The sequence below is a fragment of the Ailuropoda melanoleuca genome, chromosome X (assembly GCF_002007445.2).
Source record: "Ailuropoda melanoleuca isolate Jingjing chromosome X, ASM200744v2, whole genome shotgun sequence".
Classification (NCBI taxonomy): domain Eukaryota; kingdom Metazoa; phylum Chordata; class Mammalia; order Carnivora; family Ursidae; genus Ailuropoda; species Ailuropoda melanoleuca.
The window spans coordinates 54,094,172-54,228,160 of NC_048238.1; the positions used below are offsets into that span (position 1 = coordinate 54,094,172).

At 37.9% G+C, this 133,989-nt stretch overlaps 1 protein-coding gene and 1 long non-coding RNA gene across 2 annotated transcripts; both read left to right on the forward strand.

Moving 5' to 3' along the window:
* Window positions 1-32,089: 32,089 nt before the first annotated feature.
* Window positions 32,090-102,144, forward strand: CHIC1 (cysteine rich hydrophobic domain 1). Its single transcript, XM_002930483.4, has 6 exons — window positions 32,090-32,536; window positions 49,700-49,754; window positions 63,523-63,678; window positions 94,226-94,282; window positions 94,542-94,601; window positions 95,937-102,144. Exons 1-6 carry the CDS (start codon window positions 32,256-32,258, stop codon window positions 95,985-95,987), a joined length of 660 nt encoding a protein of 219 aa, XP_002930529.1. The 5' UTR covers window positions 32,090-32,255; the 3' UTR covers window positions 95,988-102,144.
* On the forward strand, window positions 84,540-91,261 carry LOC117797410. The gene is made up of 3 exons (XR_004622346.1): window positions 84,540-84,866; window positions 85,100-85,194; window positions 90,388-91,261. It is a non-coding gene; the product is annotated as an uncharacterized LOC117797410 (long non-coding RNA).
* Window positions 102,145-133,989: the final 31,845 nt, after the last annotated feature.

A 133,989-nucleotide genomic window follows, 5' to 3' on the forward strand; every position in this document is an offset into this window, starting at 1 on the left:
GTGTCTGTTAGCCATTTGTATGTCATCATTGGAAAAGTGTCTGTTCATATCTTCTGCCCATTTTACGATTTCTTTATTTGTTTCCCGCGTATTGAGTTTGAGAGGTTCTTTGTAGATCTTGGATACCAGGCTTTTATCTGTAGCATCATTTGCAAATATATTCTCCCACTCCATGGGCTGCCTCTTAGTTTTTTTTGACTGTTTCCTTGGCTGTGCAGAAGCTTTTTGTCTTGATGAAGTCCCACAAGTTCATTTTATCTTTTGTTTCTCTTGCCTTTGGAGATGTGTCATGAAAAACGATGCTTTGGTCGATGTCATAGAGGGTGCTGCCTATGTTCTCCTCTAGGATTTTGATGGATTCCTGTCTCACATCGAGGTCTTTCATCCATTTGGAGTTTATCTTTGTGTATGGTGTGAGAGAGTGGTCAAGTTTCATTCTTTTGCATGTACCTGTCCAATTTTCCCAGCACCATTTATTGAAGAGACTGTCTTTTTTTCCACTGGATGTTTTTTCCTGCTTTATCAAAGATTAGTCACCCAAAGAGCTGAGGGTCCATTTCTGGGTTCTCTATTCTGTTCCATTGGTCTATGTGTCTGTTTTTGTGCCAGTACCATGCTGTCTTGGTGATTACAGCTTTGTAGTACAGCTCGAAATCCAGCATTGTGATGACCCCAGCTTTGCTTTTCCCTTTTCAACAATTCCTTGGCGGTTCGGGGCCTTTTCAGGTTCCATACAAATTTAAGGACTATTTGCTCCAGTTCTTTGAAAAATGTCCTCGGTATTTTGATTGGGATAGCATTGAAAGTGTAGATTGCTCTGGGTAGCGTGGACATTTTAACTATGTTAATTCATCCAATCCATGAGCATGGAATATTTTTCAATCTTTTTGTGTCTTCCTCAATGTCTTTCAAGAGTGATTTATAGTTTCTGGAATATAGATCCTTTACGTCTCTGGTTAAGTTAATTCCAAGGTAACGTATGGTTTTTGGTGCTATTGTAAATGGAATGGATTCCCTAATTTCTCTTTCTTCAGTCTCATTATTCGTGTATAGAAATGCAACTGATTTCTGGGCATTGATTTTGTATCCAGCCACATTACTGAATTGCTCTATAACTTCTAATAGTTTGGGAGTGGATTCTTTGGGTTTTCCATATATAGTATCATGTCATCCGCAAAGAGAGACATTTTGACTTCTTCTTTGCCGATTTGGATAACTTTTATCCCTTTTGTTGTCTGGTTGCTGTTGCAAGGACTTCTAGTCCTATGTTGAATAATAGTGGCGAGAGTGGGCATCCTTGTCGTGTTCCTGATCTTAAGGGAAAGGCTTCCAGCTTTTCCCCATTGAGAATGATATTTGCTTTAGGCTTTTCATAGATGGTTTTTATGAGATTGAGGAATGTACCCTCTATCCCTACACTCTGAAGGGTTTTAGTCAGGAAAAGATGCTGTAGTTTGTCAAAGGCTTTTTCTGCATCAATTGAGAGAATCATATGATTTCTGAATTTTTCTTTCTGGATAAAATCTAAGACAGTGATAGATTTGCAAATGTTGAACCACCCTTGCATCCCAGGGATGAATCCCACTTGGTCATGATGGATAATCCTTTTAATGTACTGTTGGATTCCATTAGCCAGGATCTTGTTGAGGATTTTGGCATCCATATTCATTAGGGAAATCGGTCTGTAATTCTCTTTTTTGATGGGGTCTTTGCCTGGTTTGGGGATCAAGGTAATATTGGACTCATAGAATGAGTTTGGTAGCTTTCCTTCTGTTTCTATTTTTTGAAATAGCTTTAGGAGAATAGGTATTATTTCTTCTTTGAATGTTTCGTAGAATTCCCCAGGAAAACCATCCGGGCCTGGAGTTTTGTTATTTGGAAGGTTGTTTATCACTGACGCAATCTCTTCATAATTAATTGGCCCGTTTAAAAAATCAATTTCTTCCTGTTTGAGTCTTGGTAGTTTATAGGTTTCCAGGAAGGTCTCCATCTCTTCCAGATTGCTTAATTTAGTGGCAAAAATCTGTTGATAAAAGTTTCTAATAATCCTTCCAATTTCATTGGTGTTGGTTGTGACCTCTCCTTTTTCATTCATAATTTTATTAATTTGTGTCCTTTCGCTATTCTTTTGGATAAGCCTTGCCAGTGATCTGTCAATTTTATTGATTCTCTCAAAAAACCAGCTTCTAGTTCTGTTGATCTGCTCTACTATATTCCTGGTTTCTAATTCATTGATTTCTGCTCTAATCTTGGTCAACTGCTTCCTCGTGAGTGAATTAGGTCTGTCCCTCTGTTGCCGTTCCAGCTTCTTGAGGTGAGAATATCAAAACTGCATTTTAGATTTTTCTCTTCTTTTGAGTGAGACTTGGATGGCTATGTATTTCCCTCTTAGGACTGCCTTTGCAGTACCCCATAGGTTTTAGACCATTGCGTTTTCATTCTGGTTGGTCTCCATAAACTGTTTAAATTGATTTTTGATTCCCTGGTTTATCAAATCATTCCTGAGCAGGAAGGCTTTTAGTCTCCAAGTGTTTGAGTTTCTTCCAAATTTTTCCTTGTGGTTAAGTTCCAATTTCAAAGCGTTGTGGTCTGAGAATATGCAGGGAATAATTTCAGTCTTTTGGTATCGGTTGACACCTGTTTTGTGTCCCAGAACATGGTCTAGTCTTGAGAATGTTCCATGGGCATTAGAATAGAATGTGTATTGTTTTGTTCTGGGGTGTAGTATACTATATATATCTATGAGGTCTAACTCTTCGAGTATGGCATTCAAAGCCCTTGTTTCTTTGTCGATTTTTTGCATGGGTTTTCTGTTTATTTCTGATAGTGGAGGGTTGCGGTCCCCTACTATTAACGTATTTTTATCTGTATGTCTCTTTATTCTGGTTAAGAGTTGGCTTGAGTATCTTGCTGCTCCCTTGTTGGGGGCATATATATTTATAATTGTCATATCCACTTGTTGGAGACATCCTTTAAAAATAATACAGTGCCCTTCTGCGTCTCTAACTATAGTCTTCAGTTTAAAATCCAATCTGTCTGGTATGAGAATTGCTACCCCAGCTTTATTTTGAGGTCCATTGGCATGAAAGATGGTATTCCATCCCCTTACTTTCAGTCTGAATGTATCTTTAGGTTCAAAAGGAGTCCCCTGTAGACAGCAAATGGATGGGTCATGTCTTTTTATCCAATCTACAACCCTGTGTCATTTTATGGGAGCATTTAGGCCATTTACATTGAGACTAATTATTGAGAGATATGATTTTAATGATGCCATGTTGCCAGTAAAGTCTTTGTTTCTATCGATTGTGACTTTCTGTTCTGTATCACTCTTGGGGCCTTTTTACTTTTAAAGAACCCCCCCTTAGTATCTCCTGAAGGGCTGGTTTCGTGGTTATGAAATTGTTCAATGACTGGAGATTCTGGAACATCTTTATTTCTCCATCAATTCTGAATGACAGCCTTGTTGGATAAAGGATCCTTGGCTGCATGTTTTTCTCTGAAAGAGCTTTACAAACCCCCCCCCCAACCCTTTCTCTCATTCCAGGTCTGTGTAGACAGGTCTGACGTAATTCTGATACCTTTGCCTTGGTACGTGAGAAATTTCTTTGCCCTGGCCGCTTTCAAGACTGTATCCTTGGATCTAATATTTGCGAATTGCACTATTACGTGACGTGGCGTAGGTTTGTCATGGTTGAGCTTGGGAGGGGTCCTCTCTGCCTCTTGGACACAAATGGTTGTTTCCCTTGCTAGATTAGGGAAGTTTTCAGCTACAATTTATTTAAATATCTCTTCTAGACCTCTGTTTTTCTCCACCCCCTTGGGGATGCCTATTATTCTGACATTGGAATGTTTCATTGAGTCAGTAATCTCCCGTAACCTACATTCTTTTTTTTTAATTAATTTTATTTTATTATATTATGTTAATCACCATACAGTACATCCCCTGATTCTGATGTAAAGTTTGATGCTTCATTAGTTGCGTATAACACCCAGTGCACCATGCAATACGTGCCCTCCTTACTACCCATCACCAGTCTATCCCATTCCCCCACCCCCTCCCCTCTGAAGTCTTCAGTTTGTTTCTCATAGTCCATAGTCTCTCATGTTTCATTCCCCCTCCTGATTACCCCCCTTTTCTTTATCCCTTTCTTCCCCTACCGATCCTCCTAGTTCTTATGTTCCATAGATGAGAGAAATCATATGATAATTGCGTAACCTACATTCTTGAGCATGGATTTTTTTAAGTTCAGATTCTATTTTAGCTTTGTCTTCTACTAACTCATCCTCCAATTCGCTGATATGTTCTTCTGCCTCATTCACCATGGCCGTCAGAGCATCTAGTTTTGACTGCATTTGGCTCATAGAATTTTTAATTTCTGCCAGATTCGCTCTCATTTCTACCTTTAGAGATTCTATATTCTCATTAACATTTTCGTTAATACTTTTTTCAAGTCTACACATCATCTTGACTATTGTTACTCTGAATTCCATTTCTGATAATTTGGTTATATCCATATCCATTAGTTCTGTGGCAGAGGCCACAGACTCATTGTTTTTTCTTTGCTGGGGGAGGATTTCTCCTTCTCGTCATTCCGATGAGGAGAGGTTGCGGGGTTGTCCTTAGCCCAAATTATTGACTGGGACCCAGGCCGTGCACCCTTGTTTTATAGGGACCTTAGGGATGTGGCCTTCATGTTTTTTCAGCCTGCCTTCTGGGGGAGGGGCCTGCCACGCTGATACTCAGGCAACCCTGTTTGGGTAGAGTCTCTGTGTTCCCTGTGAGGGGGTTTGGGGGTGGGCACACTGTGAGCCGGTATTTCCAGGCTTTTGTTCTCTGGTGGCTTTTCCCTGGCGGTTTGCTGTGCCTCTTCTGAGAGTCAGAGCAGCAGTGGCCAAATCTCAGCCTCTGTCTCAGAACAGAGGGATCGCAGACTGTTCTCCACTGATGTCCTGGCCACTTTAAGTCTGTTTCTGTTAGTGCTGCTCAACCCTGCAGCATCCCGGGATGTGCGCCCTACTCCCGGTGTCCCAGCCCTCGCTTCCAGGGCCGGCGCGTCTCTGTCCTTTGTGTTTCTAACACAGCTAGCTGCCAGCCGCCCCCGCGTGCTCCGGAGCTCCCGGTCTCAGTCTGGTTCCAGTGAGCACACCGGAGCTCCGTTTCATTCTGGTGAAGCGCGTTCCCCGGCTCACGGCCTCAGTCTGCTCTCTCGTGGGTGCCGGTTCCTGTGTCCACCTGCTCCCCCGTGCAGGTGGCTACCGCTTCCCAGGCATTTTTCAGGGGAGTTAAGATGGTGGAGGAGTAGGGGACCCCTTTTTCAGCCGGTCCCGAGTCGAGTTGGATAGGTACCAGACCAGTCTGAACACCCATGGAATCAGCCTGAGACACAGGAAGATACATCTGGATCTCTACAAATGAACATCTCCAGTGCTGAGTATTGAGGTTTGAAGCAGGGAGCCGTGAATCCGTGCACAGACATCAGAAGATAAATGGAAGGGGGAAGGAACTGCTGGGCTCGGGCGCTGGGAAGGAGTAGCCACCTGAACTGGGGAGTGGGCCAGACTCGAGGACCGGCACTCGCAGGAAAACAGACTGAGACTGAGACCCTGGGAATGCACGCCTGACCAGAATGAAAACCAAAGCTCTGGAGCGCACACTCAAACTACACTGAAACCAGGAGCTCGGGAGAGCACATGCACAGCCAGACTGAAAACCAGAGCTCTAGAGCCTGCCCTCGGACTAGACTGAAACTGGGTGCTCAGGAGCGTGTGCGCGACCAGACTGAAGACCGGAGCTCCAGAGTGATCCTGAACCACACTGAAACAGGGATCTCGGGAGCGCACGCGGAAACCAGGGCAGCTGGAGGTGTTGGAAGCACAAAGGACAGAGACGTGCCAGCCCTGAGCAAGGTCTAGGAGAGTGGCTGTGGGGCACACATCCTGGGATGCTATGGGGTTTTTAGCAGCACCAATGGAAACAGACTTAAGGTGGTCAGGAGAGCTCAGTAGAGAGCAGACTGCGACCTCTCTGTTCTGAGACAGAGGCTTGGATATGGCCACTGCTGCTCTGACTCTCAGAAGAGTCACAGAAAACCACCAAGGAAATCCGCCAGAGAACAAAAGCCTGGAAATACCCATTCGCATTGTGCCTATCCCCACCCCCTCTCACAAGATATAGGGAAACTACCCAAACAGGGGTGCCTGAGTATCAGCGCGGCAGGGCCCCCTCCCCTCCCGAGAAGGCAGGATGAAAAATCAAGAAGCCCACATCCCTAAGGTCCCTATAAAACAAGTGCACATTGCCTGGGTCGTAGTCAATAATTTGGACTTTGTACATCCCCGCAACCATTTCTCATCAGAATGACAAGGGGGAGGAACCCCCAACATAGGAAAGAAACAGAGACTGTGGCCTCTGCCACAGAATTGATGGATATGGATATAACCAAATGGTCAGAAATGGAATTCAGAGTAATAATGGTCAAGATGATGTGAAGGCTTGAAAAAAATATTAACAAAAATATTAACGAGAATATAGAATCTCTAAGGGTGGAAACGAGAGCGAATCTGACAGAACTTAAAAGTACTATGAATCAAATGCAGTCCAAACTGGATGCTCTCATGGCCAGGGTAAATGAGGCAGAAGAACGAATTAGTGAGCTGGAAGATGGGATGATAGAAAAGAAGGAAAAAATGGAAACTTGGCTCAAAAAAATCCAATCTCAAGAATGTAGATTACAGGAGATTACTGACTCAGTGAAACATTCCAATATCAGAATCACTGGCATCCCCAAGGGGATGGAGAAAGAAAGAGGTCTAGAAGAGATATTTGAACAAATTGTAGCTGAGAACCTCCCTAATCTGGCAAAGGAAAAAAGCATTCATGTCCAAGAGGCAGAGAGGACCCCTCCCAAGACCAATGAGAACAAACCAACACCACGTCACATAATAGTACAATTTGCAAATATTAGATGCAAGGATACGCTCTTGAAAAAGGCCGGGGGAAGAGAAGCCTCACCTACAGAAGGAGGAACATCAGAATAATGCCAGACCTGTCTAAAGAGACATGGCAAGCCAGAAAAAGCTGGCAAGACATTCAGAGCACTAAGTGAGAAGAACATGCAGCCATGGATCCATTACCCAGCAAGGCTGTCATTCAGAATTGATGGAGAAACAAGGACCTTCAAAGACCAACAGAAACTGAAAGAATATGTGACCACCAAGGCAGCCCTACAAGAAATATTAAGGGCGGGGTCCTATAAAAGTAAAAAGACCTCAAAAGTGACACAGAACAGAAATTTACAATTGAAATAAACAAAGACTTCACAGGCAACATGACATCATTAAAATCATATCTCTTAATGTGAATAGCCTAAATGCTCCCATAAAATGTCACAGGGTTGCAGATTGGATAAAAAGACATGACCCATCCATTTGCTGTCTACATGAGGCTCATTTTGAACCTAAAGATACATCCAGACTGAAAGCAAAGGGATGGAGAACCATTTTTCATGCCAATGGACCTCAAAAGAGCTGGTGTAGCAATTCTCAGATCAGACAGATTAGATTTTAAACGAAAGACTGTAGTTAGAGATAGAGAAGGACACTATATTATTCTTAACAGATGTATCCAACAAGTAGATATGACAATTATAAATATCTATGCCCCCAACAGGGGAGCAGCTAGATACACAAGCCAACTCTTAACCAGAATAAAGAGATATATAGAAAATAATATGTTAATAGTAGGGGACCTCAACACTCTGCTCTCAGCAATAGACAGAACACCTAAGCAGAAAATAAAGAAACAAGAGCTTTGAATGTAATACTGGACCAGAGGGACCTCATATATATATATAGAACACTACACCCCAGAACAACAGAATACTCATTCTTTTCGAATGCACATGGAACTTTCTCCAGAATAGACGATGTACTGGGACACAAAACAGGTCTCAACTGATATCAAAAGACAGATTACACCCTGCACATTCTCAGACCACAATGCTTTGAAACTGGAACTCAATCACAAGGAAAAATTTGGAAGAAACTCAAACACTTGGAAACTAATATCCATCCCGCTTAAGAATGATTGGGTAAACCAGGGAATTAAAGGAAAACTTAAGCAATTTATGGAAACTAATGAAAATGAAAACACATCAGTCCAAAACCTATGGGACACTGCAAAGGCAGTCCTAAGCATAGTCATCCAAGCCTCACTCAAAAGAATAGAAAAATCTAAAAGGCACTTTTTTATATTCTCACCTTAAGAAGCTGGAGCTGGAACAGAAGAACAGGTCCAACCCACACACAAGAATGCAGTTGATCAAGATTAGAGCAGAGATCAATGAATTAAAAACTACGAACACCGTCGAGCAGATGAACAAAACTAGAAGCTGGTTCTTTGAAAGAATAAATAAGATCAATAAGCCCCTGGCCAGACTTATTCAAAAGAATAGAGAAAGGACCCAAATTAATAAAATTGTGAATGAAAGGGGAGAGATCACAACCAACACCAAAAAAAAAAGAAAGAATCATTAGAAACTATTATCAACAACTATATGCCAATAAATTAAACAGACTGCAAGAAATGGATGCAATAAACTACCAAGTCTGAAACAGGAAGAAATTGATTATTTTAACAGATGATTAATTATGAAGAGATTGAAGCAGTGATCAAAAACCTCCCCAAAAACAAGAGTCCAGGGTCTGAAAGATTCCCTGGGGACTTCTACCACACATTCAAGGAAGAAATAATACCTATTCTGAAGCTGTTTCAAAAAATAGAAACAGAAGGTATACTACCAAACACATTCTATGAGGCCAGTATTACCTTGATCCTCAAACCAGGCAAAGATCCCATCAAAAAGGAGAATTACAGACCAATATCCCTGATGAATATAGATGCCAAAATTCTCGAGAAGATCCTACCTAATAGGATCCAATAGTACATTAAAAGGATTATCCATCAAGACCAAGTGGGATCCATCCCTGGGATGCAAGGGTGGTTCAACATTCACAAATGGATCAGTGGAATAGATCACATCAACAAGAAAAGAGTCAAGAACCATATGATCCTCTCTCAACTGATGCAGAAAAAGAATTTGACAAAATACAGCATCCTTTCCTGATTAAAAAACTTCAGAGTGTAAGGATAGAGGGTACATTCCTCAATTTCATAAAAACCACCTATGAAAGGCCTACAGTGAATATCATTCTCAATGGGGAAAAGCTGAAAGCCTTTCCCTTAAGGTCAGGAACATGACAGGGATGCACACTCTCACCATTATTATTCAACATAGTACTAGAAGTCCTTGCAACAGCAATCAGACAACAAAAATGGATAAAAGGTATCCAAATTGGCAAAGAAGAAGTCAAACTGTCTCTCTTTTCAGATGATATGATACTCTATATGGAAAACCCAAAAGACTCCACCCCCAAATTACTAGAACTCATAGAACAATTCAGTAATGTGGCAGGTTACAAAATCAATGCTCAGAAATCAGTTGCATTTCTATACACGAACAATGAGACTGAAGAAAGAGAAATTAGGGAATCCATTCCATTTACAACAGCACCCAAAATCATACGTTATCTCAGAATTAAGTTAACCAGAGAGGTAAAGGTAATATTCTAGAAACTACAGATCACTGATGAAAGACATTGAATAAGACACAAAAAGATGGAAAAACATTCCATGCTCATGGATCAGAAGAATAAGCATAGTTAAAATGTCTATGCTACCCAGAGCAATCTACACTCTTCATGCCATCCTGATCAAAATACCAATGACATTTTTCAAAGAGCTGGAACAAACAGCCCTTAAATTTGTGTGGAACCAGAAAAGATTCTGAATCGCCAGGGAAATGTTGAAAAGGAAAAACAAAGCTGGGGGCATCACGTTGCCGGACTTAAAGCTATACTACAAAGCTGTGATCACCAAGACACCATGGTACTGGCACAAAAACAGGTACATAGATCAATGAAACAGAATGGAGACTCCAGAAATGGACCCTCGGCTCTATGGGCAACTAATCTTTAACAAAGCAGGAAGAAAACATCCAGTGGAAAAAAGACAGTCTCTTCAATAAATGGTGCTGGGAATACTGGACAGCTATATGCAAAAGAATGAAATTTGACCACTCTCTCACACCACACACAAAGATAAACTCCAAATGGATGAAAGACCTGATGTGAGACAGGAATCCATCAGAATCATAGAGAAGAACATAGGCTGTACCCTCTTTTACATCAGCCACAGAAACTTCTTTCATGGCAAGGGAAACAAAAGAAAAAATGAACTTTTGGGACTTCATCAAGATAAAAAGTTTCTGCACAGCAAAGGAAACGTCATCAAAACAAAGAGGAAACCCACGGAATGGGAGAAGATTTTTGCAAATGATAGTACAGATAAAAGGCTGGTATCCAAGATCTATAAAAAACTTCTCAAACTCAATAAATGAGAAACAAATAATCAAATCAAAAAATGGGCAGAAGATGTGAACAGACACTTTTCCAATGAAGACATAAAAATGGCTAAGAGACACATGAAAAAATGTTCAAAATCATTAGCCATCAGGGAAATTTAAATCAAAACTACCTTGAGATACCACCTTACACCAGTCAGAATGGCAAAAATTGACAAGGGAAGAAACAACAAATGTTGGAGAGCATGTGGAGAAAGGGGAACACTTTTACACTGTTGGTGGGAATGCAAGTTGGTACAGCCACTTTGGAAAACAGTGTGGAGGTCCCTTAAAAAGTTAAAAAATGAGCTACCCTATGATCCAGTAATTGCACTACTGGATATTTACCCCAAAGATACAGACGTACTGAAGAGAAGGGCCATATGCACTCCAATGTTCATAGCAGCATTGCCCACAATAACTAAATCATGGAAGGAACCGAGATGCCCTTCAACAGATTACTGGATTAAGAAGATGTGGCCCATATATACAATGGAATATTACTCAGCCATCAGAAAGAACGATTACCCAACCTTTGCAGCTACATGGATGGGACTGGAGGAGATTATGCTAAGTGAAATAAGTCAAGCAGTGAATGACAGTTATCATGTCATTTCACTCATTTATGGAACATAAGAAATAGCAGGGAGATCAGTTGGAGAAGGAAGGGAAGAATGAAGGGGGGTAAAGAGAAGGCAGAATGAACCATGAGAGACTATGGACTCTGGGAAACAATCTGATGGCTTCAGAGGGGAGAGGGGTGGGGGATTGGGATAGGCCAGTGATGGGTATTAAGGAGGGCATGTATTGCATGGAGCACTGGGTGTTATACGCAAACATTGAATCAGGGAACACTACATCAAAAACTAATGATGTACTGTTGGTGACTAACATAGCATAATAAAAAATTTTAAAAAAGAAAGAAAAGAAAATATTCCATATTAAAATTCATGACACAAAGTTAAAGCAGTGGTGGGGGGAATCCAATAGACTAAAAATATACATTATATGAGAAAAATAAGCAACCAATAATCTAAGCTTCTAGCTCAAGAAACAAGAAAAAGAAGAGCAAAATAAACCCAAAGCATATAGAAAAATGAAATAATAATAAAAACATAAATCAATGAAACTGAAACCACAAAACAAAGGGTTCACTCTGAAAAATGTCAATAAAATTGAAAAACCTCTGAAAACTGACAAAGAAAAAAGAGAACACAGAATTTACCAATATTAGAATGAAACAAGGGACTATCATTACAGGCTCTGCAGATATCAAACTAATAAAAATATAATACAAACAACACTGAACATAAGAATCTAAAAACTTAGATGAAATAGATCAATTCCTTAAAAAATACAAACCACAATTCACCCCAAATAAAACATTATTTGAATAGCTCTATAGTTTTTAACATAATTGAATTCACACTTTGAAATGCCCTTCAAAAGTCTCAAAGCACAGATAGTTTCACTGGAGAATACTAGCAAAGGTTCAAAAAAATCAAAACTAATTCTGCGTAATACCTTCCAGAAAACAGAAGAGGAGATAACACTTCTTAATTCATTTTACAAAGCTAGAATGCTGATACTAAGACCAAACAGATGACAGAAAAAGAAAACTATAAAACGATATCCCTATAAATATAAATGTAAAAAAATCCTTAGCAAAATATTAACAAATAGAATTCAGTAATATATAAAAAGGAATCACTCACCATGACCAAGTTGGGTTAATTCCAAGGATGCAGGGTTGGTTTAATATTTAAAAATCAATCAGGATATCACCAAGATGACTCAGCTTCCATTCTTCCAACAAAGATCAACAATTAGGTAGCTATCCACAAACAAAAATAACTCTGAAATAGCTCAAGAGTCCACTTAAGAAGCTTCAGCAACCCGGTGGGACAAAAACCTGAAAATAACCACAAAAAAAAATGTGGAACAAGACCTTCGCATTGCCTGCATTATCTCTTCCACCATGCCAACAGTGCTCAGCCCCAAGAGGGAATGCTCCCATTTGAAAGAGTACTCTCAGTGGGAAAGGGAGAGTGGAGTGAGCAGCCAGCTTCCCCAGCCTTTCAGAGCACTGCACAAAGAATCCATTTCATTTTCACCCTTCCCAGAGACTGGCAAAGCTGAGATGTATGGAGATGACCAGGAACAAAGAAGGACTACCAATATCAGTCACACAGCAGGAGTGACTGGTTACCAATGACTTACTCAGCAGACAACCACAACAGTTTTTGCCACTAAAGAAAGCAACAACCAGCACAGCCAACGTGACCCCCCTGTAGATTTCACTAGTTTTTGCCCCACTCATATTCAAGTTGACAGCTTTTTCTGGGACTGAATTTGGTCCTATATACTGTCACTGGCCTGCGCCACTGGGCTGACCCAAAACCTGCACGCCCTTTGTTCAACCCCCATCACTGGCCTCCACTGCCAATAGCCATTCACATACCTATGGAGAGACATTTTAGCCAAAGTACTGCATGCCAATAGTAGAACTTACATGCCCAGTTTGGGGCCCACATCCAGCCCTGTCTTCTGTCACTGGCTTGCACCAATGGGCTCACCTAAAGCTAGCCCTTTCAGCTGTGTACCTGCATGCCACCAGCCTGATCCTCATCACCAGCATCCACTGCCATGTGCAAGCCTGCAGAATGACCATGCATCCACAGGAGTGCATGTTGATGGCCAGGGCCCAGGTAGCTGATTTGGACCTATCTCCCGTCACTGGCTAGCACTATTGTGCTCACTTGCAACTAAGCCCTCCAGCTGTGCACCTGCATGCCCATGACCTGAATCCCAACACATGCCTCCATTGTCATTGTCAAAAATGTAGACCCCAATGGCCTGAACTAATGAGTTACACCCAGACCTGGAGCTGCAACACTCCCCTGCACTTGGTACTCTACATCACTGTACCCAGGGCCACAGCACACACCAGCATGCCATCACCCACAGGTGAAAGTCTTTTCTTACTGAAATCAGTCCATAAAAGTTGGAAGAAGTGACTGCTTCTTCAAATTTTCAGAAACTATACAAGACGACAGGGATCAAGAAAAATCACAGAAATATGACAACACCAAAGGGACACAGTAAGCTTTCAGTAACTAACCCCAAAAGAGTAGAGATATATGAAGTGCCAGACAGATAATTCAAAACAATTGTTCTAAAGATTTGCAGAGTTACAAGAGAACACAGATAAAAGTTTTTAATGAAATCAGGAAAACAACACAAGAACAAAATGAGAACTTCAACAAGGACATAGAAAACATTTAAAAAACAAAAATTTTATAGCTGAATAATATAATGACTAAAGAATTCAATAGAGAGCTTTAACTTCAGACTAGACCAAGCAGAAGAAAGAATCAATGAGCTCAAAGACAGATAATTTGAAACTACTTAGTCAGAGGAGCAAAAAGAAAAAGGAATAAAAAAATGAATGGAAGGAGAGGAAGATAGCAATGGAATGGGAGGACCCTAGGTTCATCTCCTCCCATGAACACAACTAGATAACTAACAAATCATCCTAAATACCCCTGAAATCAGCCTGAAGACTAACAGAACAAACTCCACAACAAAAGGCAGAGAAAAGGCCATGTCAAAGAAGGTAAGAAGTGCAGACACGTGGTTTAGGGGAGAAATGAATCACAGGTGTGGTGGAGGGGAAGGAACCGTGGTTGGTGAGAGGAGTGAGGGAGAGAGGAGCACACAGGGGAATGAACAAAGAGAATGCTTCCCTAAGCCCACTGGCTTGGAAAATGACAGGGGAAACATTAGTTTGTACAACCAGTGAGACTTAAAGCCAAATCAACAGGCTTGGCAGGGGTAGAACTAGGAGGGCACTGCACTGCTCCTGGAAAGAAGGCAGGCAAAGAACCCAGGGGCAGATAGCATGGAAAAAGTGATCTGAAGAACACCTGGGAACACAGCAAGGAGATTATTTCCTGCTCTTGGACTGTATCCCTGAGAGGCAGCATTCATGGAGCTGCATCTTCAGGAACAAAGGAGATGGCTGGCACCATTTCCTTCCCCCACCACTCAATATAAACACAGGGCCACCTGTGGGAAGCAGCACAGTACTCACACTGACTGCCTAACTTGCTCACACCAAGCCACACCCCTCTCCATGCTTTCCTGGGACTCCCCGTTTCAGTCAAACTTGCCTCAGTTCCAGTGCAGTTGGCCCCTCCCCTAGAATACCAAGACAACCCCCTACTCAAATCACATCTCCCAATCAGAGAGTTCTACAGGGTCTCAGTTCTGGTGGAAGTAGTATCAGGCCTCACTTAACAAGCAGACCAGAGCACACCTAGTTAAAACTAGCCACATTCAGGACAGGGACCAAATATTACCCACAGCAAACAAGGAGAGTCTCCGCAGACCTGAAGGAGAGAGAAGCAAAAACACAACAGCACAACACTAGAGACAATTGCTGAAGTGCCAAGCTGTGGACATTTCCTGATCTCTTCCTTATAAGGCCATTACTTTCAGGATCAGGAGACATAACTCACTTTCCTAACACACAGAAGAAGGCAGAGACTTCGACAAAATGCCAAGATGGACAAATTTCCCCCAAATAAAACAAGATAAGACCACATATAGAGATCTAAGCAAAACAGATATAAGTAACATGCCTAATGGAGAAATTAAAGCAAAATCATAAGGATAGTCCCTGGGCTTGAGAAAAGAATAGAAGACATGAGTGAGACAGTTACCAGAGAGATGAAAGAGTTAAAAAAGAATTAATCAGAGAAGAAGAATGCAATAAACAAGATTGGAAAAGGCTTGGTGTAATGCACAGCACACTGGAATAAGCAGAAGAATAAATTAGTGATGTAGAAGACAAAATAATGGAATATAATGAAGCTCAACAAAAAAGAGAAAGAATTATGCAATACAAGAATAGACATAGGGAACTCAGTGACTCAATCAAATGTAATAACATTCATATTATAGGAGTCACAGAAGAAAAAGAGAAAAGGAGTCAGAAAATTTATTTGAAGAAATAATAGCTGAAAACTTCCCTAATCTAGGGAGAGAAAAAGACATCCAGATCCATGAGGCACAGATAATGCCCATTCAAATGAACAAAATCAGGCTAACACCAAGACATATTGTAATTAAATCTGCAAAATACAACGATAAAGAAAAAATTGTACAAGCAAGAAGACAAAAGAATTCTTTAACATACAAGGGAAGACCCATAAAGCCAACTGGGATTTCTCAACAGAAACTTGGCAAGCCAGAAGTAAGTGAGATGATATATTCAAAATCCTGAATGGGAAGAATCAGCAGCCAAGAATATTCTCTCCAGCAAGGTTATCATTCAGAACAGAAGGAGATAAAAAGTTTCCCAGACAAACAAAAATTAAAGGGGTTAGTGGTCACTAAACCGACCCTGCAAGAAATGTTAAAAGTGACTCTGAGTATAAAGGAGAAACCAAAAATGACAAAGATAAGAAAGGATCAGAGAAATCTCCAGAAACAATGATAAGACAAGTAATAAAATGGCACTACATACATATCTATCAATAATTACACTGAATGTAAATGGACTAAATGCTCAAATCAAAAGACATAGGGTGCCAGAATGGATTTAAAAAAAAAAACCCACACACATCTATACGCAGCCTACAAGAGAATCATTTTAGACTTAAAGACACCTACAGGTTGGAAATGAGGGGATAGAGAAACATTTATCATGCAAATGAATATCAAAAGAAAGCCAGAGTAGCAATACTTACATTGGACAAGCTAGACTTTAAAACAAAGACTGTAATAAGAGACAAAGAAGGGCACTACACCATAATAAAGGGGACAATCAAAAGAGAAGACCTAACAATTGTAAACACTTATACATCCAACCTGGACAACCAAACATATAAAAAAATAACAAACATGAAGGAACTCATTGATAATAACACAATAATAGAAGGGGCTTTAAACATCCACTTACATCAATGAAAAGATCATCTAAGCAGAAAATCAACCAGGAAACCCTGCCTTTGAATGACACACTGGAACAGATGGTTTTAACAGATATATTCAGATCATTCTATCCTAAAATAGCAGAATACACATTTTTTTCACATGCACATGGGACATTCTAGTGGTTCTAAGAGGGAAGTACATAGCAATAAAGGCCTAACTCAAGAGCAAGAAAAATCTCAAATCAACAACCTAACCTTACACCTAAAGGGGCTAAACACAGAAGAACAAACAATACACAAAATCAGTAGAAGGAAGGACACAATAAAGGTTAGAGCAGAAATAAATGATCCAGAAACTAAAAAAACCAATACTTTGGATCAATGAAACCAAGAGCTGGTTCTTTGAAAATATCAACAAAATTGATAAACCCCTAGATAATTTGTTGTAAAAAAAAATGAGAAAGGACACAAATAAACAATATCACAAGTGAAAGGCAAGAAATAACAACTAATACCATGTAAATACAAATAATTTTAAGAGGATATTATGAAAAGTTGTATGCCAACAAATTAGACAACCTAGAATAAATGGATAAATTCCTAGAAACATATAACCTACGAAAGCTGTAGTGGGAATATATAGAAAATACGAGCAGACCATTTACCAGCAGTGAAATTAAATCAGTAATCAAAAATCTCCCCTCTGAAGCCCTCAGTTTGTTTCCCAGAGTCCATAGTCTGTCATGGTTCATTCTCCCTTCTGTTTACCCCCCCCTTCTTCTTGCCTTTCTTCTCCTACCAATCTTCCTACTTCTTATGTTCCATAAATGAGGCTGGTGATGGGTATTAAGGACGGCACATATTGCATGGTGCACTGGGTGTTATACACAAGTAATGAATCATGGAACTTTACATCAAAAACTAGGGATGTACTGTATGGTGACTAACATAATATAATAAAAAAATATTATTAAAAAAAATCTCCCAACAAGCAAAAGTCCAGGACCAGATGGCTTCACAGGCAAATACTACCAAACATTTAAAGAAGAGTTAATAGCTATTCTTCCCAAACTACTCCAAAAAATTAAAGAGGAATGAAAACTTCCAAATTAATTCTATGAGGTCAGTATCACCCTGGTACTAAAACCAAATAAAGACACCACAAAAGGGAGGGAGGGAGGCAGAGAGAGAGAGAGAGAACTACAGTCTAGTATCTCTGAAGAACATAGATGCAAAAATCCTCAAAAAATTACTAGCAAACTGAATCCAAAAATACATTCAAAAAAATACACCATGATCAAATGGACTTTCTTCCAGAGATGCAAAAGTGGTTCAATATTTGCAAAACAATCAACATGATACAGCACTTTAATAATGAAAAATAAAAACCATATGATCCTTTCAGTGGCTGCAGAAAAACATTTGACAAAGTACAACAGCCATTCACAATAAAATCCCTCAACAAAGAGGGTCTAGAGGGAACATACCTCAACATAATAAGGACCTTATATGGAAAACCCACAGCCAACATCATACTCAATGGGGAAAAACTAAGAGCTTTCCCCCAAGGTCAGGAACCAGAAAAGGATGTCCACTCTCACCACTGTTATTCAACATAGTACTGGAAGTCCTCAACACAGTTATTAGACAACAAAAAGAAATAAAAGGTGTCCAAATTGGTAAGGAAGAAGTAAAACTCTCACTACTTGCAGATGATATGAGATTCTATATAGAAAACTCTAAAGACTCTACCAAAAAACTACTAAAACTGATAAGTGAATTAAGCAAAGTTGTAGCATACAAAATCAATGTACAGAAATCTGTTGCATTCCTATACAATATTAATGAAGGAGCAGAAAGTGAAATTAATAAAACAATCCCATTTACAATTGCACAAAAAAAATAAAATATCTGGGAATAAACTTAACCAAAGAGGAGAAAGACCTGTTTTCTGAAAATCATACAACATTGATGAAAGAAATTCAAGATGATGTAGAGAAATAGAAAGATATTCCATGCTCATAGATTGGAAGAACAAATATTGTTAAGATGTCTACACTCCCCAAAGCAATCTACAGATTTACTTTAATTCCTATCAAAATACCACCAGCATTTTTCACAGAGCTAGAACAATCCTAGGATATGTATGGAGCCGCAAAAGACCCTGAAGACCCAAAACAATCTTGAAAAAGAAAACAAAAACTGGAGGTATCACAATTTCAGGCTTCAGGTTATATTACAAAGTTATAGTGATCAAGAGAGTATGGTACTGGCATAAAAATAGACACAGAGATCAACAGAACAGAATAGAAAGCCCAGAAATGAACCTACAACTCTATGGTCAACTAATCTTCAACAAAGCAGGAAAGAATATCCAATGGGAAAAAGACATTCTCTCCAACAAATGGTGTTGGGAAAACTGGACAGCAGCATGCAAAAGAATGAAACTGGAACACTTTCTTTCACCATACACAAAAATAAACTCAAAATAGATTAAAGACCTGAATGTGAGGCCTCAAACCATAAAAATCCTAGAATAGAGCACAGGCAGTAATTTCTCAGATATTGGTCATAGCAACACCTTTCTAGATATGTCTAACCAATAAATGGTTAGTATCCAAAATACATAAAGAACTTATATAATTAAACACCCAAAAAACAAATAATCCAACTAATAAATGGGCAGAAAACATGAACAGACATTTCTCCAAAGAAGATACACAGATGGCCAATAGACACATGAAAAGATGCTCAATATCACTCATTATCAGGGAAACACAAATCAAAACTACAATGAGATATGTACCTCACATCTGTCAGAATGGCAAAAATCAAAAACACAAGAAACAACAAGTGTTGGCAAGGATATGGAAAAAATGGAACCCTCTTGCCCTGGGGATGGGAATGCAAATTGGTTCAGCCACTCTGGAAAACAGTACAGAGCTTTCACAAAAAGTTAAAAACAGAATTACTCTAGCATCCAGTAATCACACTAATAGGTATTTACACAAAAAAATACAAAAGCTAACTCAAAGGGATACATGCACCCCTATGTGTATAGCAGCATTATTTACAATAGTCAAATTATGGAAGCAGCCCAAATGGCCATCGATTGATGAATGGATAAAGAAGATGTGGTATATGTATACAATGGAATATTAATCAGCCATAAAAATGACTGAAATCTTGCCATTTGCAATAACATGTATGGAGCTAGAGAGCATAATGCCAAGCAAAATAAGTCAGTCAGAGAAAGACAAATACCATATGACCTCACTAATATGTGGAATTTAAAAAACAAAACAAATGAGCAAAAGAGAAAGAGAAAACAAACCAAGAAACAGACTTTTAACTATAGAGAACAAACTGATGGTTACCAGAGGAAAGATGTGTGGGTGGATGGGTTAAATAGGTGATGGGGATTAAGGACTACAGTTGTTGTGATGAGCACACAGTAATGTATGGAACTGTTGAATCACTACATTATACATCTGAAAATAATATAACACTGTATGTTAACTATACTAGATTAAAATTAAAAATAAAAAATGGAGAAAAAACAATTTAATAATAAATAATTTCAGTAATGTTGCAGGATACAAAATCAATGTACAAAAATCAACTATTTTTCTATATACACTGAGAGCAAACTATCTGAAAAAGAAGTGAAGGAAATAATCACACTTACTATAGCATCTGAAACAACAAAATATTTAGGAGTAAATGTAGCCAAGGAGGTGAAAAATCTGCGTACTGAAAAATATAAAACACTGATGAAAGAAATTGAAGACACAAGTTAATGGAAATATATCCTGTGTTCATGGATTGGAAATTAATATTATTAATATATCCACAATACACGAAGTGATACACAGATTCAATGCAACCCCTATCAAAATCTCAATGACATTTTTCACAAAAATGGGGGAAAAAATCCTAAAATTTGTATAGAACCACAATAGACCCTGAACAGCCAGAGCAATCTTGAACAAGAGGAACAAAGTTTCAGCCATTACACTGCTGATTTCAAAATATACTAGATAATAGTAGTAATCAAAACAGTATGTTACTGGCAAAAACCCTCAGACATAAAGAGCAATAAAGCAGAAAAGAGAGCCCAAAAATGAATTCATGGATTTATGGTCATCTGATCTTCAACACAGTTGCCAAGAACATGGAAACAGCATATCCTCTTCAATAAATGGTATTGTGAACCTGGATAACCACATGAAAAAGAACAAAATGAGACTCTTTTCTCATGTCATATACAAAAATCTACTGAAAATGGACTAAGGCTTAAATGTAAGATCCAAAACTATAAAACTTCTAAAAGAAAACAGGAAAAAAAAACTTGACATTGATCTGGGCAATGATTTTTCAGATTTGGCCCTAGAAGCACAGTAAAAAAAAAAAAAATAGACAAGCAGGGTTGCATCAAACTAAAAAGCTCTGCACAACCTGGAAATAATTAACAAAATAGAGATAACATTTGGAATGGGAGAACTATTTGCAAACCATACATCTGATAAGGCGTTAATATCTAAAATATATAAGAAACTTAAACAATTCCCTAGCAAAAAATAAAATAAAATAACCCAAATAAAAATGGGTAAAAGTGTTGGTATTACCCAAACCAATCTACAGTTTCAGTGGAACACTTACCAAAATACCAATAGCATTTTTTTCACAGAACTAGAACAACTATTTCTAAAATTTGCCTGTAACCGCAAAAGCCTTCGAATAGCCAAAGAAATCTTGAGAAAAAACATAACTGGATATATCACAATCCCAGATTTCAAGATACACTACAAAGTTATAGTAATCAAAACAGAATGGTACTAGCACAAAAATGAACATACAGATCAAAGGAACAGGATAGAGAAGTAAACACCTATGTGGTCAATTAATATATGCCAAAGGAGGCACAAATATACAATGGGGAAAAAACAGTTTCTTTAAGAAATGCTGTTGTGAAAACTGGATAGCTACATGAAAAAGAATGAAACTGGACCACTTTCTTACACCATATACAAAAAAACTCAAAATGGATTAAAGACCTAAGTGTGAGGCTTCTGAAGCCAAAAAACTCCCAAAAGAAAACACAGGCTGTAATCTCTTGGACATCAGCCTTAGCAACATATGTATGGATATGTCTCCAAAGGCAAGGGAAATGAAAGTAAAAAACTATTGGGACTACACCAAAACAAAAAACCTTCACACAACAAGCAAAACCATCCACAAAAAAGGGGGGGCAACCTACTGAAAGGGAGAGGATACTTGCAAATGATATATCCTATAAGGGTTAATATCTAAAACATATACAGAACTTATACAACTTGACACCAAAAAAAAAAAAAACAACCCACAACCAATTTGATTTAAAAATGTCCAGAGGACCTGAATAGACAAAAAAAAAAAACTATACAGATGGCCAACAGACACATTTAAAGATGTTCAACATCACTTATCATCAGGGAAATGCAAATCAAAACCACAATGACATATCACCTCACATGTTTTAGGATAGCTATTATTAAAATGACAAATAAGCTGGTGAGGATATGGAGAAAAGGGAACCTTCATGCACTGTAGATGAGAATGAGAATTCATGCAACCACTGTGGAAAGCTGTGAAGAGGTTCCTCAAAAAAATTAAAAAAATAGAAATACCATATAATCCAGCAATTCCACTTCTGGGTATTTTTCTAAAGAAAACAAAAACACCAATCTGAAGAGATATATTCATCCCCATGTTCATTGCAGCATTATTTACAATAATCAAGATATGGAAGCAACCCGTGTCCATTGATAGATGAATGGATAAAAGATTTGGCATATACACACACACACACCAAATAATGGAATAGTATAAGCTATAAAAAAGAATGAAATCTTGTCATTTGCAATATCATGGATGGACCTAGAGTGTATTATGCTAAGTGAAATAAGACAGAGAAAGAGAAATACCATATGATTTCACTTACATGTGTTAGGAATCTAAAAACCAAAATAAATGAACAAACAAACAGAGTCTTAAATACAGAGAACAAATTTGTGGTTGCCAGAGGGGTAATGAGTGGGGTGATGGCCAAAATAGTTGAAGGGGATTAAAAGGTACAAACTTCCAGTTATAAAATAAGTAAGTCATGGACAGCATAGAGAATATAGTCAATAATATTATAATAATGTTGTATGATGACAGATGGTGACTACACTTATCTTGATGAGTAATGTATAGAATTGTCAGATCAATACATTATACATTGGAAACCCATATAACACTATATGTTAATTATACTTCAATAATAGATTTTAAAAATTGGGAAGGATGGGTAAAATAAAGGGGATTAAGAGTACACTTATCTCACTGAGCACTGAAAAATGTATAGAATTGTGGAATCATATTGTATACCTAAAATTAATATAACACTGTGTGTTAATTATACTTGAATAAAAATTTTAAAAACATATATACCATATAAATTGTAACCAAAAGAGAATGAAGGTGGCTGTAACAATAACAAAAAATAAGTCAAACACTGTCGCAAGAGACAAAAAGGACATTATATATTGCCAGTAGTCAATTTGCCAAGGAGATACAACATTTAAAAACATATGCCAAATATCAGGGCTCAAAATATATGAGGCAAACATTGACAGAATTGAAAGAAGAAATACACAGCCCCTCAGTAACAGTTGGAAATTTTAATACCCCACATTCAGAATGCATAGGAATAATCAGACATTGTATAAGTAAGAAGACAGAAGTCTTGAACTGCACAAAACATCTACTAGACCTGGCGTATATATAACAGTCCATGAAACAACAGCAGAACACGCATTTTTCTCATGTGCACATGGAACATCTTCCAGGATAGATGACTTCTAAGTCTACAAAACAATAGTAACACATTTAAGAGAACTGAAATCATGCAAAATATTATTCTGGTCACAAAGGAATGATACTAGAAATCAGTAGTAAAAAAAACCCAGAAAATTCTCTAATATATGGAAATTAAACAACACTCAAAAAAAGAAAGCACAAGGAAAATTTCAAAAATATTTTGAGAGAATCAAAACAAAACACATAACACAAAAGCTTATAGGAGGAAGTGAAAGCAGTGCTAAGATGGAAATTAATAGATGTAAGTGCTTATATTAAAAAAGAAGAAAGATCTTAAATCAACAACTCAAATTTACATGTTAATTAACTAGGAAAAAAAGAAAAACTAAACCCAAATCTAGCAGAATAAAGAAAATGATAAAAAGTGAAGTGGAGACAAATGAAATAGATGATAGAAAAAAAACAAGTAAATCAACAAAACCAAAAATTGGTTCTTTGAAAAGATCAACAAATTTGACAAAACTTTACCTATGTTGCCTAAGCAAAAAGAGAAAAAAAGTTAAATCAGCAATGAAGTGAAACCTTACTTCTGATTTTTCAGAAATAAAAAGATTGTAAAAGAGTACTATGAATAGTTGTCCACCAAGAAACTGGATAACTTAGATGAAATGGACAAACTTTTAGAAACAATGATCTACCAACAGTGATTCATGAAGAAATAGAAGATATGAATAGACCTATAACTAGTATGGAGATAGAATCAGTAATCAAAAACCCCTCAGGAAAGAAAAGCCCTGCATCAGATGGCTTCCTTGAGTTAACTAGATCAAACATTTAAAGAAGAATTAACATTAGGCCTTCTCAAACTCTAATGAAACATTGAGGAGGAGCAAAGTCTTCCTAACTCATTCTATAAGGCTAGCATTATAATTAGATGAAAGGTAGACAAAAACATTGAAAGAAAGGAACTAGAGATCAATAACCCCTATGAATATTGAGACAAAAATCCACTACAAAATACTAGCAAACCTCATTTAATAGCATGTTAACATGATCGTACATTATGATCAAATACAAGCATGGTTCAGCATACAGAAGTCAATCAATATTTTATCCTACATTAACAGAATGAAAATACACCACATGATATCTCAATTGATGCAGAAATATGTGAAAAAATCTATCATCATTTCATGATAGAAAATTATCAACAAACTAAAAATGAAAGGAAATTATCTCAAGATAATAAGGCCACATATGAAAAACTCACAGATAGCATCATTCTTGGTGAAACTGAAAGTTTTGCCTTTTTAAAAAATTAGTTGACCATACATGCATATATTCTTGGATTTATTTCTTGGCTCTCCATTCTGTTTCACTAGTTTGTGTGTCTGTTTTTATGCCAGTACTATATTATTTTGATTACCATAGATTTGTGCTATCTATCTATCTATCTATATACATAAATCTGTGTGTATATATATATTATATATACATACACACCTTCTATACATACATATATATATGGTATAACCATCATGAAGAATACTATGGAGATTCCTCAAAAAAATTTAAAAATCAAACTACCATATGACCCAGCTATCTCTCTTCCGGATATATACCCCCCAAAAATGAAAGCAGTACTTTCACAGTAGCATCAAAAACAATAAAATACTTAGGAGTAAATTTAACCAAAAAATAAAAAATCTGTACAATGAAAACCACAAGACTTTGCTGAAAGAAATCAAAGAAAACACACAGAAATGGAAGGACAGACATCCTGTGTTCATGGATTGGAAGAGTTAATATTATTAAAATGTCCGTGTTACCCACAGCCATCTATAAATTCAAAACAATCTCTATTAAAACATCAATGGCCTTTTTCACAGAGATAGAACAAGCAATCCTAAAATTTGTGAGACTATAGAAGACCCAAAATAGTAAAAGCAATAATGAGAATGAACAAAACTGGGGCAACACACTTCCTGATTTCAAACTATATTACAAAGCTACAGTAATTAAAACATATGGTACTGGCATAAAAATAGACACATAGATCAATAGAATAGAATAAAGAGCCCAGAATTAAACCCCCACATACATGGTAAATTAATATTTAATAAGGGAGCCAAGAATATCCAACGTGGAAAAGACAGTATCTTCAACAAATGGTGCTGAGAAAATTGGATAATCACATACAGAAACATGAAATTGGACCCCTATCTTATACCACTCAGAAAAATTGTCTTGAAATGGATTAAAGACTTAAACATAAACTTAAAACCATAATACTTCTAGTAAGAAAACATAGGGAAGAATCTCCTTACTATTGGTCTTGGCAATGTTTTGTGTTTTTTTTTTAATATGACACCTAAAGCACAGGCACTAAAAGAAAAATAAACAAGTAAGACTAGATCAAACTTAAAAGTTTCTGCATTGCAAAAAAAAATCAAGATGAAAAGGCAACTTACAGGTGGAAGAAAATATTTGCCAATTACATATCAAAAAGTAAACTATCAAAAAGTAAATTATGTATCAAATTATGTAAACATCCAAAATTTTTCAAGAACTCATGCAACTCAATAACAAATAAAATTCTAATTGACAAATGGGCAGAGAAATTACACAGGTTTTTTTTCCAAATAAGACATCCAAAAGGTCAACAGATACATGAAAAAGTACTCAACATCACTAATCATCAGGAAAATACAAATCAAAACCATAGTGAGATATTACCTTACACCTGTCAGAATAGTGGTCATCAAGAAGGTTAGATTGACAAGTGTTGGCGAGGAAGTGGAGAAAAGGGAACCCTTGTACAGTTGGTGGGATTATAAATTTTGTTCAGCCACTATAGAGAATAGTATGGTAATTCCTCAAAAAATTAAAAATAGAAATAGCATCTGATCCAGTAATCCCACTTCTGGGTATATATCAAAAGGAAATGAAAACAGGTTATTGAAGAAATATATGTAGTCCCATGTTTATTGGAATATTATTCAAAATACCCAAGATATGAAAACATGTGTCCATCAGTGGATAAGAGGATTAAGAAGACATGGTGTATACACAATGGAATACTATTCAACCATGAGAAAAAAGGAAATTCTGCCATTTGCTACAACAGAGATGGACCTTGAAGATGTTATCCTTTGTGAAATAAGTCAGAGAAAAACAAATACTGTATGGTATCTCTTACACCTGAAATCTTTGGAGAAAAAAAAAAGCAGAACTTGAAAACATGGAGAGTGGATTGATGGTTATGAGGGGCTGGGGAGTGGGGAAATGGGAGAAATATTGCTTAATGATACATACTTGCAACTGGTAGATAAATAAGACCTGGAGATCTAATACACAGTACAGTGAAAAATTGTATGATAAACACTGAAATTTCTAAGAGACTAGATTTTAATTGTTCCCACCACTAGAAGAAATAACAGTTATGTGGCATGACAGAAGTATTACCTAATGCTGCAGTGGCAATCTTATTGAGATATAAATTTATCAAGTCAATATGCTCCACACCTTAAACTTACACAATGTTATAGGTCAATTATATCTCAATAAAAGATTTTTTAATAAAATAAAGGAACAGAAAAAGTATGATGCAAACTACAATAATAAGAAAGCTGGAGTGTACATATTAATATAAAAAATATAAACCAACATTATTACTTGAGATATAAAGAGGGATATTTCATAATGATTAAGGATTAATGCATCAGGAAAATATAATAATTGAAAACATATCTGTATCGAACAAAGGAGCCCCATACTACATGAAGTAAAAATTAACAAGAATGAATAAAAAATGGAAAATTCAACAATAATAGTTGGAGACTTCAGTGACCCATTCTAAGTAATGGACATCAAAATGAGACAGAATATCAAAAAAAGATATAGAAGACATAAACAGAACTATAAGGTAGACGTAACTGACATTTTTAGAACAATCCAGTCAATAACAACAGAATATAAATTCTTCTCAAATGTACATAAAACTTTCTCAAAATAAATGATATGGTAAAGCAATGAAACAAGTCTCTGGAAATTGAAAAGGATTTATATTATACAATTTATGTCCTCAAACCACACCGGAATTAAATTAGAAATCAACAACAGAAGAAAATTTAATTCAAATTGAAATTGAAATTTTTTAATTGAAAATTAATTTAAATTTTGGAAATCCTTTAAAAAGGAACACACAGAGACAGAGAGAAAGAGAGAGGGGGAGGGATAAAGAGAAGCAAAAAGAAGAGAAGGAGAAGTAGGAGAAGAAGGAGATAAAAGGGAGGGAGGGAGAAGATCCAGATTAGAAAGGAACAGACAAAACTGTGTTCATTCATAGATTACATAAATTTCTAAGTAGAAAACCATAAGAATTTTACAGACACAGGCAGAGACACACACAGACCCAACATTCTGGGATGGAGCCCCACATTGCATCTCTGCTCAGCAGGGAGTCTGCTCCTCCCTCCCCCTGCTCTTGTGCTCTTGATTGCTTGTTCTCTCTCTTCCCTCTCAAATAAATAAATAAATAAAATCTTAAAAAAAAGATAACAGGAGGAATCCTTGTGGTGATGTAACTATTCTTTATTTTGTCTATGGTGGTAGTCATATGAACCTACACCTGTGGTAAAATTGCATAGAACTAAATCCACACACACACACATACACCCACGCAAATGAATACATGTATGATTGTGGAACTCTGAGTAAGATGGGTAGATTGTATCATGTCAGTTTTGTGGTTGTGATAGTGTACTATAGTTATGCAAGATGTTATCATTGGGAAATAGTGAGTAAAGTGTAAACAGGACCTCTCTGTATTAGTTCCTACAGTTATACGTGAATCTCTAATTATCTTGAAAAAAAAAAGCTTAATTTAATAAATGCGGCAAAAATTTGAACAGATATTTCATCAAAGAAGGTATATAAATGAAAAACAAGCACATGAAAAGATGCTCAACATCATTAGTCATTAGAGAAATATAAAATAAACCCACAATGTGATACATTTCATTCCCACAAGAATAGCTGTAATCAAAAAGAAAATAACAGATGTTGTAGAGAATGTGGAGAAAATGAAACTCTCATACATTGCTAGTGGGAATGTAAACTTATTGATCCACCTTGAAAAACAGTTTGGCAGTTATCTTAAAATCAACACTCTTACCATATGACCCAGTAATTTCACTCATAGATATCTACCCTTAAGAAATTAAAACCTATGTTCACATAAGGACATGTATGTGAATTTTCATAGCAGCATTTTCATAATATCCAAAATGTGGAAGCAACCCAAATATCATCAATTGGTGAATAGATAAACAAAATGTGACATATCTTTACAATGGCATACTATTAATCAATTAAAAGGAATGAAGTACTTAAGACACAACATGGATAAACCTCAAAAATATTATGCTAAGCAAAAGAAACTAGATACAAAAGACCACATATTGTATGATCCAATTTATTTGAAATGGCCAGAAAAGAAATCTATAGAGAGAGAAAGTAGATTAATTATTGCCTGGGGCTAAGGGTCAGCATAGGGAATGACTGAAAATGGGACAGTGATTTCTTTTTTTTTTTTAAAGATTTTTTTATTTTTATTTATTCGACAGAGAGAGAGACAGCCAGCGAGAGAGGGAACACAAGCAGGGGGAGTGGGAGAGGAAGAAGCAGGCTCATAGCAGAAGAGCCTGATGTGGGGCTCGATCCCATAACGCCGGGATCACGCCCTGAGCTGAAGGCAGAGACTTAACTGCTGTGCCACCCAGGCGCTCCTGGGACAGTGATTTCTTTTGGGTGTGACAGAAATGTTCTAAAATTAGTTCATAGTGATAGCTGCACAATTCTGTAAATTTACTAAAATCACTGAATTGTACACTTAGAGAGAGAGAGAAAAGAAGGAAGGAGGACTCTTTTAAAAGTTACATTTATGTTCAGCTGTTCTAAGACTGAAAACCCCTCAGATGGTTAAACCTGTGACCTCTTGCCTCAGGTCCCCATTCATCAGACAGGGTAATTACCCCCAGGACTTGCTTAGCTCATCAGACAGAAAGTTATATGGCCTGCTTTCTTCTCTACCCACTCCTAGCTTTAGTGTTCTCTAAACTATCATTTAAAAATCATGTCACTCCTTGTGTTTACTGACAAGATGTGTTTTTCTCGGATTGCCCAATTCCAAATTCTCCTGTGGTTCAGCAAAACAAATTATTTTTGGAATTATACATGAGTTTTCAGCACAGTATATGCAAGAAAGCAGATTATACTTGAGAGTTTCTCCAAGCAATAGCATTGCTTCGTTCTTTTGACATCTGACTAAATATCAGAGATCACTCTCCATTTTGGCAGTATAATTTCCCCCTCCCTCTCCTCCTCTCCCATCCCTCATAACCATCATTTCTTCACTTTTACCATAGTTCCAGTATCTCACTTGCACTTATCACAGAGTCCACCCTTTATACTCCTTTCCCTTTCTCTCCTTCAAATATCCCTTCCTAGCCTAATCCTGACTGGTGAAAAAGGAGAAATTACGTTTTAAGTCGTGATCAGCAAAATACTTCCCTCTAGAGAGTGATTTAGTGGATTTTATGGATAATAAAACATGTTTGGAAAATTTTTAGTGTTGCCTATGACTTTTTTGCTTTTTGAAAGGGAAGAACTGGTGTGAAATATTGATTTGATCTTAAGTCTAAAGTATTTCACTCCCATAAATGACATACGACACGTTTTTATTAATATCCAAGAAAAGCAGATATATTGTATCTTTCTTTTTAATTTTTTTATTATATTATGTTAGTTACCATACAGTATCTGTCTTATCAGAAGCCTCTTGTAAAATATTTTTAGACTAGTAGATAAAGTTCTCTATACTATAAAAACTAAATTTTGTTGCTATTGATAGTGTTGTAACATATATTTAAAGTTTCTAAATAAATAAGGTATTGAGTACAAACCATTTTTCTCACCTTAATAACACAAACTTATTGATAATGATAACGGTTTGAACAGTGCCACTTACAAAACAAATTTCTTCCTCTGTCATGCATCCTAAATGCTTTGTTTATATTGCTGTAGTGGTAGCTTAGCACTCAAATTAAAGTACAGTTATGGGGTGTCTGGGTGGCTCAGTCGGTTAAGGAATTGACTTTTGGTTTTGGCTCAGGTCATGATCTCATGGGTTGTGGGATCGCGTCCCATGTCTGGCTTCACACTTAACTTGAAGTTGGCTTGAAGATTCTCTCCCTCTGCCCCTCCCCCTACTCTCTCTTTCTCACTCAAATAAATGAATAAATCTTCAAAAAAAAATAAAGTGCAGTTTTGTCTGTTTCCTCAGTCTTATCATCGAATTGGGATGGAGCTGTAGTCTAGCATAAAGAGGAGTGAAGCTGATATTAAAATACCTGGATTACAGTATTTGTTTTATTAATTAGCAGCTATGTGACTTTACTATCTTAATGATCCCTGAATTATGACAAGGATTTCTGTGCTGCTGCTAAGTATTAAATAGTTTGACACATGGGTTGGAAACTCAAAATATGTGACCTTTACAACATTTTAGTGGGTGTGGAGAAGATAGGAAAAATATTTGAAATGGAAAATTCTGGACAAAACATTACCACAGACCTTAATAAATTACTTAAACTTTCTGAGACTCAGTTTTCTCAGCTATAAAATAGTTATGATGATGCTTACTTCATAGGATTGCTTAAGGGTAAACCGAGATACTATACATGAAAGAGACTAGCTCAGTGTCTGGAAGATGGATGTCATTAATTAATGTTTCCTTAGGTTGGAATGCTCCCTCCACCCCCTCCATGCCCTTCTCCCCTGTAAAACAAAAACAAAAACAAACAAAAAAACACACAGACAGAACTCCGAATTTCAAGCATCTTTCAAGAAACAGCCCAAAAGACACCACTGTACAAACCCTTTCCAAAACAACTTCAGGCAGCGTAGCCCTTTGGTTAAGAGTACTGGGCTTTTCGGGGCGCCTGGGTGGCACAGCAGTTAAGCGTCTGCCTTCGGTTCAGGGCGTGATCCCGGCGTTATGGGATCGAGCCCCACGTCAGGCTCTTCCACTATGAGCCTGCTTCTTCCTCTCCCACTCCCCCTGCTTGTGTTCCCTCTCTCACTGGCTGTCTCTATCTCTGTGGAATAAATAAATAAAATCTTTAAAAAAAAAGAGTACTGGGCTTTTGAAATTAGAAGAGATTCCCAATTTAAAACCAGGTCTGCCATTTAATAACTCCATGACCTTGGGCACGTTACTTATCCTCCGTGCACCTAGGTCTCCTACCTGTAAAGCGAGATCATTCTGGTATATATCCCATGCAGTTGTGAAGTATTAAATGAGATATGCACAAGGAGTGCTTATCACAGTCCCAGGCACCTACTGGGTCTTCTATTAAGTATTACAGTAGGAGTAGAAGTAGTAATAGAAAGTTTCCTCTTCAGTAAAATGTTAATAAAAATGCCTCCCAGGGTGGCAAAATTCTGATGCAAAAGTCTTTTAAGCTGTAATGCTGAACAAACAAACGTAAGGGATTGGTATATACCTTGAGATATCTGGGGCGAATTCTAACCTCACGTTACAGAATATGCATTCCCCGCACTGGGTGGGGGTGTGTGGTAAATAATACCCACTACCAATTAATGGGAAATAAAGCCGGAAGATGCGTCCCCCAGCCCCAAGCAGCACAAGCCCAAAGAGCAGTATTAAGCACAGAACCCGCCGACCGGGCCTCGATAATTCCCTGGAGTTCACCTCTAACGCCCCTCTTCCTTCAGAGCCGCGCAAGCGTAGACTGATTTTGTTCCTCTCTCCCTCGTGCCCCCGCCTCCAACCCCCCCCACCACCGTCTGCCCCAACACGCAGGCGCATCTCTTCAAATCCTGTCCCTACCCCTGTCCTTTCTCTTCATTTTGTTCCCCCTCCTCTTCCAGCACCTCGGCAGGTTCAAACTCTTCTCCGCGAGGGTGGCGGCGATCGAGAGGTCACGTGATGAGCATCCTGCTGCCCAACATGGCGGAGTTCGACACCATCTCGGAACTGGAGGAGGAGGAAGAAGAAGCGGCAACGTCGTCGTCGTCGCCGTCGTCGTCGTCGTCGGTATCGGGGCCCGACGACGACGAGGAAGATGAGGAGGACGAGGAAGAAGAGGAGGACGAGGAAGAAGAGGAGGAGGAGGAGACGCCGCCCCCGCCTCGGGTAGTGAGTGAGGAGCATCTGCGAAGATATGCCCCCGATCCTGTATTGGTGCGGGGCGCTGGCCACATCACTGTGTAAGCAAGAGGGGGCCATGGGGTTTGAAAACGCTGAGATTTGTCGACAGAGGAATGAGAAGGTGGTCGAGGGGCCTGTGGGGTGGGGGAGGGCTGACTGAGGCATACAGTTAGAAAAGGACACCTGGTCTAAACCGAGGGAGATAGGTGAAAAGGAAGTGAGGAGAATGCAAATGTGATGCACCAACATCAGGTAAAGAGTGAGTATAGGACAGAGAGGTTAGAGGTTTTCGAGCCAGAGGGATTGGAGATGAGGTGAATCTCCTTGTTTTTGTGTATGCTGGCAAGTAAATAGTCTTTAAACTGCAGGATGTACCCGAGGCTTCTTTGCTGCTAAGATTGGTGTGTAGTGGAACACGGTTACTGCTGTGACAGGTGACAAGACCTAGGCTTGGATTCTTCAAAACAGAAACATGATATGTTTTGTGAATAATATTATAGAATATCCACCCGCCCACATATTCATTCATCTATTCTGCCTATCTAATCCTTATATGAATGAATATAATAATCCTTTCCATGTCTTGATAACTCCTCATTCTGACATTCATTAAATATCTGACAATTAGAAGTTCAGATTAAGAGGCAGTTGTGAAAAGTAAAAGAGCAATAGATTGAGAGTGGGGGCTCTTTGAAGTTAGTCGCAGCTTTGCTTCTTACTGGCCCTGTGACCTTGCTCAGGTTACTTCCTATTGCTGGGCCTTTATTTCTCCATCTGTAAAAATGAGGGGTGTGGAATAGATGGTTTCCAAAGCCTTTCAGCTCTCAGATAAGTTGATACCTATAGGAGATTTTGTATGCCCAAATATTAAATATGCAGACAAGAAAAACTTAGGGAAATTATTCTCCCAGGAGCTGAGGTTGATTTTTCTGAAAAGTTATGCAGAGTGACTTTTTTAAAAATGGAAATCTTGGATCATATTTGAGGAAATAAAAGGAGGAGGGACCTCATAGCATAGTAGTTGCAAAGCAAAAGAAAATTTTAATGGCTCTCCGGGCTTTGAAGAGTGCTTTTTCTTTTTTATGTGCTTGGGTTATAAATGCTTGGAAGTTTGAGTGTGTGTCGTGTTCATCTTCTTAACTATGCTGTCTTTTCCTGCATTTTACTATCACTGCCTCTAATTTTGATAATGGCTCACCTAGTCTGTTCGCTTTTCAGTTTAGTTCATATTATCAGAAATCGTATATCATAATATGCCACACCTCCCCCCATCATGTTAACATTTAATTTTAACATGTTAAATATTTTTATTGTAACATACTTTTATGATCTTTGCATGAAATTTTGAAATTGTGGAAGAGTTTGGCTTCGAAGATTTTTAGACCTGCTTTTTGGTTAGGCAATTATTTTAACACAATTTCTCTTGGTCCAAGAATTTTGCAGATAGCCTACAATGATCAGATGCCAGCCTACTGTGCTGTTTTACTTTTATTCCTTTCATCACTAGGGAGACAATTTATTACTCAAACTAATTATGATTCTGGCACCAAACGTTATTATCATGCAGACTACTTCACATGACTGAACAGAAAAAAGAGTTTTTATTCCAGCCTATAATTTTATATTCCCAACATTCTTCCCCCTCCTTATTTTCTAACATTCAGAAAACAGAGGAGGAGTAAGGAAACAGAATTTAAGTTACCAAAATCTTACTTGGGTTTCCATTGTACTCTTCACGCAATCATGGTGAAGTACTTATCAACCTATTTTCTATTAAAAGCGAAGCACTGACACTTGCTATATCCCGGGCCTTGTGATTGGTATGATGTCCCTCCCAGCTTAAAAATTCTGGAATTAGGAGTGTGAAGTAGAGGTGCTTGCTGGAAGTTAACTGTTCGTATTAATTGAAGCCAAAACCTGAAAAGCAGCAAACCAGTACTTGAACCACTAACCAATGTATATAGTTTGGAAAATTATTTAGTTGTATTGTATACATTCTCTCAACTGAAAAGCACATTTAATGTTAAATGTCTGAGATCTGAAAAAAAAATTAAATGTTTCTCCTACTAGGAGAAAGTTTTACTGAATCTGAGAAACTGGCCTTTCTATGGTAGTGAAACTTTCCCCTGTATCAGGTAAAGTATGATCCTTATGAAACAGTTAATCTAATTCTGAAGCATCGAAAATAATCAGCTTCTGTTAATTTTTTTTCTAGCATGTGAGTGTTAGAGTTGTCCTATCTGAATGAAATATTTCTTATTCTCTCCGACCTCTTATTTTTTCCATTCTCTGTGCAGTTGTCTATTCTATAGAGGACTTTGTTTCTTTACAAAGTTTTAATTTGAGAACCATGGCTTCAAACTCAGTATATCTTAAGCTATCATTTTCCCTCTCCACATTGGCTATGCATTCCAGTTGCCCCATTTCTGATGCCGATACCACTACTCTAAACTTCTGGGGTAGTGTTTCACATCCTTGAGTCATTTTAACTTTTCCTTTTCCTTGACGTGTCTGGTGCTATTCTGTCCCAAATTATGTCATCATACCTTTTGAAATATCTATTAGATTTTTCGTTTTCTCCATTTCTACTGGCACCACTCTAGTTTAGGTTGCCATCAACTCCTGCTTGAATTATTGCCACAGTCTGCCACCTCTCTCCACTCCAATATGTTCTGCACACTGTGCCAAACTAATTTTCTTAAAACACAGTTTAATCACGTCGCTTTCCTGCTGAAAAACCTGCACTAGATCTTAATTACATCTGAATTCTTACGCTCTATTCTTCCAGCCTCAGGCGTCAAGGAGTTCCTTCGCTTGTCCAAAGCTCACTGCTTCACTTGTGCCTTCTGTACCCTTCTCTTCCAGCTTCCTCCCAAATCTTGCTCCATCAGGCAGCCCTATCTCTCTAATATTACCTCTCTCTGCATCAGCCTATAAACAGATTCAGAGTTTCTTTCTTTAAAAACAAAATAAAACAAAGCTTTCCTAGACCTATGTTCCCCTTTAGCTACTGTTTTGTCTTTCTTCCTTCCTTCTCCAGATTTCTTAAGAGTAGCTACATTCACCATATCTATTTCCTTTTCACCCCTCTGTAACCTGGATTCTGCCGTCATGACCACAGCATAAGGGGCGGGGGAGAACTAGCCTTGTTAAGATCACCATGACCCTCTTGTTCCTACATTAGTGGGCATTCTTCATTCCCTGTCTTTCTGGTTCTCTCTGTAGTATATGACACTTATGATGACTCCCTCTTTTTTGGAGGCTTCTATTCTAGGGGTCACAAACACACAAGCCTTCAGAGGTAATAGAGGACACAGAAAATGGTGCACCATAAGTAATGATGGGGTCTTAGTTGAACTGGAAGGTGGTATATGTTTTGCCTAAAGGTATTCAAATTCTGATTTTGTAAAAACATTTTGCCAGTCAAACAAACCTAGGAATTCCTTGGCCACTTCACTCTCCTGGGTCTCCCTGTATTTTTCTGGTGATTCTTAAACTCTCTCATTTGTGGGCTTCTCTTACTCTCTTGACCCTTGAATGCCAGTGGTCTCTGAGGTTTTTTTCTCAACCTGCTACTCTTCTCATTCCCTATTCTGCCTAGATGATCTCATCTTGATTCTCATGGTTTCAATTATCTGACATCTCCCAAATATTTATCTCTGTACAGCACTTTGCTCAGACTTTCACCTGGGCTTCCTCACCTGACAGCCCACCGTCGTCCTAAGTTCAACATATTCAAAACAGAATTTATCCCCTCTCACCCTCTTACACCTCCATCCCAACCCCTCAAAAAAATCCCTCCTATTTCTGTGTCTTCCATCTCAGTTAAATATACCTTCACCTATCTTGTTATTGATCCTTGGTTCCTCTTTCTCACTTACGCTTATCAGCAAATATTATTAATATATGACCTAAAAATGCCCTCTTTTCCTCCCTACTAGCACTTCCCTGATTTGGGCCCCTTTCACCACCCTAACCAATCAACTTGCCTTCGTCCTTGTCACCTTCACATCCATTCCCCAGCCTGCTGCTAGATTGAGATGCCACTTTACTGCATAAGACTATTCTCTGATTTTCCCTTTACCCACAGGATAGACTCTAAACTCCATAACATGGCATATAGAACTGGACGCGGCCTATCTGTCAGCCTAATCTGCTGACATTTCCCCTTGTGGCTTATATTTTCCTGTTCATAGCTTGCTGTTTCTTATCTCTTTGGCTCTGCTCAAGCTGGGACCTCCATCTAGAATTCCAGTATCCACTGTCCTTACCCCAGCTCTCCATATGTCACCACCCCCTGCAAGTCTTCTCTGCCCCCACTAAATTGTAAGTTGCAATAGCAGTAACAATGTTTAGTTCCCTCTGAATCCTCATGGCCTAGCACAGTGCTCACCTTGAAGTACACAATCAATAAAAGTGAGTTGAAGGAATATTGGTCCACTTTAGTAACACTCAATATTCCTACCATAATGCATGCTATATTTTAGGCACTCAGCAAATACTAGTTACTTGAATCATGCTGTGGAGAGTACTTCTGATTCTGATCCAAGATCTATATGGGTACAGTAATATCACCAGTCCCAGTGATGGGGGTTATGACATGGCCTTACCTCTGAAATCTTTGTTAAGGCATCAGAATACCCCTATCTGTATCATCTTAACATATTGGCTTTTTAGTTACTTTAAAAAGATAGTAATCTTTTAACATGGAATTAATTATATTTTTTAAGAAGTAGAATAAGCTAACCATACTAATTTTAATTCCAATTCTAAGATGGTGAGGATGAATGGATATTTGGGGATTTTTTTCCTTAAAAAAATATATGTGGCAAAATTTACAGGTTTGAGTTTATAGAAACAGACATAATGAAATGCCTCTTGGAAATATTAAGTGTTTCAGAAATACTACACATCTGAGTGATATAACTGAGTATTTACCACTTTTCTTCTTGATATTTCTAGGCTAAGTTTTTGGATCCAACATATTGAAATACAAGGATGATTATAATCTCATGAGATCTTTTATTTATAGGCATTATCACACTCTTCATAGTACTTAAAACATACAGGGGCACCTGGGTGGCTCAGTCAGTTAAGCATCTGCCTTCAACTAAGGTCATGATCTTGGGGTCCTGGGATCAAGTCCCGCATCTGGCTCCCTGCTCAGCAGGGACTCTGCTTCTACCTCTTCTCCCTCGCACCTTCACCCCCACCCCGGCTCATGCAGACACTCTCTCTTTCTCAAATAAATATATAAAATCTTTTTAAACACCAACATATAGATATTTACCCTTGATAGTAGATCTGTATAGAAGTTAGTAAAGGTGATAGGTTACCAATTCTTATAAAACTTGTCTCATTAAAATTATTCTATAAGAGCTAAAGTTATTCCATATAGAATTGAAAAAGATGGCCAAATTTGCCAAACACTGCATTTCTCCAAAAACCGAGACAGCAATTATTGATACTTCTCAAGTCAGTTAATGGAAGGCCTTGTCTATAAACAGTTGTCTTTGAGGAATTACAGTGATGTATTGTTAATATGTGTTTGTATAAGGTAAATATTTAACAACATTTTAGAATACTGAAGCTATGGTAACTTGCCATTTTACAGTGTGGCAAGACATGATTATTCTCATATAAAATATTAAAGAGACTTAACTATAATGTTTTTGAAAATATCTTTGAATTTTATGGCATAGGCTTTTCTTTTTCATGGTATAGTAAATAAAGTTCAATGTATACACTTCAGAATTGTTACTAGAAGTACAAGTTCTCTAGTGAAATCATGTTTCTTGTTGGCAGAATTTTACTTGTTTGATCTGTTTTCTTAAAAACCTGAACACATAAACTTTAATTTGTATAGGGCTTTCAAAGGCTGGTGTGTAGCCATCTCCAAAAGGATTAAAAACAGTGAGGGGTGTGGGGAGGGAGAGAGGAAGGAAGAGCAACTAAGAGGACCCATCCTTCTTTGCTTCAGTTTCCTTTACTCCAAAGAATCATCCAAGAAATTAAACACTTAACAGATAAAATACAGTCATTAGGAACCACCAGCTAGGACAGATTCAAACACATAATAGGCTCTATATTTAATGAGGCTGATAAAATGGACAGTGTGAGAAGTTCCCAAGTGCGCATTTGTCTAATGCTGAAAAACCCCACGTCTCGACTAATGCCTGTTGCTAATCAGTAATGGGTAGATGATCTTGTCTAACCTCTGTGGACACACAGTTCTTAATAGTTCATGAAACAGAGCTGAGGTGTTTATTCAGCAGCAGCCATTTCAACATTTTCCTAGTAGCTAACAAGTGAAATGTTGTGCCTAAGGTTATTTGAGTTAAGTATTCTTTTTAAGTGCTGAGTCTCTAATGAAGAAAGATAAAAGAAATCCCTGGTAGGCAAGAATAGGATTGCTACTGTCTTTTAGCCAAAATTTTGAGAGTGTATCAAGCCTAGTTTGCCTATATTTATACCTTTTTAAATAGATATATATACGTATAGGCTTTAAAGGAGTATTTTAAAAAGTAAAATGACTCTTTCCTTACCATTTCTAATATACTTTTTATATTTTAGAAAAGACAGTCCCTTTTTATATTAAAGAAGAATATTAGTAATGTGAATATAGCAAGTATATATTGAGAACTTGAGCACTGGAGTAAGCACTATGAAGAATACAGGAAATTGCATATGGATTCAGAGCACAAGGAGCCCAAAGTGGCTAAGTGGCCATCTTAATTCCCACTTCAACAGAATCATGTCTGCTGGTGCATTGTTGCATTTCTCCCTTCGGAACTAGGTCCTCTAGGACAGTGGAGCGTAAACCCATGAGAACAGGAAACAAGATTTTTGCAAGTAGGTCACTAGGGGTAATAGTGGTATGGTGTCTGTTTCTACCTGTTGATTCCTGGACCCCCAGACTCATGCATCCTGCCTATCGGAGAATTGGTGTCTGTTTCTACCTGTTGATTCCTGGACCCCCAGACTCATGCATCCTGCCTATCGGAGAATGAACACCATATACTGGATGCTGATTCAGAATATAGGCAGTCTTCTGGTGAACCTTGTCAGTACCCTTCAAGGTGATGCTAGTACCTACCTGCCACTGTAACCAGGTCTTTGAAAAGCCAGTCCCCTGTTGTATCAAGCTAGCTGCTTCAGGATTGTAGGCAACATGGTAAGACCTGTGAATTCCAAAAAAACAAAAAAAACAAAAAACAAATAAAACAAGACAGGAAAAAACCAAAGTACAAGCCTTGTTTTACAAAACTAACGGGAAAATTGCTTTTAAGATGTTGCTATAGAGCAACAAAAAATAATGGGAAATATTTAATTAGCTATTGAATTGTATATAGTACAGATTAGAAGCAGCTGTGAGCATTCAGAGAAAGGGGAAATCCATAAAAGCTTGAACATTCAAGGCATTATAGCGGGGGTTGAGACTTGACTTGAGCCTTGAAGATTCCATAGGATTTAAACTAGGAAGGAGAAGCAAGAGGAGCCACCTGAGCAAAGACAACAGCCAATATGGCAGTTGCAGTGGAAGGGAAGGAATCATTATGAGAATGATTTCAAAGGAACAAATAACAGGATTTGGAGCCACCTTAGAGCAAGCAAGCTGCAAAAAATAGGAGAAGGAAGGTGCAAAACCAATACCAAGGTCTAAGTTAAAGAGAGTCAGTGTGTCATCGATAGAGATGACAAATTCTAAAGGGGGGCTAGTTTCCAATAAAAAGATAGCATTTAATTTTAGACATGTTTTACTTGAGGTGGTATTGCTTTTAGCAAGATATCTAAATAGAAGTTTTTAATATGCAATTACAGACCAAAGAATGTTGGAAAATGCAGAACTAGAGATACAGATTTGATGGTCATCAGCATAGAAGTGATATCAAAGCTACTAAGCATAGATGGACTGTTAAAGTTCACTTAGAGGGGTGCCTGAGTGGCACAGCGGTTAAGCGTCTGCCTTCGGCTCAGGGCGTAATCCCGGCGTTATGGGATGGAGCCCCACATCAGGCTCCTCTGCTATGAGGCTGCTTCTTCCTCTCCCACTCCCCCTGCTTGTGTTCCCTCTCTCGCTGGCTGTCTCTATCTCTGTCAAATAAATAAATTTTAAAAAATCTTTAAAAAAATAAATAAAGTTCACTTAGAAAGACAAGCAGATGACTAAAAGCTAAATTTTTGGAAAAGACAAGAATGTTAGAGGAGAGTGAAAGGATGGGAGAGTGTTAGGGAGTGATCAATAGTGTGACAAAGCTACAAAGGGGAAAAGTTCTAGGAAGAGAACATAAAATTGGCAATAAATAAGACATGATGAACTTGTCTTTCTGAATAAATTAACTCAGTAAGAGATTATTTTCAGTAAAGTGACAGCATCATAAGGGAAATTCTAAACAGTTAAAAAAAGGAGGGAATATTAAGGAAGCGGAAACAGGGAAGTTCACTTGTTCCCAGATGCAAAGAGAATAGCAAAGCTCAGAATTTTTAAAATAATAAAAATATTCCATATATTTTGAGGGATACATCTGTCTATATCCTCTACATACTTGATACCTAATAAGAGAATGGCAGCTTGGAAAATCTCTGAGGGCAGCAATCTGTAATGGGGGTAGGAACATGGTTTTTTAATTGGCATATAATTACCATACAATGTTATATTAGTTTTGGGTGTGTAATACAGTGTTCAACAATTCTGTACATTCTCAGTATTCATCAAGATTAAGTGTACTCTTAATCCCCTTTGTTCATTTTACGCACCCCCCCCCGCCCACCTCCTTTCTGGCAACCACCAGTTTATTCTCTGCATTTAGCAGTCTATTTTTGGTTTGTCTCTTTTGTTCTTTGTTCATTTGTGATGTTTCTTAAATTCCACATATGAGTGAAATCATGTTGTCTTCCTCTGGCTGACTTATTTCACTTAGCATTATATCCTCTGGGTCCATCCATGTTGTTCCAAATGACAAGGTTTCATTCTTTCTTACGGCTGAGTAATATTCCAGTGTGTGTGTGTGTGTGTGTGTGTGTGTGTTTGAGAGAGAGAGAGAGAGAGATTTTCTTAGCCATTCACCTATGGCTGGATACTTGGGTTGCTTCCGTATCTTGGTTCTTATTTAATTCTACAATAAACATAGGGTGTATGTATCTTTTCAAATTAGTGTTTTTGTTTTCTTTGGTTAAATACACAGTAGTAGAAATACTGGATCATATGGTAATTCTATTTTTAATTTTGTGAGGAACCTCCACACTGTTTTCCACAATGGCTGCACCAGTTTGCATTCCCACCAACAGTGTATGAGGGTTCCTTTTTCTCCACAGCCTCACCAACACTTGTTATTTCTTGTGACATTGATTTTAGTCATTCTGACAAGGGTAAAGTAATATTTCATTGTAGTTTTAATTTGCACTTCCCTGAATATTAATGATGTTGACCATCTTTTCATGTGTCTGTTGACCATCTAAATGTCTTCGTGGGAAAAATGTCTGTTCAGGTCCTCTGCCCATTTTTAATCAGATTTGTTTTCCTGATATTGAATTGTATAAGTTCTTTACACATTTTAGATATTAACCCTTCATTGGATATATCATTTGCAAATATATTCTCCCATTCAGTAGGTTGCCTTTTGGTTTTGTTGATGGTTTTCTTCACTGTGCAAAAGCTTTTTATTTTGGTGTAATCCCAATAGTTTAATTTTACTTTTGTTACCATTACCAGAAGAGACATATCTAGAAAAATGTTTCTATGACCAATGTCAAAGAAATTACTGCCAGTGTTTTCTCCCAGGAATTTTATGGTATTGGGTCTCACATTTAGGTCTTTTTGGGTTTATTTTTGATCTGGTGTAAGAAAGTGGTCCAGTTTCATTCTTTTGCATGTAGCTCTCCAGTTTTCCCAGCGCCATTTGTCAAAGAGTCTTTTTCCCATTGCTTATTTTTGCCTCTTTTGTTGGATATTAATTGACCATAAAATCATGGGTTTATTTCTGGACTCTTATTCTTTACCATTGATCTGTGTGTCTATTTTTGTGCCAGTACCATACCATTTTGATTACTACAGCTTTGTAGTATATCTTGAAATCTGGGATTGTGATGACTCCAGTTTTGTTCTTTTTCAAGATTGCTGTGGCTATTCAGGGTCTTTTGTGGTTCCATACAAATCTTAAAATTATTTGTTCTAGTTCTGTGAAAATTGTTATTGGTATTTTGATAAGGATTGCATTAAATCTGTAGATTGCTTTGGGTAGTATGGATATTCTAGCCATATTGGTTCTTCCAAGCTATGATCATGAAATACATTTCCGTATGTTTATGTCATCAAATTTCTTTCAACAGTGTATCAGTTTTCTGAGTATGGGTCATTCACCTCCTGGGTTCAGTTTATTCCTAGCTGTTTTATTCTTTTTGGTGTACAGTAAATGGGATTATTTTCTTAATTTCTTCTTCTGTTACTTTCATTATTAGTATATACATGCAAAAGATTTCTGTATATTAATTTTGTATCCTGTGACTTTATTGAATTCATTAAGTAGTTATAGTAGGTTTTGGTGAAGTCTTTAGGGTTTTCTATATACAGTAACATACCATCGGCAAATAGGGTAAGTTTTGAGTCTTGCTTACCGATTTGGATGCCTTTTATTTCTTGTCTGATTTCTGTGGCTAGAACATCTAGTACTATATTGAATAAAGGTGATGAGAGTGGACATCTCTGTCTTGTTCAGATCAGGAAACACTGAGAGCTTTTCACCATTGAGTATGATGTTTGCTGTGAGTTTTTCCATACATGGCCTTTATGGTGTTGAGGTGTGTTCCCTCTGAACCTACTTTGTTGAGACTTTTTATCATGAGGGAATGTTGTACTTTATCAAATGCTTTTTCTGCATTTATTGAGATAATCACATAGTTTTTATCCTTTCTCTTGCTGATGTGATATAGCACATTGATTGATTTGCAAACATTGAACCACATTTAAACATCCTTGGAATAAATCCCAATTGATTGTGGGGAATGATTTTTTTTAAGGTATTGTTGGATTCAGTTTGCTATTATTTTATCAAGGATTTTTGCATCTGTGTTCATCAAAGATATTGGCCTGTAGTTTTCTCTTTTTTTGTAGTGTCTTTGTCTGGTTTTGGTATCAGGGTAATGCTTCCTTGTAAAATAAATTTGGAAACTTTCCTTCCTTTTCTATCTTTTGTAATACTTTGCAAAGAATAGGTATTAATTTTTCTTTAAATTTTTGGTAGAATTCACTTGTGAATCCATCTGGTTCCAGACTTTTGTGTGTTGGGGTTTTTTTGATTACTGAATCAAATCCATTGCTGGTAATTGGTTTGTCAAATTTTCTGTTTCTTTCTGCTTCAGTTTTAGAAGGTTATGTGTTTCTAGGAATATATCCATTTCTTCTAGCTTGTCCAATTTGTTGGCAAATAATTTTTCATAATATTTTCTTATAATCCTTTGTATTTCTGTGGTGTCAGTTGTTATTTCTCCCCTTTATTTCTAATTTTATTTAATTGTGCCCTCTGTCTTCCTTTTTCTATGAGTATGGTTAAAGATTTGTCAATTTTTAAAATCTTTTCAAAGAACCAACCCCTGGTTTCAATGATTGCTTCCATTTTTTTTAGACTCTATTTTTTTAAAGATTTTATTTATTTATTTGAGAGAGCAGAGCGAGAGAGAGAGCACACGAATGGGGGGAGGCACAGAGGGAGAGGGAGCAGCAGGCTCCCCCCTGAGCAGGGAGCTCGACATGGGGCTCAATCCCAGGACTCTGGGATCATGACCTGAGCCAAAGGCAGTCGCTTAACCAGCTGAGCCACCCAAGTGCCCCTTCTCTGTTCCTTTCCTGTCCTGCTCTCTTCTCTTGTGGTTTGGTGGCTTTCTTTAGTGATGTGTTTGGGTTCTTTTCTCTTTATTTTTTGTGTATCTATTACAGATGTTTGATTTGTGGTTGCTGTTAGGTTCATACATAATATGCACATAGCAATCTATATTAAGTTGATGTTTGCTTAAGTTTGAAGCCATTTTAAAAGCACTAAAGTTTTACTCCTCCCCTCACATTGTATCTATATGATGTCATCCTTTACATCCTTTGATTTTGTAAAACCCTTCCTGATTTTTATTGATAATATTGATTTTAGTACTTTTGTGCTTTAATCTCCATGCTGGTTTTATAACTGATTAATCAACTACTTTTATTATGTTGGTATTTACCTGTGAAATTTTTTCCATTCATAGTTTTCTTACTCCTGATTATGGCCTTTTTTTTCTATTCAAAGAATTCCCTTTAATGTTTCTTGTGAGGCTGGTTTAGTTTTGATGAACGCCTTTAAGCTTTGTTTGGGAAACTATCTCTCCTTCTATTCTGAATGATATCCTTGCTGGGTAAAGTATTCTTGGTTGCACATGTTCTCCTTCCAGCACTTTGAATGTATCATGCCACTCTCTTCTGGCCTATAAAGTTTCTGCTGAATAATCAGCTGATAGCCTTATGGGATTCCCCTTGTATGTAACTTTTTTCTGTTTCATTTATAGTTCTCTCTTTCTTTATCACTACTTTTTGACATTTTAGTTATTGTGTGTCTTGGTGTGCCCCTCCTTTGGTGGATTTTGTTGGGGACTCTTGCCTCCTGGATCTGGATATCTCTTTCCTTCCCTAGATTAAGGAAGTTTTCAGCTGCTTTCTTCAAATAAATTTTCTGCCCCCTTTTCTCTCTGTTGTCCTTTTGGAATCCCTATAATGTGAATGTTATTATACTAGATGATGTCACTGAGTTTTCTTAATCTATTGTCAGTTTTAATTTTTTTTTCTTTTTGCTGTCCAGCTTGGTTGCTTTCCATTGTTCTGTCTTCTAGGTCGATGATAAATTCTCCATAAATTCTCCTGCCTCTAATCTGCTATTGATTCCTTCTAGTGTATTTTTATTTCAGTTATTGAGTTTTTCATTTTTGATTGGTTCTTTTTTATATTTTCTCTTTGTTGAAGATCTCACTGAGACCCTTCACTCTTGACTCAAGTCCAGTAAATATTTTTATGGCCATTACTTTATCAGCTGTATTGCTTATCTCCTTTCGTTTAGCTGTTTTGCTGTGGTTTTGTCCTGTTCTTTCATTTGGGACATATTCCTCTTTCTCCTCATTTTGTCTCTCTGTGTTTGTTTCTGTGCATTAGGAAAGATAGTTACGTCTCCTGATTTTGAAGGTAGTGGCCTTATGAAGAAGAGGTCCTGTCGTGCCTTGTAGCACAATGTCCCCTGTTCACCAGAACCAGGTACTTCAGGGGTGTCTCCTGTGTGGGTTGTGTGTGCCCTACTGTTGTGGCTGGGTGGGCAGCATTTGCCTTCAGTCCTCTTGGCCACAATGGCCCACTTTGCCTGTTGTGGGTGCACTGGGCAGGGTTTGGTCCCTGTGCCATTAAGAGGCCAGTCTGGAGCTACCCTGGGCTTATAGTTGGGGGGTATCAACAGTCAGACTAGATGTCTGCCCTTTGCTTGTTTGCTGGTGTTGTGGTCACACCAAACTCCAGGGCACTCTCCATCTGTTATCCCTGAGGAGGCTTTTGTTGGTAGGCGGGGCCTGCATTCAAACCAAATGCCTATTCCAGTCCATGTGTTGAGGCTGCAGTGACCCTAAACTATAGAGCTCTCTGTGCTACCCCCTGAGAGGTTTTTGTCAGTGGGTGGAGCCAGCAGCAGATCAGATGCCTACCCCCAGTTCATCTGCTGGGGCTGCAGAAGTACTGATCAACAGGGTACTCTCTCTTTTCTGCCAGTTATAAGGTTTGGCTTCTGGGGCTACAGTTGAACTGGTGTGTGGTTTATCTTCCCCTCTCCTCAGGCAGCAGTCATTTTGGAGTTTTGCTGGTCCCTGCCAGGGCTGCTTGCAGGATAAAATATGCCAGGAGCTGCTTTGGACGGATGCGTACCTAGTGGGGCAGGATGGACGGGGTAGATCCACAGGAGAACACAGAGGCAGGGTGTATGGTGCTAGCAAGGTAGGTGGAGAGTATTCTCACTGGTTCTTGCAAGTGTCCTGGTATCTAGGCTGGGGATAGGGTGGAGGTGGAGGATGGCACCCACGAGTTCTCTTGTTCTTGAAGAAGTCTCCTAAAGATCCCTGCCCCTCCAGCATACATTCTGAAATTAGTAAATGAATCTCTTTTCTATATATCCAGGTGCTTTTCAAACCTCTGTTCAATGCTTTATCTCAGCAGGGTTGTTTGTTATGCTGTCTCTTTAAGGGCTCAGTTTCCTGTTGTCCTCTGGCTCTCCCAGAGCTAAGCCTGCTGAGTTTTTTTTTTTTAAGATTTTATTTATTTATTTGACGGAGAGAGAGATAGCCAGCAAGAGAGGGAACACAAGCAGGGGGAGTGGGAGAGGAAGAAGCAGGCTCCCAGCGGAGCAGAGAGCCCGATGTGGGGCTCGATCCCAGGACCCTGGGATCAGGCCCTGAGCAGACGCTTAGCAACTGAGCCACCCAGGCGCCCCCTGCTGAGTTTTTTAAATTTATTTTTGTTGATAGTGAGAGCTAGAGCTAGAGTGAGAGTGAGAGAGAGCAGGGGGAGGGGCAGAGGGAGAGGGAGAATCTTAAGCAGGTTCCATGCCAAGCATGGAACCCCACGTGGGACTCAATCTTAAAATGCTGAGATCATGGCCTAAGCTGAAATCAAGAGTTGAACACTTAACAGACTGAGCCATCTAGGTGCCCCATAAGCCTGCTGATTTTTAAAGTACCCCAGAGTTAAGCCCCACTGCATTTCAAAGCCAAATATTATGGGGACTTGTCTTCCAAGTGCAAGTTCCTGTGTGGGGGGTGTTTGGTGGGGGTCTGCTCCTCTCCCTTCTTAGTGCTTGTGTTGTCCCTTACATTTGTGGTTAGAGCAGGAGCTTGATTCTTGACCATGTTTCCACCCTTCCTGCCCTTTTCAATATAGCCTCTTCTCTTCAGTTAACCAGAAGGTCTGTTGTGCCAGTCTTTGGGTGGTTTTCTGTGTTTGTTGCACTGATATGGCTGTTGTCATATACCCAGATATGGGTATATCTGTGGAATGAGGTGGGCTTAGGATCCTCCTACTCTGCCATCTTCCCAGACTCTAAATCAGCAACATGTTATTAACATTGCATCTTAAAAGGTGTTTAGAGGGGCGCTTGGGTGGCTCAATTGGTTAAGCAACTGCCTTCAGCTCAGGTCATGATCCTGGAGTCCCAGGATCGAGTCCCACATTGGGCTCCCAGCTCAGCGGGGAGTCTGCTTCTCCCTCTGACCCTCTTCCCTTGCTCTTTCTCAATCTCTGTCTCAAATAAATAAATAAAATCTTTAAAAAAATTTTAAAAAATAAAAGGTGTTTAGACAAGATATGAGAATAGACCTCTACTTTAAAATGTATAATGCCTCCTTTTAAAAATGAAACCTGTATCTATTTCTGTGTTACACAATAAGAATTTACTGTTTGTGGAATAATGAATTAAATTGCATGTTTCTGACTAGTGATGAGGTCACTATTTAGCTACATATAACTTAAATGAAGGGTGTTTCTTGCTCTATTATATATTGATCATGTTATTGATAGCTGAGTTAGTACATAGTTACAAATATATATTTAATACTGGAGTGTCAGTTTCTCAAACAGCACATTGAAATTTGCCATAAAAATTCATGTACAGGAGTATACTATCTTATTTTCCAGTTCGGTTATATCCTGTGTCTATGTATAGACTTAAAGGGAATATTATTATGAGAATATTATGTTCTCATTACATATACTGATACCTGGAGAAGTAATTAAATATTTTTTAATGAAGTTAAGGTACTTTTACAATTGCTAATTACTTGTCTCAGCTATTTTAAAACATAGAATTTGTTGTTTTAAAAAACATTTTAAATACACATAGTATATATATGCACAGATGTGTACCTTGCTACTAGCTGCTAAGTATAGAGAATTTTTGTGTTTAAGGTGGGTTTTTGTCCCAGAAAAGGCTCTATGAGCATAAGTGATACAAGGAGAATATATGGGATTCCCACATAGTTTTTATAGGACATTGGATTCTTAACATGTCTTTAATGTGACCATAAGACCAAAGGGCCATAAATCAGTTGAATCAAACAGTATTGTAGCTTATTATTCAACAAACTTTTATTAAATACCTACTAGATTACATTATGCTACTAAGCAAAAAGATAACAAAATAAATATGCCATAGTTTCTGTTTTCAAAAAGCTCAACACAGGACAGAAAGAATTTAGGGATCAGCATTTGAATTTTGGTCCTCCCCACCTTACTAGATATATGACATGGGGCAAGTCATTTAATTACTTTTTGAAAAAAAAATTTGAGTGTCCGCTTCCTTGTCTTTAAGAGGGGGACGGCAATACCACTCTTGCAGGGTTGTAAACTTTAGAAGCAACATATTTGTCTAGCACAGTGTCTGACCCATGGTAAGTGGATAGTTACTGGTAACTGTTACTATTATTGCCTACCTCACCAGGAGTTCTCAATAAGTATCCCTGTTTTTTTCATTTTTGCTTACAACCCATCATCCACTATACTATACTACACTGTACTATAAAATTGTGGTCACTATGATATATCATCTAAGATGCAGGAACTGACCTTTGTTATCCCTACTGAAACCAACAAGTAGGTGAATGAAGGCTCATAAAATTCATCTTGACTTCTTGATTTCAATGAGCTTACTTGAGTCAGAGCTTTCAAGGCTGAGACCTGTTTTCTGAAAACAAGTTGAGCATATACGTGAAAGCCATTCACAAAGATCAGCCTTTGAGTATCTGAATACTAACTGATCATAAGTTTCTGAACTATGGTTCCAAAGGTTATACTAGTTTTTATTAGGAAAATTTTCATACATACACAAAAGTAGAAAGAATAGTATTATTCACTCCTGTGTACTACCAATCAGCCAGTTCTAATAGTTTTCAACTAAAATGGGTTTTAACAGAAACATTTCAGTCAAAAATCTTATTCCAGCTCTAATTTGAATGTAATTAGAATACTACTTTAACATTTGCACTGTAAGTTTCTTTTACTTTAATTCAGGATTAATAGTCAAAGATTTGTTTTCTGTAAATATCATAAAATTATTTTTAGAACACATTTTTAAATCACAACATCAAAAGAAAATTGCATGGCTTTGTTACTTAAAAAAGAGGGGGTAGTAAAGAGTTAAATATGCTGGGTAGAATATATTTTGTTCTTTGTTTTTAAGGTTTGGCTTGAGCAACAAGTTTGATACTGAATTTCCCTCAGTTCTAACAGGGAAGGTAAGTGAGAGTTTGCTTTGAACTTTTCAATTCTAAAAGCATTGTTTTATAGCTTGTTATGACAAATGCTTTGGCTCCCCAGTAATGATGGTTACAAGAGGCCAGGGTACTTGGAAGCTGTGTCATTAGTGACTGAAAGCTGTCACCATGACTACTAGCCTATGACCAGTTACCTTGTTCATTGTCCATTAATGCCAGGCATTATTTGCTTATCTGTTCAGTTTTTCCAGTTTTGCCCTTTATTCTCAGCACTAGTATCTATAATTGTTTTCATTTAGGTCCATAATCCCAATGTTTTTAGAGTTAACAAAGTTATCATTGTTTAACTTTGTATCACTCTATTATTTTTAAAGTGTCCTGCGGTATGATTTGCTATACATCAAAAGAATCAAATGTTTGGCCAGACGTTTTTCTACCTTTTAGATAGTTTGAATTTCTAAAATTGGACTTGCTGCAATAAATTATTACCTTTCTATTCCCTGGTTCTTCTACATTCAGTAGTACGTTCACGCTTAAGATTCAGTATTCAAAGACTTCCTAGGATTTGAAACTATGTTTGGAAAATCTGCTTACAACAGTAATGCTAACTTCTAGGCGGAAAGAAAAAGGCTTTGACTAAGGTAAAAAGTTACTTACACATGTTTGTTACTTGAGGAAATATAGAAAAAAGAGAAAAGCCATTATATTACAAAATACTCAATAATTTCCAAATGGTTAATAGCTGAATGCTAGATAGGTGAAATGTTGATTTGGGGTTAAAAGAAATGAACTTTTTGTATTTTGATGCCTGTAATTTATTATTATTCTGTTCAGTTTTAGTACTAGAACAATGCTACTTGTCAGTATAGATTTGGTCATATTTTAACATCATTCCATTCCCTAAAGGGCTTTTATGCAATTTATTGTTAAATTTTGTCATAATGTTAGTGAGAAAAGCAAGGTACAAATCAGTGTCTACAGTATGTGTAATAAAGGGGAGAAGTAAGCACATTAATAATTGTATAAAATTCTAGAAGGCTAATATGGAAATAAATAAAAGTGGTTACCTTAATGGGAGAAGGGGAATGAGATAGATGGAGGCAAGGGTAAGGATGAGACCATTTTTGGTATTTTGGTATTTAGTATTATTTTGATTTTTGAACCATGTCACTGTGTTACCTATTCAAACCTTAATTTATTTAATTTGTTCTCTCATTCTTAACTCTCTGACAATGGGATAAATTGCATCTAATATTGGCTCCTTTTTGTCATGATACATCCTCTAGCTGCTTGCTTTTCACTTTTGGACTAATTCCAATCTTTTCCCCAGCCTTATTCAGAGGTGGGTGGGGAGAGAAAGACAGCAGAGCTATCACTAAAATTATAAGAAATTCTATTTGATTTAACTCTGAAGGGTATTTTATATTTTATTTGCTTCCTTTACCCCTTGAAAAATGGGAGCTAGCTAGAGATGGTATAGAGTAGTTAAACTTTGAAATCAGATCTGGGTTGGAATACAAGGTCTGTCACTTACTGGCTTTGTATCCTTGAGGGAGCCACTTCTTTGAGCTTCAGTTCTTATGTGAATAGTACCTCACCTCTTGTTGTAAGGATTAAATGAAAGAGCATGTATAAAACTTCAAGTATATTGTCAGGTATTTATTAGCTTCCCAGTGCAGTTTTTTTTCACCAGTATATCCCAGTTTCATCCTGTTTATTTATTTCTACAATTTTGTCTTACCAGCTTTCAATTTTTAACTGCTTTTGCTACTTTTACATTCTTTATCTGAGTAACAGTTTATTCACTATTCCCACCAATAACCTATCCTTTAAACTGTTGACCTTTTCTGTCTCTCCTGATGTATAATGTCAAATCATTCCATATAATAAGCAAGTGGAAAATAGTCCCTGGCTAAGTTAACAGAAAATATGTATCCATTTACCTTTTTAGGATACAAAGAGCCCTTTGGTTTGATGTTTTGGCCTCACTCTCTAGAATGTTCTACCTTCCTATCCTGATCATTTAGAATAATTTGCGAATTGAAACAGCAGTTCAAACTTACATGAATTACTCATAAATATTTTCTCCAAAAGACAAAAATAGCTGTGGAAAAATCCCTTGAATAATAGTGTGTTTGTGGAAAGGTGACAAATTGAATATTAAAGAGAATGTTAATTAAAACATCTCCAATGGAAAACTTGTTCTTTGTGTTTCCCTGGTGCTGCTGCGTGCATTGTCTGGGCAGTTACATTCAGTTTTATTACTGGTTTGTTTCTTAAGAGTTTGAATTACAAGTCCAAAGAATTCTAGAAAATGAATAACCGGGGGAAAAATGTCAGAGAATAGAGTTTCCAGGCACAAAATGTATCCATCTTTGAAACTGGCCAGTTTTATATGCTCAAGGAATATTTGGAATATTTCTTCATACTTCTTCACTTCTTTCCTTCTAAAACTAAAAACCCCATCATTGAAAAAGATAGTACAGTTTTTTAAACTAGAGTAAGAATGTTAAGCTGCTTTTGGTATGCATTTACAAAACCTAAATGATCTGAATATGAGCTGTTCTTAAAGATATCCTTTCTTTTTAGGTGACCATTTCTGTAACACATATCAATGATTGGGTATTTATTCTAGTGTGCATTATTTAAAGTAGACAAGATTTCTTATATATTAAATGAGGCATAAATGATATTGTGATGTTTTTCTTAGTTTAGTTTTTAGTGATGAAAACAACACTAACAGGAATTCTGAAAGTCTGATTTTTAAAAGTCACATGGTAATAACATTAGCTTTATACGTTTTTCTCTTTAATGAGACAATTTTTGTCCAGTAGGGACTGTTGTATTTGTGTAGGTTATTATGAATTATCAAAATGCTTCTCTGATAACTGGGGGAAGAGGCAAGAAGAATTACATTAACCAGAAAGGAAAAAAAAAAACCTAAAAGGATGGTCTGAATTCCAAACTTAGCAGACTTTGTGTAAAATATTTTAAAATGAATAAATGCAGTCTCTAAAATAGAAAAATAGGGGCGCCTGGGTGGCTCAGTCGTTAAGCGTCTGCCTTCAAGCTCAGGGCGTGATCCCAGCGTTATGGGATGGAGCCCCACATCAGGCTCCTCCCCTGGGAGCCTGCTGCTTCCTCTCCCACTCCCCCTGCTTGTGTTCCCTCTCTCTCTGGCTGTCTCTCTCTCTCTGTCAAATAAATAAATAAAATCTTTAAAAAATAAAATAAATAAAATAGAAAAATATATTTACCTTTTACAAAACTGTTCTTCTGGCATGAATGGGATTCTAAATAGGTTTTATGCCTAGACTAAGCAAAACTGCACAGAGTTAATTCTGAAAACGTAAAAAGCCGCTTTGACAAGCTTTGTGGCTCAGTACTAATTTTGTGCTTACGTGTTAATGCTTCTAATACAAATAAAAAAGTAACCTTTTATATTAAGTGCAGAAAAGATTTTTTCCCCCATTTCACTAAAGATAAGTCATCCTGTCACGATAGGATACGTCAAGCAGGTGCATACATACAGATTCTGGTGACCAGAAAATGAAAGAACCACAGAACTTTAGAAAAGAAATGAAAGCTTCTGGCCCTCAGCTTGAAACAATTAAATCATATTATGGGGAGATTAGTGTGTGCAGTGTTGGGGGAAACCTAAGCCATAAAATTGACCACTACTATTGTGATCCAGTATGACAAGTGATTGATAGGGTTGTGTTCCCCACGATTGAAGGAGGCAAAACAATCTTGCTGGGTTTTGCTTACATTTTCTTCTGTTACCGGAATCTTTTACATCCTGTTATAAAATATTATGACCCTTTCTCCCACCTTTATGATGTGGTTTTCTTTTTTTCTTTCCAAGAAAGTCAAAAGGAATTAAATGGGAGAGGGAGGTTAAGATGGCGGAGGAGTAGGGGACCCCTTTTTCAGCCGGTCCCCTGAGTTGAGCTGGATAGGTACCAGACCAGCAGGAATATCCACGGAATCAGCCTGAGACGCAGGAAGATACATCTGGATCTCTACAAATGAACATCCCAGCGCTGAGTATCGAGGTTTCGGAATCTGGGGATGTACTGTATGGTGATTAACATAATATAATAAAATAAAATTAAAATAAATAAATAAAAACCTGAAAAATTTGAAAGCAAAAAAAAAAAAAGGAATTAAATGTTTCTTTACAACCTGCCATTCAGCTAGAAAGTAAAAGGCTTCCATCTGACTTTCATTACTAAAGATACTCAGTTGTATGGAAGTAAATGAGTAAAACTCTGATTCCACACAGTTAATAAACATTTTTTTCACAATGTTTAAATCGGGAGTTAACCAATTCTTATTTGCTATGCCCTTATCATCTGTTTTATGACTTTTACTGTTATTCAGATACAGATTTTTTTCTCCCAAAGACAATCTTGGCCTCCTTTTAAAGTCAAAATGCAGATTTATTTTATTGTTTGAAATTCTAGTAGTTTTCCTTTCAATATATTTATCTTATGACTTCAAAAAATTTGAATTCTCATTTTTAATAAATTTAGTATTGTAGTTTTTAGTTTGCCTATGATAACAGAGTACTAATTGACACAATTATGTGTTAAAGGTGGAAAGTATTGGCAGAAAAGGAGGAAAAATGCTACATTTTTTTAAAGTTTTGGTTAATTTATTTCCAGAAGCATGTAATAAAAGAAATATTTTATAACAAAGTTTATATATCCTGGCGTATATTTTATTCACATTATTTTAAACAAAAAGCAAGTTTTACCTTTTAGACTGATTCATTTCTGGCTTTAGCCTCACTATTTTTATTTTTTATCTGTGCTTATACACTCCCAAATAAATATTTTAAGTAAAAATTTTACTTTTTAAATAAAAATTTAAATTCTAATTATAAGCACTTAAATTTGTAAGTGCACAGATTTAATAATTTTGAGTTACATTAGTTTATATAAAAATTTACCATATTTTAAAAATGTGGTAGTGTTTCTAGATACACAATTTAAAGAGAATTGATAGTAATGTTATATTGCAGCTTAGAGCTAAATATATAAATATATTTTCCTTATTTTAATTTATGTTTCCTTTACTCAGTGATTGACTAGGAAATAGAGGTTGAGTATCAGTGTCTGAGAGGTAAATCTTAAGATAGTAACTTGGGATCTTGTTTTTTAAAAGGACATCTCTTTTTTTTTTTCTCTAAAGAATTGAGGAACCGCAGAGCATTAAATTTGCATTCGAAATGTAGCTCATTGACCATCACAGGCTACGCCCACCTGTGCACCTCTCTGGATACCTTCCGTTGTCCCCAGGTGCCATCACACACCTGCCCAGCCAGATGCCTTTGCACACTGCACTCAGTTGCACACCCCCAGCAGCCCTCATGGGCCATGCCCAACCACACACACTCAGCTACCATCGCACACCATGCCCAGCCTTGTGCCCTTGGTCACCCCGGCCTGAAACCCCCAGCTGCCACAGTGCTTCGGGGGATCCAGCATAGGACTAGTGACCCAGTACAAATTTTGCTAACACTACCCCTCTGCTCCCAAGTTCCCCAGTGGGAACCCCCCCAGAGCTGGCCTGCTGGGGCCCAGAGAGAGCAAGCTTGGCCACAACAGGCAGAGAGTCAGTGCAGATGACTGCACTAAAAGGAAAACTGAATCAAATGAAACAGGAGGGCATAAAAACACACATAGGATACTCTACTGAAGGACCAAGTTCTGTTGAACAGGGGACACTGCACTCCAGGGCACTCCAGGACCACTTCTTCATAAATTCACTACTTTTAAGAACAAAAGAAACAACTGACTTTCTTAACACACAGGAAGAGACATAGAGAGGCAAACAAAATGAGGAGACAGAGAAATTCATCCCAAATGAAACAACAGGACAAGGCCATAGCCAGAGACCTAAGTCAAACAGATGTAAGTAACATGCCTGATAGAGAATATAAGCTGTGGTCATAAGGATACTCACTGGACTTGAGAAAAAAAGTGGAAGACATGAGTGAGACCCTTAACAAAGAGATAAGGAACAACATAGTAGAGATAAAGGGCACAATATAAATGAAATGAGAAACATGCAGTGTGCATGGGTGGCTCAGTCGGTTGAGCATCTGCCTTTGGCTCAGGTCATGATCCCGGGGTCCTGGGATTGAGACCCACATCAGGCTCTCTGCTCTGCAGGGAGCCCGCTTCTCCCTCTCCCTCTGCCTGTCGCTGTGCCTACTAGTGATCTCTCTCTCTGTCAAATAAATAAATAAAACCTTTGAAAAATAATAATAAAAAAAGAAATGAGAAACATGCTTTATGGAATGAATGGAGGATGGAAAAGGCAGAGAAACAAATTAGTGACCTAGAAGACAAAGTAATGGAAAGTGATCAAGCTGAACAAGAGGCAGAAAAGAATTATGCAAAATGAGAATAAACTGAGGGAACTCAGTGACTCCATCAAACTCCATCAAATATTATAGGAGTCCCAGAAAAAGAAGAGAGAGAAAGGGGGCAGAAAATTTATTTGAAGAAATTAAGAGCTAAAAATTCCCCTAATCTTGGGAAGGAAAGAGACATCCAGATCTAGGAGGCACAGAGAACCTCCAACAGAATCAGCAAAAGCAGACTGACACACAGACATCTGTACTGTAATTAAATTTGCAAACTATAATGATAAAAAGCTTCAAAAGCAGCAAGACAAAAGAAGTCATTAAATTACAAGGGAGGGGGCGCCTGGGTGGCACAGCGGTTAAGCGTCTGCCTTCGGCTCAGGGCGTGATCCCGGCGTTATGGGATCGAGCCCCACATCAGGCTCTTCAGCTATGAGCCTGCTTCTTCCTCTCCCACTACCCCTGCTTGTGTTCCCTCTCTCTCTGGCTGTCTCTATCTCTGTCGAATAAATAAATAAAATCTTTAAAAAAAATAAATAAATTACAAGGGAAAACCCATAAGGCTAGGAAAACCCATAAGGCTAGCAGGAGATTTTTCAACATAAACTTTGCAAGCCAGAAAAGGAGTAGCAGGATATATTCAAAGTGCTGAATGAGAAGAATCTGCAGCCAAGAATACTCTACCCAGCTAGGCAATCATTCAGAATACAAGGAGAGATAGTTTTCCAGATAAGCAAAAACTAAAGGAGTTCATGACCATTAAACCAGCTCTGCAAGAAGTATTAAAAGGGACTCTTTGAGTAGAGAGATCAAAAGTGACAGTACAGAGGTAGGAAACACAAAGCAGTAAAAATGAACTTTTCTGCAAAAAAGTCAAGGAACTCACAAAAAAAGAACATAAAATACAATAACATGTACCTCAAAGTTGTGGGGGACAGGAGAAAAGAATGTGTTCAAACTTAAATGACCATCAAAAATATAGACTGCTATATGCAGAAAAGGTTATACACAAACCTAATGGTAACTATATATCAAAAATCATTAATAGATATGCAAAGAATAAAGAGAGAGAAATCCAAATATCATTAAAGAAAATAAGCAAAACATGAAAAAAGACAAGAAAGGCTCAGAGAAAATCTTCAGAAACAACCACAAAACAAGTAATAAGATGGCAATAAATATGTATCTATCAGTAATTACTTTGAATGTAAATGTACTAAATGCTGCAAGCAAAAGACATAGGGTAACGGAATGGATAAAAGGAAAAAGTCCTATCTATACGCTGTCTGCAAGAGGCCCATTTTAGACCTAAGGACGCCTACAGATTGAAAGTGAGAGGATTGAGAAAAATTAGGAGAAGAAAGGGAAGAAGAAGGGGGGGTAAACAGAAGGGGGAATGAACCATGAGAGACTATGGACTCTGGGAAACAAACTGTGGGCCTCAGAGGGGAGGGGGGTGGGGGAATGGGGTAGGCTGGTGATGGGTATTAAGGAGGTCATGTATTGCATGGTGCGCTGTGTGTTATACGCAAGTAATGAATCATGGAACTTTACATCAAAAACTAGGAATGTACTGTATGGTGACTAACAATATAATAAAAAAATATTTTAAAAATGCAAATGGATGTCAAAAGAAAGCCAGAATAGCAATATTTATATCAGACAAAATAGACTTTATTTTTTTAAAGATTTTATTTATTTATTTGACAGAGATAGAGACAGCCAGTGAGAGAGGGAACACAAGCAGGGGGAGCGGGAGAGGAAGAAGCAGGCTCCCAGTGGAGGAGCCTGATGTGGGGCTCGATCCCAGAATGCCGGGATCACGCCCTGAGCCAAAGGCAGACACTTAACGACTGAGCCACCCAGGCGCCCCACAAAATAGACTTTAAAACAGAGAACTGTTACAAGAGACAAAGCAGGACAATATATAATAATAAAGGGGATAATCCAACATGAAGATACAACAGTTGTAAATATGTATGCACCCAACATAGGAGCACCCAAATACCTAAAACAGTTAATAACAAACACAAAGGAACTGATCCATAATAATACAATAATAGTAAGGGACTTTAATGCCACACTTACATCAGTGGACAGATCATCTAAACAGAACATCAACAAGGAAACAAAGTCTTTGAATGACACACTGGAATAGATGGATTTAACAGATGTATTCAGAACATTCCCTCCTAGAACAGCAGCATACACATTCCATCAAATGCACATAAAAACCCTTAACAAAATAAGTTTAGAGGGAATGTACCTCAACATAATAAAGGCCACCTATGAAAAACCCACAGCTAACATCATCCTTAATGGGGAGCAAGACAAGGATGTCTACTCTTAACCACTTGTATTCAACATAGTACTGTAAGTCCTAGCTACAGCAATCAGACAACAAAAAGAAATAAAAGGCATCCAAATCAGCAAGAAAGAAGTAAAAGTTTCACTATTTGCAGATGACATGATACTATATAGAGAGAATCCTAAAGGCTACACCAAAAATTTGCTAGAACTGATAAACAAATTTAGTAAAGTCACAGGATACAAAATCAACATACAGAAATCTGCTGCATTTCTATACACTAATAATGAAGTGACAGGGAAATTAAGAAAACAGTCCCATTTACAATTGCATCCAAAATAATAAGACGCCTAAGAATAAACCTAACCAAAGAGGTGAAAGACCTGTACTCTGAACACTATGAATCACTGATGAAAGAAATTCAAGACAACACAAAGAAATGGAAAGACATTCCATGCTCATGGATTGGAAAAACAAATATTGTTAAAATTATCCTAAGCAGTCTACAGATTTAACACAATCTGCAACAGTGTTTTTTCACACCACTAGAACAAACAATCCTAAAATTTGTCTGGAACCACTAAAGACCCCGAAAAGCCAAAGCAATCTTGAAAAAGAAAAGCAAAGCTGGAGGCATCACAATTCCAGACTTCGAGTTATATTTCAAAGCCATAGTAACCAAAACAGCATGGTACTAGCATAAAAATGATGTGGAGACAAAAGAACACTTATACTCATATACTGGAATGCAAACTGGTGCAGCCACTATGGAAAACAGTATGGAAGTTCCTCAAAAAAGTTAATGATAGAACTTTATCATCCAGCAATCACGCTACTGGGTATTTACCCAAAGAATACAAAAACACTAATTCAGAGGACTATATGCACCTCGATGTTTATAGCAGCATTATTTACAATAGCCAAGGTATGGAAGCAGTATAAGTGTTCATGGATTGATGAATGGATAAAGAAAATGTGATATATAGGTATAGATACAGATATATCCACACAATGGAATATTTTTCAGCCATAAAAAGGAATGGAATATTGCCATTTGCAACAACATGGATGGAGCTAGAGAGTATATATAATGCTAAGTGAAACAAGTCTGTCAGAGAAAGACAAATACCATATGATTTCACTCATGTGTGGAATTTTACATACAAAAGAAGCAAAGGGGAAAAAATAAAACAAAGCAAGAAACAGACTGTTAATTATAGAAAACAATCTGATGGTTAAGGGGGGATGGGTGAAATAGTGATGGGAATTCAGGAGTGCACTTGTCGTGATGAGCCCAGGGTGATGTATGGAACTGTTGAATTACTCTGTTGTATACCTGAAACTAATATAACACTGTATGTTAACTTACTGGAATTAAAATGAAAAATTAAAAAACAAAATGTAGCTAATTATCCTCTCATTTATAATAGAACGTGTAGCAAGGTTGTGGATTATTAATGGTTACCTGATCAAACACCTTGCCTTCAGGTGAGACCATGCAAAAGAGAGCTTTGCTTTTCTTTCTCCAAATCTAGTCAAGAGATAGGATTCACTGGCTTCCTTTTGCAAAGCATTCTGGTTATGAGGTTCTTTTTAAGATATGATTTCCATTTCCTGTGAGATATATAAGACAAAGATTATTACTCTCATTTTATACATAGGAAACTAAAACAGAAAAATTAAATGAATTTGCCTATGATTTTTCATAGCTAATAAGTAACTAGAATCAAAATCTTCATTTATTGTCTAATATGCTTAGCCTGTTTTTTTTTTTTTAAAGATTTTATTTATTTATTTGACAGAGATAGAGACAGCCAGCGAGAGAGGGAACACAAGCAGGGGGAGTGGGAGAGGAAGAAGCAGGCTCACAGCGGAAGAGCCTGATGTGGGGCTCGATCCCATAACGCCGGGATCACGCCCTGAGCCAAAGGCAGACGCTTAACCGCTGTGCCACCCAGGCGCCCCTAATATGCTTAGCCTGTTAGCATTTTATGTTCTCCAGTTATAAGGCATGGTTCTCTGAATTTATTTTCATATTTACCCCAGGAAGTTAGTCATTTAATTGGAATTCTTCTTACTCAGTGATTGTCTTTAGGTCATATTGCCAACAATTTAGATGGAGAATTAGATTAGTTTACATACCCATGTAAAAATAGTTCTGAGCCTTGCAATTTTACAGCTATTGTTGGTTAACATATTAGGAAGAAAATCAAGTTTATGGGTTAAGCAATTAACTTTATTGGGTGGCATGAACAGTTCTAATAAAGCTGGTATAATTAATGGTTTAATCGTGATGGCACTGAATTCTTTGGTTGTGTATCTTTATAACATCTGCTAATAAATATATCTTTGTAGTATTGATTCTAAGATATGTCTCTATTAAAAGACAAAAATGTACCCAGAGCAATCTACACTTTCAATGCTATCCCGATCAAAATACCGAGGACATTTTTCAAAGAACTGGAACAAATACCTTAAATTTGTATGGAAACAGAAAAGGCCCAGAATCTCCAAGGAATTGTTGAAAAGGAAAAACAAAGCTGGGGGCATCACAATGCCGGATTTCGAGCTGTACTACAAAGCTGTGATCACAAAGACAGCATGGTACTGGCACAAAAACAGACACATCGACCAATGGAACAGAATAGAGAACCCAGAAATGGACCCTCGGCTCTTTGGGCAACTAATCTTTGATAAAGCAGGAAAAAACATCCGGTGGAAAAAAGACAGTCTCTTCAATAAATGGTGCTGGGAAAATTGGACAGCTACATGCAAAAGAATGAAACTTGACCACTCTCTCACACCATACACAAAAATAAACTCCAAATGGATGAAAGACCTCAATGTGAGACAGGAATCCATCAAAATTCTAGAGGAGAACATAGGCAACAACTTCTATGACATCGGCCAGAGCAACCTTTTTCACGACACATCGCCAAAGGCAAGAGAAATAAAAGATAAAATGAACTTATGGGACTTTATCAGGATAAAGAGCTTCTGCACAGCCAAGGAAACAGTCAAAAAAACTAAGAGACAGCCCACGGAATGGGAGAATATATTTGCAAAGGACACCACAGATAAAGGACTGGTATCCAAGATCTACAAAGAACTTCTCAAACTCAATACACGAGAAACAAATAAACAAATCATAAAATGGGCAGAAGATATGAACAGACACTTTTCCAATGAAGACATACAAATGGCTAACAGACACATGAAAAAATGTTCAAAATCATTAGCCATCAGGGAAATTCAAATCAAAACCACACTGAGATACCACCTTACGCCAGTTAGAATGGCAAAGATAGACAAGGCAAGAAACAACAATTGTTGGAGAGGATGTGGAGAAAGGGGATCCCTCCTACATTGTTGGTGGGAATGCAAGTTGGTACAGCCACTCTGGAAAACAGTGTGGAGGTCCCTTAAAAAGTTAAAAATTGAACTACCCTATGACCCAGCCATTGCACTACTGGGTGTTTACCCCAAAGATACAGACGTAGTAAAGAGAAGGGCCATATGCACCCCAATGTTCATAGCTGCATTGTCCACAATAGCCAAATCATGGAAGGAGCCGAGATGCCCTTCAACAGATGACTGGATTAAGAAGCTGTGGTCCATATATACAATGGAATATTACTCAGCTATCAGAAAGAACGAATTCTCAACATTTGCTGCAACATGGACGGCACTGGAGGAGATAATGCTAAGTGAAATAAGTCAAGCAGAGAAAGACAATTATCATATGATTTCTCTCATCTATGGAACATAAGAACTAGGAGGATCGGTAGGGGAAGAAAGGGATAAAGAAAAGGGGGGTAATCAGAAGGGGGAATGAAACATGAGAGACTATGGACTATGAGAAACAAACTGAAGACTTCAGAGGGGAGGGGGTGGGGGAATGGGATAGACTGGTGATGGGTAGTAAGGAGGGCACGTATTGCATGGTGCACTGGGTGTTATACGCAACTAATGAAGCATCAAACTTTACATCAGAATCAGGGGATGTACTGTATGGTGATTAACATAATATAATAAAATAAAATTGATAAAAAAAAAAGTAACAAATTGAATCCTCCATACAATTTTTACTTGGAAGAGTTGTAAAGCTCCATATTTTAATATACCAAACATGTTAATGGGGTTTTTATTTTATAGCAGCTTATTTTTTCTAATATTTTCATAATTTTTGCTTGCACAGCCAGATGGTGGAATTTTTTCCCGTAGATTTTACAGTCTGACAGCTTTCTAAATGAAAAGGAATAATTTTTGTGATGCAGAAATGTGATTTCACTGAAAGCAAGCTATTTTTAGGATGCCTTTGAATTGTGTAACCTTCAAGCAGAATTTTTGGTATAAATCTAATTATGCCTGTCATGCTCTTGCCTTTGAACTGACTTTGTCATTGTTTACAGAGAGGCACAAGCAGCCACTTCCAGGAATGGAGGTAGTAATTAAAATATTAAATTTGTATATTTAAAGACCTTTCAAATCTCAAAATTTACCACAGTTTTTTGAGTCCATTTTATGCTGAATATTAAGACCCTTTTTAAATGTAATCACTCCTCACTGTCTTGTTAGTGTAGCTTTTACATACAAACGATGGCAAGTATTAAAATTGTTATGCTGCAAATTTGCCAGGGAGAAAAGTTTCAAGAGTTGCCTAGTTAAAAGTAATCCAGGAATATTGCCAAAGTCTAATTTTAATTCAATTTCCTCTGGTAGTATTTGGGTTTTTATTTTTACATTATGCTTCTAGTCTTACTAGTCAGAATGATTGGAGACTATAATATTGCCTGAATAAGGAGAATATTTGGTAGAAAAACTACTTGACGGGTGTTCTTTACCACCAATTTTGTTGTCATTTTAATGCTGGTAATTTCAGAAGATTAGTTTTGAACATCAGAATAAGTTCTGTAAACATGAAATTATATTGTTTTGCTGTCTAATGTCATAAAAGAGTATGTAATACATAGAGGAAGGAAATCTATTTAGACGTGTTAAGTCCTTAAAGTGTTTGTAAAAGACAAACATTTTCTTTAGGTTTAGAGATAAATAGTGGAAGGCTGCCCACAAACTGTTAAATAAAGATTGCACCCTTGTTATAGGTGGCCCCAGAAGAATTTAAGACCAGCATTGGCCGTGTGAATGCATGTTTGAAAAAGGCTCTCCCAGTCAATGTGAAATGGCTGCTATGTGGTTGTCTCTGCTGCTGTTGCACACTGGGTTGCAGCCTGTGGCCTGTTGTTTGTCTCAACAAAAGAGTGAGTAACCATTTTATTATATAACCATAGGGCTAACACTTATTGAACACTTACATGTGCCAAATATGTTACATGGTTTTTTAAAATTCTCTTAACAGTATTAACCTCATTCTAGAGACAAGCTTGGGGACAGAGAGATAAAGTGATTTGTCCAGCCTTTATTAACACATTGTTACTTAATATGAGTTCCCATCATTTTATTTTATTATCTTTTTTGACTATTATTTTTTTAATTAGTTTCAGGGATAGAATTTAGCGATCCATCAGTTGCATTTAACATCCAGTGTTCATTTCATCAAGTGCCCTCCTTCATGCCCATCACCCAGTTATCCCTTCCCCTCACCCACCTCCCCTCTGGCAACCCTCTGTTTCCTAGAGTTCAGCATCTCTTATGGTTTGCCTCCCTCTCAATTTTGATCTTGTTTTATTTTTCCTTCCCTTCCTCTGTGTTCATTGGTTTTGTTTCTTAAGTTCCACATATGAGTGAAATCATATGATTATTGTCTTTCTCTGACTGACTCATTTTGCTTAGCATGATATCCTCTAGTTCCATCCACATCATTGCAAATGGCAAGATTTCATTCTTTTTGATGGCTGAGTAATAGTCCATTGTATATATATACCACATCTTCTTTATCCATTCATCAGTTGATGGACATTGGGCTCTTTCCATAATTTGGGTATTGTTGATAATGCTGTTACAAATATTGGGGTGCAGGTGCCCCTTCGAATCACTATGTTTGTATCCTTTGGATAGATACCTAGTAGCGCACATGCTGGGTTATAAGATAGGTCTATTTTTAACTTTTTGAGGAACCCTCCGTACTGTTTTCAACAGTGACTATACCAGCTTGCATTCCCACCAACAGTGGAAGAGGGTTCCCCTTTCTCCTCATCCTTGCCAACATCTGTTGTTTCCTGAGTTGTTAATTTTAGCCATTCTGACTGGTGTGAGGTGGTATCTCATTGTTTTTTTGATTTGTATTTCCCTGATACTGAGTGATGTTTAACATCTTTTCATGTATGTGTTGGCCATTTGTATGTCTTCATTGGAGAAATGTCTGTTCATGTCTTCTGTCCATTTCTTGACTGGATTATTTGTTTTTTGATAGTTGAATTTGATAAGTTCTTTATAGATCTTGGATACTAGTCCCTTATCTACGTCATTTGCAAATACCTTCTCTCATTCCATAGGTTGCCTTTTAGTTTGGTTGACAGTTTCCTTTGCTGTGCAGAAGCTTTTTATCTTGATGAAGTCCCAGTAGTTCATTTTTGCTTTTGTTCCCCTTGCCTTTGGAGACGTGTCTAGCAAGAAGTTGCCACGGCCAAAGTCAAAGAGATTTCTGCCTGTGCTCTCCTCTAGGATTTTGATGGATTCCACTCTCATATTTAGGTCTTTCATCCATTTTGACTTTATTTTTATGTAAGGTGTAAGAAAATGGTTCAGTTTCATTCTTCTACATGTGGCTGTCCAATTTTCCCAGCACCATTTGTTTAAGAGACTGTCTTTTTTTCCATTGGATATTCTTTCTTGCTTTGTCAAAGATTAGTTGACCATAAGGTTAAGGGTCCATTTCTGGGTTCTCTGTCCTGTTCCATTGATCTATATGTCTGTTTTTGTGCCAGTGACATACTGTCTTGATGATTACCGCTTTGTAATACAGCTTGAAGTCCTGCCTCCAGCTTTCGTTTTCTTTTTCAACATTCCTTTGGCTATTAGGGGTCTTTTCTGGTTCCATACAAAGTTTAGGATTGTTTGTTCCAGCTTTGTGAAAAAAGCTGATGGTATTTTGATAGTGATTGCATTGAATATGTAGATTGCTCTGGTTAGCATAGACATTTTAACAATACTTGTTCTTCCAATCCATGAGCATAGAAAGTTTTTCCATTTCTTGTGTCTCCCTCAATTTCTTTCATAAGTGTTCTATAGTTTTCAGCATACAGATCCTTTACCTCTTTGGTTAGGTTTATTCCTAGGTATCTTATGGTTTTTGGTGCAATTGTATATGGGATCAATTCCTTGATTTCTGTTTCTTCTGCCTCTTTGTTAGTGTATAGAAATGCAATTGACTTCTGTGCATTGATTTTACATCCTGCGACTTTGCTGAATTCCTGTATGAGTTCAAGCAATTTTTGGGTGGAGTCTTTGGGTTTTCTACATAGAGGATCATGTAGTCTGCCAAGAGTGAGAGTTTGACTTCTTTGCCGATTGGATGCCTTTTATTCTTTTATTTCTTTCTGATGTCTGATTGCTGAGGCCAGGACTTCCAGTACTATCTTGAACAACAGTGGTAAGAGTGGACATCCCTGTCATGTTCCTGGCCTTAGGGGAAAAGCTCTCAGTTTTTCCCCATTTAGGATGATACTAGGTGCGGGTCCTTCTATATGGCTTTTAGGATATTGAGGTATGTTCCTTCTATCCTTACACTACTGAGAGTTTTTATCAAGAAAGAATGCTCTAGTTTATCAAATGGTTTTCCTGCATCTGTTGAGAGGATCATATGGTTCTTGTCCTTTCTTTTATTAATGTGGTGTATCACATTGATTGATTTGCAGATGTTGAACCACCCTTGCATCCCAGGAATAAATCCCACTTGGTCCTGGTGAATAATCCTTTTAATGTACTCTTGGATCCTATTAGCTAGTATCTTGGTGAGAATTTTTGCATCCGTGTTCATCAGGGATATTGGTCTGTAATTCTCCTTTTTAGTGGGGTCTTTGTCTGGTTTTGAGTTCCCATCATTTTAAATAAATGAAATATAAATGGAGTACTGGAATAAACATAAATGTAACTAGGCTACTTAATTCTTTTTACAAAACCCAAACCTGTGATTTAAAATATTTCTAAGCAGAGCATCTGGTTCAGTTGGTTAAGCATATGCCTTCAGCTCAGGTCATCATCCCAGGGTCCTGGGATCGAGCCCTGTGTTGGGCTCCCTGCTTAGTGGGGAGTCTGCTTTTGCCTCTGCCCCTCCCTTCCACTCATGCCCTCTCTCTGGCTCTCTCTCTCAAATAAATGAATAAAATCTTTAAAAAATTAAGTATTTCTAAGCTACAACTATATGGGAGAGCTTCTTCTGCTCTGAAGAAAAGCAAAAGTGAGAGTAACCTACATAGTTGGGGGGAAATCCTACTTAGTTTTGAACATGTTGAAATAACATTATTATAACAAAACATTACTAGTTAAATAATGGATTTAAGACTATACCTTAATCTCATCTTTAAAACTTTTAGTCTTTGAAATGTTTTTATTTCCCAGTGGAAAGATTGAAGCCACCCTGTACCACATTGATGATTTCATTTAAACTTTTAAATAATAATTAGCCTACTAAACTGTCTTCAAAATCACAGTACCTTGTGCAGCTATAATTAATGGTACAGTTGTTTGAAAAAGGCCAAAGTATTCCCAAGAAGTACTCATTAATTTTCCATCTCCATCTTTCCCCTGCCCTTCTTAATGTGTACTTCAAAAAGAAAAATAATGAGACACTGCCATCTCTATGACATTTTGATGAAAAAATTAAACATTTTTTTTTATTCCCTTGGTAACTACCAGTAGGTCAAAGCTTAACTTTAAGTAAGGCTTAGTTTATTATTTGTCACAGCGTGTAGAATATTTTCAGATGGCGTTCTATAAGTTAAAAAATTGACAGCGTAAATTTCTTTCTCTAGTTGTCATATCTTTTAACAATTACAAATCAATAACTCCTATCCATCCCATTATTTTTAAAGTCTCAGTGTGAATTAATTATGATTTAGATTTTCTAGACAATTTTATTTTTTTTTAAAGATTTTATTCATTTATGTGACAGAGAGACAGCCAGCGAGAGAGGGAACACAGCAGGGGGAGTGGGAGAGGAAGAAGCAGGCTCCCAGCCGAGGAGCCCGATGTGGGACTCGATCCCGGAACCCCGGGATCACGCCCTGAGCCGAAGGCAGTCGCTTTAACGACTGCGCTACCCAGGCGCCCCTCTAGACAATTTTAATTATTTAAGAACAGAATTTTAGGTTTTACTATTATCCAGGATCTATTGTTTTTACTGATGACCCATTTACTCTATTTGTCGATGTTTTCGCCACACGGCCTAAAGTAGAGAGAAGCAATTTTTTGAATCATGCAAACTTCTGATAGAATATTCAATGGAAAATGATATTAATACTGATGCTGTGATTTCGCCCTAGCCCCTGTTACTTTGGTTAATTAATTATTCACATTGAAGGTGCATATAGCTTTCACACCTTCAGGAAGTTGAAAAAATTGTAAGTAGAACCCTTATTGGTCAGGGACCATCTGTTTTCTTAGATCACTAATCTGTCAATTTAAAAATGTTTATTTAGGAGCGCCTGGGTGGCTCCATTGGTTAAGCCTCTGTCTTCAGCTTGGGTCATGATCTCAGGGTCCTGAGATCAAGCCCCTCACTGGACTCCCTGCTCAGTGGGGAGCCTGCTTCTCCCTCTGCCTGCCACTCCCCCTGCTCATGCTCTCTCTCTTTCTCTCTGTCAAGTAAATTAATAAATAAAATCATTTTAAAAAAATAAAAAAAATTTTTAGTACAGATTTTCAAACTGTCATCCTCTGGGCCAAATCTAGACCGTTCTGTTTTTTAAACATTTGAATGAATTGCCAACATTTAAAAATTGGAATATTTAAAATAAAATTTGAGATAGCCAGCCTCTCTTAAAATTTAAACATCTGGCAATATTGGACCCACGTGCCTATATTTCTGCAGTTGGCCCTAGCTGAGTGGTGGCTTCTGCCTTTAAATAGCACATGAGGTCTCTGGTTCACCACAGAACCACCCAGCATTTACATTATCTGCCTTGATCTGGACACTTTATAGTTATGGCCCTTGATTTTGTACATGCTGTGTTGTTAACACACCAGACAGAACACTAAGCACATGTTGGTAACCTTGTGTAAGATACTGCCCTTTCTGGAGCTTCAGTTTTCCTCACTGATAAAATCAGGATAATACTACCTACTTTTTTTTAAAGATTTTATTTATCTACTTGACAGAGAGAGAGAGCCAGAGAGCACAAGTAGGGGGAATGGCAGGGGGCGAGGGAGACGCAGGCTCCTGGCTGATCAGGGAGCCTGAGGAGGGGCTTTGATCCCAGGACCCTGGGATCATGACCTGAGCCGAAGGCAGATGCTTAACCAACTGAGCCACCAGGTGCCCCAGTACTACTTACTTTTTTAAGGTGGTGTGGTGATAAAGAAATTTAAGTGCCTCACTGCTTTTTTGTCCACATGGAGAAATTTTTAAAAATAAAATACAATAATTTAAGAACTTTTATACCTTCACTACTGCTTCCTAATTGGTAAACTAAGTTGTATAGACTCTAATAGTTTAATTGGAAAGATGATTAGCATTCATGTAGCCCAAATCCCTTATTTTACATGTGTGGAAACAGATACAGCGAGGTAAAATGAGTTTCCCAGTGTCACATAGTAAATGACACACCCAGAAAAAAATTTTTTTCTGTTTTGTTTGGTTTCTGTGTCTTGTAACACTGTATTCTCTTGACTACATCATATTTCCTAGGTTGTATTTCCTATTTCTGGGACAAGAAACATTAGGATAAGTGATATGATAAACAGCCCAATGAATTTTAATTCTCTAGCAGACAAATATTTCTTAAAGGACGAAATAGTAAATACTTCAGGCTTTGTGGGCAAGAGGTCTCTGTTGCAATAACCCAGCTCTCTGGTTTTAGTATGAAAGCAGCCATAAGCAATATGCAAATGAGTGAGCATTGCTGTATTCCTGTAAAACTTTATTTACAAAAACAGGCAACAGGCCAGATTTTGCCTGTGAGCTATTGTTTGCCATCCTGCTGTAGCCAACTCTAATGGGGTATCTAGCTTTATGAAAGTCATATCTGTGTTTACCCACAAAATAAAATGGAAATAATGTGGTTACACTGTCCTATGTCACAAGGTTGCTGTGTAAACTGACTGTAAAATGTTTCCAAGAAAAGAACTTTGTAAACTGTCTGCCTTATGAACATTTTTTTAGGCAGTATACTTCATGAATATATTTTGTAGCAAATTAGGTGAAAGAAAAGAAATACAAATTAGGGTGCCCTGAGCTCCTCCTAGTCACTCTTGGCTCTAATAGGATTCTGTGGCTACATGATATGTGAAATGAAGGTTTTCATTTACCCAGTCTTACATTTACCACTGAAACAACTGTGATATTATCAGTTAAATTTCAGGCCTATTCGTGCCACTATTTTTAAATAACTTTTACCCTTTTTGCTATAATATTTGCTAAATTGAGAGGAATGTTCAGAGGAAAGGGACTGTTCTCTCAGTCTTACAACATGAATATGACGTTGTTTTCCTTCCCTTATGATTTCTAGTTTCATACTTTGTAGGACTTAACTCTTTTTAAATTTATTGAGACTTGGTTAGTGGCATAAATATGGTCTATACTGGAGAATACTCCAGGTACACTTGAGGAGAATTTGTATTCTATTGTGGGACAGAGTGTTCCGTGTGTATCTGTTAGGTGTAGCTGGTTGATGGTGTTGTTCAAGCCCTTTATTTCTTTACTGATCTTCTTTGTAGTTGCTCTCATTATTGAAAGTGGAGTATTGAAGTCTCTGTTATTATAGAACTATCTATTTCTCTCTTCAGTTCGGTCAATTTTTGCTTCACACATTTTGTAGGTGTGTGTTCAGTTATGTTAGTGTTTATAATTGTAATTCCTTATTGATTGGTTTATGTTTTTATTAAATATGCTGGTATGGAATTGATGTTTGTTTCCCCCCAAAATTTGTATGTTGAATCTCTCCCCACTAATTGAATGATATTTGGAGGTGGATGGTATTTTGGTCTGTGAGAGGTAATTAGGTGTAGGTGGAGTCATGAGGGTGGGGTCCTTATGGTGGAATTAGTGTCTTTATAAGAAAAGATCAGAGCTTGCTCTTTCTCTACCATGTGAGGTCACAGCAGTAAGGCAGCTATCTGCAAGCCAGGGGCCAAGGAAGCCAAGGACAAGGACTCTCACCTGAACTCAACAAACCATGCTACCACTCTCATCTAAGATTTCCCATCTGTTAGAATTGTGAGAAATAGGGGCGCCTGGGTGGCACAGCGGTTGAGCGTCTGCCTTCAGCTCAGGGCGTGATCCCAGCGTTCTGGGATTGAGCCCCGCATCAGGCTCCTCTGCTATGAGCCTGCTTCTTCCTCTCCCACTCCCCCTGCTTGTGTTCCCTCTCTCACTGGCTGTCTCTATCTCTGTCAAAAAATAAATAAAATCTTTAAAAAAAAAAGAATTGTGAGAAATAGATTTCTGCTATTTAAGCCACTCGGTCTATTGTATTTTGTTTTAGCAGCCTGAGCATATTAGGACATACACTGTCCATCTCTTCCTCTTGTAACATTTTTTTTTACTTAAAATCTATTTTGTCTCATATTATTATAGCCACCTCAGCTCTTTTTGTTGTTGTTACTATTTACATGGAATAGCTTTTTCCATCCTCTCACTTTCAAACTATTTCTGTCTTTGAATCTAAATGGATTCTTATGTAGACAGGATATAGACGGATTAAGTTTTGTTGTTGTTAAGTAGGCTCCACGCCCAGCAAGGAGCCCAGTGCAGGGCTTTAACTCATGACCCTGAGACCAAGACCTGAGCTAAAATCAAGTGATAGATGCCTAACCACTGAGCCACCCGGGTGCCCCAGATGAATTATGTTTTTAAATTAGTTCTGCAGATCTCTGCATTTGAATTGAGAGTCCAGTCTACTTACATTTAAAGTGATTAATGGCAACATATTAATTTGCTAGCACTACCTTAATAAAGTACCTCAGACTAGCTGGCTTAGACAACAAATTTATTTTCTCACAGTTCTGGAGACTGTAATTCTGAGATCAAGGTGTTAAGAGAGTTTATTTTTTTCTGAAGTTTCTCTCCTTGACTTGTAGATGGCCCTTTTCTCTCTAAGTCTTTACCTGGTCTTCCCTCTAAACATGTCTGTATCCTCATAAGAAGTGATCGGTCATATTGGATTACAGTTTACCCTAATTATCTCATTTTAACTTAATTACCTCTTTAAAAATCCTATATCCAAATATGATCACATTCTGAGGTACTGGCAGTTGTGACTTCAAAATATGAATTGGCAGAAAGTAATTCAGTCTGTAACAGATAAGGAAGGACTTCTGCCATTTTGCTATTTGTTTTCCATGTGTCATATATGTTTTAACTCAATTACTCCATTACTTCCTTATTTTACATTTAACTGATTTTTGTAATGTACCATGTACCTTCTCATGTCTTTTTTTTTTTAAATATATTTCTTAGTTGTTTCTTGGAGATTATAATTAGCATCTTAAACTTATACCACACTACTTTGAATTCATATCATCTTAGCTTTGATAATACACAAACTCTGCTCCTGTGCATATCTGTACCTCCCTTTATATGTTATTATCACAAGTTACATCTTATATATTTATGTCTATTAGCCTAGATTAATAATTAATATATTATGCATTTTTTAAATCACATAGGAAGAAAAGAGAATTTCTAAAACAAAAACAGAACAATATTGTCTTTTACATTTATTTATTGAGTTACTTTTACTGGCATTGTGTCCTCATATGGCTTGAGTTATTGTCTAATGTTCTTTTATTTCAGCCCGAAGGACTCTCTTTAGCATTTCTTACAGATAATTCTCATAGGCATGAACTTCTTCAGTGCTTATATATCTTAGAATGTCTTAATTTCTCCCCTTTTTTTTGAAGGATAGTTTTGCCAAATCTAGAATTCTTGGATGACAGTTTTTCTTTTAGCACTTGAAATATGCCATTCCACTGCTTCTGAACCTCATGGTTTCTGATGTGAAAACAACAGATTCAAGAGGATCCCTTGAATATAACAAGTCACTCCTTTTTGCTGCTTTCAAGATTTCTCTCCTTGTTTTTGACTTTTAAGTTTGATTTTGGTTTCTCTCAGAATGTATCTTTTTGAGTTTATCCTAGTCAGAATTCTTTGAGCTTCTTAGAATTTTCCTTTTTTTTAAAGATTTTATTTATTTATTTATTTATTTATTTATTTATTTATTTGAGAGAGAGGCAGAGAGAGCACAAGCAGAAAGAGGGGCAGAGGAAGACGGATAAGCAGACTCTGAGCTAAGCCCAGATCATGACCTGAGCCAGAAGTCAGATCCTTAACTGACTGAACCACCCAGGTGCCCCAGAATTTTCCTTTTTCTGTATCTGGACTGAAATTAATACCTGGTGTCCCTTGATTTCAGCCTGAAGAATTTCCCATGGTGTTTCTTGTACAGTAGGTCTGCAGGTAACAGATGCTGTCAGTTTTTATCTATGAATGTCATTTCATCTCCACTTTTTAATATATAAAAATATAAAACCAACATAGTATTTTTGAACAATTTTAGGTTTACGGGGAAAAAATGAGAAAAAGGTGCAGAGTTCCCATATACCCTCCTCACCCAACTCCCAATTTCCCCTATTATTAACACCTTGTACTATTGAAGTAAAATTGTTAAAACTGATAAGGCCAATATTTTTTTAAGATTTTATTTATTTGACAGAGAGAGACAGTGAGAGAGGGAACACAAGCAGGGGGAGTGGGAGAGGGAGAAGCAGGCTTCTGGATGAGCAGGGAGCCCCATGCGGGGCCCAATCCCAGGACCCTGGGATCATGACCTGAGCCAAAGGCAGACGCTTAACGACTGAGCCACCCAGGCACCCCTGATAAGGCCAATACTGACACATTATTAATAACTAAAGTCCTTGATTTACATTAGAGTTCACTCTTTGTGTTATACATTCTGTGGATTTTGACAAATATATATTGACATGTATCTATCATTAGAGTATCATGGAATAATAATTTCACCACTTGAAAAATCCACCATGCTACACCTGTTCTTTTCTCCCTCCCACCCCAAAATCCCAAGCAATCACTGAACTTTTTAACTGTCTCCATAATTTTGCCTTTTTCAGAATGTCATATACTTTAAATCATACAAGATGTAGTCTTTTCAGATTGGCTTCTTTCACTTACAATATGCATTTAAGGCTTCTCCATGTCTTTTTGTGGCTTGATAGGTCCTTTTTTGTTGAATAATATTCTTTTTTAAAGATTTATTTTTTGTTTGAGAGAGAGAAGCAGGCATGAGTGGGGGAGGGGCAGAGGGAGAGAGAATCCTCAAGCAGACTCCCTGCTGAGAGTGGAGCCCAATACAGGGCTCCATCCCAGGACCCTGAGATCGTTACCTAAGCCTAAATCATAAGTTGGCCGCTTAACCAACTGAACCACCCAGGTACCCCTACTGGATAATACTCTGTTGTTTGGATGTACTAGTTTTGTTTCCCCATCCACCTAGTGAAGGATGTCTTCACTGAATTCAAGGTTTCGCAATTATAAAATAGGCTGCTACAAACATTCTATGTACAGAGGTTAAGATGGCGGAGGAGTAGGGGACCCCTTTTTCAGCCGGTCCCCTGAGTTGAGCTGGATAGGTACCAGACCAGCAGGAATATCCATGGAATCAGCCTGAGACGCAGGAAGATACATCTGGATCTCTACAAATGAACATCTCCAGCGCTGAGTATCGAGGTACGAAGCGGGGAGCCGTGAAACCGCGCACAGATATCGGAAGCTAAACAGAAGGGGGAGGGAGCCGCCGTGTCAGGGGGACGGGAAGCAGTAGCGACCTACAAGGGGGAGCGGACAGACCGTGGACCCGCACGCTTGAGACAGCAGACTGAGAAGGGAGCTCTGAGAGCGCACGCGGGACGGCTGGCGGTTGGCGGGCCACCTGCATGGGGGAGCAGGCGGACTCGCGGACGGCACCCGCGAGACAGCAGACTTAGAACGCGAGCTCCAGGAGCGCGCGCGCAGGGCGACTGGTGGGCCACCTGCACCAGGGAGCGCGGACCGCGGACCCGCACTCTGGAAACGGCAGACTGAGTCCGTGAGCCGGGAGCGTGCACCACCAAGCATCTCACGGAGCTCCGGAGCTCCGGTGTGCTCACTGGATCGAGGCTGAGACCGGGAGCTCCGGGAGCGTCCGCGGGGCGGCTGGCGGCTGGAGGGCCACCTGCACGGGGGAGCAGGCGGACTCGCGGTCAGCACCCGTGAGACACCAGACTGAGACGGGGAGCTCCGGGAGCCCGCGCGGGGCGGCTGGCGGCGGGCGGGGTTGGAAACACAAAGGACAGAGACGTGCCGGCCCTGGAAGTGAGGGCTGGGACGCCGGGTGTGGGGCGCACAGCCCGGGATGCTGCAGGGTTGAGCAGCACCAACAGAAACAGAGTTAAAGTGGCCAGAACATCAGTGGAGAACGATCCGCGATCCCTCTGTTCTGAGACAGAGGCTGAATTTCAGCCGCTGCTGCTCTCTCAGAAGAGGCATAGCAAACCGCCAGGGAAAGCCGCCAGAGAACAAAAGCCCGGAAATACCGGCTCACAGGGTGCCCATCCCCATCCCCCCTCGCAAGGGACACAGAGACTCTACCCAAACAGGGTTTTCTGAGTACCTGCAGGCAGGCCCCTCCCCCAGAAGGCAGGCTGAAAAATCAAGAAGCCCACAACCCGGAGCGCCTGAGTGGCGCAGTCACCAAGCACCTGTCTTCGGATTAGGGTGTGATCACAACGCTCCGTAAGGAGTCCTTCATCGGGCTTCTCCACCGGGAACCTGCTTCTTCCTCTCCCACTCCTCTGCTTGGGTTCCCTTTCTTGCTGACTGTCTCTCTCTCTCTCAAATAAATAAATAAACTCTTTAAGGAAGAAGCCCACATCCCTAAGATCTCTATAAAACAAGGGCGCACGGCCTGGGTCCCAGTCAACACTTGGGCTCTGGACAACCCTGCAATCTCTCTTCATCAGAATGACGAGAAGGAGAAGTCCCCCCCAGCAAAGAAAAGATAATGAGTCTGTGGCCTCTGCCACAGAATTGGCCTCGGCCACAGAATTAATACATATGGATGTATCCCAATTATCAGAAATGGAATTCAGAGCAACAATGGTCAAGATGATGAGTAAACTTGAAAAAAGCATCAGAGAAAGCGTTGCTGAGAATATAGAATCCCTAAGGGCAGAAATGAGAGCGAATCTGACAGAAATTAAAAATTCTATGAGCCAAATGCAGTCAAAACTAGAGGCTCTGACGGCCAGGGTCACCGAGGCAGAGGAACGCGTTAGCGAATTGGAGGATGGGTTAGTAGAAGAAAAAACGAAAATAGAAGCTGGTCTTAAAAAAATCCACGCCCACGAATGTAGATTACGGGAGATTACTGACTCTATGAAACGATCCAATGTCAGAATCATCGGCATCCCTGAAGGGGTGGAGAAAAACAGAGGTCTAGAAGAGATATTTGAACAAATTGTAGCTGAAAACTTCCCTAATCTAGCAAGGGAAACAAGCATTCGTGTCCAAGAGGCAGAGAGGACCCCATCCAAGCTCAACCAGGACAAACCTACGCCACGGCATGTCATAGTGCAATTCGCAAATATTAGATCCAAGGATACAGTATTGAAAGCGGCCAGGGCAAAGAAATTTCTCACGTACCAAGGCAAAGGTATCAGGATTACGTCAGACCTGTCTACAGAGACCTGGAATGAGAGAAAGGCTTGGGGGGGCATTTTTAAAGCTCTTTCAGAGAAAAACATGCAGCCAAGGATCCTTTATCCAGCAAAGCTGTCATTCAGAATTGATGGAGAAATAAAGACGTTCCAAAATCGCCAATCATTAACCAATTTCGTAACCACGAAACCAGCCCTACAGGAGATATTAAGGGGGGCTCTATAAAGGTAAAAAGGCCCCAAGAGTGATACAGAGCAGCAAGTCACAACCGATACAAAGACTTTAAAGAGAAATGGCATCATTAAAATCATATCTGTCAATAATCTCTATCAATCTAAATGGCTTAAACTCTCCCATAAAACGCCACAGGGTTGCAGATTGGATAAAAAGACATGACCCATCCATTTGCTGTCTACAAGAGACTCATTTTGAACCCAAAGATGCATTCAGACTTAGAGTAAGGGGATGGAGTACCATCTTCCACGCAAATGGACCTCAAAAGAAAGCTGGAGTAGCAATTCTCATATCAGATAGACTGGATTTTAAACTAGAGGCCATAGAGAGAGATACAGAAGGGCACTATATTATTCTTAAAGGAAGTATTCAACAAGTGGATATGACAATTATTAATATATATGCCCCCAACAGGGGAGCAGCAAGATACACAAGCCAACTCTTAACCAAAATAAAGAGACATATAGATAAGAACACAGTAATAGTAGGGGACCTCAACACCCCACTATCAGAAATAGACAGAACACCCTGGCAAAAACTAAGCAAAGAATCAAAGGCTTTGAATGCCATACTCGACGAGTTGGACCTCATAGATATATATAGAACACTACACCCCAGAACCAAAGAATACTCATTCTATTCAAATGCCCATGGAACATTCTCAAGAATAGATCATGCTCTGGGACACAAAACAGGTCTCAGCCAATACCAAAAGATTGAAATTATCCCCTGCATATTCTCAGACCACAACGCTCTGAAATTGGAACTCAACCACAAGGAAAAACCTGGAAGAAACTCAAACACTTGGAGGCTAAGAACCATCCTGCTCAAGAATGACTCGATAAACCAGGAAATCAAAAAACAAATTAAACAATTTATGGAGACCAACGAGAATGAATACACAACGGTCCAAAACCTATGGGATACTGCAAAGGCAGTCCTAAGGGGGAAATACATAGCCATCCAAGCCTCACTCAAAAGAATAGAAAAATCTAAAATGCAGTTTCTATATTCTCACCTCAAGAAACTGGAACAGCAACAGAGGGACAGGCCTAACCCACTGACAAGGAAGGAGTTGACCAAGATTAGAGCAGAAATCAATGAATTAGAAACCAGAAGCACAGTAGAGCAGATCAACAGGACTAGAAGCTGGTTCTTTGAGAGAATCCATAAAATTGATAGACCACTGGCAAAACTTGTCCAAAAACAAAGAGAAAGGACTGAGATTATTAAAATTATGACTGAAAAGGGAGAGGTCACGACCAGCACCATTGAAATTGCAAGGATTATTAGAAACTTTTATCAACAGCTATATGCCAAAAAACTAAACAATCTGGAAGAGATGGAGGCCTTCCTGGAAACCTATAAACTACCAAGACTGAAACAGGAAGAAATAGATTTCTTAAATAGGCCAATTAACTATGAAGAAATTGAGTCAGTGATAAACAACCTTCCAAATAATAAAACTCCAGGCCCAGACGGTTTTCCTGGGGAATTCTACCAAACATTCAAAGAAGAAATAATACCTATTCTCCTAAAGCTATTTCAAAAAATAGAAACAGAAGGAAAGCTACCAAACTCATTCTATGAGGCTAATATTACCTTGATCCCCAAACCAGGCAAAGACCCCCTCAAAAAGGAGAATTACAGACCGATTTCTCTAATGAATATGGATGCCAAAATCCTCAACAAGATCCTTGCTAATAGAATCCAACAGTACATTAAAAGGATTATCCATCATGACCAAGTGGGATTCATACCTGGGATGCAAGCATGGTTCAACACTCGCAAATCAATCAATGTGATACATCATATCAACAAGAAAAGACTCAAGAACCATATGATCCTCTCAATTGATGCAGAAAAAGCATTTGACAAAATACAGCATCCTTTCCTGATTAAAACCCTTCAGAGTGTAGGAATAGAGGGTACATTTCTCAATCTCATAAAAGCCATCTATGAAAAGCCTACTGCAAGCATTATTCTCAATGGGGAAAAGCTGGAAGCCTTTCCCTTAAGATCAGGAACACGACAAGGATGCCCACTCTCGCCACTATTATTCAACATAGTACTAGAAGTCCTTGCAACAGCAATCAGAAGACAAAAAGGGATCAAAGGTATCCAAATCGGCAAAGAAGAAGTCAAACTGTCTCTCTTTGCAGATGACATGATACTCTATATGGAAAACCCAAAGGAATCCACTCCCAAACTATTAGAAGTTATAGAACAATTCAGTAAGGTGGCAGGATACAAAATCAATGCCCAGAAATCAGTTGCATTTCTATACACGAATAACGAGACTGAAGAAAGAGAAATTAGGGAATCCATCCCATTTACAATAACACCAAAAACCATACGTTACCTTGGAATTAACTTAACCAGAGACGTAAAGGACCTATATCCTAGAAACTATAGATCACTTTTGAAAGATATTGAGGAAGACATAAAAAGATGGAAAAATATTCCATGCTCATGGATTGGAAGAATTAACATAGTTAAAATGTCCATACTACCCAGAGCAATCTACACTTTCAATGCTATCCCGATCAAAATACCGAGGACATTTTTCAAAGAACTGGAACAAATAGTCCTTAAATTTGTATGGAACCAGAAAAGGCCCCGAATCTCCAAGGAACTGTTGAAAAGGAAAAACAAAGCTGGGGGCATCACAATGCCGGATTTCGAGCTGTACTACAAAGCTGTGATCACAAAGACAGCATGGTACTGGCACAAAAACAGACACATCGACCAATGGAACAGAATAGAGAACCCAGAAATGGACCCTCGGCTCTTTGGGCAACTAATCTTTGATAAAGCAGGAAAAAACATCCGGTGGAAAAAAGACAGTCTCTTCAATAAATGGTGCTGGGAAAATTGGACAGCTACATGCAAAAGAATGAAACTTGACCACTCTCTCACACCATACACAAAAATAAACTCCAAATGGATGAAAGACCTCAATGTGAGACAGGAATCCATCAAAATTCTAGAGGAGAACATAGGCAACAACTTCTATGACATCGGCCAGAGCAACCTTTTTCACGACACATCGCCAAAGGCAAGAGAAATAAAAGATAAAATGAACTTATGGGACTTTATCAGGATAAAGAGCTTCTGCACAGCCAAGGAAACAGTCAAAAAAACTAAGAGACAGCCCACGGAATGGGAGAATATATTTGCAAAGGACACCACAGATAAAGGACTGGTATCCAAGATCTACAAAGAACTTCTCAAACTCAATACACGAGAAACAAATAAACAAATCATAAAATGGGCAGAAGATATGAACAGACACTTTTCCAATGAAGACATACAAATGGCTAACAGACACATGAAAAAATGTTCAAAATCATTAGCCATCAGGGAAATTCAAATCAAAACCACACTGAGATACCACCTTACGCCAGTTAGAATGGCAAAGATAGACAAGGCAAGAAACAACAATTGTTGGAGAGGATGTGGAGAAAGGGGATCCCTCCTACATTGTTGGTGGGAATGCAAGTTGGTACAGCCACTCTGGAAAACAGTGTGGAGGTCCCTTAAAAAGTTAAAAATTGAACTACCCTATGACCCAGCCATTGCACTACTGGGTGTTTACCCCAAAGATACAGACGTAGTAAAGAGAAGGGCCATATGCACCCCAATGTTCATAGCTGCATTGTCCACAATAGCCAAATCATGGAAGGAGCCGAGATGCCCTTCAACAGATGACTGGATTAAGAAGCTGTGGTCCATATATACAATGGAATATTACTCAGCTATCAGAAAGAACGAATTCTCAACATTTGCTGCAACATGGACGGCACTGGAGGAGATAATGCTAAGTGAAATAAGTCAAGCAGAGAAAGACAATTATCATATGATTTCTCTCATCTATGGAACATAAGAACTAGGATGATCGGTAGGGGAAGAAAGGGATAAAGAAAAGGGGGGTAATCAGAAGGGGGAATGAAACATGAGAGACTATGGACTATGAGAAACAAACTGAAGACTTCAGAGGGGAGGGGGTGGGGGAATGGGATAGACTGGTGATGGGTAGTAAGGAGGGCACGTATTGCATGGTGCACTGGGTGTTATACGCAACTAATGAAGCATCAAACTTTACATCGGAATCTGGGGATGTACTGTATGGTGATTAACATAATATAATAAAATAAAATTTAAAAAAAACATTCTATGTACAGGTTTTTGCATTAGCAAACTTCAAGTAATTTGGGTAAAAAACCAAGGAGTATAATTTCTGGATCATATGGTAAGGTTATGTTTAGTTTTGTAAGAAACCTGCCAAGTCCTCTTCCAAAGTGGCTGTACTGTTTTACATTCCCACTAACAATGCATAAGACTTTGTTGCAGGACGCCTGGGTGGCTCAGTCAGTTAAGTGTCTGCCTTCTGCTCAGGTCATGATCCTGGAGTCTCTGGATGGAGCCCTGAGTTGGGCTCCCCACTCATCAGGGAGTCTGATTCTCCCTCTGCCCTTCACCCTGCTTGTACTCTCTCTCTCGCTGTCTCTCTCACTCTTGCTCAAATAAATAAATAAAATCTTTTTTAAAAAGACTTTCTGTTGCTTCATGTCCTTGTCAACATTTGGTGTTGACAGTATTTTGGATTTTGACCCTTCTAAGAAGTGTGTAGTGGTATCTGTTTTTTTTTTTTTAATTTGTAATTCCCTAAAGTTATATGATATTGAGCATCTTTCTATGTACTGATTTGTCATCTATATATCTTCTTTGAGATTTTTCTTCTCCAACATGTGCCCATATCTTAATTGGGTTTCTGTTGTTTTATTGTGAAGTTTTAAACACTATTTATGTATTTTGGATACCAGTTCTTTATCAGATATTTGTTTTCAAAATATTTTCTCCCAATCTGTCTTGTCTTTTCATTCTCTTAACAGCATCTTTTGTAGAGTAGATGTTTTTAGTTTTGATGAAGTCCAGCTTATCCATTTTTTCTTTTATTCCTTTTACTTATGGTTGTATCTAACAATTCATTGCCAAACAGAAGGTCACTTATTGTGGTATATACATTGTTATATTTGTTTGCTAATGTCTTATTCAGGATTTTTGCATCTATCTTCATCAGAGATATTGATCTGCAGTTTTCCTTTCATATAATATCTTTGTCTAGTTTTGGCACTAGGATAATACTGGTCTTATAGAATGAGTTAAGAAGTATTCCCTCTGCTTCTGTTTTGTGGAAGAGATTGTAAAGAACTGGTGTAATTTCTTCTTTAAATGTTTGGTAGAATTCACCCATGAACCCGCCTGGCCATGGGAGTTTCTATTTGGGGAGGTTATTAATTATTGATTCAGTTTCTTTAATAAATATAGGCCTATTCAAATTGTCTATTTCGCCTTGTATGAGTTTTAGTAGGTTGTATCTTTCGAGTAATTGGTCCATTTTATCTTGCTTATCAAATTCATGGGCATGAGTTGTCAATAATATTCCTTTATTATCCTTTTAATATTCATGACATCATTAATGATAACCCATTTCATTTTATTAGTAACTTTTGTCTTTTTTTTCTTAGTTAACCTGGCTAGAAATTGACTATTTTTACTGATCTTTCAAAGAACCAGTTTTTAATTTTGTTGATTTTCCCTGTTGAAGTCCTATTATCAATTTCACTGATTTGTGCTCTAATTTGTATTACCTCTTTGTTTTTACTTTGGATTTAATTTGTTCTTTTCCTCAAATGCAAGCTTACATGATTGATTTTAGGTCTTCTTTTCTACTGTATGCATTTGATGCTGCAAATTTCCCTCTAAGCACTGCTTTCACTGCATCCCACAAATTTTGATAAGTTGTTTTCATTTTCATTTAGTTTTAAATATTTTTAAGTTTCTCCTGAGATTCCTTCTTGACCTATGTATTATTTAGAAATGTGCTGTTTAGCCACTCTGGAAAACAGCATGGAGGTTCCTCAAGAAGTTAAAAATAGAGCTACCCTACGACCCAGCAATTGCACTACTAGGTATTTACCCCAAAGATACAAATGTAATGATCCAAAGGGGCACATGCACCCCAGTGTTTATAGCAGCAATGTCCACAAGAGCCAAACTATGTAGGGATCCCAGATGTCCATCAACAGATGAATGAATAAAGAAGATGTGGTAAATGTACAATGGAATATTACTCAGCCATCAAAAAGGGTAGTGCAGAGGATCATAGGGGAAGGTCGGGAAAACTGAGTGGGAAGTAATCAGAGGGAGACAAACTTTGAGAGACTCTTAACTATAGGAAACAAACTGAGGGGAGGAGGGTGGGGGGGATAAGGTAACTGGGTGACGGACATTAAGGAGGGCATGTGATGTGATGAGCACTGGGTGTTATATGCAACTGATGTATTACTCAGTGTCTGAAACTAATGATGTAATATATGTTGGCTAATTGAATTTAAATTAAAAAAAGAAATGTGCTTTTTAGCAACACCTGGGTGGCTCAGTCAGTTAAGCATCCAACTTTTGATTTTGGCTTAGATCATGATCTTGGGGTTGTGAGATCAAGCCCTGCATTGGGCTCCATGCTGGGTATGGAGCCTGCTTGGGATTCTCTTTCCCCTCTGCCCAACCCCCTCTAAAAAAAAAGAAATGTGCGGTTTAATCTCTCAAGTGTTTGGGAATTTTCCAGCTACCTTTCTGTTGTTGATTTCTAGTTTAATTTCACTGTTGTCTGAGAGCATGCATTGTATGATTTCTCTTTTTTGAAATATGTTAAGATGTTTTTCAGGACCCAGAATGTGGTCTAGCTTGGTGAACATTCCATGTGAGCCTGAGAATAATATGTAGTTTTCTATTGTTTGATAAAGGAGTCTGTAGATGTCAATTATATCCAGCTGATCAATGGTGTTATTGAGTTTAGTTATGTCTTTACTGACGTTCTGCCTGCTTGATCTATTCATTATTGATAAAGGGCTGTTGTAGTCTCCAACTGTAAGAGTAGATTCCTTGGGGCTCCTGGGTGGCTCAGTCATTGAGCATCTGCCTTCAGTTCAGGTCATGATCCCAGGGCCCTGGGATCGAGCCCCACGTCAAGCTCCCTGCTCAGTGGGAAGCCTGCTTCTCCCTCTCACACTCCCCCTGTTTGTGTTCCTTCTCCCACTGTCTCTCTCTGTGTCAAAGAAATAAAATCTTTTTTTTAAAAGAGTGTATTCCTCTATTTCTCCTTGCAGTTCCAACAGTTTTTGCCTCACATAGTTTGATGCTCTTTTGATAATGCCCAAGAATTGACCTTTTTATCATTGTGTAACACCCCTCCTTATATTTGATAATTTTCCCCACTCTGAAGTCTGCTTTGTCTGAAATTACTAAAGTAACTCCGGCTTTCCTTTGATTAGTGTTACTGTGGTATATCTTTCCCCATCCCTTCACTTTTAGTTTCTATATGACTTTACATTTAAATTTATAGTGGGTTTCTTGTAGACAATGCATAGTTGAATCTTTTTTTTGATCCACTAGCAATCATTAATTAATGTATTTAAACCATTGATGTTTAAAGTGATTATTGATATAGTTGGATTAGTATTTACCATGTTCGTTAATGTTTTCTCTCCATCGCTCTTGTTCTTTGTTCCTGTTTTTGTTTCTGTCTCCTAGTCTTTTTCTGTCTTGTCTGGTTTTAACTGAGTATTTTGTATGATACCATTTTTTATCTTCCCTTAGAATATCAATAATCCTACTTTTTAATCTTTTGTGGAGGGGGTTTCCAACTAAAGAGAGTTTGTAGTATGTATATAACCGATTCAAGACCACTTTCAAATAATACAATACCACTTCCCAGGTAGTGGAAGTACATTATTTACAGAGTATTTCCAATTCCTCCTTCCCATCCCTTATAACATTGCTGCCATTTGTTTTACTTATCCATAAGCTATAATCATTGACTATATTGTTATTATTTTAAATAAATTATTACCTGCTAGATCAATTAAGAATAAGAGAAATACCCCAATTTAACCCTCAAATTGGGAAGCATGAAAACTTTTATTAAAAAAACAAGAATAAATGAAATAAACCATTTTATTTACCTTCATTTTTTTTCCTTCTCTAACCCTACTTGAAGATCTAAGTGTCTTAAATATAGCATTTTCCTTTTCTCTGAAGAACTTCTTTTAACATTACTTGCAAGACAGTTCTGTTGGTGGCAAGTTCCCTCAATTTTTTGTCTGAACAAGTCTGTATTTCTTTGCTGGGTGTGGAATTCCAGGTTGGGGATACTTTTAACACTTTAAATATTTCACTCCATTCTGTTCTTGTCTCACATGGTTTCTAAAGAGAGGCCTGCTGTAACTCTTATTTTGCTCCTTTATAGGTAAGGAATTTTTCCCTCTGGCTTTGTTCAAGATTTTCCCTTGATTTTGTGCTGTTTAAATATGAGATTACAAGGTATAGATTTTTGAGTATCTAGTTTTGTACTCTTTGAACTTCCTCAACCTATAGTTTGATGCCTTTCATTAATTTAAAGAAATTATCTTGTCACTATTACTTTAAATACTTCCTCTGTTCCTTTCCCTCTTTACCTTCTGGTATTTCTATTATACATCTATTGCTCCTTTTATAATTGGCCCCTAGTTCTGGAATGTTCTATTTATTTTTCTTTTTTTTTCCTTTTATTTTAGTCTTGAAAGTTTCTGTTGGTATATCTTCAGTCTTCACTGATACCTCAACCATGTCGAGTCTATTGATGAGCCCATCAAAGGCATTCTTTGTTATGGTATTTTGGTATGGTATTTGGTATATGGTATGGTATATGGTATTTCTACCATTTCCTTTTGATTTTTTCTTACAGTTGCCATTTCTCTGCTAACATTATCCATATCTGTTCTTTCATTTTGCCCACTTTTTGCATTACATGTGGCATATTAGTCTTGGTTGATGGATATTCCCAGTCTGATAATTTCAACATCTCTGCCATTTCTGTGTCTGGTTCTGAGGCTTGCGGTGTCTTTTAGTATGACTTCTACTTTTTGTTTAAAAGCCACACATGCATAGTAAGTAAAAGAAACTAAGGGAAATAGGCCTTCAAATAAGATTTTATGTTATTAGGCTAGGCATTTGGCTGTATTTACTGTTTGCTGTAGTTGTCAGTGTTGTAGGCTAAATTTTACCCAGTGTCCTTTTTTTTGTCTGGCCTGTTTTCTTTAGATTTCCCTAGAGATTTCTTTTTTTGTTTTTTAATCTAACATAATTTATTTAACAAATTCCCTAGTGTAGGGGACTGTAAGTAAATTATCCTCACTTCCTGCCTGTTTTTATTTTTTTGTTTTTTGAAGTACAGTTGGCATACAATGTTTTATTAGTTTCAAATGTACCACATAGTGATTCAGCAATTCTCTACATTGCACAATGCTTATTACCACAATAAGTATAGTCACCATCTGTCATCATACAAAGTTATTAAAATATTATTGACTATATTCCCTATGCTATACTTTTCATCCATATGACTTATTTATTTTGGATATTGTCTAAGATGCACAGTTCTTTCAGTTGTATTCCCATATTATAAGAAACCTTATTGATGTAGTGGTAAGGTGTTGGAAGACTTGGAAGTATTCTGTAGTACTATGATTTGGCCTAAGATTTTTAGTGACTCTGTGTCCCTGAGCTGTGGCCTTCACAAATGCTTCCCAGTTTTTATTTCATTTTGTTTTACCCTTCAGGTGAGACAGGAAGGCTAGAGGGTACTGGAGTTGTGTCTTTCCCTTCCCCAAGATTGGTTAAGCTCTGGTGCAATAGTCTCTCTTAAGAGCAGTCTTTAAGAATAGAATGTTCTGGGTGTATTTTTTTAAAGATTGATTGATTGATTGATTTGTCAAAGAGAGAGTGAGAGAGCACAAGCAGGGGGAACGGCAGGCAGAGGGAGAAGCAGGTTCCCCGCTGAGCAAGAAGCCTGATGTGGGACTCAATCCCAGGACCCTGGGATCATGACCTGAGCTGAAGGCAGACACTTAACTCACTGAGCCACCCAGGCCTCCCTTATGGGCATATTTAAAAGCAGCTGTTCATTCCCTTTCCCTACTGGAGGGATGAAGGGATTCTTTTCCAATCACTGTGAGAACTTGATAAGACTCCTGATAATAAAACTCAAAGTGTGGGAGTCTTCCCCAAGACTGGGCCTCTTTAGAATTTTTAACTCTCAAACTTGTACCCACTGAGCTTCCAGCAATTCATCAAGTTCAGGTCCTGCTACCCTATTCCTGGTTCCTACAGAGTTTTCCTCTCCCATGTTTCTACCCTGGTAAATTGTGCTTATTTGTATCCATCTGTGTATCTCTCCAGTCTTATGACCTCTCTTCTCTGATGAATCTAAGAGGAGTTGGTTTTCAGGTTGTTCTGGGTTTTTTTTTTCTTCTTGATATTTGGGCAGGAGAGATAACTTCCAAGCCTTTACATGCCTAAATGGATTACCTTCATTTTCTAAAGTTAATTTTTATGCATATGGGATTCTTGGTTGACATTTTTTTCTTTCATCACTTTCAGTCTGTTATCCAACTGCCTTCTGCCCTACATTGTTTCTAATCAGAAGTCAGCTATTTATCTTACTGTAGTTTCCTTGTAAGTAATAAGTCATTTCATCTTGCTGCTTTCATGATTTTCTATTTTTCTATTTTTCAACATTATACTATTATGTATCTGTTATGGATCTTCTTGTAGTTTATTTCTGCTTGGAGCTCTCGAGCTTCCTAGATGTGTAGATAAATATTTTTCATTAAATTTAGAAATTTTCACCATAATTTCATTAAATATTTCTTCTGTTTTGCTCTTGTCTTTTTGTAGTACTCCATATATATATATATATATATNATATATATATATATTATATATATATATATATATATATGCCCTTAATGATGTCTAACATTTCTCTGAGGCTGTTTTCATTTTCCTTCATTCTGTTTTTCTGTGCTTTGAGATTACATATTATCTTTTGATCTATCTTCAGGTTCACTGATCATTCTTCTAGCTCAAATCTACTTTGTGTTCTTTTATTTCAGTTTTGTACTCCTCAACTCCAGAATTCCATTTGATTCTTCTTAATAATTTCTATCTCCTAGTAGATATTCTCTACTTAATGAGCCATTGACCTCGTAATTTCATTTTTTAATTTCTGGTCATGGCATGGCATATTATATTCCTTTATTGTAAGAATCTTTATTCCTTTCTTGGTGCATATGTCCTCCTTGCTGTGCATATTTAAAGTTACTTCAAATTCATTTTTGCTTCTTTTTCAGGCTCTTTCATACCAAGATGTCTGCAGTCAGGCTGCAGTCAGGCTATAATTTTTTGAAGTTTAGTTTTTTTCATTTGAGGGTGGGATCATCTATATCATAGAGAAATTCCTTTTATTTTGGCCAGCTAATGATATCCCTTTTTGGTTTCTACTGTTTACTGGATTTTTCTGAAAATGTGTTATAATGGTAAAACACACATAACAAAGTTTACCATTTTAAGCATCCAGTGGCATTAATTACTTTCACAATGTTATATAACCAATGATAATATAACCATTATCATTACCTATTTCCAAATCTTTCATTACCGTAACAGAAACTCTATAGCCATTAAATAGTAACTCCTCATTCCCCTTCCCCTCAGACCCTGGTAACCTCTAATCTACTTTCTGTGTCTACAAATTTGCCTATCCTAGAATACTTCATATAAATAGGGTAATCCCATATTTGTCCTAGCACTATTTCACTTAGCTTGATGTCTTCAAGGTTCATCGATGTCATATCATGCTTTACAACTTCATTCCTTTATATTGCTGAATAATAGTCCATTCTATGTATATTCCACATTATCTACTCATCAATTGATGGACACCTGAATTCTTTCCACCTTTTGTCTATTGTGAATAATCTGCATTTAACTTTGACATAAAAATATCTGTTCAAGTCCATACTTTCAGTTCTTTTGAGAAGTGTACCTAGGAGTAGAGTATGTAAACATATGATAATTGTTTAGCTTTTTGAGAAACTGCCAAACCTTTCCATTGGAGCTGCACCATTTTATATTCCCATCAGTAATGCATAAAGATTCCAATTTCTGCAGCTCTTCACCAACATTAGTTCTTTTCCATCTCATTGATAATAGCCATTCTAATAGGTGTGAAGTCGTGTCTGTGGTTTTGCTTTGCATTTCTCTAATGACTTGTGTTAAGCATTTTTACATGTGCTGTTGGCCATTTTTAGTATTGGGTACTTTGCTCATTTTGCAGCCAAGTTGTTTATTTGTTGTTAAGTTGGAGTTTTTATATATTCTGATTATTTGCAAATATTTTCTTCCATTCTATAGATAATCTTTTCACTCTCTTGATTGATAGTGTCATTTGATGCATAAAAGATGTTAATTTTATGAGGTCCAATTAAACTATTTTCCTCTTTTTTGGCTATGCTTTCAGTTCAAGGGCCAAGAAATTATTGCAAAATCCAATGTCGTAAAGATTATCTCCAATGTTTTCTTCACAGACTTTTATAGTTTTCACTCTTTTGTTTGTTCTTTGATCCATTTTGAATTAATTTTTGTATATGGTGTAAGTTTAGGGTCCAACTTAATCCCTTTGCATGTGGATATCCAGTTTTCCTGGTAGCATTTATTGAAGACTGTTCCTTTTCCCCATTGAATGGTTGCCACTCTTGTTGAAAAATAGTTGACCATATACATTCAAAGGTTTATTTCTGGGCACCATTCTATTCCATTGGTCTATATGTCTTTATTCCAGTACGCTTTTTTTTTTTTTGGTTACTGTTGCTTTGTAATAAGTTATGAAATCAGATGTGAGTCCTTCATATTTGTTCTTCATTTTCAAGATTGTTGCCTAATAGTGATCTCTTGATTCCATATGAATTTTAGGATGTTTTTCTATTTCTACAAAAAAGTCGCTGGGATTCTGATAAGGATTGCGTTGAATCTGTAGATCTTTTTGGATAATATTGTCATCTTAGCAATATTCAGTCTTCTAATCCATGAACACAGGATGTCTTTACATTTATTTAGGTCTTTAAATTCTTTTAGCAATGTTTTGTAGTTTTCTGTCTACACATTTTTCACCTCTTTGCTTAAGTTTATTATTAAGAGTTTTATTCTTTTTGGTGCTATTGTAAATGAAATTTTCTTAATTTCTTTTTTGAATTGTTTGCTATTATCATACAGAAGTGCAACTGAATTTTGGGGGCAACCAGGTGTCTCAGTTGGTTAAGCACCTGTCTTCAGCTCGGGTCATGATCACAGGGTTCCTGGATCAAGCCCCAAATTAGGCTCCCTGCTCAGGGAGGAGTCTGCTTCTCCCTCTCCTTCTGCCTTTCCCCCTGGCTCATTCGCCCACCTGCTCTAAATAAATAAAATTGTAAAAAAAAAAAAAATAGAAATGCAACTGAATTTTGCATGTTGATTTCATACCCTGAAACACTGCTGAATTTGTTAACTTTAACAGATTCTTTCATACATTCTTTTGGGTTTTCTACACATAAGATAATATCACCTGCAAACAGATAATTTTGCTTCTTCCTTTTTAATTTAGATGCCTTTATTGCTTTTCTTGCCTAACTGACCTGTCTAGAATTTCCAGTAATGTATTTAATAGAAGTGGCAAATGTGGGCATCATTTTCTTTTTTCCTGTCTTAGAGGAAAAGCTTTTGGTTTTTGGTATAATTTTATGATTTATGATTTTTTTTCTTATTTGGTATGATATTAGCTGTGGATTTTTTTGGCCCAGAACCATGGAGGGTAGGATCTGCTAATATTCACCATTTGTCAAATCTACCCAGAATATGTCTGCCCTAGGATCTGAGAAGATGGGAACTGCCACTCAGTTGTCAAGCCAAGTATATCAGCTTTCCCACAATACAGCTATGTGCCAGAAAGGGTGACTACTCTTCACAAACTGTTTTGCCTATTTTGCAGAAGTTAGCAAGAGGGAAATGGATGCTGCCCTTACCCAGGAAAGCAGTTCCACTCCAGGTAGCTGGGAGCTATGGGGAACCACCCACCACACAGCTCCCAAGCTTGTTAAAATCGTTCTTCCACAAGGTATAGCAATGGCGATATGGGTGTATTGCCTAGCTTCATTACCAAGGCCTCCCAATGTTCTTAGCTATTGTCCCTAACTTTGTTGAATAAATACTTCTCAATCTGTTATAATCCCTTTGATCAATCTCTGGAACATTTGGTTGAGTATCCTTGCTAATACTTGATCAATTTAATAGTTATCTCTACCAGGAAGAGATTTCTCTAAGGTCCTCACATGGCCATTTTGGAAGGGCTCTCACTTTCTCAATGATATCTTTGACACACAAAAATTTTTAATTTTGATTAGGTCATATTTATCACTTTTAAATTTTTCTTGCTTGTACTTTTTGCATCATATCTAAGATGGCTTTGCCTAACTCAAGATCACAAAGATTTACTCCTACGTTTTCTTACAGTTGTTTTAAAATTTCACCTCTTAAGGTTAGGCCTTTGATCCATTTTGAGTTAATTTTTGTGCATGGTGTGAGATAGATAGTGTCTGAGTTCATAATTTTTCTTTTGGTTATCCAATTGTCCCAGCACCATTGTTGTGAATGCTATTCCATGAGTCTTCTGATTCACGAACATAAGATATCTCTCCATTTATTTACCTCTCCTTTAATGTATTTTAGCAGTGTTTTTTTAGTTTTCACTTTACAAGTCTTCTACTTCTTTTGTTTAATTTATTTTTAAATATTTTCTTAATTCTATTGTAAATGGTCTGTTACTCTCATTTTTAGATTGTTCATTACTAGTGTATACAATTGATTTTTATAGGTTGAGCCTTGCATTATTTTTCTATATAGTGTAACAAATTTAATGATTTATTTTTTTTAAAGAGTTTATTTATTTATTCGACAGAGATAGAGACAGCCAGCGAGAGAGGGAACACAAGCAGGGGGAGTGGGAGAGGAAGAAGCGGGCTCTCAGCAGAGGAGCCTGACGTGGGGCTCGATCCCAGAATGCCAGGATCATGCCCCGAGCCGAAGGCAGATGCTTAACGACTGCACCACCCAGGCGCCCCACAAATTTAATGGTTTAAAACAATAACTTTTATTATTTCACAGTCAGAAGTCTGGGCATGGCTCAATTGGGTTCTCATATTAGGATCTCACAAGGCCAAAATCAAGGTGCTGGCAGGGTTGTCTGTATTCCTTTCGAGACATTCAGGGAAAGAATTTGCTTCCAAACTCTGTCAGATTTTTGCAGAAGTCATTTCCTTCTTATTCTTTCTATGTGGCCCTTTCTGTCTTGAAGCTAGCAATGGTGGTTTGAGTTCTTTTGCTTCAAATCCCTCTGACCGTCCTTCCATATGCCAGAAAAAGTTCTGTACTTTTAAGGGCCCTTGAGATTACATTGGGTTCACCACAGTAATCCAGGATAATCTCCCCCCATTTTAAAGCCAAATAATTAGTAACTTTAATTATATCTGCAACATTCCTTTTGCAATGTAATGTAACATATTCACAGGTGTAACCCCAGGAAGTGAAGATCATGGGAGCCAGAATTCTACCCACCAAAATCTTGTTTCCTGCAAACTTGCTGAATTTATTTTAGTAATGTTTTAGTGGATTTGTAACCTAATAACTAAAGTGAGTTCAGGCCTTGTTAAGTTACAGATAGACACTACATCAGGTGGAGTTGTCACACAAAACTTTACTTCAACAGATAAGGAAATCATGGGGAATAACTTCCAAAAGCCATGACTCCTGAGTGGGGGTAAATTGATTTCTTTTATTTAGGGATAGGATGAATATTCAGAAAAGGGGGGAGGGATTTGTCATTGCATGTAGAGGTATAAGGTCATATACATGTATTTAGGAAATGTGCCTGTACATGCATTGTATGTTATGCTAATGAGGTTTGTATTCCTCCTTGGACAGATATTATAATGAGGTAGAAGTTACTGTCAGACACTCCATGGTCCATCTCCACAGGTGTGAGCCTGTCGTCAAGCTCAAACTGGTCTGAGCCTACCCGAGCTCTTCCTGTTGTTTGCCTCTAAAAGATAAGGTTAACATTCTTGTGAAGAAGGGGTAGTCAGTGAGGGTTTTGCTGGGGACATTTTTAACCTCATTAACCCTATGGAGCTTGGTTTCAGATTCCTTAGGGTTTTCTCTCTGAAAGTTCATGTCTGCAAATGAAGACAGTTTCCCTTTTTCATTTCCAATCTGGATGCCTTTTATTTCTTATTTTTGTCTAATTGCCCACACTATTCTTTCTAGTACAATGTTAAGTAAAAGTAGTGGGAGGAGACATTCTTGTCTTTTTTCTGATCTTAAGAGGAAAACAGTCTTTCTTCATTAAGTATATTAGCTGTAGTTTTTTCATAGATGACCTTTATCAGGTTGAGGGAGTTTACATTTATTCCTAGTTTTTTAAGGATTTTTGTCATGAATGGATATTGGATTTTGTCCAAGGCTTTTTCTAAATTTATGAAGATGATCATGTCATTTTTGTCCTTTATTCTATTAATACAATGTATTGTAGCAATTAATTTTTGTGTTCCTCAGATAAGTTCCACTTGGTAATGATGTATAATCTTTTTCATATGTTGTTAGAGTCCCTTTGCTAGCATTTTGTTGAGTCTGTGCTTATATTCACGGTATTATTTCTTCTGTAACTGTTTGGTAGTACTCATCATTGAAACCATCTGGGCCTGAGTTTTTCTTTGGGAAAAGATTTATAATTACTTAATTCAGTCTCTTTGTTACCCATCTGATTTTGTTTAGAGATTCTAACAAGTAGGGTAACCCCACGGTATACTCTAGCTGGCATTGGTGCTGTTCTCGCCCACTGTGAATGAGCTGAATACAATTGCCATTGATTATTAACTTACATAGTTAAACAAATAGAATAGTTTCTTATGTTGGTGCTTTGGAAGTCATTTCAGATATGGGTTTGTAAATCATTTAGTTTTGAGGAGTAGTTTTAAAACTTAACAATGCCTTCTTTATCAGAAACCTAATAAAACTCTTCCAAATAAGAGTTGAAAATGCGTAGTAATCTTTTATTTTAATTTTTTGAAGGTTCTGCAAACTTTTCTTCCTCTCTACAAAATATGTGCACTCCAATGGAGAAATTCAGTCTCTGCTCCCTTGTTAAGGACAATGCTGCTTCTCATTAATATTTTTTCCTCTAAATAAAGTTTTCTGATTAGCTGTTTTTAACATGTTCTTTTCAGTGAAAATTCTGATATATGTTGGCTTGCTTTATTCAACTTGTAGACCTCAAGTGACTACTATATGCCAGGCATTTGTGCTAGGAGCTCTTATAGGAAGACTTTCTGTGAGGAGTCAGATTAACTTGGCATGTTACATGTATATTGAAAAAGTAACCCTATGAAAAGATATGTGAAAGTCAAGATTAGGTCCATAGGTGAACTACTAGCTGTATCAGTAATGATTTCACAGTAGTCCAGTGAATGGACTCACAGCACAGAATAATTCGTACATATTTCATTTTGAAAAGCATATATTAAAATCCCATATACATGGGTGTGGGTGTGTGAAGAGGGAAAGAGAGATCTTATAATAACAGTATAATAATTGCTCAAAATATCACTCCCCCTTTGGCAATTTCTGTCAGTTACATTGCCTTTTTTCTGATTTCTAATGGAAAAACAAGAAGAGAAAATAATTGGATTTTACAGACAAGCAGAAAAATATAGACACATGTAGTTTACAAAGTTCTTCAGTTCATCTTGTAACAAAGTCTTGATTCTTCCTCTTAGACCAGAAGATCAATTCAGAAGTTATTAGAATGGGAAAATAACAGATTATATCACAAGGTAAGAAAGTTTAGGCAAATAAGTGCCCCACTTATATATTTGCATTATTAAATTGAAAAAACAGGAATTTTTCAGGCCACAAAAAAATGGATTAAAGAATTAATATTCGATTTTAATGTATATTCTTTACAAAGTTGTTTTTAAATGCTATTTTATGTATCTTACGCTTATTCCTGGATGGTTCTCAGTGATGTATTCAAATGTTATAGGTAATAATTAATATAAATTGATATCAAAATTCTTAACTGTACTTTCTTAGCTTGCTTTGCACTGGAAGTTGACTAAAAGGAAATGCGAAACTAGCAATATGATGGAGTATGTAAGTATGCAGTTGTTTTTAGTTCCTGTTTTTGGATTCCATTCTAAATGTTACATCTTATTGTGCTTATCATTTGTCAGTTCTTCTTTCTACATTTTTTCTCCTGAGCCTAAACTTCTGTCAGTTGGAACATAGAGGTTTCCTTCCATCTTCCTTAGATTTGTAGCCAACATAAAATATCTTGAAAGCTAGTAATTACTTAGATCTGAGAAAAATCTCAGCTAGTATGCTGCAATGAAAACATCGCACAGTCTTAATCTTCTTTTCACATAGGTGCAGACCATCACATATGGTAATGAGTACAGCTGCTGTTGAACAAAATATTTCTAAATATGATCTTGACAAAACTTGCATAAAACAGGAATTGACTTCTGAATTCTGAATTCATGTTCCGGCTTTTTGTCTTAGCTAACACTTAATTTTCAATAAAGAAATGATAGGCTCTATTTCTTTTTTACTGAAAGTTATTCAATCTTAATCACAAAACACAAATTTACATATAACCAATGTGATAACTTCAGCTTCGTAAACATTTAGAAGAATATGAAATTTATCTAAACTTCAAGTTGCTGACATATATATATTTACTATATAAACATTCCATTTCCATATCATAAATAAGGATTATTATGTTATTTTTCTCCACTTTGAATAGCTAGGGAAAAAATGTGCAAATGACCACAAATGTAAAATCCACTATAGATAAAACCTTATATAAAGTATTATAAATTCACACATTAAATTTATAAATAAAATATTAAATATAAATTTAGTATGTACATTTATATAAGTTTATAAATATCTTAGGTTTTTATTATTATAGTTCCAGCTTTGAATTAAAATGTTTTAATCGGTCCGTTTGGATGTTTCATAATTTTTTACAAACTTGTAAAAGATAGTAATAACCAATATAAGCTGCTTTAACTGGAAAATATGTAGATGTAATATAGATAAAGGTATTTTTCTAACCTGTATAACACAGTTTTAATCCCTTCTGCTTTGTCAAAAAAAAAAAAAAGGTGGGGAAGAGGAGGTGTAGATGGAGATAGTAATGTAAGAGGGTTCGCTTTTCTGCACCTAAACAATTATTATAAGTTAGGTCATAGAGACTGTTAGCTACAATAAGTAGTTATGTTTGCCAATTTGATTCAGTTGCCAATCTAATGATAACTTAGAGTAAATTCTTTCATAACTGTTTTATATATTTCACTTACTTTATACTAGAGGACCAAAGTACAGTCCTGTGAAAAATGATTATAGACTTCCTGGGTTATATATATTCTAGTAAATGAAAATTATTTTGTCAATATATTCTTGTTTGTTTTTATTTTACAGGTAATACTAATAGAATTCTTACCAAAATATCCCATATTCCGACCTGACTGAGGAATTTTATTCAGTCACTTCTGTGTTACTTGTCATTTCCTACCCTTAGTGCCTTGTAGATGATTTTGGAATGAAGATGGTCTCCTTTGCTGTGTTCAACTTATTCTTTATTTCTTCTTATTATTATTCTTTAGAATATTCTCCTTACTCTTTATTTGTGTTGGTTTAAGAAGAAAATTTGCACATTTTTTTTGTTAAATGAGGCTTGTGTTTTGCACTCTCAATTTTTAAATAAATACACACAGAGACGTATATGTATATATATAGTTGCCACTAAAGATAAAAACATCAGTGCCGGTGTTGAAAAAACAAAAACAAAAATTTGTTCTGAGCATGCTGCCTTATAATTTTCATACTCACTGTTTCTAAATATGCATCATTTTTCTAGGCTACTTAATGCTCTGTAATCCCTTACTGGACATAAGTAAATAAGCTTTTGGTAGCTTTTAGAAATGGTTTTACTCTTACTTGCTTTAAAAGGACATGCAATTAATAGCACTGGTTTTGTCCTGCACTTTGCTAAATTATCACTTATGTTAGTGGATAAAATATTTAAACTCTTTAAAAGACTTGTAAATATTGTCTCTTTGCATAACATAAAATGTGATATGCCATGGTTTACAGAATGTAATATTACTCTTACTGTATTGCCAACAAATCTGCATAGATTTTAATATGAATGAAGTTTGCAAGCATCCTTTTGAATGTATAGACTGTTAACATGCTGTTTTATGGCAGAGCCATAATGAGTTTGTTAAAAATTTCAGGTGTAGGGCGGGATTGCCCTTTGTAACGAGTGGATTAAAATCGAAATCATTTTCTGAATATTCTGCATTGCACCTGAAACCAAGAACCTTAGTTTTTCCATTTAATTCAGTAGTTCTCATTTTGTCCTCCATTTCCACCCCCCAAAAAATTCATTTGACATCTGACACATTTCACAGCTTCACTATCCTTATTTATTTCCCTTTATGTATCCTTTCCCTCATTTGAAAATACACACAATTATGATCTTTAAGGAGTGTTTCAAGATTTCAGATGTCTTGGGAAGTGTCTAGATCCTCATGAAAGCCACTGCTAATCCCTTTTTGGAGTTCTGATATTCTGCTTTGGGAAGGAGAGAGAGCTAATTGAGAAGTTGTACCTAAAGAATATATAGTGGCTGATTCATAATTGATAAAAAAATTCTTTATTTTTTGAGGATCTTTTTTAAACATTTGAATATTAATGAGGAAAGACAAGTACTTACACAAAAGTATTTTAATTTATAAATTCACCACACATGTAGCCTTTTCATTTATATGTACCTATTTTTCTTTTTCTCTTCATAAGTAAGACGAGTGAGAATACCACACTTAGTTTGAATTTTTAACATAATTATAAAGCTTTATGTTGTGTTAATTCAACTGCAAATGTATGCCTGTATATAGGCATTATTTGTAATTCCTATGCTAAAAATAAATTAAAAGAATCTGAGAGTCAATAATATCCTATTTGTCATCTTACTCTTAACTACTTTAAGTAAAAATTTTTTAGACAAGCATTTATCCCAGTGAAGAGAACAGTCATTTCTTCATACAAAGTCAAGTATTTTAAAGTCACTTTTAAAATTTATGCCTAATTTGAAATCCGTAGTCCTGGACCAGTAAAAGAAGAGGGAAAAAAGAGACACTATTTGATATACGACTATAATCGTTTGCACACTTTTCCACCTCTCTCTCTAGAGTCCCATTACCCATGCCACCAAGCCACCCGGAATCTCTAACTTTTAAATGTGTGCCTGCAAATACCATTTGTCTGTCTGCTGCAAAAATATGTATTTTTATAGACAAGGTGGAAACCTCTGAAAATGCATACCAAATGTCTTGTTTTATAGCTAAGGTCAGGGAAAAATTGTATCTGTGGTTTATGCTCCAGCTAATATCATCAGGTTTATGCTTCAAACTGTGACTGTTTAATACCAAAATTGATTTCCAGAATAATGCAAAATTTCTAATTGATCAAGGATAGAATAATTTTAAGTGTCAATCCTTAAAATCTCATTTTTTTCTGTATATTTAGAATTTGGGCATAGTATCTTTTTCTGCCATGTATAAATCACACCTGGTTTTGCTCAAAGAATGGCAAGAAGTGGTGAATTGTTTCCATGAAACAAATACTGAGACAGAAATAGAGTGCATCTGAAAGTGACAGAATATAACTTAAGTTACAGTAGTATTTGTCATAAAAATCATTTGCCAGCATTTGTAAACTTAATTTAAAAACCTGTTCTAATTGCTTTTAAATTTATTATTTTATTGTTTATTATGCTGACTGACTCATCTTATTTTCTTGAACTACTCAGATAATACCCAATTTTCTTTTTTCTTTCTTATATGACTGCTTTTTTAAACTATTTTCCTATGTAAGGGGCTAATTAGCAGTTGGGTATTTTGGAATGCTTTGGAGGGGGTGTTTTCTTTTCAATGAAATTGGCAGCAGTGAATGATGAAATGACAAAGCATACTGTGTGGTCATTAATTCCTCCCCCATTGACCTTTTTGTTCTTTTATCCTTAGGATAGAACATACTTGGATATTTCTATCAAGTTAGAATATTTTTATGAAAGCTGTTTTTAGGTTGAACAAAGTAATTCTGAATTTCTTGCATGATATTCTTTTATGAATAACATGTATGTGCCAAAGTATATAAATCTCACAAAGCTTTGAAGTTACAAGTTAAAACTGTTCCTTCTCTAACTTTCCATTACACATCTCCATCCCCAGTGCCCCTTTAAACACCTAAATTATGTATACCATGAAATCAAGGCCTAACCTTTTTCAACTACTTTTTGTTCCCTCCTACCCACGAGAAAGAGATCACTGTAGTCAGACATTAGAAGTAGATGGAGAAGTGCCTTGTCTTTTTTGACAAACATAACATTTTACTTTGAAGGAAACAGAATGGATGAATTGACAGATCATTAGATTTAAAACCATCCTTTTCAAGTATAAGAATGTTTCATTAGCATATTATATTTCTTCTATTTATTATTTAAAGCCTGTTTCCTTGTTTTCCCCCAATCATAGATGTTAGTGATAAAATATTACAGAACAGGACTATCAATCACTTACAAAACTGTTAGAATTCTAATGCTAGTGAATATATAATTTAACATGATTCTGGAAAAACAGTGGTCTTTGATTGAAGCCCTACCAAAATCCACTTAAGTATTTAATGTACATACTATTTATATTATTATGATCTATAAACACTAATATGTGATCAATTAATCTGTATTAACATTTAGCACTCTATCATTTTTAATGAAATTTATTCTCATTTTTTCATAATTTGAATGAAGTTCTGTGTTCCATAACATTTGTAAGGCTTAAAACAAGTAGGGTTTTTCCAAATGTATTGGAGTTTTCAAAAATTATTAGCATTTTAATTTTATTTACAAATAAACCAACACTGAAAATCAAACCTCACTATTTGAATGTAAAGCCCCAAACAATATTTCATCAGAATTAACTATGTTGACCTAGGAGGATATAGAAATTTTATACACACATTTAATTGGAACAGTTTCACATACGGAAACATATTTTGCTAATTTGATTATAACATGCCCAAATTCATTGACGTTAAGTCCTCTTATGCCTATAAAATTCTGCTTTAAAAAATTCATTTTGCAACAATTGTCCAATTGTTCAGGTTCCTTTAAATGGTGAACTATTGGGAAATTTTCCACAGAAAAGGAATAGATTTTATTAATAATACTTGTTCATGTAACATGAGACTAAAAAATGAAAGGATATGTATATCCTTATCTTGCCCCAAATTTCTCTTTTTGATTCAGAGCCTTTTCATTTTGATGGTGGCAACCTGAGAATATATTCCATTTTCTGTGGACTTTGTCAGATTCTTACTATATGAGGAATTGATCCAATATAATGGGCTTTGGGCAAGTTACTTAAATTACATGTCAGTCTCTTCATCTATAAAATCATGGGGTTGAACCTAGAGCTGGACAGAAAATTAGAGATAAACTAACATTCTGTGATTCTAGGAATCCTTAGGAAATTTTTACTCTACAGAATCCCAGAATGATTTTTCTCAGATCTACTACCCTTGGTGGAAATTCTCACAGTGCCTTGCACAGTAAATGTTTGATTTGCCAACTGGCTCCTAGCTGTTGTGCGTTCATGTCACACAGACTTGAAGAACCTGATATCTGCTAGACCTCAGCCCCTCTATGGTAATAAGAATAAATTTAGTTTCCCTAGCAACTAAAGACTAAGATATGTGGGCTTTGCATGTGTGGAATCTGACTATGCATTTGGCATCAAGGCAAGAATTATAACTGTGACAACAATGGAGTTATGGGAGGACCCACTTTGACATTGATGTGAAAAGTTTTCATATCCTATCCAATATCTGCTTCAATGTCTTACTAGGTTCCATATCCTCAAAAAGATCTGTTGGAACAAGTTGATATTAGATGGAAGGAAAAGCGGTACAACATTCAAACCCAAATCACTTCTGGTTTAATTCTTGGCTCTGCTGCTTAATTCCTCTGTACCTCATGTCCTCATTGTGGAAGTGGGGACAATAAGCTGGACCTACCTCACAGGGGAATTGAGGATTTTTTTCATGTATTAATGTGCTTTTGAAGTTGACTGAAAGATATACTGGATATCATAATTTTGTAATTTCTAAATAGATTCCTTTAAGTCTGTGTTGTTATGTTTTCTTTCTCAGTCAAACCTTACAGAATGAGTGTTGCAGTTAATCTATTTTATCAGTAGTAAATTTGGTTATTAATCCCCTGTATATTAACATGAGTAATTGTGTTATGTTAATACTTGACATAGGGAGGGAAAGCAGCTGGGTGTAAACCAGTGGTTCCCAGCTTGGGACAGATAAAGATAGCAGTGGGGGGGCATCCTTGAACCTTTTTTTAAATATTTCAAAAAAATACTAGAAATCATACATTTACCCATATTTCTGCCACATAAGCCAACTAAGACATTGAATTTCCATGCATTTTGCTTATATTTTTTCAATCCTGCCTAACATAACACTAGTTATCCACTGATCAGAAGTTGTGAATGACAGTTCTGCTTTTGGTTAATAAAAGAATGAAAAAGCCTATTATTACATGCAGTTTAGTAAGTAAAATTCTTCAAAACATGGGGAAGGAATAATAAAGGGATCCTTTTGGTGAAAATGTTGGAAGCCACTTTTATAAAGGAACTAAGATTATTTGACCGTCTCCACAAGTTACTTACCCAGTCCCTAAATAATGAAATGCTAAGGGTGTGTGTGTGTGTGTGTGTGTGTGTGTGTGTGTGTGTTTTGGCTAGATTGGGCTATATAACTTCAGGTTAGAATTTGCCTTCTGTTCTCTTCTGTTTCAGGATAACTGAGTTAATTTATTTGAGTGTGTATTTGTAAATTATATATATACACATAGGATTGCAAAGGTGGTAAGTGTTGTATGTTCTAGCATTGGAGTAAATATCAACTTCTGAGTCTCAAAGTAGTTCTTTGAGTAGTGTATAAACTCATTATGAGTCTAGGCAATAATTTCTCAAATGTCCCTTCTATTCCTGCTTATTTTGTTGCTTTTATCTTGGCTTAATTTTCTTAATTTTCCATTTTTCTAGTAAGCAAATAGTGTAAAATTATTTTAATGCCTGAAATTTGACCAAATTACAAATGTTTGAAATTATATAATCTACAAGCTAGTTTGCCCTACTTGACTAACCACATACAAATATGAATCTCAGCTGCAAAAACAGGAAATGCTGGTAGCTGGAAAATGGGCATTGATCAAAACATCTGTTTGAAAAGCCTAGGATTTCTACTTTTTGTCAGAGGATTCCTATTGGGACAGCTTTACCAGAAAAGAATAAAAGTGGATGTGTCCATTCAAACCAAGAACATTCGTGCATCTTGTATTGTTACATAGCCTGTGGAATGATTTTATTTTTCTCCCAAGTTTGAGAGTGACTCCCCTGAAGGAACTCAACCTATATACAGCTGTGCCAAAATGAAGGACACCTGCCTCTCTGAAACTTTCACTGCTGCTTCTGTTGTTCACTTGTCAGATATAAAATTTTATTATCTCAGGATGCAAAATTACAATAAAGTGCAAATCTGTGTTAATGAATTGTGTGTTCTTTGGTCCATCTTCCTTTCTTCCTTTTCTTCCCTGTTTTCATCATTCTAAGGTACTTAAGGCTTCCTTTTAAAAATTGTATTTTGCATATTGCCTCTTCGTGCATTTGCAAGTATTATGTCTGATCCTGTAATTCATGCTATATATTGGCTTTGGGGGCCTTTGTGGTGCCCATTGTTTGATATTTGCCTAAGTAGGAATTTGTTTCTAAACTACTTTGCATGCCTACCTGTGAACTATAAAATTAAAAGTAAAAAGTGGTGTTCCACCTTCATAAGCATAATTTTTAGTGAAAGAAATGTTGAAATGTGAAGGTACTTGGCACAAGTTTTGCCTCTCTTGTCAACAGTTTGTCATAAAAAAAATTCAAGCGTTAACATCTTCTACTTGATTTACTACTCAAGCTGATTAGCATGCAGTATTAGATTTTTTAAACTTATGCCAAACTTTTGCAAATTCAGCAAAGCAGGAAAATGTAACATAACGAAAAACTTAATGTTTCCCATCATCTTTGATAATTATAATAGGTATTTTTTTTAAAGACTTTACATTTTGAACTGTTAAAGCAGAGACGACCGGGGCACCTGGGTGGCTCCTCCGTTAAGTGTCTGCCTTCAGCTCAGATCATGATCCCAGGACCCTGGGATCGACCCCCACATCAGTCTCCCTGCTCAACAGAGAGCCTGCTTCTCCCTCTCCCTCTGCTGCCCCCCACCCCCGCTTGTGCTCTCTCTCAAATAAATAAGATCTTAAAAAAAAAAAAGCAGAGATGACAGACTTAAACCTATAGGGAAGTTTCATGTTTTTTTTTAAATTTTTTTGAAACTTTACTATATGGATGAGCAAAAATGTATACTTTTTATTGATAACTGGGTGTGGAGTAGGATGTGCTATGTGGAAAATACTTTTTATGTTACATTTTCTAATACTGAGGGCTGAAGCCACATGCTTTATATCTGTCATTAAATAATATTTAACACAGTATTGGATATTTACTTACCTAAATGTAGGAAATTCTCTGGGGGATACTAGAATTCTCCAGTTGTAATTACCATAAATCTGAATTGTGATCCCTGTTCTGTCTCCTGAGTGACTTCTAGCAAAAATCAGGACACTCAGCTTGATTTTATACATCATCCCCGGGTAGGAGGTTGAGTTAGATCAAGGTTGCAAACTAAGTTATAGCCACTCCTCCAACAGACATGTCTTTTTGACTTGCAGAATTTTTTCCACACATTTTGAATTAGTTGCCAGCACTTAAAATTAAGAGCCTTCACATAGAAATCCAGATTTCTGGCTGCTTTTGAGAAATTTCATATGTGAGCAATTAGCTAGAGCTGAGTAGCAGCCAGCCCCCTTTTAGAGGGAGCGTTTACTGTGTTTTGCCATGGTCATTACTATTTTCTCGTCTCCCTGAAACCCAGATTATGTTGTTACATAGATAGCAAAATATTTCTTGAATCCATGTCTCTTTCAAAATTGAGGAAAAATACTAACCATGATAGCTACGTATACTCTTTTTCAAAAAATGGTGTGGAAGGGGGTGGAGAGAGTGTTTTGGGCTTTTGGTGTTGGTTTTTTGGTGGAGGGGAACTGTTTTCTTACAAATGACCTGATTTCATAATTCCTGAGCCAGACGATTTCTAAAGCCTCATTTAATTCTGACATTTTAAGTTTCCATGAGATGATTCTATAACATTGTATTTCAAATTGTTATGCCTTTGAAGGTCTGTGTATGATAAGTGGATAGTGTTTACAAAACTGGTCAGGCTACCAAATAGAATAGTGGCATCAAAGACCACCTATGAAACACAGCCACAAGCAGGGAGGACAAACACATTATTTTAGAACTAAACTTTTTAGTTGTTTAACAAAGGTTTAATCAAACACCCAGAGCATCACCTACCTTGTTATATCCCAAGGGTAATACTGCCCAAAGTGACACTACCATGATAAGAATTCTAGGTAGGAATCTGTAAAACCTATGTTTTGTTATTTACATAGGACTACTGATTGTTTCTCTTTCTTTATATATTGAGAAAAGATGATATTTATCAAAAAGAAAATTTAGGGGACACCTGGGTGGCTCAGTCAGTTAAGCATCTACCTTTGACTCAGGTCATGACCCAGGGTCCTGGGATGGAGTCCCTCATCAGGCTTCTTGCTCAGCAGGGAACCTGCTTCTCCCTCTACCTGCCTCTCCCCCTGTGCTCTGTCTCTTTCTGACAAATAAAATAAAATCTTTTTAAAAACAAAGTTTAGACTTATTTCAAAAGTAGGCTATTCATTATTTTTTCCTTCTGTAAAAAATACCAAAAAAAAATAAGTTAATATTTCACTCATGTGGAATAAAAAAATGAATAAATAAAAACAATCAGACCTAAAATACAGAGGGCAAACTGATGGTTGACAGAGGGAAGGGGTTTGGGGGAGTGGGCAAAATGTGTGAAGGAGAGTGGGAGATATAGGCTTCCAGTTATGGAATGAACAAGTCACTAGAATAAAAGACACAACATAGGGAATTTAGCCAATAATACTGTAATAGCATTGTATGGTGACAGATGGTAGATACACTTGTGGTAAACATAGCATAACATATAAAGAAGTTGAATCAGTATGTTGTACAACTGAAACTAATGTAACATCGTGTGTCAACTATACTCAAATAATTTTCAAAAAGTAGGTTAAACTCAATATGTTTAGATTCTACAACCAGAACTAAGTTTTTGCTTTAATAGGACCTGTATTATGGTCTAATGGATGAAAAGTATGGGCATTAAGAGAATTTTGTCCTTATTAGAAAAATATTGGCTTCCACTAGAAAATATAAGAAGTATGAAGAAGAAAATGAAAGTTTCCCGTAACCTACCATCTACAACCATTTTAATGTTTTAAATGTTACAACATAAGATTTTTATCTGTATGTGTAATGCATTTTTTAAAAAGTTTTAATTAGATTGCATATTGTGTGCTGCTTTTACAGTTTCATATTTTCCCATATTAATACATAATCTTTGAAACTAAATTATGGTGATATACAAGTACAATGTTTTAATATGCCATAACTTCGCACTGTTTGGTATTTAGTCTGTTTTCAGTGTTTTGCTATTATAAATAATGACTTCATGAACATTTTTATACATAAATCTTCACCTGAATCTGGTAATTTCCTTCAGAAAGATTCCTATAAATTATTAGGTGAAAAGATATGAAGTCTTTATAGCTCTTGATATATATTCCAAAATTGCCTTAAGAGAGGCATGGGAAGTGGGACACTCAGAAAAAGTATATCCATCTTCCTCTGGATAGATGAGAAGAATTAAGAGTAAGAATTAATATAGCCACTCTACTTAGAGGTGCTAATTGGGGTGGGATACTGGCAAAAATTGGAAGGCTCAAACTGGCATTCCCAGCAGCTAGGAATAGAACAGAGGGTCCTTGCTTCTCCACTTAAGGGCATGCAGACACCATCCTCAGCCCTGCAGATCTGTCCTTAAAAGTCAGTGCTATACCACCTCACACCAGTTAGAATGGCTAAAATTAAGAAGTCAGGAAATGACAGAGGTTGACAAGGATGCAGAGAAAGTGGAACCCTTCTACACTGTTGGTGGGAATGCAAGCTGGTATAGCCACTCCAGAAAACAGTGTGGCGGTTCCTCAAAAAGTTAAAAATAGAGCTACCACCCACCAATTGCCCTACTAGGTATTTACCCCAAAGATACAAATGTAGTGATCTGAAGGGACACCTGCACCCCAATGTTTATAGCAACAATGGCCACAATAGCCAAACTATGGAAAGAGCCCAGATGTCCATCGACAGAAGAATGGATAAAGAAAATGTGGTATATATTTATAATGAAGTATTACACAGCCATCAAAAAATGAAATCTTGCCATTTGCAATGACATAGATGGAACTAGAGGGTATTATGCTAAGTGAAATAAGTCAGAGAAAGACAGTTATCATATGATCTCACTCATATGTGGAATTTAAGAAACAAGGCAGAGGATCATAGGGGAAGAAAGGAAAAAATGAAACAAGAGGAAACCAGAGAGGGAAACAAACCATAAGAGACTCTTAATCACAAGAAACAAACAGGGTTGCTGGAGGGGAGAAGGGTGGAGAGATGGGGTAACTGGGTGATGAACACTGGGGAGGGTATGTGTTGTAATGAGCACTGGGTATTATATAAGACTGATGAATCATAGATTTGTATCCCTGAAATAAATTATACATTATATGTTAATTGAATTTAAATTTTAGAAATCAAGTAAAATTTTTAAAAATTAAAAAGTCAGTGTTAGACACCTCATCCCTTCAAAACCACTGGCTTTCAAATTTTATGATTTACAGAGCTCTGATAGCTCAGTAAAAAAACAGCAAATACAATTTGTGTCAGTCTGTAATTACCCTCCCATCTTTCAGCAGTCAGATATACTGCTTCCCTTGATAGCTTTCAAAATTTCACCTTATGAAAGAGCCCCTTCCTTACATACTATTTACCATATTATGTGTCCCTGTAGGGTTATTTCTCACTCTCCTAAAATGGCTGCCTCTTACCTGCTTTACCAATTCTGGAAAGGCAGCCATGGTTCAGGGAAAGAAGCACTGTATCTATATGACATTTATTATAAATCTGGCTTTATGCTTCCTGCCTGCTATTCCCCTCTAGACAATTTTCTGTTGTAAAACAGAAATAATTATTAGGATTAAGTAAGGTAACATGTGAAAGGGCTGGGAAGATATAAAATCGCAGTACATTTGTTTCTATGGAAGAGTAATTTCACAATCTATGCCTTCTGATAGGTGAATAAATTAATCCAATTCTTTAATCAGGATTATCTACTGCTGCTTATCTTAAAAAGATGTTCATCATTCAAAACTCTGCCAAGGTAGAAGTTGTGGGTCCTTTCTCAGTTCTTTTTACTTGGAGTCACTTCTCAAGTTCTTTTGGCATTCTTTGTACACCCATTATGTGCATGGCCCCTGCTATGTCTCATTTCTCTTTCCTGAGAAAACATCCTGAAATACAGTTGACCCTTGAACAACGCAGGGGTTAGGGGCACCAGCTCCCCCCACCATGCAGTCAAAACTCCACATGTAAATTTTACTCCCCCAAAACAATAGCCTACTGCTGACTAAAAGCCTTACTGATAACATAAACAGTCAATTAACACATATTTTATATATTACGTGTATTGTATACCATATTCTTACAATAAACTAGGGAAAAGTTTAATAAGAAAATCATAAGGAAAATAAATTTATAGAACTGTACTATAAAAAAAATCTATGCATAAGCAGACCCGTGCAGTTCAAACCCATGTTGTTCAAGGGTCAACTATACTTATAGTTTGATCAGGGTTTTCACAGATGAAAAGTGGGCAGCAATGCAGATAATCAGAGTGGCATAGATGATGATCAGAATGAAAGGCAGAGGAAGATCAAAGGAGAACTCCAAATGCTTTCAAAAGAGAAATCTCTAAGGAATAGTGAATTTTCAACAAGCAAAGATAGGATATACATAAAGGGGGCCAAAGAGCAAGAGTGATGAATTATTAAAAAAGGACTTGATACTTTTGGATGTTGAAGACATTTTCTGGGACTTTTTTTTCCTCCAGCTACTTATTTGAAGTGACTAGAGAAGGGGAAAATTCGAATAAACCAACCTTTCAACTGGAGGCGAAGGGTAACACCTCTGCACACAGAGCCCTACTTCCCATGATATCGGTCAGTCTGCTACTCTATAAAGAGCTTAATGAGTAATCAATTACAATATTGTGTTATGCAATCCTTAATTTTGTCTTTCAGTTTGACTTTTATCTCAACCTTGGATTTTATTCATTTCTTTCTCAAACTTTTGTTTGCTCAAAGTGATAGAAAGAGTCAACAAATAAATCTGTGCTCACAGATGAGAATGGGAACTCTACTGGCCATCCCACTGAGTTCATCTGAGTCATGTTAGTGTTGGCTTGGCCTCTAAGAATAATGTGCTTTGGTGTATTTCAGGCACCAAGTCAGAATTAAGTCTCAATTGGGAGGAATGAGTACCTGGTTAAAAGATACCAGAATGCCATACCATAAGTTTAAGAGAAATGGTTTGATCACTCAGAGCAGGCCAATGCTGACTCTAGAAGTTGTAATGAAGAGAAAAATGAGGCCAAGACCTACCATAAAGAACAGAGGAACTGAAGGGATATGTGCTTTGGATCCAAGTAAGTCAGTAACAGTGTCACCTATGTTCTACTTTCTCCTCAGATCAGTAATAGCTGACAGAGACAATTTATGCTCATATTGTCTAGTTGTTTAGTAGAAAAGATTGGTAATGGGACATGGCTTGTAAAGAGGTTTTAAGATGTTCTTTCTCATAAAAAAATGATTTGCAACTTGTGAAAATGAGTAGTTCCTCAAGACATGCCAGCAACTAAGCCTACATCACACTCACAGTCTACTTTAAAATCTCTGTTTTCTAGGTACACAGTGGGTCTTTTCCACTTTTTAGTCTGTTGAGTTACAACAGAATGGGGAAAAAACTAAAGATAAAGATTAAAAGAGATCATGGATTAGTGAGTAGAAAAAGAAAGAGTAGGTGACTTTGGAGACTGCTATGAGACCTCATACCTGAAGTAGAGGAAAAGTGGTCTTATGGAAAGAACACTGAACTTGGAGTCAGATTATTTGGATTCAAATGCTGGCTCCACATTTTTCTAGCTTTGAGATCACTTAAAATCTTTGATATACTTATGAAATGGGAAGAATATAATAATTCTTGCCCAATACTGAATTCCCTCCAATATGAAAAAATTGCTATTCTGACAATCACTGTGTTCATGTTTAGAATGCCCTCTCCCTTCTTTTCAAAAGCTTATACATCTTGCCTCCTCAGTGAAAACTTTCTTGACCACCCTATATCAAAGAAATCTTCCTTGTAGCACTCTCTCTCACTCCTTTCACACTTACCTAGTATATAGCATATGCTATTTCTACATGTATGTGTATTGCCTATTATAACCAAACATCCTGATTCCTTTATTATAGTACAGATTTTAAAAAGTTGTGCCAATGTCTCCATAGGAACATGTGTACTTACACCACAAATCCATATTTTTGATATAGAAAATAGGAATAGTGTATCTTATCCCCGCAGTTAAAATATGATGTCATCAAGGGAGGGAGGCACATTTGAGAGTTTGAAATTCTTCTATCTCCCTGAAGGGTCCCTAGTACAGAATTGGGAACACAGTAGGCATTAGATAAGGGAGATTGGTCAATAGTTATGCTAAATCCCTTTGAATCAAAAAATTATACTCTACAGATAATTTGTATATAATTTGTAAACAGTGGATACATAATACACTGCAAAAATGCTGTGTAATCCCATTTGTTCTCACTCCTTTCCCTTTACTAAACTGAACTAACCAGGACTTTGTATATCTAATCACCACTTTCATATCTAAATGACTTTTAGCACTTTTACAGATTTTTCTCTTCTCTCAAAATAGTACTCTTAACTAATTTTTCTTCTCTTAGTTCTCATGAAAATATCTGCTAGATAAATAAATCAGACATTATTATCCCCACCTTAAAGATAAGGAAATCAGGAGAGGGAAGATGGCAGCTGAGTAGGAGGACCCTGGGCTCATCTCATACCACAAAAACAACAAGGTAACTATCAAATCACCTTAAATAACACATAAATTTACCTGAAGACTGACAGAACAAACTCCACAAGTAAAGGGAAAGAAGAGGCAACATCAAAGAAGGAAGAAAGGGCGGAGATGTGGTATAGGGAGAAAGAGATCACAGGTGCTGTGGAAGTGGGGAAGCCCTAGTTGCAGAGAAAGGTGAAGGAAAGAGGAGCACACAGGAGAATGCACAAGAGTTTTCCCCAAAGCCACTGGCTTGGAAAATGAGAGGGGTTCAATTTTGTGAATTCTTGCAACCAACAGGACTTAAAGCCTGAAGTTATAAAGGTCAGCAGGCTTGGCTGGGATAAAGCCTGAAGGACACTGCCCTGCTTGTGGAGAGAAGACAGGCAAACAACCCAGGGACAGACAACATGGACACAGCCATCTGAAAAATGCCTGGGGCACACAGAGGGGAGATTATTTGCTCTTCTCAGAGCATACTTTGACAGGCATAATTCATGGAGACACCTCTTGGGGAACAAAGAAGCTGGTTGGTGCCATTTTCCTCCCCTGCCCCTCAATATAAGCACAGAGGAACCTGCAGGAAGGAGCAGATTGCTGGCCCTGGCTGTCTACGCTGATTACACCAACCCCCACCCCCATCCCCACCCACCCCGTGCCTTCTCAGTCAAGTTTGCCTCTGTCCCAGTGTGTCAGGCCCCTCCTTTGGAAGACCAACACAAACCCCTGCCCACACAGTGTCTTCCAACCAGAGGGTTCTGCAGGGAAGTGACGTCAAGTCTCATTTCACAAGCAGACCAGAGCACACCCAGTTAAAACTTGCCATACTCAGGCCAGGGACCAAACACTGCCCACTGCAGAAAAGGAGAGCCTCTACAGAACTGGCCTGAAGGATAGGGCAGCCAAAACACAACACCAGAGGGCATGCAGTACCCAATGGAGACAATCCCTGAAGTGCCATGTCTTGGGCATGGCATGACCTCTTCTTTCCTATCAGGAGTAGGAGACATAACTGGTTTCTCTGACACCCCAAAAAAAAGTAGAGATGCGAACAAAATGCCAAGATGGAGGAATTTATCCCAATTGAAAGAACAAGATAAGGGCACAGCCAGAGATCTAAGGCAAAAAGATGTAACTAATATGCCTAATGGAGTATTTAAAGCAACAATCATAAGGAGACTCGCTGGGCTTGAGAAAAGCATGGAAGACATTGGTGAGATGCTTACTATACAGATAAAAGAGCTAAAAAAGAATGAATGAGAGATGAAGAATGCAATAAACAAGATGGGAAACAGCCTTGAAGCAATGAGGAGTAGACAGGAAGAAGCAGAAGAATGAATTAGTGACATAGAAGACAAAATAATGGAAGGCAATGAAGTTAAACAAAAGGGAGAAAGAAGAATTATACAACACAAGAACAGACTTAAGGAACTCAGTGATTCATCAAAAGTAATAACATTCTTATTATAGGAGTCCCTGAAGAAGAAGAGAGAGAAAGGGGACAGAGAATTTATTTGAGGAAATCATAGCTGAAAATTTCCCTAATCTGGGGAAGGAAATAGACATCCAGATCCAGGAGATACTGAGAACTCACATCAAAATCAACAAAATCAGGGTGGGGAAATGGGATAGACTGATGATGGGTAGTAAGGAGGGCACGAATTGCATGGTGCACTGGGTGTTATACGCAACTAATGAAGCATCGAACTTTGCATCGGAATCCGGGGATGTACTGTATGGTGACTAACATAATATAATTTAAAAAATCATTTAAAAATAATAATAATAAATATACAAAATCAACAAAATCAGGGGTGGAGGGTGCTGGATAGCTCTGTTGGTTAAACATCTGCCTCTTGATTTCGACTCAGGTCATGATCTCAGGGTTGTGAGATCAAGCCCCACATCAGGCTCATGCACTGGGTATGCGGCCTGCTTGAGATTCTCTCTCTCTCTCTCTCTCTCTCATCTATCTCTATCTCCCTTTTAAAATAATAGTAATAAAAATAATTAACAAAACCAGGCCAATATAAAGACACATTGTAACTAAATTTGAAAAATATAGTGATAAGAAAAAATATTAAAGTCAGCAAGACCAAAGAAGTCCTTAACTTAGGACAAGACTCATCTCAACAAAAATTTGGCAAGCTAGAAGAGAGTGGCATGATATATTCAACGTGCTGAATGGGAAAAATCTACAGCCAAGAATACTCTCTCCAGCAAGGTATCATACAGAAAATAAAAACAAAAGGAGTTCATGACCACTAAAACAGCCCTGCAAGAAATATCAAAGGGGACTCTATGAGTGCAAAGGACAGACCAAAAGTGACAAAGACAAGAAAAAAAAGAGTAAAAATCTCCAGAAACAGCAGCAACAACAAAAGCAAGTAATAAAATGGCACTACATAGATATCAATAATTACATTAAATGTAAATGGACTAAATGCTCCAGTCAAAAGACATAGGGTATAGGAATGGATAAAAATCAAGACCCATCTGTATGCTGCCTACAAGAAAGTGATATTAAACTAAGGACAACTATAGAGTTAAAGTGAGGGGATGGAGTAATATTTCTCATACAAATGGATGTCAAAAGAAAGGCAGAGTATGAATACTTATATAGGACAACCGAGCCTTTAAAACAAAGACCAAAAAGAGACAAAGAAAGGACCATAAAGGAGGCACTCCAACAAGAAGTTATAACAATTGTAAATATGTATGCACCAAACATGGGAACACACAAATATATAAAATAATAACAAACATAAAGGAACTAATTGATAATAATCCAATAATAGGAGAGGTCTTTAACACCCCATCAATGGATTAACAATCCATTAACATATATCAATGGATAGATTATTAGGAAAAATTTTGGAAAGATGACAAATACATGAACGTTAAGGAACATCTTACTAAAGAATGAATGGGTTAACCAGGAAATTAAAGAAGAAATTTAAAAAATATATGGAAGCAAATGAAAATGAAAACATGATGCTGCAAAGATGACCCTGAGAGGGAAGTATATTGCAATCCAGGCCTATTCCAAGAAGCAAGAAAAGTCTCAAATATACAACGTAACCTTACACCCAAAGGAGATAGAAAAGGAACATCAAATGAAGCCTAAAGCCAGCCAGGGAATTAATAAAGATTAGAGCAGAAATAAACGATATGGAAACAAACAAATGAACAACAACAACAACAACAAAAACCAGTAGAACAGATCAGCAAAACTAAGAGCTGGTTCTTTTAAGGAATTAATAAAATTGATAATCCCCTAGCCACACTTCTCAAAAAGAGAAAGGACCCAAATAAATAAAATCATGAATGAGAGAGGAGAGATCACAACCAGCACTACAGAAAGGCAAAATCCTATAAGAAACTATAATGGAAAATTATATGCCAACAAATTGGGCAAAGTAAAAAATATGGAGAAATTACTAGAAACATATAAACTGTTAAAAAACTAAAACAGGGAGAAATAGAAAAATTTGAGCATACTGATAACCAGCAAAGACGTTTAATCAGTAATCAAAAATATCTCAACAAATGAAAGTGCAGAGCCAGATGGCTACCCAGAATTACACCAAACATTTAAAGAAGAGTTAATACCAGACGCATGGAAAGATGCTCAACATCATTCATCATCAGGGCAATACAAATCAAAACCACGATGACATACCAACGTACACCGTTCAGAATGGCTAAAATTAACAACACAGGAAACAACAACTGTTGGCAAGGATGCAGAGAACGGGGAACCCCCTTATGCTGTTGGTGGGAATGCATACTGGTGCAACCACTCTGGAAAACACTACAGAGGTTCTTCGAAAAGTAAAAATACAACTCTCCTATGTCCCAGCAATTGCACTACTAGGTATTTATGATAAGGATACAAAAACTACAATAAGAATTCCAAGGGGCACGTGCACCCTGAAGTTTACAGCAGCATTATCAACAATAGCCAAATTATGGGAAGAGCCCAAACATCCATCAACTGATGAATAAAGAAGTTGTAGTATATATTTACAATGGACTATTACTCAGCCATCAAAAATAATGAAATCTTGCCATTTGCAATAACATGAATGGAGCTAGAATGTATTATGCTAAGTGAAATAAGTCAGTCAGAGAAAGACAAATACCATATGATTTCACTCGTGTGGAATTTAAGAAACAAAACAGATGAACATAAGGGAAGGGAGAAAAAAAGAGAGGGATACAAAACATAAGAGTCTCAACTATACAGAACAAACTGAGGGTTGCTAGAAGGGAAATGTTTCGGGGATGAGCTAAATGGGTGATAGGTATTAAGGAGGGCACTTGTGATGAGCACTGGATGTTATATATAAGTGATAAATCACTAAATTCTATTCCTTAAACCAATATTACACTATATGTTAAGTAAATAGAATTTAAATAAAAACTTTAAAAAATAAAAATAATGAAGACTTAATACCGATTCTTCTCAAACTATTCCAAACAACAGAAATAGAAGGAAAAAACTTCCGAGGGGAGGTTAAGATGGCGGAGGAGTAGGGGACCACTTTTTCAGCCGGTCCCCTGAGTTGAGCTGGATAGGTACCAGACCAGCAGGAATATCCACGGAATCAGCCTGAGACGCAGGATGATACATCTGGATCTCTACAAATGAACATCCCCAGCGCTGAGTATTGAGGTAAGAAGCGGGGAGCCGTGAAACCGCGCACAGATATCGGAAGCTAAACAGAAGGGGGAGGGAGTCGCCGTGTCAGGGCGACGGGAAGCGGTAGCCACCTGCACGGGGGAGCTGACAGACCGCGGACCCGCACGCTTGAGACAGCAGACTGAGAAGGGATCCAGGATCGCACGCGGGACGGCTGGTGGTTGGCGGGCCACCTGCACGGGGGAGCAGGCGGACTCGCGGACGGCACCCACGAGACAGCAGACTTAGAACGCGAGCTCCAGGAGCGCGCGTGCAGGGTGGCTGGCGGGCCACCTGCACCGGGGAACGGGCAGACCGCGGACCCGCACTCTGGAAACAGCAGACTGAGTCCGTGAGCCGGGAGCGTGCGCCACCAAGCATCTCATGGAGCTCCGGAGCTCCGGTGTGCTCACTGGATCGAGGCTGAGACCGGGAGCTCCGGGAGCATCCGCGAGGCAGCTGGCAGCTGGCGGCTGGAGGGCCACCTGCACGGGGGAGCAGGCAGACTCGCGGTCAGCACCCGTGAGACACCAGACTGAGATGGGGAGCTCCGGGAGCCCGCGCGGGGCGGCTGGCGGCTGGCGGGGTTGGAAACACAAAGGACAGAGACGTGCCGGCCCTGGAAGTGAGGGCTGGGACGCCGGGTGTGGGGCGCACAGCCCGGGATGCTGCAGGGTTGAGCAGCACCAACAGAAACAGAGTTAAAGTGGCCAGAACATCAGTGGAGAACGATCCGCGATCCCTCTGTTCTGAGACAGAGGCTGAATTTCAGCCGCTGCTGCTCTCTCAGAAGAGGCATAGCAAACCGCCAGGGAAAGCCGCCAGAGAACAAAAGCCCGGAAATACCGGCTCACAGGGTGCCCATCCCCATCCCCCCTCGCAAGGGACACAGAGACTCTACCCAAACAGGGTTTTCTGAGTACCTGCAGGCAGGCCCCTCCCCCAGAAGGCAGGCTGAAAAATCAAGAAGCCCACAACCCGGAGCGCCTGAGTGGCGCAGTCACCAAGCACCTGTCTTCGGATTAGGGTGTGATCACAACGCTCCGTAAGGAGTCCTTCATCGGGCTTCTCCACCGGGAACCTGCTTCTTCCTCTCCCACTCCTCTGCTTGGGTTCCCTTTCTTGCTGACTGTCTCTCTCTCTCTCAAATAAATAAATAAACTCTTTAAGGAAGAAGCCCACATCCCTAAGATCTCTATAAAACAAGGGCGCACGGCCTGGGTCCCAGTCAACACTTGGGCTCTGGACAACCCTGCAATCTCTCTTCATCAGAATGACGAGAAGGAGAAGTCCCCCCCAGCAAAGAAAAGATAATGAGTCTGTGGCCTCTGCCACAGAATTGGCCTCGGCCACAGAATTAATACATATGGATGTATCCCAATTATCAGAAATGGAATTCAGAGCAACAATGGTCAAGATGATGAGTAAACTTGAAAAAAGCATCAGAGAAAGCGTTGCTGAGAATATAGAATCCCTAAGGGCAGAAATGAGAGCGAATCTGACAGAAATTAAAAACTCAGTGGGCCAAATACAGTCAAAACTAGAGGCTCTGACGGCCAGGGTCACCGAGGCAGAGGAACGCGTTAGCGAATTGGAGGATGGGTTAGTAGAAGAAAAAACGAAAATAGAAGCTGGTCTTAAAAAAATCCACGCCCACGAATGTAGATTACGGGAGATTACTGACTCTATGAAACGATCCAATGTCAGAATCATCGGCATCCCTGAAGGGGTGGAGAAAAACAGAGGTCTAGAAGAGATATTTGAACAAATTGTAGCTGAAAACTTCCCTAATCTAGCAAGGGAAACAAGCATTCGTGTCCAAGAGGCAGAGAGGACCCCATCCAAGCTCAACCAGGACAAACCTACGCCACGGCATGTCATAGTGCAATTCGCAAATATTAGATCCAAGGATACAGTATTGAAAGCGGCCAGGGCAAAGAAATTTCTCACGTACCAAGGCAAAGGTATCAGGATTACGTCAGACCTGTCTACAGAGACCTGGAATGAGAGAAAGGCTTGGGGGGGCATTTTTAAAGCTCTTTCAGAGAAAAACATGCAGCCAAGGATCCTTTATCCAGCAAAGCTGTCATTCAGAATTGATGGAGAAATAAAGACGTTCCAAAATCGCCAATCATTAACCAATTTCGTAACCACGAAACCAGCCCTACAGGAGATATTAAGGGGGGCTCTATAAAGGTAAAAAGGCCCCAAGAGTGATACAGAGCAGCAAGTCACAACCGATACAAAGACTTTAAAGAGAAATGGCATCATTAAAATCATATCTGTCAATAATCTCTATCAATCTAAATGGCTTAAACTCTCCCATAAAACGCCACAGGGTTGCAGATTGGATAAAAAGACATGACCCATCCATTTGCTGTCTACAAGAGACTCATTTTGAACCCAAAGATGCATTCAGACTTAGAGTAAGGGGATGGAGTACCATCTTCCACGCAAATGGACCTCAAAAGAAAGCTGGAGTAGCAATTCTCATATCAGATAGACTGGATTTTAAACTAGAGGCCATAGAGAGAGATACAGAAGGGCACTATATTATTCTTAAAGGAAGTATTCAACAAGTGGATATGACAATTATTAATATATATGCCCCCAACAGGGGAGCAGCAAGATACACAAGCCAACTCTTAACCAAAATAAAGAGACATATAGATAAGAACACAGTAATAGTAGGGGACCTCAACACCCCACTATCAGAAATAGACAGAACACCCTGGCAAAAACTAAGCAAAGAATCAAAGGCTTTGAATGCCATACTCGACGAGTTGGACCTCATAGATATATATAGAACACTACACCCCAGAACCAAAGAATACTCATTCTATTCAAATGCCCATGGAACATTCTCAAGAATAGATCATGCTCTGGGACACAAAACAGGTCTCAGCCAATACCAAAAGATTGAAATTATCCCCTGCATATTCTCAGACCACAACGCTCTGAAATTGGAACTCAACCACAAGGAAAAACCTGGAAGAAACTCAAACACTTGGAGGCTAAGAACCATCCTGCTCAAGAATGACTCGATAAACCAGGAAATCAAAAAACAAATTAAACAATTTATGGAGACCAACGAGAATGAATACACAACGGTCCAAAACCTATGGGATACTGCAAAGGCAGTCCTAAGGGGGAAATACATAGCCATCCAAGCCTCACTCAAAAGAATAGAAAAATCTAAAATGCAGTTTCTATATTCTCACCTCAAGAAACTGGAACAGCAACAGAGGGACAGGCCTAACCCACTGACAAGGAAGGAGTTGACCAAGATTAGAGCAGAAATCAATGAATTAGAGACCAGAACCACAGTAGAGCAGATCAACAGGACTAGAAGCTGGTTCTTTGAGAGAATCCATAAAATTGATAGACCACTGGCAAAACTTGTCCAAAAACAAAGAGAAAGGACTGAGATTATTAAAATTATGACTGAAAAGGGAGAGGTCACGACCAGCACCATTGAAATTGCAAGGATTATTAGAAACTTTTATCAACAGCTATATGCCAAAAAACTAAACAATCTGGAAGAGATGGAGGCCTTCCTGGAAACCTATAAACTACCAAGACTGAAACAGGAAGAAATAGATTTCTTAAATAGGCCAATTAACTATGAAGAAATTGAGTCAGTGATAAACAACCTTCCAAATAATAAAACTCCAGGCCCAGACGGTTTTCCTGGGGAATTCTACCAAACATTCAAAGAAGAAATAATACCTATTCTCCTAAAGCTATTTCAAAAAATAGAAACAGAAGGAAAGCTACCAAACTCATTCTATGAGGCTAATATTACCTTGATCCCCAAACCAGGCAAAGACCCCCTCAAAAAGGAGAATTACAGACCGATTTCTCTAATGAATATGGATGCCAAAATCCTCAACAAGATCCTTGCTAATAGAATCCAACAGTACATTAAAAGGATTATCCATCATGACCAAGTGGGATTCATACCTGGGATGCAAGCATGGTTCAACACTCGCAAATCAATCAATGTGATACATCATATCAACAAGAAAAGACTCAAGAACCATATGATCCTCTCAATTGATGCAGAAAAAGCATTTGACAAAATACAGCATCCTTTCCTGATTAAAACCCTTCAGAGTGTAGGAATAGAGGGTACATTTCTCAATCTCATAAAAGCCATCTATGAAAAGCCTACTGCAAGCATTATTCTCAATGGGGAAAAGCTGGAAGCCTTTCCCTTAAGATCAGGAACACGACAAGGATGCCCACTCTCGCCACTATTATTCAACATAGTACTAGAAGTCCTTGCAACAGCAATCAGAAGACAAAAAGGGATCAAAGGTATCCAAATCGGCAAAGAAGAAGTCAAACTGTCTCTCTTTGCAGATGACATGATACTCTATATGGAAAACCCAAAGGAATCCACTCCCAAACTATTAGAAGTTATAGAACAATTCAGTAAGGTGGCAGGATACAAAATCAATGCCCAGAAATCAGTTGCATTTCTATACACGAATAACGAGACTGAAGAAAGAGAAATTAGGGAATCCATCCCATTTACAATAACACCAAAAACCATGCGTTACCTTGGAATTAACTTAACCAGAGACGTAAAGGACCTATATGCTAGAAACTATAGATCACTTTTGAAAGATATTGAGGAAGACATAAAAAGATGGAAAAATATTCCATGCTCATGGATTGGAAGAATTAACATAGTTAAAATGTCCATACTACCCAGAGCAATCTACACTTTCAATGCTATCCCGATCAAAATACCGAGGACATTTTTCAAAGAACTGGAACAAATAGTCCTTAAATTTGTATGGAACCAGAAAAGGCCCCGAATCTCCAAGGAACTGTTGAAAAGGAAAAACAAAGCTGGGGGCATCACAATGCCGGATTTCGAGCTGTACTACAAAGCTGTGATCACAAAGACAGCATGGTACTGGCACAAAAACAGACACATCGACCAATGGAACAGAATAGAGAACCCAGAAATGGACCCTCGGCTCTTTGGGCAACTAATCTTTGATAAAGCAGGAAAAAACATCCGGTGGAAAAAAGACAGTCTCTTCAATAAATGGTGCTGGGAAAATTGGACAGCTACATGCAAAAGAATGAAACTTGACCACTCTCTCACACCATACACAAAAATAAACTCCAAATGGATGAAAGACCTCAATGTGAGACAGGAATCCATCAAAATTCTAGAGGAGAACATAGGCAACAACTTCTATGACATCGGCCAGAGCAACCTTTTTCACGACACATCTCCAAAGGCAAGAGAAATAAAAGATAAAATGAACTTATGGGACTTTATCAGGATAAAGAGCTTCTGCACAGCCAAGGAAACAGTCAAAAAAACTAAGAGACAGCCCACGGAATGGGAGAATATATTTGCAAAGGACACCACAGATAAAGGACTGGTATCCAAGATCTACAAAGAACTTCTCAAACTCAATACACGAGAAACAAATAAACAAATCATAAAATGGGCAGAAGATATGAACAGACACTTTTCCAATGAAGACATACAAATGGCTAACAGACACATGAAAAAATGTTCAAAATCATTAGCCATCAGGGAAATTCAAATCAAAACCACACTGAGATACCACCTTACGCCAGTTAGAATGGCAAAGATAGACAAGGCAAGAAACAACAATTGTTGGAGAGGATGTGGAGAAAGGGGATCCCTCCTACATTGTTGGTGGGAATGCAAGTTGGTACAGCCACTCTGGAAAACAGTGTGGAGGTCCCTTAAAAAGTTAAAAATTGAACTACCCTATGACCCAGCCATTGCACTACTGGGTGTTTACCCCAAAGATACAGACGTAGTAAAGAGAAGGGCCATATGCACCCCAATGTTCATAGCTGCATTGTCCACAATAGCCAAATCATGGAAGGAGCCGAGATGCCCTTCAACAGATGACTGGATTAAGAAGCTGTGGTCCATATATACAATGGAATATTACTCAGCTATCAGAAAGAACGAATTCTCAACATTTGCTGCAACATGGACGGCACTGGAGGAGATAATGCTAAGTGAAATAAGTCAAGCAGAGAAAGACAATTATCATATGATTTCTCTCATCTATGGAACATAAGAACTAGGATGATCGGTAGGGGAAGAAAGGGATAAAGAAAAGGGGGGTAATCAGAAGGGGGAATGAAACATGAGAGACTATGGACTATGAGAAACAAACTGAAGACTTCAGAGGGGAGGGGGTGGGGGAATGGGATAGACTGGTGATGGGTAGTAAGGAGGGCACGTATTGCATGGTGCACTGGGTGTTATACGCAACTAATGAAGCATCAAACTTTACATCGGAAAAAAAAAAAGAAGGAAAAACCTTCCAAACTCATTCTATGAAGCTCACATTACCTGGATTCCAAAACCCGACAAAGACCCCACTAAAAAGGAGAATTACAGGCCAATATCCCTGATGAATATGGATTCAAAAAGTCTCAACAAAATACTAGCAATTTGAATCCAACATATATTAAAAGAATCATTCACCATGATGAAGTGGGATTTATTCCTGGGCTGCAAGGGCAGTTCAATATTCACAAATCAATCAATGTGACACACCACATTAATAAAAGAAAGGATAAGAACCATATGTTCTCTCAAAAAGAAAAGAGAAAGGAACCAAATAAACAAAATCATAAATGAAAGAGGAGAGATCACAACCAACACCAAAGAAATACAAACGATTATAAGAACATGTTATGAACAACTATACGCCAACAAATTAGGCAATATGGAAGAAATGAATGCATTCCTGGAGATGTATAAACTACTGAAACTGAAACAGGAAGAAATATAAAACCTGAACAGACCCAAGAGGAACAGCAAGATAGCAGAAGAGTAGGGGACCTCCTTTCATCCAGTCCCTTGATTTAGCTGGATATCCATCAAACCATTCTGAACACCCACGAATTCAGCCTGAGAGGTAAGAAAATATATCTGGACCTCTACAAGTAGGAAAGCGATTGCTTTTTGCAAGGTGAGTGCAGAGTTGTGAATTTGCAGGGAGATAGTGGAAGATGAATGGAGACGGGGAGGGAGCCTCCATAAGCTGGCCACTGAACACCAGAACACAAAATCAGAACCCTTAGAAAACTGCTCCAGTGAGAGACATCCCTTTTTGAAAGAGGCTTGGGGGATGAAAAGGGCAGAATTCTAGGTGAATCATTGGGTCTCGGAATCCCAGGAGACGCAGAAAGAATGAGGACACCTGAATTGATACAGTGCCAAGCAGTGGAGAGGTGAAACTGGTTATGGTCATCGAGCCCAGGGGGATGCTCAGCTTGGGCTGCCATAAACCAGGAGCCAGGCCACTTAGGTATCCACTCTTTGCCTGAGAACCCTGAAAAGGACTGGAAAATGCAGGCCATTTACCATCCTCTGAGAGGGGTGAAACGGCTGTGCCCACAACAAGACAACAGCTCTCAGGGTGGCAGCAACCCCAGAAAGGACAGTATGGGGGCATCCATCCATGGCCCACGAGCAGCAGAGCAGGGTGCACACAGGAGCCTGCAACCACTCACAGTCCCAGGACACACAAAGGGCAGTGACACTGGTGATTCTCTGGGACTTCCCCCAGGAGAATTGCACTGGGTGCACACTGCAGGAGTTGGTGGAGTTTGGCACACACAAAAGTGAAAACGGTTTGTCCCAGAGGGTTTATTGAAGAGGGGGAACCATGATCTCTCAGCTCTTAGCTGGAGATCTGGGCTCAGTCATTTTTGCTCTGATCTTCTTTTTTTTTTTTTAAAGATTTTATTTATTTATTTGACAGAGATAGAGACAGCCAGCGAGAGAGGGAACACAAGCAGGGGGAGTGGGAGAGGAAGAAGCAGGCTCATAGCAGAAGAGCCTGATGTGGGGCTCGATCCCATAACGCCGGGATCACGCCCTGAGCCGAAGGCAGATGCTTAACCGCTGTGCCACCCAGGCGCCCCATGCTCTGATCTTCTGAGAAGGTGCAGAAAGCCTCCAGGGAACAAAAGCCACACAGAGGTCCAACTTCCACTGAGCCCATCTCCCTAACAAGTGTTGGGGCATCTCTGCCCAGGCAAAGACACCTGAGAAGCAGCACAGCAGACCCCTCCCCCAGAAGACAGACTGGAAGAACATGGTTTACAACTTTATGGATCCCATAAGACTGTAAAATTCCAGCACCAGGAGAAAATAGTATATTGAGCTACAGATGTTTTCTCACAACTCATTTATCTTTCAGTCTAAAATATTCCATTTCTTTTTTTTTTACCTTTTTCCCATTTCAACTAGATTCTTATTTTACCAAATCATGTTTCTAAGACCCTTTTTTAACTTATTTTTTACATCTACATTTTATAGACGTAGGCTTCATTCTAGTCCTTTTTTCACTCTACTCAATAAGCAAATAAGTTTGGCTTTCTTTACAATTTTGGATTGTGGTGTCTTTTAACACACAGACCAAAATTCAATCAGGAACAAGTGGATTACCCTGCTTTGTGAGATTAAAGTCTTTCTCCCCACCCCTCACCTTTTTTATTGTTTTGTTTCATTTTGGTTTTGTTTGCTTTTCTGTTGGGGCTTCTGACCATTTCTCTAGGGTGTATTTTGCTTGGGTCATGGTTGATATTTTGGATTCTGCTCATTCACTCACCCATCCTTCTCTGGGCAAAATGATTAGAAAGAGGAATTCACAACAAAAGAAAGAACCAGAGGCAATGTTCTCTGCCACAGAGCTAATCAATATGGATATAAGTAAGATGTCAGAGATGGAATTCAGGATAGCAATGATAAAGTTAATAGCTAGGCTGGAAAAAAAGCATAAGTGACAGTACACAATCTCTAAGGGTGGAAATGAGATCTAACCAGGTCGAACTTAAAAATGCTTTGAATGAGATGCAGTCTAATTTGGATGCTTTAACAGCTAGGGTCAATGAGGCAGAAGAGAATAAGTGATCTAGAGGACAGTACAGGCTGATGGAAAGGAAGGGAGTTGAGGAAAAGAGAGAAAGACAACCAATAGCCCAAGAAGAAAGGCTTCAAGAATTTAATGATGGGGGCACCTGGGTGGCACAGCGGTTAAGCGTCTGCCTTTGGCTCAGGGCGTGATCCCGGCATTATGGGATCAAGCCCCACATCAGGCTCCTCCGCTATGAGCCTGCTTCTTCCTCTCCCACTCCCCCTGCTTGTGTTCCCTCTCTCGCTGGCTGTCTCTATCTCTGTTGAATAAATAAATAAAATCTTTAAAAAAAAAAGAATTTAATGATGTCTTCAAGCAAACCAATGTCAGAATTTTTGGGATCTCCGAGGGGGTGAAGAAAGAGAGAAAGGGCTGGAAGGTATATTTGAGCAAATCATAGCTGAGCACTTTCCTAATCTGGGGAAGGAAATAAGCATTCATTTCCAAGATGCAGAGAAGACCCCTCCCAAAATCAATAAAAATAGATCAACACCCCGACTTATAATAGTGAAGCTTGCAAATCTTAGAGAAAAAGAAGCTATCCTGAGAACAGCTAGGGAGAGGAGGTTCCTTATGTACAGAGGGAGGAACATCAGAATAACATGAGACCTATCCACAGAAACCTTGCAGTCCAGAGAGCAGTGACAAGATATATTCAGGGTACTAAATGAGAAGAACATGCAGCCAAGAATACTTTATCCATCAAGGCTGTCATTCAGAATGGAAGCAGAGATTAAGAATTTCCAGAACAGACAGAAACTGAAAGAATATGTGACCACCAAGCCAGGCCTGAAAGAAATATTAAGGGGGATACTGTAAGCAACGAGAGACCCCAAGAGTAACATAGACCAGGAAGTAACAGAGTCAATGTACAAAAACAGGGACTTCACAGGCAGTACAATAGCACTAAATTCATATCTTTCAATAGTTACTCTCAATGTAAATGAGCTAAATGCTCCAACCAAAAGACACAGGGTATCAGATTGGATTAAAAAAAAAAAGACAAGAGCCATCCATATGCTGTCTACAAGAGACTCATTTGAGACCTAAAGACACCTCCAGACTGAAAGTGAGGGGGTGGAGAACCACTTACCATACTAACGGACCTCAAAAGAAAGCTGGGGTAGCAATCCTCGTATTAGACAAATTAGATTTTAAACCAAAAAATGTAGTAAGAGATGTAGAAGGACACTATATCATACTTAAAATGTCTATCCAACAAAATCTAACAATTGTAAAAATTTATGCACCCAACGTGGGAGTGGCCAAATATATAAACCAATTAATAAAGTAGAGAAACATATCAATAAAAATACATTAATAGTAGGGGACTTCAACACCACACTCACAGCAATGGACAGATCATCTAAGCAGAAGATCAACAAAGAAACAAGGGCTTTGAATGACACACTGGACCAGATGGACTTCACAGATATATACAGAATATTCCATCCCAAAATAACAGAACACCCATTCTTCTCAAGTGCACATGGAACTTTCTCCAGGTAGATCACATACTGGGTCACAATTCAGGTCTCAACCAATAAGAAAAGATTGAGATTATTCCCTGCATATTTTCAGACCACAATTCTTTGAAACTGGAACTCAATCACAAAAGGAAGTTCAGAAGGAACTCAATACTTGGAGGTTAAAAACCATGCTCCTAAAGAATGAGTGGTCAACCAGGAAATTAAAGAAGAGCTTAAAAAATTCATGGAAACCAGGACACCTGCGTGGCTCAATTGGTTAAGAGTCTGCCTTCAACTCAGGTCATGATCCCGCATCCTAGGATCAAGTCCCACATCAGTCTCCTTGCTCAGAAGGGAGCCTGCTTCTCCCTCTGCTTACCACTCACCCTGCTTGTGCTCAGCCAATCTCTCTCTCTTCCCCCCATAAAATCTTTTTTAAAATTCATGGAAACTATTGAGAATGAAAGCACATTGGTTCAAAACCTCTGGGATACAGCAAAGGTGGTCCTAATAAGGAAGTAGATAACAATACAAGCCTCTCTCAAAAAATTAGAAAAATCCCAAACACACAATCTAACCACACACCTAAAGGACCTGGGAAAACAACAGCAAAAAAGCCTAAACCAAGCAGGAGAAGAGAAATAATAAAGATTAGAGCAGAGATCAATGAATTAGAAATGAGAAATACAGTAGAGCAGATCAATGAATCTAGAAGCTGGTTCTTTGAAAGAATTAAAAAGATGGATAAGCCTCTGGCCAGACTTATCCCAAAGAAAAGAGAAAAGACCCAAATTAATAAAATCATGAATGGAAGGGGAGAGAGCATAACACCAAGGAAATACAGATAATTTTAAGAACATATTATGAGCAACTATATGCCAACAAATTAGGCAATCTGGAAGAAATGGATGCATTCTTGGAAACTTATAAACTACCAAAACTAAAACAAAAGAATATAGAAAAGAAGAGATAGAAAATCTGAACAGACCTATAACCAGCAAGGAAATTGAAGCAGTAATAAAAAATCGCCCAAAAAACGAGAGTCCCGGGCCAGATGGCTTCCCAGGGATATTCTAAACATTTAAAGATGAAATAATACCTATTCCACTGAGGTTGTTTTAAAAAATAGAAATGGAAGGAAAACTTCCAAACTCGTTCTATGAGGCTAGCATTACCCTGATCCCAAAACCAGAGAAAGACCCCATCAAAAAGGAGAATTACAGACCAATATCCCTGATGAACATGGATGCCAAAGTACTCACCAAGTTACCAGCCATTAGAATCCAACAGTACATTAAAAGGATTATTCACCACGACCAGGTGGGACTTATTCCTGGGATGCAAGGGTGGTTCAACAATCGCAAATCAATCAACATGATAGATCACATTAACAAAAGAAAAGACAAGAACTGTATGATCCTCTCAATTGATGCAGAAAAAGCATTTGACAAAGTACAGCATCCTCTCTTGATTAAAACTCTTCACATTGTAGGGATAGAGGGAACATACCTCAATATCATAAAAGCCATCTATGAAAAGCTCACAGTGAACATCATTCTCAATGGGGAAAAACTGAGAGCTTCTCCCCTAAGGTCAGGAACATGGCAGGGTTGTCCACTCTCACCACTCTTGTTCAACATAGCCCAGAAGTCCTAGCCTCAGCAATCAAACAACAAAAAGAAATAATATGCATTCAAATAGGCAAAGAAGTCAAACACTCTCTCTTCACAGATGACATGATACTGTATGTGGAAAATCCAAAAGACTCCACTGCAAAATTGCTAGAACTCATACAGCAATTCAGCAACATGGCAGGATACAAAATCAATGCACAGAAATCTATATCTATACAATGTGGCTGAAGAAAGAAATTAGGAGTTGATTCCATTTACAATTGCACCAAACACCATAAGATACCTAGGAATAAACCTAACCAAAGAGGTAAAGGATCTGTACTCCGAAAAATATAGAACTCTTATGAAAGAAATTGAGGAAGACACAAAGAAATGGAAAAATATTCCATGCTCATGGATTGGAAAAACAAATATTGATACTCTCAATTGATGCAGAAAAAGCATTTGACAAAGTACACTATGCATTATTGACGAAAAGCCCTCAACAAAGTAGAAATAGAGGGAACATACCTCAACATCATAAAGGCCACATAGAAAGACCCACAGCTAATAATCATCCTCAATGGAGAAAACCTGAGAGTTTTTGCTTTACGATCAGGAACAAGGTCGGGATGTCCTATCTCATCATTATTATTTAACATACTACTAGAAGTCCTACTCTCAGCAATCAGACCAAAAAAAAAAAAAAAGAGGCATCCAAAACAGATAGGAAGAAGTCAAACTTTCACTATTCACATATGACATGATACTCTATATAGAAACCCAAAAGACTCCACCAAAATATGGTTAGAACTAACACACAAATTCAGTAAAGTTGCATGGTACAAAACCAATGTACAGAAATCGTTGGCATTTCTACAATTAATGAAGCAGCAGAAAGAGAAATCAAAGAATCAATCCCATTAACAATTACACCAAAAAAACATAAGATACATAGGAATAAACCTAGCCAAGGAGGTAAAAGATTGGTACTCTGAAAATTATAGAACACTTATGAAATAAATTGAAGATCACACAAAGTAATGGAAAAACTTTCCATCTTTGGCCATTCAGGATCTTTTGAAGTTCCACATAAATTTCAGAATTGTTTGTTCTAGCTCTGTGAAAAATGCTGGTGGTTTTTTGATAGAGATTGCATTGAATGTGTAGATTGCTTCGGGTTGTATAGACATTTTAACAGTATTTGTTCTTCTAATCCATAGGATGAAATGTTCATCATGGATTGGCAGAATAAATATTGTTAAATTGTCTATAATACCCAAATCAATCTACACATTTAATGCAATCCCTATCAAAACACCACCAGCATTTATCACAGAACTAGAACAAACAATTCTAAAATTTGTATGGAATGACAAAAGAACCCAAATAGCCAAAGCAATATGGAAGAAGAAAAGGAAAGCTGGAAGCATCACAATTCTGGACTTGAGGCTACATTACAAAGCTGTAGTCATCAAAGCAGTATGATACTGGCACAAAAACCGACACATAGACCAATGGACAGAATAAAAACCTCAGAAATGGACCCACAACAATGTGATCACCTAATTTTCAACAAAGCAGAAAGAATATCCACTTCTCTCTTCAACAGTCTCTTCAACAAATGTTGTTGGGAAAACTGGACAGCAATATACAGAAGAATGAAACCAGACTGCTTTCTTACATCATACACAAAAATAAAATCAAAATGAATGAAAGACCTAAATGTGAGACAGGAAACCATCAAAGTTCTAGAGAGGAGGATGCAGGTAGCAACCTCTTTGACATGGACTGTAGCAACTTCAGCAACACATCTCCTGAGGAAAGAGAAACAAAAGCAAAAATAAACTGTTGGGACTTCATCTAGATAAAACCTACACAGAAAAGGAAACAATCAATAAAACAGCCTACAGAATGGGAGAAGATATTTGCAAATGACATATCTGAGAAAGAGTTAATATCCAAAATCAATAAAGAATTCATTAAACTCAACACACACACACACACACACACACAAAATAATAATCCAGTTAAGAATTGGAAAGAAGACATGAGTAGATATTTCTCCAAAGAAGACATCCAGATGGCCAACAGACACATGAAAAGATGTTCAACATTACTCATCATCAGGGAAATATAAATCAAAACCACAATGACACACCACCTCACCACCTGTCAGAATGGCTAAAATTAACAACACAGAAAACAATAGGTGTTGGCAAGGATGCAGAGAAAGGGAGCCCTCTTACACTCTTGGTGGGAATGCAAACTGGTGCAGCCACACTGGGATACAGTATGGCGGTTTCTCAAAAAATAAAAATACAACTACCCTATGATCCAGCAATTGCACTACTAGGCATTTACAATAAGGATACAAAATACCGATCCAAAGGGGTACATGCACCCCAGTGTTTATTGCAGCATTATCAACAATAACCAAATTATGGGAAGAGCCCAAACATCCATCAACTGATGAATGGGTAAAAAAAGATGTGGTGTAGGGGCGCCTGGGTGGCTCAGTCATTAAGCGTCTGCCTTTGGCTCAGTCATGATCCCAGCATTCTGGGATCAAGTCCCACATTGGGCTCCCTGCTCAGTGAGAAGCCTGCTTCTCCCTCTTCCACTCCCCCTGCTTGTGTTCCCTCTCTTGCTACCTCTCTATCAAATAAATAAATAAATAAAATCTTTTTTTAAAAAAAAGATGTGGTGTGTGTGTGTGTATATATTTATATAATGGAATATTACTCAGCCACCAAAAAGAATGAAATATTGCCATTTGCAATGACATAGCTGGAGCTAGAGTGTCTTATGCTAAGTGAAATAAGTCAGTCAGAGAAAGACAAATACCATATGATTTTACCCATATGTATAATTTAAGAAACAAAGAAGATGAACGTACTGGAAAGAAGGAAAAAAAAGAGAGGGAGGGAAACCATAAAAGAGACTCTTCACTATAGAGAACAAACTGAGGGTTGCTGGAGGGAAGGTGGGCAGGGCTATGAGCTAAATGGGTGATGTGTATTAAGGAGGGGACTTGTGGTGAGTACTGGGTGTTATATGTAAGTGATAAATCACTAAATTCTACTCCTGAATCTACTATTACACTATATGTTAACTAACTACAATTTAAGTAAAAACTTGAAATATAAAAAATATTCTTATGTAGGAAATTAAAAAAAAGAAAGAAAAAGGGTTTGCCAAAGTATAACATCCATTCTTAATGAAAAATCTTCAACAAAGTAGGTTTAGAGGGAACATACCACAACATAATAAAAGCCATATATGGGAAAACCCACAGCTAATATCCTCCTCGATGGGGAAAAGCTCAGAGCTTTTCCTCTATGGTCAAGAACAAGACAAGGATGTCCACACTCACCGCTGTTACTTAACATAGTATTGGTTGTCCTAGTCACAGCAATTAGACAACAAAAAGAAATAAAAGGAATCCAAATAGGCAAGGAAGACATCAAATTTTCACTATTTGCAGAGGATATAACCCTTTATGTAGAAAACCTGAAAGATTCCACCAAAAAAAATCTTCCTAGAACAATTAAATAAATTCATTAAGTCATAGAATACACAATCAACTTACAGAAATCTGTTTCATATCTATACACCAATAATGAAGTAGCAGAGAGAAATTAAGAGATCAATCCCATTGACAATTGCAGGAAAAACAATAATATACCTAGGAGTAAACCTAACCAAAGAGGTGAAACAACTGTATTCTGAAAACTATAAAACACTGATGGAAGAAATTGAAGATAATACGAAGAAATGGAAAGACATTTCATGCTCATGGATTGGAAGAATAAATATTGTTAAAATGTCTATACTACCCAAAGCAGTGTACACATTTAATGCAATCCCTATCAAAGCACCAGCAGCATTTTCCACAGAGCCAGAAAAAGCAATCCTAAAAAGACCCTGAGTAGCCAAAGCAACCTTGGAAAAGGAAAGAAAAGCTGGAAGCATCACAATTCTGGACGTCAAGTTATATTAGAAAGCTGTATGGTACTGGCACCAAAATAGACACATAAGAGAACAGAACAGAAAATGAAGAAATAAACCCACAACTAGAGGCACTTGGGTGACTCATTCAGTTGAGTGGCTGATTCTCGATTTGGCTCAGATCATGATCTGAGGTTGTGGGATACAGCCTCACACGGGGCTCCATGCTGGGTGTGGAGGCTGCTTGAGAATCCCTCTCTCCCCCTCTCTTTCTCGTACTCCCTCCCCCCTCCCTCATCTCAGCCTCCCTCTCAAAAAAAAATAAAATAAAACAAAAATACCCACAACGATATGGTCAAGTATATATGGTCTCCTTGACAGAGGAGAAAGAATATCCAGTGGGAAAGGGACAGTGTTTTTAACAAGTGGTGTTGAAATAACTGGACTGCAATGTGGAAAAGAATGGAACTGGACTTTCTTACACCATACACCAAAATAAATTCAAAATAGATGAAAGACCTAAATGTGAGACCTGGAACTACAAAAATCCTGGAGGAGAACAAGGCAGTAACCTCTTTGACTTTGGCCATACCAACTTCTTTCTAGATATGTGCCCTGAAGTAAGGGAAACAAAAGCAGAAATAAACTATTGGGACTTCATCAAAATGAAAGTCTTCTGCACAGTGAAGGAAACAATCAACAAAACTAAAAGATAACCTATGGAATGCGAGAAGATAATTACAAATACCATATCTGATAAAGGGTTAATATCCAAAATATATAAATAATTTATAAAACTCAACATCCAAAAAAGGAATAATCCAATTAAAAATGGGCAGAAGACATGAATAAACATTTTTCCAAAGAAGACGTTCAGATGGCTAACAGACACATGAAAACATGCTCAGCATCACTCACATTCAGGCAGATACAAATACAAACTACAATGAGCTATCATCTCACACCTCTCAGAATGTCTGAAACCAATAGCACAGGAAATAACGGGTGTTGGTGAACACGCAGAGAAAGGGGAACCCTCTTGCACTGTTGGTGGGAATGCAGACTAGTGCGGCCACTGTGGAAAACAGTATGGAGCTTCTTCAAAAAGTTAAAATTAGAACTACCATAATACCTAGCATTTACACTACTAGGTACTTACCCAAGGAATACAAAAATACTAATTCAAAAGGACACATGCACCCCAATGTTTATAGCAGCATTTCTACAATATCCAAATCATGCAAACAGCCCATATGTCCATTGACTGATTAATGGATAAAGAAAATGTGTGTGTGTGTATACACACACATATATATACACATATAGATATATAATATATATTAATCATATAAAGGAACAAAATCTTGCCATTTGTAATAAGATAGATAGAGCTAGAGAGTATTTTGCTAAATACAGTAAATCAGAGAAAGACAAATACTGTAAGATTTCAGTCATATGTGGAATTTAAGAAACTAAACAAATGAGCAAAGCAAAAAAAAATAGAGTGACCAAGAAACAGATATTTGTAGTGCCTGGGTGGCAGTTGGTTAAGTCTCTGGCTCTTGATTTCAGCTCAAGTTTTGATCTCTGGGTCTTGAGTTCAAGCCCTCCATTGGGCTCCACACTGGGCATGGAGCCTATGGGAGGAAGGAAGGAAGGAAGGAAGGAAGGAAGGAAGGAAGGAAGGAAGGAGAAAGAAAGAAAGAAAGAAAGAAAGAAAGAAAGAAAGAAAGAAAGAAGAAAGAAGAAAGAAAGAAAAAGAAAGAGCTCTTGGGTCGGAGTTAAGATGGTGGAGAAGTAGGGGACCCCTTTTTCAGCCGGTCCCCTGAGTCGAGTTGGATAGGTACCAGACCAGTCTGAACATCCACAGATCAGCCTGAGACGCAGGAAGATACATCTGGATCTCTACAAATAAACATCTCCAGCACTGAGTATTGAGGTATGAAGTGGGGAGCCGTGAAACTGCGCACAGATATCAGAAGATAAACGGAAGGGGGAGGGAGCCACCGAGTTCAGGAGCCATGAAGTGGTAGCCACTTGCATGGGGGAGCAGGAGGACTCGCAGCCCGGCACCCACAAGAGAACAGACTGAGACCATGAGCCGGGGAACACACACCACCAGACTGAAACGGAACTCCGGTGTGCTCACTGGAGCCAAACTGAGACCGGGAGCTCCGGGAGCGCACGGGGGTGGCTGGCGGCTGGTGGCTGGCGGTGTTAGAAACACAAAGGACAGAGACGAGCCAGCCCTGGAAGTGAGTGCTGGGACACCGGCTGTGGGGCGCACATCCCCGGATGCTGCAGGGTTTTTGGTAGCACCAACAGAAACAGAGTTAAAGTGGCCAGAACATCAGTGGAGAATGGTCCGCGATCCCTCTGTTCTGAGACAGAGGCTGAGATTCGGCCACTGCTGCTCTGACTCAGAAGAGGCACAGCAAACCGCCAGTGAAAGCCGCCAGAGAACAAAAGCCTGGATACCGGCTCACAGTGTGCCCATCCCTATCCCCCCTCACAGGGGACATGGAGACTCTAACCAAACAGGGTTGCCTGAGTATCAGTGTGGCAAGCCCCTCCCCCAGAAGGCAGGCTGAAAAATCAAGAAGCCCACATCCCTAAGGTCCCTATAAAACAAGGGTGCACAGCCTGGGTACCAGTCAATAATTTGGGCTCTGGACAACCCGGCAACCTCTCCTCATCAGAATGACAGGAAGGAGAAATCCCCCCCCCAGCAAAGAAAAGACAATGAGTCTGTGGCCTCTGCCACAGAACTANCTGGGAGAGTGGCTGTAGGGCGCACAACCCAAGATGCTGCAGGGTTTTTAGCAGCACTGACAGAAACAGAGTTAAAGTGCCCAGGAGAGCTCACAGAAAACCACCAGGGAAAGTCACCAGAAAACAAAAGCCCGGAAAGACTGGCTCACATTGTGCCCATCCTCATCCCCCCTTGCGGGGCTGGGCAACTCTACCCAAACAAGGTTGCCTGAGCATCAGTGTGGCAAGCCCCTCCCCCAGAAGGCAGGCTGAAAAATCAAGAAGCCCACATCCCTAAGGTCCCTATAAAACAAGGGTGCACAGCCTGGGTACCAGTCAATAATTTGGGCTCTGGACAACCCGGCAACCTCTCCTCATCAGAATGACAGGAAGGAGAAATCCCCCCCCCAGCAAAGAAAAGACAATGAGTCTGTGGCCTCTGCCACAGAACTAATGGATATGGATATAACCAAATTATCAGAAATGGAATTCAGAGTAACAATGGTCAAGATGATGTGTGGACTTGAAAAAAGTATTAACAAAAATGTTAATGAGAATATAGAATCTCTATGGGTGGAAATGAGAGTGAATCTGGCAGAAATNGAATCTGGCAGAAATTAAAAATTCTATGAGCCAAATGCAGTCAAAACTTGAAGCTCTGACGGCCAGGGTCACTGAGGCAGAGGAACACATTAGCAAATTAGACGATGGGTTAGTAGAAGAAAAAACGAAAATAGAAGCTGGTCTTAAAAAAATCCACACCCACGAATGTAG

Excerpts from the sequence above, each read along its gene's own strand:
- CHIC1 (XM_002930483.4), top strand. The coding sequence starts at position 32,256 with ATGAGCATCCTGCTGCCCAACATGGCGGAGTTCGACACCATCTCGGAA. Across the intron at positions 32,537-49,699 it reads GGCGCTGGCCACATCACTGT|GTTTGGCTTGAGCAACAAGT; the intron begins GTAAGCAAGAGG and ends TTTGTTTTTAAG. Across the intron at positions 63,679-94,225 it reads TTGTTTGTCTCAACAAAAGA|ACCAGAAGATCAATTCAGAA; the intron begins GTGAGTAACCAT and ends TCTTCCTCTTAG.